This window comes from Vigna unguiculata, chromosome 2 (assembly GCF_037176805.1).
Source record: "Vigna unguiculata cultivar grain cowpea cultivar isolate G323 ecotype 2 chromosome 2, ASM3717680v1, whole genome shotgun sequence".
In the NCBI taxonomy this organism is placed as follows: domain Eukaryota; kingdom Viridiplantae; phylum Streptophyta; class Magnoliopsida; order Fabales; family Fabaceae; genus Vigna; species Vigna unguiculata.
In genome coordinates this window covers 20004552-20148730 of record NC_140793.1, presented here as the reverse complement: position 1 = coordinate 20148730, position 144179 = coordinate 20004552, and the positions used below count along the sequence as shown (strand labels likewise).

The following is a 144179-nucleotide window of genomic DNA, read 5'->3' as shown; positions in this document are numbered from 1 at the left end:
GAGAATGTTATAAGTAATGAAAAATGTAATTAGCCAAGAAGGGGGTTAATTGGCCCTTTTGAAAACTTTGGTTCTTGTTCAACTTGTAAAAACACTTTTAATTGAATCAGAATGATCAAGAACTTAGTATGAAATTACTACTGGAACATGCATTTGCAATCGATTAGAGTTAACAATTTGATTTCATTAAATAGAAGGTCAACCATACATATCAATATATTTAAACATATTAAAACACAAACATTCGATTAAATACTTGGAAATTATGCAGAAAATGAATTTGATGATAAACTCATAAACAATTTTAACAACTCATCAAGATTGATCCCAATCAGCAATACAAACAGAATTGCAGCTTCAAATTATATCAAATCACACAAGAACCATATAAAGATTATTAAAAGCATATTTCTTGAAACTTTTTTTTATCAAATATCAAGCTAAGAGAGAAAGATCAAACATGTGCACATAGAATTTTATATTGGTTCACTTAAAATTGAGCTACATATAATTGGTCAAGGCAACTCGAGCCTGAATTTGCACTATTTCAAAAGATTTACACAATCCACCAATATTACACTTTCAAAATATACAAAACAACACTAAGACTCTTGAATCCTACAAGAATCTCAACAAAGCACAACGACACTCTCACTTGCAGACCTGGAAACCACCAAGCAACACCCAGAAAATTGAGAAAGACCAAACCTAGATGATGGCTTACCTATCCAACCAAACCTCTTTCTCTAAGTCTCTAAACCAAGAAAAAATGCTCCAAGAAAATCAAAGATTCTTCACGAACAGCTGCACATCTGTGTGATCCAGAGAGAGAGAATTTTCCAAAATTTATAGTGATTCATGCTTAAAATAACAATTGTTTTGGCTTTTCTGAAAAACCATTCTATATGTTGATTTTGCTTGACTGAAGTGAAATCAATCGATTGAAAGTTAATTTAGCTTATTGAATATGTAACTTATAAAACTATAGCAGCTAGCCATTTAATATGTTAAAAAATTTGTTTAATAGGCTAAAAGACTTTAACCAGACCCTAGACACTTATACAATGTCAAAATGTCTTCATGTAGAGCTCCAAGCTTCAAACTTTGTGATCTTTATGCAAAACTCAGATTTAGCACATGCACCAAGCTTGATCAACATACATATCTTCAAGTCTTCATCTCTTCATCAATTGATCATAACTCCATAACGTCACTATGCAATGTCTTTATCAAATCTTCAAGCATAAAATCATTTGTGCTAACAAGTGTGTGTTTTCAAATAAAGAAACTCGTTTATAAAACTTTTATTTATATTAAAATAATCGACTATCACTATTTTTAACACACTATCAATTCCAAAATACTATTTTCTAGACATTTAAAAATATTCTTCATATTTTTATTATGCAATAATTAAAATAATATCATTTAATATAAAATTGGCATGAATCATATATACATTGAACTTCGTGCAAGGTTTTAAATAATTATATTTGTCACAAAATAAATTAAAAGGTTGTGCTTAATATTTCCTTAAAAATGTCTAAAGTGTATTTATAACAGAAAAAGTCACACTTTTTTCTATTATAAATTTTGTTTTATATTCATTGAATACATTTTTTATTATTTTTGAATTCAAATTATTAGAGTCGTAACTTTAATAATACAAAAAAAAATGTAAAAGCTAACAAACTAATTGTCTTAAAATATATTACTACACTACTAAAAAAACTCATATTTCCTGCCAATTTTGTTTTGAAATTTTTTCTGTAGGAAATACTTATGGATTTTGTTGTGAAAAAAAATTTTCAAGAAATTGCTACCAATTTTCTTACAAAATATTTTGTATAAAACACTTTTCGCAACAAATTTTGCAGGAAATACTTGCAAATTTTATAATTTTGTAGAAAATGATCACCCACGAAGGAATTACCTGTCAATTAAAATTCTTTAAAAAATGACAGAAAAAAGTTTTTTCCTACAAATATTTTTAACAAATTTGTAAGAAAAATCCCATGTAATATGAGAATTTCTAGTAGTGCTAGTGTATTTACATTATCATTAGATGAGTTTAGGAATATATATTATGTGCATATTGATTAGACAAGTCTAACAATAAACACTAGACAAATAAAAAAAAAAACACTAGATAAAAAAAAACTTATATTTAAAGTTTTGATTCTTTTTTCTTACTATTTTTTCATTTTTAATTCTATCCTTCTGTTATTTCTATTTACTTTGTCATTTGATAAAATAAAATTTAGAAAAATACATTTACTTTTATTTCTTGAAATTATATTATTTAAAACAGTAATATGTATTTATTGATAATACAAATTGTTTTCACTGTCATATGAAAAATAGTCATGTAATAATTTTGTCTTACAACAAATTGTGAACAAAAAATTACATATATCTTTTTATAGTAAAGTATAACACAAATATTCTTATTTTTGAATATTTTTCATATCTTTAGTATGTAAAAATTAAATTGATATTGTATAATTAAAAAAAATAGTATTAATCATATGTACATAATGTGAAGCCCGACTATTCTATAAACAATTATTATTCGATTAAAAAATATTGAATAATTTTTTTTGGTACTATAAGATTTTCCTGGATATAGCATTAATATTAACATAACTTCATATCCATATATTTTTCAATGTTTTATATCTTTGTAATTGTTCCTAAACTATTATAAAAATATATATTTTGTACAATATTAAGAGTTCTACATCAAAATAGAAGATCATTTATATATTTAATATCTCCTAAGGGTATAATTATAAATTATCCCCGAATCAGTCTTTAAAAGATTTTCCAAAAAATTTCTGAACAACTCTTACTGAGCAGATTCCTCTTCTACTTATACAATGGGTACATATGAAAGAAAAATTTGAAAGGAGTGAGGTCTTATCTTAGTAAACTCGGCAAACAATACAAATATAGGGGCTAGAATTGCACCTAAAACCACAAGACTCAATCTTATTTTATCAGAAATATGGATCCATATTCTACTTTTGATGATCAACTATGAACACCGAAAGTTACTTTTAGGAAGTTGAGTATTTCTCATAAAAAATTGGTACAATCATAATCATTTATTTCTCAAAAAAATTAGCCATTTATCAGTCCACAAAGTATATATATATATATATATATATATATATATATATATATATATATATATATATATATATATATATATATATACGCACACACTCCCTACCTAACTTTCGTGATGTTGAGTGAGTATCAGATAGTTCTAATTTTGGCCTGTTAATGTGCTAGTCAAGCCATTATTTTGAACTATCCGGATATCCACCCACTTAGTAAAACTTCCTTAGACATGGTCTCTACTTTTCATCCCCATAGTGTACCAAAAGAAGACTTCCTAAATACAAATACTCATACATGGGCTTGACCTTAACTCATTGGAACCAAACTCAAGACTTTCTTTTGAACAAACATACTCTTGGAAATTTTTAAGGATCACAAAATATGATGAATTTCAAGATATGTCATTATTGACCAATAATATATCATCCCAACAAAAAAAATGAGTATAAAATAACAATAAAACATATAGATAACTTTCTTTTATCCAACTTAACTAAATAAAATAATATTTAATTTCTTTATTTTTATATATTTTTTAATGATAAAGTAAAATAAAATAAGAATCAAGATAAGAACTATAAATAAATAACTATATATGAATTAGAACGTTATAAAAAAATATAATAACAAAAATATAAATTAATATAAAGGACTTGTTCATAATTGAAGATAAATAAGATGAAATAAACAAACAGGATCAGTGCGTAACTGAAAATAAATTAAGTGAAATAAATAAATAGGACCAGTATGTACGGAATATAAATTAGCTTAAATAAACAAACAAGATCAGTGCATATGACTGCGGGAGGGAGAGGTAAATTAAATTAAATAATTAAGAATGAACAATGTGTAACTGAAGATAAATAAAATAAAATAAATAAATAGGATCAATGTGTAATTGAAGGTAAGATTAATTTAAATTAAAATAAATAAATAGTCTAGTACGTAACTAGAGATAAAATAAATATAAATGAAGAGGATAACGATTGAAAATAATTTAAATGAAAGTAAATAAAATAATATATAAATATTAACATGACACAAGATTAACATAAAAAGAGTTTAACATCACTCTCCTGGTACCTTATTCCAACTTCTCTCCCTTCTTTCCTCTTTTGTTCTTTCTCTCTCTTTTCTCTCTTTCTTTCTGTGTTTCTCCCATGTAACTTACTCTTTCTTTATTTCTTCACATCTTCTCTTTCACTCCATCGTTTTATAAGCAAAAAATATGTCCGTTTTATTCTAAATTATTATGATTACTTTTAATTAATGCAAAGATTCCCTTAATTAATAAAGAGATAAGCCTTATCCCTTTCTTTTCTTTCTTAGGTAATTATAAGCCAAACTTTTCCGAAGTAATCCATGACATGTGCATTAAATGCAAAATTTTGTTTTCTATCTTCTTAACTTAGCATACGCGATCCATGACATGTGCATTAAATGCAAAATATTCCTTCTTATCTTCTTATATTAGCATACGCAATCCACGACATGTGCATTAAATGCAAAATATTCCTTCTTATCTCCTTATCTTAGCATACCCAATCCATGACATGTGCATTAAATGCAAAATATTCCTTCTTATCTCCTTATCTTAGCATACCTTATCTTAATTCTTTCTTTTTTCATTAAGTAACTTAATTCTCTTTTGGCTTCTTTTATATTTTATCAATTTATAGGCCAAATTATAATGCATTCTGAATTCCAATTCATGAATACTTCCATTAATGAAGAGATAATGCTTCTTTAGCTTAGCTTCTTTTTTTTTTCTTACTTTTTATCTTAACTCGTCTTTTAGAAGATTCATTCAATTTTTTTAATATATCTATATATATATATATATTATTAGTTTTGTTTTCTTCTTACACTACAAAAAAACACCTAAATAAACCAATTTTAGTGACCAAGAATTGTTACTAACTATATCAACCAATTTATATATTAATTTACGAAACTAAAAATTATTGGTTACTAAAATAGTCACTTTTATGAATAAAAACTTATATTTGTCACTAGATTGGTCTTTACAAAATTTCTAACTTATTTTTAAAGTAAGGGTAAAGTAGATAATACAGTTTATTAAAGGTAAGGATGTTACACATAGAAATTGGTATAAGGTTTTAAATAACTATATTTATAACAGAAAAAATAAAAATTATACTTAATAGTTCATTTCAAACGTTTAAATTATATATTTGGAATAAAAAAAATGACACTTCTAATGTTACAAATTTTATTTGATTGATGAAGGATTGACCCCAACCAAGGATGAAGGCACATGCTTAAGAAGACTAAGCATGTTTAGAAAGGAAGTTCACTAATCCTTCATCCCTTTCATTTGTGTTTGTTATTTTTGATTCCCTAAGTTGACTTAGTTGAATCAACTTTAGTTGACTTGTTGACCTTTGACTAGGTTTGACTTGTTGACTATAGTTGACTTGACTTAAGCCAACATGCTAATCTATGTTTATTTGCTTTGTAGGTTAATTAGGAGTAAGAAAACAATGGTAGGTGGCGCATGATGATTGGGGAGCATAAATGATATGGATGAGAGAGTAAAGCAAAGGCATAAAGCATAAAGTAAAAGGCATAAAACAAGTGTACCTATGTACCTTTAGTCTCCTTTGTTTTTAGCACACTTTGGCCACTTTTTGGAGACATATGAGACACATTCTTTGTCTCCTTTTGTGCTAGAACGAAATTAGCCTTGCACATACCATAGTTGGCTCTTTTGTCTCTCATTTTTGTAACCTTATTTGACCTAGTTTCTAGAAGCTAGGGTTAGGTTTTTGTAGAGACATCCTTAGGTATCTTTTATTTGCTTAGAGGCCCCTAAACTCTTCTATATAAGGGGTGCTCCTAGACATGTAAAAGGGTTGAACATTTTGAAGTAAAAAACACTCTTGTGTCTCAACCATTTGTGAGAGTTTCCTCCCTAGGGAGTGAATACTTTTAAGCCTTATCTTGCATAGCAAGTGGCGGCACACATCCACTCATCTTCAAGGTTGTCATGGCTTCTAGCCTAGCCTTGTAATGGCGTGCTTCTCACATTTTTACCATTTCTTTCCTTTCCATTTTATGTTTTCTTCTTCCTTTAATTGTTCTTGGTTTTCTATGGTTTATGTGCTTTCCATTTCCTTTTGGTTTTCAATCAATCCATCATCTTCTTCTCTTGAGCTTTGTGAAAGGAACCTTCACATCTAGATAGCTTGCTATCTTAATGTCCAGTGGGGATTTCACTTAGCTTTCTTAATCAACTCACACTATATTCAATAATATTAAAAAGGAACAAGATAATCCTTCATCATTTATATTCTTTGAATTCACTTTTTACTACTTTCAATTTGAAAAATGTAAAGCTTTAGATTTAAGTAAGACCGAAACAAAAGATAAAAACTAACAAAATAATTGATTTAAAATATACTACTAATATATTTATACTGTCATTAATTGAGTCTATAAATATTTACCAGACGTACATTGATTAGACGAGTCTAGCAACACACACTAAACAAATATAGCCAAAAAAATTGGATGAGTCTAACAATGTACACATTATACGGGTTTGTGCATACATTGATTAGACGAGTATAATAAACCATTAGACGAGTCTAACAATACAAAATAAACGAATTTGTTCATACATTAATTAGATTATCTAACAAAAAACATTAGACGAGTCATTTCATACATTGATTAGATGAGTCTAAGAATACACTAATTAGATAAGTATAACAAACAATATTAAATGAGTTTGTCGATGCACAGATTAGACAAATTTAACAATACACATTACATGAGTTTGACCATACAATCATTAGACAAGTATCACAAAAGACATTAGACAAATCATTCCACACATTGATTAGACGAGTCTAGGAATACCCATTAGATGAGTCTGTCCATACATTAATTAGACAAGCATAGAACCAAACATTAGAGAAGTGTGTCCATGCATTAATAAGACAAGCCTAACAAAACACATTACACAAGTTTGTCCATACGCCAATTATACGAGTATATTAATATACATTAGATGAGTCGTCCATTCACCAATTAAACGAGACTTACAATACACATTAAATGAGTTTGCACAAACAATGATTAGATGACTATGTTCATACAGTAATTAAATGAGTCTAGTAACAAACATTGGACGAGTATGTCCATACATTAATTAGACAACTCTAATAGTATACATTAGACTAGTCTGTCTATACACAAATTATGAGTTTATTAATATACTCAGATAAGTTTGTTCACTCACTGACTAGATGAGTCTTGCAATACACATTACACGAGTTTGAATATACATTGATCAGACGAGTCTAACAATACACGTTATATGAGTGTGTCCATATACCAATTAGACAAGTCTAGCAATACTTATTAGACTAGTTTGTTAATGTATTGATTAGACGAGTCTAGAAATACACATCAGACAAGTCTTTCCATATATTGATTAGAAGAATATAACATTAAAATTACACGAGTTTAACAATACACATTAGATGAGACTGGTTATCCAGTAATTAGATGAGTATAACAAAAAATATTAGACAAGTCATTTCGTACGTTGATTAGGCGAGTATAACAAAAATTATAAGACAATTATAGGAAATAATTGATTAGATGAGTAAAGCAAAAAAAAAATATTAGATGAGTATGTCGATGTATTTATTAGACGAGTATAGTAACACACATTAGACAAGTCATTATATATTGATTAGACGACTATAATAATATACATCATACAAGCCTTTCCATACACAAATTAAACTAGTTTATCAATACACATTAGACAAGTTTGTTCATTCACTGATTAGATAAATATTACAATATACATTATACAAGTTTGTTCATACATTGATTACATGAGTATAATGAAAAATATTAGACAGATTTTTCAATACACATTAGACGAGTTCGTCCATATATTGATTAGATAAGTATAACAAAAAACATTAGATGAATCATTTCATACATTGATTGTGTGTGTCCAAAAATACACATTGGATGAGTATAATGTTTTCTTTATCGGATTTAGGCAAATTGTTTTTGGAAAGATTCACTACAAGAAAATGTCTCATTAGTAACCAATTTTAGTGGTCAAAAGTTATTAGTCACTATAGTGACCAATTTAGATACCAATTTACAAAATTAAAAATTATTGGTTACTAAAATAGTCACTATTATAAATAAAAAATTATAATTGGTCACTAATTAATTAGAGACCAATTTAGTAACTAAGTCATTTTGGTAGGCAAAACCTAAGTAGCTAATTTTTAGTAACAAATTTCCTTTGGTAGCCAAAATCATGATAACTAATTTTAGAAACCAATTTAGTGACCAATTATATTTTTTTATTCATACTAGTTACTATTTTAGTAACCAATAATTTATTACATTATAAATTGGTATTTAAATTAGTCATTATAGTGACTAATAACTTTTGGTCACTAAAATTAACTACTAATAAGACATTTTCTTGTAATGATTATTTTTAAATGAAGAATAAAATTTTAAAAATCGAGTTATTATCTTGTAACGAGAGATTCTAAAGAAAGATCTACTAATTACATAATATTCTACAACACTTAAATAATAATATAATAAGTGTATTATGATAAATTATTGAGTATAATTTATCATAATTAACTGTATTTATAACTTTCTTATATAAATAAATATATATACAAATTTTATTGCTTAAAATTTTTCTAAAAGTAATCCATTATTATATAAAATCATTATATCCAAATTATTTAGTAAAAATAGTTTTTTAAAATATAATTATCTTCAAATATCTTAAAATTTGTGCCAAACATAATTAAGTTGAGTCTTTATCCGAATACCAAAATATTGCATACCGAATAAATTTATTAAAGTGAGTTATTATGGAATGAGTTGAGGAAGAGAAATTGAATAGAAATGTATAAGCATCAATTATGCAATGATAGAATGTTATTTGACTAACGCAACCTCAATCAGCGCTTTGTCATTACATGGAAATAATATCCAACAAAAACTGACATTAATAAAGTGAAACGGTCAAGAAGAAGACAACATGCTCTGACATGCATAACTGAACGCTAAAGACAAAACTCAAAATAGGAAACAAAAAATCTCTCCTTAGATTCATGCTACCCTCCACACCTCACCATCAAATTAATTATGTATCATGTCATGTCAATTATACTTTATTTTGGTTCAAAATTACACTTTACATCAATTTGGTCTATATAAATTTCAATATAATGGTTACCATTCACAAAATTATTAAATTTTCTCATTTTCATCCATCAAGTCAAAGGAAAAGTGAATATGTCACCTAAAGGTGGATAAAATCTTGATCCATTCTATTTTAAGGTGGGTTGATGAAGAGGTAGTTTTAAAATATTAAATGTATTGATAATTTAGCATAAATTGGATTTTTAATTTAAAATTGCCTATTGTTGTTAAAAAAATTGAGTTTATAAAATTATGGAACCTAAAAATATGTAAGGTGAAATCTATTGCATAGTGGCTGCTTTAATGGTGGAATGAATAAACAAATATATAATTATAAATTGGAATCTCTCTTCTAGTAGCTTGGAACTCTAACTGTAATGGATATTGTAACATTCCTGGCTCGCCCAGACCATGTCAGGTTACTACAGTCCAATGCACCCCAACCCATCACCCTTCTCCGTCCATTCATATTGGGTGGGTTGTTGCCAGTGGGGATCAAACCTCCAACCTGACCTTTAACACCTCTGCCTCACACCTCTGACTCACCAGCAGATGCTACCAGTTGTGCTTTGTAACATCTCTGGCTCGCCCAGACCATGTCAGGTTACTACAACCCGATGCACCCCAACCCCTCACCCTTCTCCGTCCATTCATACTGGGTGCGTTGTTGCCAGTGGGGATCGAACCCCCAACCTGACCTTTAACCTGACATGGTCTGGGCGAGCCAGGGATGTTACAGATATACTATATATCGTTTAGAATATTGGACCTAAATTAAAAAATATATATGGATGCAATGAAATTTGAATAGAAAGTTAAAAAAGAAAATTCAATTAGTAGGTTCTTTTTTATATTTAGAATTTTGATTTGTTTTTGTCTTTTTATTTGTTTTTTATTCAATTGAGTCCTACTTTTTGTAGAAAATATCAATATGGTTATTTCTGACAAATTAGTGTTATCATTTAAAAATATCATATATTAAAATTTAAATCTATTACATGTCAAAATTTAAGTATCTTTAAAACATATAGACTTAATTGAGTCAAAATAAATATTATATACTACTTTACCACCACAAAAAACACAAATTGATTAATCATTGTATAATAACACAACTCTCATAAAGTATATCCTTTATCTAACCCATTTAAGTCATCATAAAGTACATCCTTTATCTAACCCATTTAAGCCACTAGGATAGCAAATACTTTGTATAATCCATTGTGCTTTTTAACATAACTCATTATTGTAAATAACCACAATATTGATTATATGGTTGTTAAGCATATTCTATTATGCCACAATGCATAATTCATCATGTCAACCATTTGAAGGTGCTTCTCATTTTTTTTTCAATCATATTAATGTTATTAGTGCTATCTCAAAAAAAATATTAATAGAAATACAATAATCTAACCATCATAATGGTATACTATAAAAAATACATAAATTACAGAGATTTAAACTTAACTATATATTAATAATAATCTTCCTTCCAAATATTCAACTTCAATCATAACATGTATTCAAAATTGAGAATAAAAATGAGTTGTTGTGATTAATTATATGGTGTGACATAACCAGTTATGCATAATATTCAAATAGATCATGATTTATATAAAAATCGTAGTCTATGATGATGTAGACTATGGTTAAAATTGTAGTCTAAAAGGCTTAAACTACGGTCAAATAGATTATGAGTTTTTAACTAGTGAAAGTCATAAAATAACTGTAGTGTAAGGCTAGTGATGAACGAGTTAAAGGTTTGTTTGGTTCTCATAGGGGTTCTTTTCATTTTTCTTATTTAGGTGTTCCTATCATTTTAGGGATCTAGATCACGATATTTTTAATCATTGACTGAAAAGATTCACCTTGAAATTTCGTTTTAGAGAGGTGGAGCTCTTAGTATGATGGTGATGAGTCCATGAGCATAGAGGACCTTCCTAGGAGGACTAATAGGAGCATGATAAGAAGGGAGACCTCTAATTCGTATCTTTTTCTTTATTTAGGATTTGTTTATAGTTACTTTCTTTTGTTGACTTATGTTGAATTAACCTTGTTACTTGTTACTTGACATGAGTTTACTTGTTGACTCTTCTGTTTGTATGTTTGTTTTGTAAGATAAGTGAGAACCATCTTAGATGAGGATAACACTACTTAGAGTAGAGGTTAGACTTGGGCTTGGATCATACACATGAGGCACCTTTTAAGAGTTTGGAGAGTAGACGTGTCAATTTGGCCTAGTCCAAAAGGCTTGGCCATGGCCCATGTGGACGAGGGCCAAAAAAGCCCACATTGCAAAAAAGCCCCCATCAAAGAAGCCCACAAGGCCAAAAATCCCACAAAAGCCCTGTGGGTCAGGGCCAATCCATGGGCTTTCATCTTCATCATGACAAATATATTATTTTTTAAAATATATTATTAAACTTTTCAGCGACCTATATGTGTCCAACAAGTAGAATTGGCCAAAAGGGGCCAAACAACCTGAATGGATCGGGCAAGGTCGACAACTCGGACATGCCCGACGATCTGGACGGTCCCGAGGATAGAGACAATACCGACAACTCATATGGACCCAATGACCCGGACGGGCCCGACGTCCCAGACTGCACCTACGATCCAGACAGGCACATATTGGATCGACGACCCGACGACCACAACTACCCAGGCGGGCCTGACGACCAGGACGGAAATGAAAACATGACCGAGTTTGATGAGTCAGACGGGCCCGACTAGAGGACAGGTTAGACGATATGAACGGGTCTGATGACCACAACGATGTAGACGGTCCCAACGAATCGGACGAACACAATGAGCCAGACGTGCCTCATGAGCCGGACGAGCCCAACCAGTCGAACGGAAACGACGAGACGGACGGGCTCGACGATCCGAATGGGCCTGACTATCTTCAAGCCAAACGACCCGAACAAGCACGACGATCTGAACAGGCCCGACACTGAACGGACCAAATGATCAAAACGGGTCCGACGATTCAGACTAGCTCGACGACTCGAACAAGCATGATGACCCAAATGGACCAGACGAACCTAACGGGCCCGATGACCAAGACGAGTCCGACGACCCGAATAGGCCTGACAAACCGGACGGGCCCGATGATCCAGACGGACCCGACGATCCAAATGGTCCCGACAACGCGGACGAACCCTAAGACCTTGATGGGCCCGACAATTTGGACAAGTCCGTCCAAGCTGTCATGTTTGTCCGGGTTGTTTGGCCCATTCGAATCTTTGGGCCCTAAGACCTTAACTTCTCAAAATTTTATATTTTTATGAATCATAACTAATCATGCCAAAAAGAAATTAAATTGATCGCAAAAATAAAATCATGTTTGTATATTTAGAGTTCAAGATCTCACACTTACCATTTTCAATATTTTAGTAATTATATAGAGATTTAGGATTGACCTCCCTTACTTTGGTGAAGTTAAAAGAACTCTAAGATTGAAATGGAAAGCTCAAAGTGATTAGTGATGGAGCTTAGTTATAGTGTACAGGGCCATGGGCCCCCTAGATTTTTAAATTTTTTTTAAAATTATATGTAATATATAATATTAATATAAACTAAATTAGGTAATTTTTTTTTTATAAAATACTAGCATAAACACAGAAGTTATCGTGCCTGTGTGTAAGTATTTTTTAAATATATATGATATTATATTAGTAGGTAGTGATATTGTAATATCACTAGGTTAATATAAAAAGTATATTTATATATATTAAAAACAGGGTGAAATAAATGGAGAAAATAACCAATAATGAATACAAAAGAAGAAGAAATGATTGTTAGAATAGTTTTATTAAAAACATGTAAAAATAATTGTTAGTCTTTGAAAAAAATTAATTATATTATTAATGGTAAATTAGAAATAATTAATCGTGGACACAAAAGAGAAAATCATCTTTATATATAGTTATAGATAACATTTAATGTTAATAAACAATGAAACATAAAATAGAATATAATAAAAAGTAAACAAATCTATTAAGATATTTTTGATATTCTTTTTTATTATCTTTGAGTTTCTCACATATTCTCTCTCATATGTTTTCTTTTGTTTATGAAGAAAAATATGAACTTAGACACCAACTCATTCTTTCTATTCTTGTTTCTCATATGTTCTAATCCATTATTGAAGATAAAAGGGATAACTCTCTCTTCGGCTTACTTAATAGTGAAATATTAGTTTAATAAATAGTATTTTTCATTTCATGAGTTTTTGTAGATTTATTTTTGTTATGAACTATATGTTTTTTTATTACTTTCTTACATGTGACATGATTATCATAAATTTTTCTTTTAATAATTAAGTCTCTCAATTTCTTATTAGATTTTGATATAAAAATTTAAACTAAAAAAAAGGTATATAGATAAAAAATAAAAGAATAGATTCAATTCTTAACAATGATAAAAAGGAAGATACAATGAAGATGAAAACAAAATAGATTCTAATTTTTAGATATTTTGAATTCTTCACCTATTTTGAAGCATGATACTAAAAATCTAATTGTTGAATTAGACAGATCGTTCATTTGTTAAGATTCGAATAATATAGGTGCAGGTGAGAAGTTTCATATTACCTCTTTAAAAGATATCTAAATTTTAAGTATATTATTTTGGTCCCTCCAAAACTTATGTTCAAGATTCGCTACTGAGAGTGATGTATTCCCTTTTTTATGTCACCTCACAAGAAGTTTTAAAAAGAGAGAAAACCATAGTTTATAAAGTAGGACTTAAGAAGACTAGGAAGAAATAAATTCTAACTCTAGATCTAATTGAATGAAAATATATGACAATGAATTTAAATAACTAAGAAAAGAATAAAAGAGAAGAGAAGAGAGTAATAAAAGAAAAAAAAAAACAAAAGAAGAAAAAAAAAAAGGAGAAAAGAGAAAAGTTACATTTTAGGCCTTTCTTTTTGTAGTTGTAGGAAATTGTGGCAAAAGATGTGTTTGTACTTACAGGTAAAGCTTTGCACAAAAGGACAAAGATAGTATGTAAAAAGAAATATTTCTTTAGTTTTAGTAATTACATTCGGAAGGTTTTCATCGGAATAAAAGAAAAAATATACTCAAACGTATTTTTTCATTAAATTTGCTATGTCACATGGGTAAAGAATCCTCTTACTTGAGTTTATGGATTTGTAATGTACACCTCTTGGTAAACCCAAAATCAATACAAAAAAATCAAATTATTTTTAATACACTCTAACATCTATTTCTATGGACTATTGATGGTTTACCTTGATTTTAATTTTTTAAAGATTTTAGAAATTTTTTTATGATTCTTACTAGTGATGAATTTTTCAACTGAATTACTAACAAAATTCAAAAATGTTAAAAATTTTAGTTTAAATCCATATTAGCAATCAAATAAGAAATAAGGATCACTGTAATTTAATAATTGTATATTGAATGAATATTTTTCATTAAAATTTTGAAGTATTTGTAAAAATCAACATAATTAATTTATTAGGGGTCTAATTTCAATTATAAAAATTGGTAAGGGACTAAATAGCTATTACTAATAATATTCAAGTTGCAAATACAACAAAAAATAATTAAAGACCAGTTTGCAAGCATTAATATATATATATATATATATATATATATATATATATATATATATATATATATATATATATATATATATATATATATATATATATATATATATATATATATATATATATATGAGTCAATTTGTAGTTTTAAGAAATTTTAGGGACTTATATAAAATTATGAAAACTCTATTTTTGTTGTGAAAGGATATAAACTAACTACATATTAAGTAAAAAAAAGTCATATATATATATATATATATATATATATATATATATATATATATAAACAATATTATTTTTATATTATGTACGAGGTATTACAAATTCTCTTTATCTAACTTGCCATTAATGATCGGTAAGATATTATCGGAAAACTTTCATTGGACTGTGGTAATGGGATCATATTAACTTCTAGAATGATAAATCATTAATTTTTACAAATTAAATTTTAATTATTAATTATAATAAAATAATTTTTATATATATAATAATTTTTTAATTTATTTGATAAAAATATTAATTGATCAATTAAAAGCTTAAAAATATTTGTACGATTAAATATATTTTAAATATTTATTTATAAATATATATACAAATAAATTTTATAAATTAAAAATTATAAAAATAAAATAAAGGTGGACCAGCCTACTAGTCCACAGGTATGATTTGTAATGAGACAAGTTGCATTTCTTAATCTATTTTATAGTAGCAGACTAGTTCGATCCAACTCATTTTTGACAAGCCAAGGATAGGGCGAATTAAAATGGGTCTGACTAACCTGTTTTGCCACACTTCTCTTAAGTTGTTAGGATTAGGGATGTCAAAAAACATCTGTACTCGCAGGTATCCGCGGATAAAATCCAAAATGGGTAGAAAATGAATATTAAAAATGGATATCTTATACCCACATGTTAACAGACGGGTACAGGTATCATAATATCCATACCCATGGATACCCGTATCAGCTATACTTTAATTTAAATTAAAAATAATTATTAAAACATTAATACATTGATTTTGAATGGATTATTTTTTTATCATTTGGTTTTAAAAAATCTTTATTTATTTGTAAATTGTCATTCAACATTATTTAAATGAGTTATTTTCACTTTGTTTGAAATTTATATAGGTTATGCATTGTATTTTTTTTGAATTTATGGTTAATTTTTTTTATTATATATTAAAATTTTCTTTTGTAAATACCTGCGAGTACATGTGAATATTCATGGATAATTAAAAAATATGCAGGTACCCGCATAATGGATACTCGCACAAATATGAGTGCAGATATGGAACGAATATTTATCTGACGAGTAGGATACGGAGGAGCTACTATCCATTAATATCCCTAATTAGGATCATGCTTCCATCACAATGATCAAATAGAAACAAATGAAATCATGAAATGCAAAATGAAACACGTTTTAATTAAGGAGTAACAGTAGTTCTAATAAATGTTACTTAACAAAAAATACTTTTGAAATAGATGTGTCAATTTATTAGACAACACTGTTTACTAATTTTCTTACCAATAAATAAATATATTACAATTCTGATTCTCAACTAAAAGATTTTTTTTAATGTCATTGAAATTCTACTTTTGTTCAATTATCTATCTCCTCGTTAGAAATTATTAAATAATCTGGTGTTAGCTTTTTTTTTTTCTTTTAAACTGATATATTTAAATTATGAGTTAGAAATACGCAAGAGAAACATTATAAATACCGATTTATTTGAAACTGCGTCAAGTATGATGCATTTTTTTTTTCGTATTAGAAGAGTAGTGGCTAATCTATCTATTTGATAGTTGAATAGATAAAATGTTACGTTACGGTTTACGTTTTAATTAACAGCATTTAATACGAGCAACTTATATGAAGAAATAAATTATTTTCAAGTACAAATTCTTAAGATCCTCAATTTAATTATCATACCATTGAAGAAAAAAATTATACATAAAAATGACCCACAAAACCCACTAAAATTTAAATAAGTAAATATTCTTAACGTTGTGGATCTCCTAAAAAATATTACCTCACTTTTGTAAATTAAATACCCTTTATTTTTTTATTACTAATATAACAATTTAATAATGGTAAAAATACTATTATATTTTTTTTTTCACATAATACAACCCACGTGTGTTAGTAGACTAAATTTGACTAAGGTTACACTACATTTGAATTGCGTTTTTTGAATGTTGAAATATTAGGAACAGGCAAGTGTGAAAACTGAAAAGCAATTATTGATGTTTCTGTACCCAACGACTGTGAAATTTTATCATGTTTTGTAACACTAACATTAAATAGATGATTAGCATATGCATAAGATCATATGCCTCTATTATACGCATGCATAGAGAGATAAATGTATGTACATGTAAATTACCTTAAATAACAGTCATATAATATTTAACTTATAAAATTAGCATAAAAGTTTTATATAAAAAAGAAAATAATATAGATTTACAATATTTTCAGCTCTCTCATATGATATACATGTTATACTAACAAATAAATAACATTTAATTGATGTTTAATATTTGTAAAATTTCAATCAATCAAAAATAATTTACGGAAGGTTGGACACCTCCTATTCAACCAAGTCAAATACCAGAAATTATTATTCACTATACGATCATTCCAAAAAAGGTTTAGATAATGTATAATGTGTTTCAAAATATAATTTAAATATACACAATAAATAAATAAATAAATATATATATATATAAATAAGAAAAATACATAAACATCTTCTTTAGTGCCTTCCAAACGTTGTTCATTAACCTACACGTACAAACGGGTTTTCATAACCACTTATTATATTGATTATAATTCACCCACATAATAATTTGACTAAAATTGTTTGTCATGCGGGCTTTCTTTTTTTTAAATAATGGTTTTGATACCATGTTAGAAGTGAGTTTTAAGTCTAACTCAATCCCATAAAACTGACTTATAAGATGAGGTTTGCACCTTACTTATATGCAATGAAATTGCCTTATCTCAAGTCAATGTGGAACTTCCAACAAGATTTACACAAAAAAATTTATGTACCTTAAAAAAATCCGACATAAGTAACTTAAAAGTGTTAAGACCGAATGATCTAATCTTAAGAATATCAATAAACATATAACTCTTGTAGATTTTATTTTCATTAAATTTATAAAATACAAAAACATTAAAAAATTACCTAATGAAACTTACTGTCTTAAAAAATTCTATTATTTAGATTTGAAACGGCGATCAATTTATTTTTGTTAAAATATGCAAATTTTGTGTAATTTATAATATTTTAATTTATTTTATCATATTATTTTTTAAAATTTAGAAAGATAAAGATAAAGACAAAAAAAATCCATTCACCAAAGTTATAAATTTTTATATTTATTTTTTAATTTAGTTTAATTTCCGTTTGATCACTGTGTTTGTTTTTATTTATTTATATTTAATCCTTCTTGTTCAGAAATGTAGGTAATGGCAGTAACTTCAACGCTGATATGTTACAAATAAATTAGATCTGCAATTAAATAATATTAAACTCCCAATTGGGAATTAACGGTTAACTATGGTGGTGTAAGATCTGTTTCAAGTTTTTTTTTTTCTTTTTGATCGTTACTTTTTCTCTTTTATTATTTTCCCTCCTTTTCTTTCTTCTTCCTCTTTTTCTTATCTCTTCTTCATTCCCCCGCTAATTCTCTTCTAACATTTTATTCCATGAAGTTGTTTATAATATTTTATATAGATCCCACTTTTAAAAAGGTGATTAAGAATAAAGTGTTTCTATTAATATTAAAATTTAATATAGAGTTTTTTTCTCTAAAATATCACAATTCTCACTGCAACGAAAATGATTTTACACAACACTAAACGAGACTACGAGTATAAATATGTGGTCTAAACACATTAAAGACAACATTTGTCTAGACATGACTTAACTATCTTAAGCAACATTTATATAAATATTGCTTGTAAAAAGTGTGAGTCAATCCATAAAAATATGGTCTAAAATACACTAAAAATTAAAGCTTTTAGATTATAAATATTCTCTCACTCATTTTTTGACTGAAAATGCAAAATTTAGTTCAAAAAACGCAAAAATATGAATTTCTTCTCTCCCTTTGATTTTAGACTGAAAACGCCAAGAACTCACAGTGTTGAAAATGTGAAGATTTGAAAAACACATACATCAAAATCGTTTCCTTTTATAAGGATTTTAAACAACAAGTTTAAAATTGTTGTTGTACTGAAAACCGTGACCTATTATCTACAGCTACACTCACCTAAATTACGCCTAAAAAATTGTTGTCTAAACTTTAGCCCACGATTTTTGTTATTTAACTCACAATGTTGTGTTGTTATCTAAAGCAATTTTTGTTGTAGTGATTTTTTGTTTTTATTTGAGTATGTCAAAGAATATTTTAATTGAAAAATGTTATACTTTCAATTAGTTCATCTTTTAATAAATGTTTTTTTTGTTGTTGTTAATTTGAAAGTGTACTATTATGTTTGTAGAAGTTTGGAGTGATTTTAGTTCGTGTTTTCTTACTATATGAGAAACAAACAATTGTGAAGTAATGCTAGCTACTTAAATTAAATTTATTCATTTTTATATTAAATTCGATTTGTTGGAATATATCATTACTTTGGATTAACGTTGAGTTTTCATTAATTTGAAATTTGATGGACTCACAATGAAATTAATATATTTATGTAAAGTTGATTTGAAATGTTAGACCGGTCATTCTTAGTTTGAATTAGTTATTATACAAGTTTTCATGTAAACAAGCTCTTTCAGATTTCAAATAAGAAAAAAATAGAATTAATAAAAAAAAGTGAATTGTTGAATTTGTTTTACTTTGTTCCGATTTTCATTTTTCTTATTTTATCTTTTAAGAACAAATTTGTAACTTAAGAAAAAAATATGTTAAAATTATTCTCATTTCTATTTATCTCATTTTCTCAAGTGATAGGTTATCACTCAAGAAAGATAAGTTGCTTAAGTGACACTATCTCATGTAAGTGACATATTTGATTATTTTGGTATGATATGTTGATGATATACTACTTGAAGATTCTTTATTTTTTTTATAGGTGAACATATGAAAATATATTAATCATTATAAGTGACCATTCTACTTAGCTATAATCATTTGATGTTCATTTAGTTCATGTATAGATAGTTTCCTTTAACATGTGAAGTTGTAAGTGTGCTAATTTATTGTTGTTGAAAACCATATGAAATATATGGTTTGTAAATTTTATATTATTTTGTTTTGTAAAAGGTTTTTTTTTTTAAAAAAAAAAAAAGAAATAAGTTGAAAGGTTATTAAGAAGACTATGAGGAAAGACATGTGTAGTCACTTGAAAAAGACTTAAAAACATTGTTTTTCCAGAGTGTTTTCAAACTAGTTTCACGATTTTTTCAATAAAATTCCTCAAACAAAACTTCAAAAAAAGAAAAATCAAAATTTAAAAGAAAATACTTTAGTGATAAAATAATAAAAATCAAATAAGAACCAAAATGTTAAAAAATTTAACCATAGTTTCCTAACAACAATGCTAAATTTGATAATGTTATTGTTGACGCTATCAAATTAATATTATCTATCTATAAAACCTTCAGTATTGATAAGAAAGTAGCCAGAATTATTACTATGGGTAATTTAAACCAAGTCATCTCCCAATGATATCAAAATTGATTTGTAATAAAATAGTTCTTATAAAAGCTACACTAAAAGGGTTAGGTAAATAAATAGAAATAACAAAAGAAGAAAGGCAAGTAAAATAAATAATTATCCTAAAAAATATAAATGCAACACATAATTATTAAAATTAACCAAAATAATTTAGAAATAAGAGAACTCAAATTAATCAAAATAATTTTCAAATGAGTTCATGCTAGACATCACTACCATTAAATGAAGATTTTATTAAAGAATAAAAAAAAGAAATAAAAACAAAGAAGACCATACCAAACACATGATAAAATTACATAAAAACGCATTATATATTAAAAAAATCCATGATTTTCTTCACGGAAATCATTCCATACTTTAAAACTTCATATACTAATAAAAAAGTTAATTCCTCAATACATTAAAGCATTTATCATTAGTTAATTCTCTCGCATTTTAGAAAAGGCTTTTAATTTTTAGAAGTTTTTACTTTGGAGGATTTAGTATTATCTTTCTTTAGTCTACTCCTAGTAGGTTTCCTTGTAGTTTGAACCATCAAAGTTGGGTCAAATAAGAGGGGCTAAAATTCAAATATTGACATCTTTACATTTCTCTTCAAATTTATATTACGTGATTGTAAGGGCTAAATTGGAAAATTAGTGCAAAAATTAGTTGTTCATAATTTATCAAATATTTTTAAATAATTTATTTACTTAATTATGTCAACAATTATCAACAGACAATGTTTTTCAAATATTTTCAAAGCTGGTCAAATATTTCCAAATCCTTTAGATATTCATAACCACTAGAAAGATAAATGATATTTGCGATTATTTTAAAGATATTTGAGAGATATTACAGTATCAGAAAGGAGATTTCATCAACACAAAAGTCTAGTTCAAGTTTTATATACCTAAGAGAAAAAACAAAGGGAGTTTATAAACCTTTTGAGGGGCCTATTCACGTCTTACCCTCAATTTTTTCTTCTTCTATTTTTATGTTATTTCTACATTCCATGGAGTGTTAGGCCTCTAGGGTTGATTCTACTATAATTTCTTAATTGGATTATGAGGTTAGATAAATAAATTTGTTTGTTCTTTTCATTTTTGTTGTGATTTATCTTTATCTATTTCTTTTGTCTCTTAATCAAGTAAAAGTATTGATTTTTACATTGTAGCAAGTTAGTATGGTGTTAAATCTACCTAACATAACAATCATGAGTCCAAGAGTTTTTTATTTTAATTGAGAAGTTACTTTGAGTAAAGTTAAAAACTTTCATATAATTTTTTTTTTCAATCATTGAGAAGTTACTTTGGTTAAAGGTGAACATTTTAATCAAGAAGTTACTTTGGTATGCTTTTTACTTGATATAAGAGGTAAAAAAATATACATGATTAGGCATAGTAATATTTAATTGAGAAGTTACTTCAGTTAAATTTACTAAGATTAATCTAAAAAGTTTTTTCTTTTGATTGAGAAGTTACTTTGGTTAAAAGTGGGGATGACAACAAATTAATTGATAAGTTACATTGATTAATTTGAAATCTTAAAAAAGAAATCAATAACAATAATATTAAGAAAACCAATGATGAATTTAATTTTGAAAAAGTAGTAGAATCAACATATTTTCTTTATTATTATTTTTATCTTTTTGCAATTTTATTTATTTTTTGATTTATTATTTTGTTATTTAATCATTTATTTATATATTTATTTTAGTCTTCTTTTATTATTTTATTATTTTATTTGACTAACCCCTTTTTTATAGTTTTTATAAAAATTAATTTGTTAGGAATCAATTTCGTGTTAGTTGGGAGACAACTTAGGATTGACTTTATCCTTCCTATTTTGTTGGCTATTATTTTATCAATATTGTTTTTATAGATAAGTAGTATTAATTGATCACATCAACGACAATGTTATCACTTCTCTGGAATGGATGTCGCTGGTGATGGTTCTCCTCAGTGAGCGACACCAAAGTCAGAGAGTTTGTTGTCTTGATGTCATTAATCTAGTGGCTCTTTGTTTGGATTGTCGTTGGGCGTCACTTCTTGCCATTGGGTGCCATATCGGGGATTTAATCCTGGGAGCTCTAGTGGTGGTTTTGCTAGGTGAGCCCTAGATGCCATTTTGACTGGCGTTGGACGATAGCCTTCTAGAGGCACCTTTGGACTAGTGGTTGGGCAATATCATATATCTTATCTTTTCTTGTGTGGAATTTTATCAAATGTGATTTGGTGATTATTGTAATATATTGAACATTTGTGGACAATATGAGCTTTTAGAATACAATAAGGTATGAAATGGTGAATGATATAGGGAATTTCGGATACATGGAGGGAATCTTTTTTATATGTGTTTGCTTAGGGTACGCATTGGAGTAGGGACACAATGGAAGTTATCCTAACATTCCACTAATTATTCATACTCATATAGAGGAGGATGAATTAAGTGGTGAGAGTAGTAGAAGGTCCTTATCTAAAGAGTAGTTTGGAATTCTCATGATAGTAAAAGGATTAACCTTGTCAAGTGAAAGATTTTCCATCACGAGTGCAAAATTTCCAAGGTGTCCAACATCAATGCATTTTATCCAGATGATTGAGTCTAGAAGAGTCTTTATCTTATGGATTGTGTGCTTATAACTGTTTTGAATTAATTGGTATGACGTGGCAACATATTCAATTGATACATGATAATTATTTGCATATTAGCTTACCCTCATGTTGCATACTAAAAATTTGAAGCTTTTCATAAAAGATACTAAATCTCTGAAGGTGGGGACGAGCACATGGCCAATTGAGATGCGCCAAAGCTAGTAAAAATTGGACACAATCCTTGCAAGAAGAAGTGCAATTTATCATGATCATTTACAGGTCAGCCCATAAGACTGAGTTGATCATAGAGGGCACGAAAGGATTTGGAGTAGTCACGCATGAATGACAGGTTCTTTTTGAGATGCAGAAGTTGGTTGTGAATCACGATCTCCCATTGTTTAGAATCACCACCAACGAGAGATTCAAGAGTAGTCCAAATTGTTGAGAAGTCACATAATGGAGAACTTCAACAAGGTTTCTTCAGTGAGGGAAGCTATGAGGAGACTAGCAAGTCGTTGCTCTTGTTGTTTCCATGAGGTATATGTTGGATTGACAGTAGAGGATGGAGAACCATCGACAAAGATTAACATAACATGAGAGGCATGAGTAGAGCCATCAATATGACCGTATAAGGATAAGCTTGTCCTTGAAGGAGGGGAAGCAGTTAGCAATGGCACAATATAAAGTTTAAAGAGTGGGTCAAATATTCAACATATGAATCATGGTGTTGAAGGATAAAGCACCATTACAGGTTGATGCATCATGGGCCATGAAGAAATTCAAAAGAATGATGATGAATTTAGGATCAAAGTATGGTTGGTACCATGTAAAGATTGATATAATTGTTTTTCCGATGTATTGGTAAATAGCAAACATACAATAAATAAAGATTACATATAGTCTAGATCCTCCAATTAAGGAATGATTAAATCAATCCAAAGGCTATAATTAAGGAATGAATAAATCAATTATAGAATCAAATATTTCAATTAAATATTTTCTACCAACCTTAATGGTGTGAGTATAAGGAGATGCACATCTCGAAACATCTTAGGAGGGAGATGGTGACATGGATGTTTAGTAGGAAGAGTGGTATATTTTGTTTTGTTCATACTTTTTGAAAAGCTTTGTACCTTCTTAAATTTTTATTCTATTATCCTTTTGGGTATATATATATATATATACTACTTTTATTCCAATATATATTTTAGGATTACTATAATACATAAATCATATATTTTGCTCTCCTATTTTTTCCTTATCAATTATATTATATTTTATTTAATACTTTTATATTATTAAATAGAATGTTACATTAACAAGTTATAGTATTATATTGTTCAGACCAACATACAATTTCAATTTTTTCCTTTCTCCACATATTTTTTTAACTTAAAATACACTTAACTAATAGATGCCTATATTCCTCAAAATAGAGTCACCTAAATAATTAAACTCTCGCCTTCCTACCTCAGAAGTCAAATTCAATAAAGTTATTTGAAAAAAAAAAATTTCTAAACTATTCCCTTTTAAGGATCTACCATATTAACTATTGGTCTCTATCTTTCCGAACATTATAAATTTACTGCATACTTTTATGTACATTAATTGAATATTATCTTGTACATCTTCATTATATAAAACTCCATTAAAAATATAATAAGGACACATCTCATCATTAATTTCTAACATTTATTACATTTTAGGTAAAAATATGTAAATAAATTGAAAATAGTTTTGAATAATGAATGCCCTTCACGATTATATATTTAAAATTAAAACTTATAATTACTAATTAAATTATAATTAATGACAATGAATAACCAATTTAATGAATCAGATACATCAAGATTAAAACTACGCGTATATATTTATACTAAATATTTCAAAGGAAAAATTTATAATTTATAAAAACTCTACTCTACGTAAATAAAATTAAGATGGTCTCCATTTACAAGTGTTATATAAAAATTTAGGCTTAATTGGTCGAATGGTATTTATTTTTGTCCAAATATGTAAATTTTATATATGTTTTTAAAAAATGTGTTAATTATGTTTTAACTTTTGAAAAAAATGCTTCAATTAAATTATTTTCAAAATAAAAAAATAAATCATTAACAATGTTAACGGTGTGTCATATGTCAATATGTGGTTTTTTTTTAATTTTTTTTTTATTTTAAAAAAATTGTCATGTGTCAAGTCTCTGGTGTGATATCTGGCATTGAGAGTACCACGTGACAAGGTACTTCCACGTGTTAGTGTCACTACTAAATGTTATTGTCTTTATTTTAATTTAATCCTTAAATATATCTTTTTGTTTTAATTTAGTCCCCACATACGTCTCTTTGTTTCAATTTAGTCCATGAATATGTCTTTGTCTCTCACTACTAAAAAAACTCATATTTCCTATCAATTTTGTTTTTAAATTTTTTTCGTACAAATTTTGTTGTGAAAAAAAATTGCAAGAAATTGCTACCAATTTTTTTGCAAAATATTTTGTATAAAATACTTTCGCAACAAATTTTGTAGGAAATACTTGCAAATTTTATAATTTTGTAGGAAATGATTATCTACGAAGGAATTACCTGCCAATTATGATTCCTAAAAAAATAGCAAAAAAGTGTCTTTTCATGCAAATCTTTTTAACAAATTTGCAAGCAAAATCCCATGTAACATGAGAATTTCTAGTAGTGTCTCTCTTAAAATATTGTTTTATTTTGAAAAAAAAAATTGGAACTAGATGGAATAAAAAAGACATATGTGGTGACTAAATTTAAATAAATAGACATGTGGGGACTAAATTGAAATCAATATAATGACACTTGGTAGTGATATTGACAAGTGACAATACCTTGCATGTGGCACTAATAGTGCCACATGTTACATCAGGGACTTGACACGAGGTATTTTTTTTAAAATAAAATATTAAAATAAAAAACCACAAATTGACACGTGATACGCTGTTAACGCCGTTAATGTTTTTTTAAGAGGACCTAATTGAAGCATTTTTTCAAAAGTTGGGACATAATTGACATGTTTTTAAAAGTGGCTACCAAACTGACACATCCGGACAAAAGTGGATATCATCTGACTAACTAAACCTAACAATTTATGACTAAAGTTAACTCACCTTTTGACATGTGGTAATATCTGTGACTTGATGACTCTTATGGTGTGTTTGGATTGACATGTGAATTTGAGGGACTGGAATTGGGTTGATGTAAGTTAATTTCAAGGTGAAGATGAGTGGAAAGTTTATGATAGTGTGATTTAATTGGATGTGAATGGAAAGCTTATGTAGACTTATGTACGATCTGATTGATAATATTTATTTAATTTTTATTTTTAATAGATAAAATTGTATGATTATAATTTTGCTCTTCATGATAAATGTAATGTAAATTTAATTTTTGATAGAAGAAAGAATATTAAAATGAAATTGAAGTTGTTATTTGAAATTTGAAATTTGAAATTTATTTGTAATTATATTATTTTTATTGTTATATTATTATTATAGTATTATTATTATTATTCATTAACGAAAGTAAATAAAAGTTAACTTGTAATGAGTTAAATCACATGGACGATCACGTAAATTTAACGAGATGACCTGACTTTCCTTGCAAGTCGAGGAAATTCCAAAATTCGAAAACCATTCGCAAGTCAGCACTGTACTCACAATTCAGTGCAAATCAGCTAAATAAAACATGTTCCATACCTATCTTTCCATATGTGTTAACAATACTTTAATAGATTTAATCACAACATCAGTGAATGTTTCTGAGGACCAAAAAATAGGTTTGAATCTATAAGTATATGAGTAAGTACAAAAGGAACGTGTGTTACTTCATAAAAAAAATCGTTTATTTATGAAATTTTTGAACCTTATAAAATATGTTATAAAATTAGGAATATCAATAATTATAATAAAAACTTATTGCATATAGGATAAATTAATAAGATAATAACATTAATGTATTATAAAACAAGGTTAACCATATATTAGGTTGACATTTGGTATAAAAAGTTATTAATGATACCAATTTGTCATATAATCAAACTATATTTGACCATATAATACAATGATTGAGCTAATAAATATCTTTATTAATATTATTTAGCTATTTTTATGTTAATAATGTTAAATTAGCCTTATGACCATATCCTTAAATATTTTTGTTGGGCTGAACACGTACACATACTCAAATTGAAATTAAACAAGAAAAAAAAAAGTTATTTTTTAATTCGAACAAGGTACCGAAAAACTGTTTTCTTTTTTTCCTTAAATTCTAACCATACTAGAACACATCCATTAACATCATTTTCACTTTGGTATCACCTCCAGCTGGCACACAAAAAGACCGAGTTTTCTTCCCTTCCCTCCATTTTCCAACATGTCATTAAATTAAAATTAAACAATAAAAATAAAACCAATGGCAGAACCACAGTTCAACAAAACTCTCAGGGGCATTTTCGTAACTACGGACTTCCGCGTAACTTCCTTCGCCTTTCCTGCGTCAGAACGAACCTCGACCGTCGGATCCATCTCTCAGATCTCGAAACCCTAGACCCCTCGGACAAACAACGTTTTTATAAATCGCAATTCAAACCCTCTCTCTCTTCCCCCATCTTCTTCTTTTTCTTCTTCCCTCTTCATTTTTATTTCCTTTGTGTTATTTTTCCCGAGCCAGCCTTCGTTTTTTTTTCTCTGAGGTGTGCGTTTTGGGTGAGGGTGAAACGCAGAGGGTTGTGTCGTTTGGATGGAGAGAGTGGCGTCTTGGGCCGGAACGACGTCGTGCGAGAAGAGCGTGTACGTGAGCTGGGAGGAGGTGCTGGTATCGAGCGACAAGGGGAGGAGGGAGGTTCACTACCTGCTGAAACGACGCGGCGGTGCGGCGGATCTGGCCGTCGTCGGAAAGGAAAAAACCCTAAGACACATGTCCTATCGCTACGCTATTCGAAACCCGTCGTTGGGGCCTTACGTCAAGCTCAAATCGAGAAGAGAGGTTGTGGATTGGCTGGACGCGGTTGTTTCAGGTTCGCTCTCCTTTTCACGCTTCTGATTCTTCTTCACCTTCTCCTTTTTAATTGAAATTGAAAAAAAGTTTCGGTTTTTCGTTTTCGTTTCATTTGCGAAATAAGATGGTAAAGAAGCTCGTGTTCTTAACAAATTTTTGTAGCTTTTGGTTGGGTTTTGGGGTCTCTCACAAATTTAGGGGTTCTGATGTAGGACTCTGGTTTGAGTGAGCTACTCTTCTGTGTTCTTTCGATTTTATGAACTGAGAGAAAAAAATATTTTCTTTTTAATTTCTCTCTTGTTCTTTGGTTTTAGGTTTATTATTGGTTTTTCGGTCTGGTATGGATTGGTTTGGTTCTGGGATCTCTGAGGTTCTGGAAGGTGTTACCAGGGCGAGATTTCCTCGACCTGGATCTGAAATAGCGTGGTTAATTTATTTATTTGTTCTACCCTGTAGAATTTTCTTTTAATTCTCTTTTGTATTCTATGGTTTGAATATCCTACCGTCGGAAAGGTTTCTTTGGTTAGTTCTACTGGTTCTTTTATACTGTATTTTCTTTTGGTAATTGAAATTGATTTTGTTGTATTTGCATTAAATCCTTCAGATTCGTCTTCTGGGGATGCGGTTGTGGTGAGAAAACATGGCTGTGAATCTGAAAGTGGAGCCTTGAAGGTATTGAATATATTCTGATATAACCGACCCCTCTGTTAATTTATGTTGGTACTTGTGGTTGTTTACCTGCTTTTAATCTCGTTTTCTGTTGTTTTCTGATTATTTTTTCGTGTAATTCAGGATACTCAATTGCAGAAAATGCAGAATTGTACGAAGGAGTTTTCATGGATAGGATTTCCATGGACATGTAGGAAAAGAAGAAAGCACTATCAGGCCTATAAGAGGAATGGTTTTCAGATATCCGTGAGTGTTGTTCTCTTGTTTGCCTTTCTTATTTATCCTTTTTTGTTAGCCATGCATGTCTTTCAATCTGACTCTGGGAATTTTTTCCGGTGTTTTTGAATGTTTTCAGGTTCATGATTTTGTATTTGTTCTGGCAGAAGAGAACAAGCGTCTAGTTGCCTACTTGGAAGACCTGTATGAGGATTCCAGAGGCAACAAGATGGTTGTGGTGCGCTGGTTTCACAAAATTGATGAGGTTGGTATTGTTTTGCCTCACAGTTTTAGTGACAGAGAGGTTTTCTTTTCTCTTTATCTTCAAGATCTGAGTATTGAATGCATAGATGGATTGGCTTTCGTCCTCAGTCCACAACACTACGAAAAGTTTCGGAATGAGGCCCGACGAACCCACTTGGAACCATTCGTGTGCATCCACCAGTTTGATAATGATGATGTGAAACCCTTTGATATAACTCAAATTAAGGGTTATTGGAAACAAGAAATACTCAGGTACATGTATACCCAATTAGACTCAAAGTGTAGTGGGAGTTCTGGGCAATCTGATGATGCTCTGGAACCGGATGAAAATCATATGTCAACTATTTCGATCAGACCTAAGAAGAGGCTGCGCCTTGCCAAAGATGATGCCAAAGATGCAATTGATTTAACTGCCCTTAAATTGGAAAATCTGAAAAACATTAAGAATAATGCAAAAATCAGTTCTGGAAACAATTCCTTGAAGCGGGTCGGGCACAGAAACATGACAGCAACCATTAAAGGGACGAATGAACATTGTTCACAGCATTTACTTGTAGGTTCCCAAGTTGAGGTCCTCTCTCAAGACAGTGGGATGAGAGGATGTTGGTTTACAGCTTCTGTCGTCAAGAGACACAAATACAAAGTCAAGGTGCAATATCGAGACATTCAAGATGCGGTTGATGAAACCAAGAAGCTTGAGGTACTTTGAAACTATCTTTCTGTCTTTGTAGTGGTTACTGGTACAATATTTGTGCATATATGGGGAGTCTAATATAATCTTTTATTTTTTTTTCTTTGGTTAAGGAATGGGTTCTAGCTTCCAGAATTTCAGTGCCTGATAGTCTGGGTCTTCGAATGCATGGGAGGACCATAGTCCGGCCAGCACCATTGTCCGACAAACGTGAATTATCCTGGGTTGGTGATGTTGGTTCCGTTGTTGATGCCTGGTGGCATGATGGATGGTGGGAAGGATTAGTTGTTCAAAGGGACTCCGAAGCTAATTATCATGTTTATTTCCCAGGTATGGCTCTTTACTCGTACGATGTTTTTCCTCTTAAGTATAGGTGTCAGCTTTGTAACTATTTGATGTCGTTTTACTTCATTAATATGTTGTAATTACGATTAATCCTTGTTATAATGTCTTTGCAGGGGAAAATGTGGTGTCAGTATTTGGTTCTGGTAACTTAAGACAGGCTCAAGATTGGGTTGGGAATGAGTGGGTGAATGTGAGGGAAAGGCCTGATCTGGTGGCGTCTGTTTTATCAAGCTTGAAAACACCACAAAACTCGTCCAAATCCAATGAAAACAAATCAATCGCAGCATCGACTAGAGATGGAATACAACCTAAGCCATCAGATAATTGCTTGAATTCTGATAGGGATAGACCGAAAACCCCCGTAATGGTTTCAGACCTTTTGAAGGATGATTTGCTATTGCAGTTAAGGTGGACGACCACCAGAAAGAGGAGACGTGGTAGTACCTCTTATCAGAAGCCACGGTGCCCTGAAAGCCATCGGAAAAGGTCGCCAAAGGTTCTGAAATCAAATGCTCCTGACAGTTTTGTGATCCCAGCATCTTTGAAAGTTGATCATGATGACTGCAAGTATGCAGGAGGGGATCCTTCCATTTTCACTTCTTCAGTTGTGCCTTCTTTGACTAGCATGGTTATGTGTAGGTGACTCCATTGATTCATATCTTAGCGGCATCCTTTCGATGCCTATCAAGCCCAGATTTTCTTGGGTCTCTTCATCCATGTCCCTTGTTAACATAGAAAATTTACCTTAGGTTAGTCCCTTTCTTTCCCACCTTTCATTAGTTTGTTTATGTAGTTTGTGGCATCGAAGCTTCATTCCAGTTGGGTGTTTGAAACGAATAGAAGCAGCCCAAGGAGGCAAGGATGATGCATACAAGTTTTGGCGTAGGAAAAGTGTAACGTAGTGGAATAACCGAGGATGGCTCTGACTTATAGGATAGGTAAAATTATCTAATGTAATTTGTGTAACTTTCTCCTACAAGAATTGAAATTTGCTTGTTCTTTTATATTTATTTTGAGCTGAATGTTAAGTTAATGTTTTCGATCTATGAAATTTTAAATTTCATCAAGTATTTTACTAATTTGAATGGTTCATTGACGTGGGTTAGTTTCGGATTGATCAAGGTAGCTGAAAGCCGACATAGTTTGTTTTGATCCATGAAGTAAAAACTAGTCAACTTGGTTGAATTTAGTATCAGGTGTGTTGGGTTGGGTAACTTGAATTAAAAATAGCAGAAGACAAATACTATTATTAACTCGGAGATTAATGCAGAGTGGAATAAAGTAAGGTAATGAATATGACAGTGATAGCGAGGATATTTATGAAGATGAATAGAACTAGCGCATTTGTGAGTCAAAATAGTGTAAATTAGTAATAGCCGCCTAGTAGAGAAATACATGAAGAGAATTAGAAATTAGAAAACTGGTGCAAACTAATGAACAGTTGTTCAGCTTTTCTGTGCCGTGTTGATGCATACGACTACATTAAAAGAACCATCTCGAATAGACAAATGAAACGAAATGGGATAAGAAGGAGGGAACCCTTTTATTTATTTATTTGTATTTTATGTTTTTGGTCCACAATGAAGAGCCACTTGTTTGACTTTAGGTAGGTCGTGGATCCAATGCTTACCACTAAGCAAGTAAACCTTTGGATAAGGGCTATCCTAACAAGGGCACCTGGAATATTTATCCTAAACCCCTCCCTCTTTTCAATAATTCTTCTTTCAAATCAATTTTACTAAAATGATAAATATTTAATTCATAAACGATCTCTTGCATGATTTTAATACCTTAAGAAGTAATAATTTAAAAATAAGGATGTTGGTTGTGAATTAATTAGGAGTATGTTTGGAAACATTTCTTTATAAATATTTTTAGTAAATCAAAATACAAAGGAAAAAATTAATCCAGCTGTTCTATTAAAATTTAAATTACTCTTTTTAGTTTCTTGAAGTTTAATTTCTAATTTATGCATAAGTTAATTTTAATTAATGGAGATATTGATTTACTTTTTCTTCTATATTTTTCTCTCTTATAAGTGATTATAAAGGATCTTTTCTTTACAAACATAGCTTATATGTAACTTTTATATTTTTCTAAGTCTTGGTTATGATGTTTGAGGTTATTTGGACCAGTTTCTTTATTAAAAAGTGCTCTTAGAAGGGAAAAATAATTGAAGAATAAAATCAATTTCGCTTCTCTTTAAGTTAAAATGAGCTAATATATAAAAGTGAAACATAAAAGTTTAGAAAAACTTATATATAGATTTTTTACAATTTAGTTTGTTCATAAATAATTTAAACTTTAAAATATTGAATTTTGTGTTGCCTTTTTCTTTTTATCTGGTGAAATTGTCTAATAACAACATTTAGTACTGTTACTATATAGAGATTTTTTGGTAAATGTTGTCTACCGCCAGAAATATCTGCATATATTTATGATGTTTATTAGATAATTGTTCTTTGCATATATTTATGGAAATTATTAGATAATTGTTCTGCTAAATAGTTAGATGTTCCATTGTTTTGTTATGGAGCTGATTATAATTGTAACTATTCCTTGTTTCGTTGAAGGTATAAGGTGTTAGGACACCCTCTCTAGTAGGAGTTTATTTTGAGAATTCAAGAGAAGAAGATGCATCCCTAATTTTCTTTTTTGTCTCTTTTAGATTACATTATTTATGAAGCTAAAAATGAAGAATCTATTTCTAGTTGACATAAGTATAATTTTTTTTTTTTCATACTGAAGAGTGAGTTGAAGCAAAAGATTGGTAGAAAGGAGATTCTAATTGATATGTTCACCAAGCCCATTCCTAGGCGCAAGTGTTTGAAGTTTCTCAATGTTGATTACTTGTAAGAATCATCTTTCCATAATTATTTGGAAGAACTAAAGCCAACATGGAAAGTAATTGAACTTTTCCTTGTTTCTTCTTCATGTTGTGGATAATCTAATGACGGTGTACGATTGGTGTGCTTGATAGAGATTCCAACCGTTTCGTTGGTAAGGACTCAACATTTACTCATAACAGTTTGTTTAGTTTTCAAGTCTTCACTTCAGCTGTTTCTCCAACACAGTGTTATTCGTTCAGTCCTCTGATCGATTGAAATACCTACTAAAAAGACTCTTATGTTTAAGTCAGTAAAAGTTCATTTTATGGAAACAGTTAATGTTATAATAAATGCGAGAGTAAAGTTCTTACTAACTTACCTTTGAGTCTTATTTATAGTTTCTTATATAAATTTTTGATTAGGGTTGGCCTAATTAAGGTCCAATTGCTTTTTAAACTTGATTATTAACATGTTTATCTTAATTATAGAAATACCTACTTAACCTTGTCACTTCCCGACGCTGCCTACTAGGTGATACTACTCGAAACATTCGACTGATCGATGTTGTTGACGTATAAATCTTCATATTTCCATACTCACAACTTTAAAGTTTGGTGGATCGTTCCACTATGTTTTGTCCATCGTATTATTAACATTTTGAGCTTCACCGCTTGACGAATAGCTCACGCGGTACTGATGTGTGTCGTCACTCATCGACGTGACACCGATCTTTAGTGTGCTTACTATGTAGAATTAGGTCGTTTTAATTTCACGATTTCCGTAGTGATCATTGTATCCAGGAGAAGTGTTGTTGACTTGAATTGATCGATGTTGTGCAAAATTCTCTGAGCCCCGATTGGCTTTTGTAGGAAGATTGACCCCTGCGGTATAATGATATTTTGTATCATCTAAACATTTGTGCCTCTTCATGAATGCTATTAGACAATTATTCTATTAGTAAGCTAATAAGTTAGACATTTGTTGGTCAAGCTTACCACTAGATCAAAAGTTATAACTAATAGTCATAATGTAATTCTTTCTATTTAAGAGCATAACGACTACAATTCGATTGTGACTTGACTCACTTGATGTATGTCAAGTGATAATTGATGTTACCAGCAACAATATCTTCCTCAATAATTGTCTCATTGAGACAATTGGTTTTATTTGTAATAATCTCTCCCTTAACAATTGTTCTGCTTCTAATCAAACTCATGATTTTAATTTTGATATCAATTATTTGATCGAACATTTACCACTAAAAATAAAAGTTAAAATAAATAATTATAACACAACTCTTTCTATTTGAGATTATAACAACCAAGAACCACGAGATTGTGATTTACCCTGACTAATCTTTATGCCATAAGACAATTAGTGCGCTTTTCAACAACTTTTTGTTGTTATTTTATGTAGTTAGCGGTAATTATTTTATATATACAAATTAGTCTAACTAACTTAAAGAGAGTTGGACTAATGTATATGGGTGTAATTCCTTACATCCATATAACTTTTTTCTTGTTTGAGTGTGTGTCCTTTCGTGATCTTTAATATTCAACAAGAAATTTTTTTTCTTCTTTTTATTTTCTTTCCTTAAAGTTCCTGTGAAAAATAATATTCAAACTAATTTTTAATAGCAAAGACCACGAAAAAGAAAGGTAGTTCACTATTATAAGAATGAGTAGATACGATAAAGGGTGAGAGATGTTAGCAATTATGTCTTCAAAAGAGAAGATCGATATCTTCAACAAAAATCAAAAAGTAAAATAATTACATGTCTTAAAAATAAGAGATCAGGGAAGTCACAAATAAAAGACTAGTGTATCAATGCGATTCAAACTTGATTGATTATAATATATGATAAAATCTTTGAAACATCAACTCTATTCGGAATAGCGGTTGTATTTATTCACCGTAATAGAATAAAAAATGATGATGGACCTTTCACAAGCAAAATTTTAAATGATCTTGATTACTGTAAAGACTAAAAAAATTAACTTAATTAAACTTTATTGTTTATTTAGGTTTTTTTAACATAATAATTATCCAAAGCTTTTATGTTCTTACAAATAAAAAAAAAACTAAAGAAATAATTTAACATTTAAAAAAAAAAAGTAATTTAGCTTTTGTTTAAGACACGGGCATCATAGTACCATCGACAGTAGAGTGGCTTTTCTTGATGCTGAGCCAAGAGCCCCCTTAAACACTATTAGTTTAATTGATTCATTGAATTAGCATACAACCTGGTTTAATAAGCAAGCTTGAGGGAATAATTATCGTGAAGAAAAAAAAAATAAAAAATGAAGCACTATGTGGGGCTGTTTGTGCACGTTACTGAAAGAACAATCTCTGTCAATTTGGCATACAACCTTTTTCACTTTACCATACTGTGCCATTATGCTCTGTACAATTTTTTTTTTTAAATTTTATTCTTTTTCAACCAACTACTTAACGATTGAGATGGGGTAGCTCCATCACTGCAATAGAAGCTGTTCATAGATCGTTTTCTCCACAGGATGGGATTGATGCTGCAAACCTGTTAAATATTTATATGTTTATGAGGTCTTGTTCCTGTATGAATCTGTTGCACACCTAATCACAAGTATGGGTTTTGAAGATGGTGCTAAAAAGGAGGTTGAAAAAGTTATTGGTGTGAAAAAAGCAAAGGGTTTTCCTCTTGGTGGGAGTGGAACTAGTCTAGCTTCTATGGAGTCCTTGTCCATGCCTCAGGTTTGTGTAGTTTTTACTTTTGGCCTTGGATTTGTGGAGTTTTTAGGTGATGGTTTGATATGGTTGAAGCAGGTTCAAGAGCTTGTTCTCTCTGCAGACATGCAATGTGAAAAGTGCCAGAGAAGGGTTTCTGATATTATTGCAAAAATGAATGGTAAGCTCTTTTGTTATGTTTTTAGAACTGTTCCTTTTAAGAGGGAGTTTAGTTAGTTGTAGATGTTTGGCAAGAGAAAAATTTTGGTTGATTTTGAAGGGGAAAACATTATTATTATTTTTTTTTTAATTTTTATTGATTCCATAGAGAAAACTTCCATAGGAAGAACAGGAGAATTGATTCCCTTGAGGAAACGAGAGAAGAGAGAGAGAGAGAAAGACAGACATCATAAGAGGTGGTCCTTCTTGGTTTCCACCTAGGTATAGTCTGGCATGTTTTGGAAGTATACGTGAGAGAGTAATTTTATTTAAGGAAAATAATACTATAATTTCTATTTTGTTGATTTATTTTTTATTTATTGACGTAATTTATTAGTGTTTTCTATTAATTAATGTATTTTTTTTAAAAAATAATAATATATTAATTCATGATTTACACTGAATCAAATTAAGAAGTAAAAAATGAAAATAAAAAAAATCATAGTCATAATATTTTTTTTAATTTAATTTAATTCGTACTGTATTTATAATTCTTATTTACTTCTTATTAACTCCACCTTTGGAATCTTGTGTTCTTGATTCTTGTGGAAGCTCTTGGTTCTCTCAACTACCCGTGGTATTGTTAATTGGGTATTTGATATCTTCTATGTAGTTTTGATATTACCCTTCACTGTCTCACCTCTGAGTCATAAAGTCAGTTTTGGGTATGAAGACACAAGAAACAACAAAACCATCACATGCTTATGGTTTAGTCTACTACCATAATTCACCTAAACATTAAATAATAGAATTTCATTTTTTTTTTGTTTTTATATTTCTGTTCTTCTACATCAACAAAATGTTGGTTCTCAGTAATGCTCAACTCGATTATCTTAGGATAAGTAATGCTCAACTCAATTCTCTTAGGATGAATTTGAATGACTTAAAAAAAGAATTTAGACTTTTGTTGGATTTTTAGTGTTATCTCTCTATTTAACTTTCAAAATATACTCATCTTGATATTAATTTTTTAATATATTTTAAAATATCTAAATTAGTGTTTATAGGTGGATTTTGAAAGGTTAAGAGAGTGAAAAATAATATCAGAGAGAAGATTTGTGAAAAGAAATATGTAAACATAGTGGAAATGACTTAAGATAGGTTTAATTAGTAATTTAATTTCTATATTTAGATGTTTGATTCATTTTGGTTTTTATATTTGAGTTTTACATTTTTAAAAATAAATTCAATTGAGTCCTTACATTTTTAAAAAGAGATATGATATTTTCTGTTAAATTGACATTGACATTGTTTAAAAAGATCACTTGTTAAAATTTGGATTTGACATGTGTTAAAATGTACATCATCTTTTATCTTGAACATATGATATTGACACATGGTTCATTCTAAGATAAAAGATGATTCAAATTTTGATACACGATACCTTCCAAACATAGCCAAGTCTAATATAAGAGAAGAAATCACATTAACTTTATTTAAACAATAATATTACTCAATTGAATAAAATAAAGTACTGGAACACGGTTGAGTAAAAAAAAAAATATAAGAAGCAAATAAATCATAAATTTAAATATAAAGATTAAATTACTAATTAAATCTTATATATAATATAGCGTAAAAGTCCTTATGAACTCACACGAAACATTGTAAAGGAGATAAATGATGAGGGGTAATAATTGAGAAACAAAAAAGTGAGAAATAAAAAGGGCATATGAATAAATTTTCACTAATTTCTGTTATTTTCTTCTAAACCAAATACATAATCATTTAAATTTTACACTTTTCTTCTTTTTCTATCATTTGTCACTTATTTATCTTTTTTCTTTTTTACTCCCACAATTTTTTTCACAGCTTTGAACAATGTCTTAAAAGTTCTAGTATTGTGATTTGAAAAAGCATAGTTGAAAGACTCTATTTAAATTTGGTTTTTTTACTGGGCAATTCAGGTGGCCTAATTACGGGAATAAGCATTTTTAAAAAAAAATTATAATTATAGGCAAAACGTGTGGGGGCTGGACGTTTTCTCATGAAGAAATCGTTAGGTCTCCATGCATTTTTGGGTCAAATATGGTCAATGGATGAAATCGTGTGGGGGGTGGAAGACTTTAAATAAGAAATCGTGGGGGCAGCACGTTTTCACTTGAAATCGTGCAGGGGGAACATTTTTCTATTTGTAATCGATTACCTTCCTATGTAATCGATTACTGCATGCGTTGCAGTTTTTTTGGGTTTTATGTAATCGATTACGAATATATTGTAATCGATTACAGAATGAGTGCAATGTTTCTGGGTTAAATGTAATCGATTACATAGGTATTGTAATCAATTACCGTCGCAATTTTTTTTTTAAAAAGTTGATTAAATTCGAATTGGATACAAAGGTAATCATAATAATTTTTATTGATTTTATAGAGTTTTATCGTCCATCAGAGAATAAAGTATATTAAATTGTAGTGGATGAACACATAAGATATGGTAATGTCATAAGCCTTATTTATGTAATTGAAAAGTAAATTCATTGAAATTAAAAATGAACAAATTATTGGCGAAATGGGCATTGGCCCCTCTGATGACCCTCAGTGCGACAATAAGAACATTTTTTTGGTTTATCCGTAATCTGTTGATCCATTTCGTTATGGATCCTTGTCATTGTTGGTTGTTAGGACCTGTATATGTTGACCAATAGTCCTCATTTCACAGTGGGTGAAATTAGACTTGATAAGCCTTATTTATGTAATCAAGGTTGTAAACTAGATCGATAAAATTTGTAAGTGACATATGAGCAAAAGAACAAACAGCTATGACGTGATGACACGGTAGCCGACTAGTTTGGAAGTGACCACAATCATAGTACCAATCATTTAATCTGACAGTGAATGAGATTGGTTTTGGCCGATATTGATGAGGGGTCGATATCTCTTGCACCTCGAATTCATAATTATCTCGATCGTAGCGTTAAACATGATAATATGCGGATTTCTGGTGATTTTGTTGGAGCAAGGTAGTGGCGTCTTCTGGATATTGATCACCAACTCTTAAAATAGAGTCTACCTTCAAGCCACATTCAACAAACCAAGCATTTATGTTTTGAAATGTTATTTTCAATAGTGCATAGATAGGTAATGATCGAGCTCCCTTAAGCACATAATTCATGCACTCCGCCAAGTTTGTTGTCATGTGGGTGTACCTCCGGCCCCCATCATAAGCTTGAGACTACTTATGTTAAGGGATTTTATCAATCCAAGCTACTGCTTGCGGGAATTGGGACCTCATAGTTGAAAGTTTTGCTTGCATTGTAGGTTGTTTTATTTCGTAAGCTGTGAAAAAGAAATATAAAATAAAATGAAATAATATTTCGTTTGAAGGTTTTTATGTATGTGGAATTAAGGTTAGGAAAATGTCGTACTCAAGTTAAGGAAATCTTTCTTGAGATCCACATTTTTGAATCTGTTGTTGAAGTTGGAAGCCATATGACGTATGCAGTAGACAAAGTGAAGATTGTCTGATTCCCAGTCAGCTTCTTCCGAGCGTAGGGCTGAAAAAATGCCCTTGCCTCTATTAGTAATTAGGCATAGATTTGGTTGAGGAGTTACATGCTCTCGTAGTAGTTGAAAAAACTAAATCAATGCCTTTTTTGTCTCACCTTCTACTATTGCAAATGCCAAAGGAAATATGTTTCTATTTCCATCCTAAGCAATTGTAGTTAGCAAGGTGGCATGATATTTGCCTATTAAAAATGTTCTATCGACTTGAACAACAAGTTTACAATACTTAAAACCTTCAATGCATGGTCCAAATGCCCAAAAGAAACGTTCCATAATGTATTTGGATGTCGCATCCTCACCATCAACACTAACTAGAGGACCGGAAAGTTGGAAAATTGTCCTTGGATTAGTCTGTTGGGCAGCTTGTAACCATTTGGGAACTTCATTATAAGATTGGTCCCAATCGCCATACTCCATGGTAATTGCTTTTTCCTTCGCTATCCATGGTCTTCTATATGTCACCCTATATCCGTAACGACTTTTTATGTCTGCGACCAAGCTTTTGATGTGAATGCTTGGGTTTGTCCGGACCAAATGAAAAACAATGGAAGCAATTTGAGTGAAATCCAGATTGTAGTGATCTTGTGAAATTAATGTAAAGAAACATGTATGTCTACCGACAATGGACTTAATTATCCAATGATGTCTGATTTTACTGTAACTAGCCCTTAAACATCATTGACATCCATTGTTGTAATGGATGCATTGTGCAACGTAAAGATGAGGTTTTGATTCTAAAACATTGAAGCTATATCCATTGGTGATGTGATAATGTTTTATTGCAGACATTGTTGCCTCTTTTGAATCGAAGTGCATCCATTCTCGCAGTTCGACTTCCCCATATGGATTGTAATCCATAGTAGGGACCGAAACAATTTCTTGATCGTGTGGATTGTCTTCATAAAAATCATCAGAAGTAAACTCGTCCACGATGTCTGGAATGACAGACTCGTCTTCGATTAGATTAGACGAAGAAGATGCTCCATAATTCCATGAACTCATTATGTTAACGTTGGTATGGAAATGTATTGTAAGAGGTTTGAGATGTGAAGCGAGTAGTGTATGCAGAGAAAAATTGGTACAAAAACAAATAGTGGTGTTATTGTATATATAAGGACTTGAAGGAGGTTGACATATCATTATTTATGAAAAGCGTATGAGTATCCGGAACCGAAATAAATGGGTTGGGGGTGCGAATAGGAAAAAAAATTTAAAACCTAAAAACATGCTACCCCAAAACGTTTTCACTTTGAAAACGCCCAGCCCCCACACGTTTTCATATGGAAAACGTCACCCCATACGTTTTCTACTAGAAAACGTCTACCCCCTCACATTTTCTAATTTGAAAACGTTTGTCCCCAAGACGTTTTGTAAATGAAAAACATTGGGCCCCTTACGTTTTCTTCTTACATATTTATATTCCCATGCTTCAATGTGATTCCCTACACGTTTGCTGCACCATTTCTGCTTCAAAGCTGCCATATTACTATTTTAAATTCACTCTTCTTCACACAATGCTATTCACAATCCATGCTTGCTTTGATTCTCTTCCTCTACATTCATGTTACCTGCAACATTGAGAATTGTTATGAGAATCTTTCAGACCACTATTATTGAAGAAAAAGCTATTTGTGGTCAAGAGAAGAAGGCATGTGGTGGTATGCATGCGGGGTAGAGTAGAATAGGTAGTCATGAGTGAGAGAATTTATGCTTTACGTGAGAGAAAGAGAGAAAAGAAAAAAAGGTACCCATATGAATGAATAGTTGATATAGTTGTTTAAATAGGCATGGTTGGTGCAACACTGACTTCACATCAAAGAAGGCTTCATATCTTTGCATTTGTAGTTGGAATTGCAGCACAACATCAAAATATTCTCACCCATCAATCTCATAGGTTCGGTCAAATTTATGAATTTATTTTTGTGTATGATTTCTTATTGATTAAGTTTAAAAGATATTCTGTTAATGTTTTCATCTTCTTTTACGTAGTTCATTATGGCTAAAAACAACAATCTTCCAACAAACATGTCAGTCTTGCGTCAATAAGACGACCACATCACGAACCAGATTTGGGAAGGAAACGAGAGAGTGCTCCGGCCAAGACACCATTCAATCTGGATTTTGAAACATACAGATTTGATTGACCCTAAGGTCAGAATGTTAATTGATCAAACTAGTTTTGGCCACGTTTTGAAAGTTGATAACATGGACATTAACCACCTCATGGTAACAGTACTTTGCGAAAGGTGGAGGATTGAAACTCACACCTTCCACGTGCCACTAGGCGAAACAAATGTCACCCTGGAGGATGTTTCACTCCAATTGGGGGTTCCAATAGATAGCGAACTTGTCACCGGTTCTAGTTCTGGAAACCTGCTGGAATTGTGCCAAGAATTATTGGGGGACATTCCACCCGAAAATATGTTCATAGGGAACTGGATAAAGTTATCGTGGTTAAATAGCAGATTTTAGGAATTACCAGTGAACGCCAACCTAGGAACAATTGGACAGTATGCACGCGCTCACATCTTGATACTAATTGGCACTATGTTGATGCCAGATACATAAGCTAGTCTCGTGCATTTTATGTATTTGCCATTGTTAAGAGATTTGGCTCATGTTTCAAACTTTAGTTGGGGATCCGCAGTGTTGACATGTTTGTATCGTGTAATAGATCACGATACTAAGTTCCAACAAGATAACATTGGTGGATGTATGTTACTGCTGCAGTGTTGGGCGTGGGAGAGATCCCCATATATCTCTCCAGAAATATAAACACTCACGGATGACGAGATTGTGACTGGCCTTGCGTTCCCCCTAAACGTGAGGTGGTGTCGACAAAGACGTTCTGTCTTCCATGACCAAATAACCATGGTTGTGTTCCGGAAAAAAATTGATAAAATTCAACCAAAACAGATTCATTATCACCAGTGCACTACTAATTTGTACAAAGCGAATTTGTACAAATAAATTAGTAGTGTACTGGTGATAATGAACTTGTTTTAGTTGAATTTTATCAAATTTTTTGCGGAATTAAACCACAGTTGTTTGGTCATGGAAGATAGAACGAGTTTGTCGACACGACCTCACGTTTAGGGGGAACGCAAGGCCAGTCACAATCTCGTCATCCGTGAGTGTTTGTATTTTTGTAGAGATACATGAGAATCTCTCCCACGCTCAACACTACAACAGTAACATGCATCCACCAATATTGTCTTGTTGGAGCTTAGTACCGTAATCCAGTGCACGATACAAACATGCTAACACTGCGGATCCCCAACTAAAGTTTGAAACATGAGCCAAGTCTCTTAACAATGGCAAATACATAAAATGCACGAGACTAGCTGATGTATCTGGCATCAGCATACTGCCAATTAGTATCAGAATGTGAGCGCGTGCATACTGTCCAATTGTTCCTAGGTTGGCGTCCGTTGGTAATTCCCGAAATTTGCTATTTAGCCATGACAACTTTATCAATTTTCCTGTGAACATATTTTCGGGTGGAATGTCCCCCAATAATTCTTGGCACAATTCCAACAGGTTTCCAGAACTAGAATCGGTGACGAGTTCGCCATCTGTTGGCACCCCCAATTGGAGTGAAACATCCTCCAAGGTGACATTTGTTTCACCTAGTGGTATGTGGAATGTGTGAGTTTCAATTCTCCACCTTTTACAAAGTACTGTTACCATGAGGTGGTTAATCTCCATATTATCAACTTTCAAAATGTGGCCAAAACCAGTTTGATCAATTAACATTCTGACCCTATGGTCAATCAGATCTGTATGTTTCAAAATCCAGATTGAATGGCGTCTTGGCTGTAGCATTCTCTCGTTTCCTTCCCAAATCTAGTTTGTGATGTGGTCGTCTTGATGATGCAAGACTGACATGTTTGTTGGAAGGTTGTTATTTTCAGTCACAATGAACTACGTAAAAGAATATGAAAACATTAACAAAATATCTTTTAAACTTAATCAATAAGAATCATACACAAAAATAAATTCATAAATTTGACCAAACCTGTGAGATTGACGAGTGAGAATTTTTTGTTATTGTGCTGCACTTCCAAATACAAATGCAAAGATATGAAGCCTTCTTTGATGTGAAGTTAGTCCTGCACCAACCATGCCTATTTAAACAACTATATCAACTATTCATTCACATGGGTACATTTTTTTTTTCTTTTCTCTCTTTCTCTCACGTAAAGCATAACTTCTCTCACTCATGACTACCTACTCTACTCTACCTTGCATGCATACCCCCACACGCCTTCTTCTCTTGACCGCACATAACTTTTTCTTCAATAATAGTGGTCTGAAAGATTCCCATCATAATTCTCAATGTTGTAGGTAATGTGAATGCAGAGGAAGAGAATAAAAGCAAGCATGAATTTTGAATAACATGTGTGAAGAAACGTGAATTTGGAATAATAATATGGTAGCTTTGAAGTAGAAATGGTGCAGCAGACGTGCATGGAATCACATTGAAGCATGGGAATATAAACATGTAAGAAGAAAACGCAGGGGCCCAACGTTTTTCATTTACAAAACGTCTTGGGACTAAACGTTTTCAAATTAGAAAACGTGAGGGGGTAGACATTTTCTAGTAGAAAACGTATGAGGGTGATGTTTTCCATATGAAAACGTGTGGGGGCTGGGTGTTTTCAAAGTGAAAACGTTTTGGGGTAGCACGTTTTTAGGTTTTAATTTTTTTCCTATTCGCACCCCAACCCATTATTTCGGTTCCGAATACTCGTACGCTTTTCGTAAATAATGTTATATCAACCTCCTTCAAGTCCTTTTATATACAATAACACCACCATTTGTTTTGTACCAATTTTTCTTTGCATACACCACTCGCTTCACATCTCAAACCTCTTACAATACATTTCCATACCAACGTTAACATAATGAGTTCATGGAATTATGAAGTATCTTCTTTGTCTAATCCAATCGAAGACAAGCCTGTCCTTCTAGACATCGTGGACGAGTTTACTTCTGATGATTTTGATGAAGATAATCCACACGATCAAGAAATTGTTCCAGTCCCTACTATAGATTACAATCCATATGGGGAAGTCGAACTGCGGGAACGGATGCACTTCGATTCAAAAGAGACAACAATGTCTTCAATAAAACATTATCACATCACCAATGGATATAGCTTCAATGTTTTAGAATCGAAACCCCATCTTTACGTTGCATGATGCATCCATTACAATAATGGATGTCAATGGTGTTTGAGGGCTAGTAACAGTAAAATCAGACATCATTAGGAAATCAAGTCCATTGACGTTAGACATACATGTTTCTCTACTTTAATTTCACAAGATCACTGCAATCTGGATTCCACTCAAATTGCTTCCATTGTTTTTCATTTGGTCCTGACAAACCCAATCATTCACATCAAAAGCTTGGTCGTAGACATAAAAGCTGTTACGGATATACAGTGAGATATAGAAGACCATGGATAGCGAAGGAAAAAGCAATTACCATGGAGTATGGCTATTGGAACCAATCTTATAATGAAGTTCCTAGATGGTTACAACCTACCCAACAAACTAATCATGGGACAATTTTCCAACTTTCTGGTCCTCTAGTTAATGTTGATGTTGAGGATGCGACATCCAAATACATTATGGAACGTTGCTTCTGGGCATTTGGACCATGCATTGAAGGTTTTAAGTATTCTAAACCTGTTGTTCAAGTCGATGGAACTTTTTTAACAGGCAGATATCATATCACCTTGCTAACTACAATTGCTTAGGATAGAAATAGAAACATATTTCCTTTGGCATTTGCAATAGTAGAAGGTGAGACAAAAGAGACATTGCTTTGGTTTTTTCAACTACTACGAGAGCACGTAACTCCTCAACCAAATCTATGCCTAATTAGTAATAGAGACAAGGACATTTTGTCAGCCTTACGCTCGAAAGAAGTTGACTGGGAATCAGACAATCTTCACTCTGTCTACTGCATACGTTATCTGGCTTCCAACTTCAACAACAGGTTCAAAAATACAGATCTCAAGAAAGATTTCCTTAACTTGAGTACGACATTTTCCTAACCTTACATTCCACATGCATAAATTTTTCCCTTCAAACGAAAAATTATTTCATTTAATTTTATATTTCTTTTTCACAGCTTACAAAGTAAAATAACCTACAATGCAAGCAAAACTTTCAGCTATGAGGTCTCAATTCCAGCAAGGAGTAGCTTGAATTGATAAAATCCCCTTACATAACTAGTCTCAGGCTTATGATGGGGGGCGGAGGTACACCCGCATGAAAACAAACTTGGCGGAGTGCATGAACTCTGTGCTTAAGGGGGCTCGATCATTACCTATTTGTGCACTATTAAAAATAACATTTCAAAACATAAATGCTTGGTTTGTTGAACGTGGCTTGAAGGCATACTCTATGTTAAGAGCTGGTCATCAATATCTAGAAGACGTCATTGCTTTGCCCCAACAAAATCACCAAAACTCCGCATATTGTCATGTTCAACGCTACGATCGAGATAATTATGAATTCGAGGTGCAAGAGATATCGACCCCCCATCAATATAGCAAAAACAAATCTCATTCACTGTTAGATTAAATGATTGGTGGTGTGATTGTGGTCACTTCCAAGCTAGTCGGCTACCGTGTCATCACGTCATAACTGTTTGTTCTTTTGCTCATATGCCACTTACAAATTTTATCAATCTAGTTTACAACCTTAATTACATAAATAAGGCTTATCAAGTCCAATTTCACCCACTACGAAACGAGGATTGTTGGTCAACATATACAAGTCCTAATTTCATTCAAGACCCACAAACTAGGTGCAAGGCTTTCGAACGACCAACAACGACAAGGATCCATAACAAAATGGATCAACTGATTACAGAGAAACCAATAAAATGTTCTTATTGTCAGACTGAGGGTCATCATAGGGGCCAATGCCTATTTCACCAATAATTTGTTCATTTTTAATTTCAACGAATTTACTTTTCAATTACATAAATAAGCCTTATGACATTACCATATGTTATGCGTTCATCCACTACAATTTCATATGCTTTATTCTCTGATGGACGATAAAACTCTATAAAATCAATAAAAATTATTATGATTGCCTTTGAATCCAATTCAAAATTAATCAATTTTTTTTTTAAAATTGCGACTGTAATTGATTATAATACCTATGTAATCGATTACATTAAACCCAGAAACACTGCAACGCATGCAATAATCGATTACATAGGAAGGTAATCGATTACAAATAGAAAAACGTTTCCCCTGCACGATTTCAAGTGAAAACGTGCTACCCCCACAATTTCTTATTTAAAGTCGTCCTCCCCCACACAATTTCATCCATTGACCATATTTGACCCAAAAATGCATGGGACCTAACAATTTCTTCATGAGAAAACATCAAGCCCACACATTTTGCCTATAATTGTAATTTTTTTTAAAAATGCCTATCCCCATAATTAGGCCAACTGAATTGCCGGTAAAAAAAAAAATCCTGAAGATTGTCATCAATTCCCTAACAGATTAATCACAAAAAGATTATTCTTATCGTAATTTCTAATAAGTTTATACCTACCATTATATTTTCATTATATTATCAAACAATACAATAATTTCATACTTATAACTTTTAAAATTAACTTTTTATCCAAGTGTTGAATCAATACTACTAAGTAAAAGTTTTATAATTGAAAAATTAAATATACTTTTTAATTGTTAAATTCTTATAAATAATTATGGTTCTAACACTTGATACGTTTTTTTTGTTCTTCAGCAGAAACAGAGTCCGTAGTGATTAATGTTTTGGAAAAGAAAGTGACACTTACTTTCAAATCAGCATCTATGGGGAAAGTTAGCACTCGACAAATTACTCAGATCAACAAGAATTCACTCCCCAAAATTGCCATCATCAAACGGATCTTTCGTTATTCCCGTGCTTGAACAAATATTCATAATATTTTTGTAGATTCATTTCACAATGTACAGATAAAAATTTGTGGGTTCATGATTCAATTACTTTGCTGATTGCATAATGAGTTTGACACAGATGAAGTGTATTCATCACTCAATCTGATTGCGATTTCTTTATTAAATGTATAGAAATTATTACTAATTTTTTATTCAAATAGGACCTCATTCAACTTTTTATTCTAATACTTTTTTCTGTCTTGTGGGTTGAAATTAGGTCACATAAAGCTTAAATCGTTTTTTTTCTTTTAGAATAATCATCCTTTTTGCGTACCTTGTTCATGTGCATGTGCCTTTATACAATATTAGCATATATTACTAATTTCTTGAATCGATTTGGTTAGAATCAATGTATTGTTGGTGTTCACAGTGTGGTTAAGATTTTGGTATGAAAAGAAATTTCAGTGGATTAAAAAAACATAATGATGATGATTTAGTATTATTAGATATTGTCTCATTTGGAGTTTGAAAATCTTGTTAGAGTTTTCTTTTATTAAAAGTTACGGAAAAAGGTTGGAGGAGGAAAATGTATTTAAAAATTATGTTTGAGTTCGACTCTTAAACAATGTGAGATTATTGAGTGTATCGAAAGAAACTCTAATTCAAGGATTAAGGAAGTTTTCTTTCGCACAAATATTGCTAATGTTCCGACCTCAAATTTTTAAATTACTTTTGATCTTGACTCCTAATTAATGTAAGACTATTAAGGTATCAAAGCAAATCTCCACTTGATGACTAAAAGAGTTTTCCTTCCCAAATATGATAATTTAAATAGATTTTCCTTTTCCAATCATCTTAGACATTTTCTTCCATATGAAACACTTTTAAGAACCAAATCAGAAGATGATTGAGTTACATATAATACTTTAGATGCACTAAATAATTCTAAGAGTGTTATCCCAATAGACTTAACATCAAAACATAAACCATTTGATAATTTAAAAAAATATAAGCACTTCCAGATTTAATAGTTTGTATAGTTTCTATATTTGGATGATTTTTATAATATAATCTCTCACATTAAATTTACATATTGAAACAAGTCAACAATATTATTTGTACATTTAAATATATAACTTGTGTAAGTCATAAATAGCACCTTGCGATTGGGTAAAGGTCACAACTTTCTACAAAAAAGGCAACAAAAGTATAGTTTGTTTATATGTGAGGTGTTGCTTTAATGGTGTTTATCAAATAACTTAGGAAACAAATAAAGAGATTCTTTGGAGATTTTATTAGCATTGTTCAAAAGGGTATGCAAAGCATGTGCATGAAGAGATGCTTCCCCTTGCCATGTTGTTTTCAAATGAATTAAGTGTAAAGGCAAAGTGAAGGATAAAAGGTCTTATAACACAAACAACTACCTTATATAGCTTAGTCCAACTCCATGTGGAATCAGATTCCATCACAAAAATACACAAAAATGAATATGAATATGAATATAAGTTGATCCAAGATCACCATCATATTCATAATTTCATGTTTCATATTCTTTTGCACTCTACAAACTTCTTTTTCATTTGCCTTTTGGCTCATCCTAAGTAAAAATCAATCGTGGGTTCCATCAATTCCCACCCCATGTCGGAAAAGGCAAGTTTTTGTTTTACCCCACAAAAAAATTATTCATTTTTTAGGTCAAGTGGTCTTCTTGGTTTTTTAATGTTGTTTATACAAATGCAGTATTGTTGCATGATCATGAGAATCAACGTCGACTGCAATTCTTGTTGCAGAAAATTAAGGAGAATCATTCTACGGATGAAAGGTAAATGACTTAAATGAATGCTGTAAATTAATTATCATTTTTTTATTATTATCACTAAATAATATATATTCATTCAGCATGTGTGGTGACTTTTATACTTCAAGGCTTCAATATTTTTAATCTTTAAAGTATTTTTTTCTATCTTTTAAATTAAATTTAGAAGATTCATTTTAGAAGATAAAATAAACAAGGATTAAATATGGTTTTGGTTCTTCAACTTTTAGTAAAAATTGCAATTAGTCTCTCTTGGAAACTTTGAACCAATTTAGTCCCTCAACTATGTAAATGCGTCGATTTAGTCATTTTAACAAAAATTTATTAAATTTATTTGATATTTCAAACACATTTCAGTATAATATTTTAGTTTGTTTACACCGTATGACACATTTTCGCATTAATGTTACCTGAGAAACACGTTTGAAACGTCAAATAAACTTAAAAAACGACGAGGGACTAAATTAATTCAAGTTTTCAAGAAGGACTAATTTCAATTTTCATTAAAAGTTGAAGGACAAAAACATATTTAACCCAACAAACAGTAGCCCATCAATTATATTTACAATATCAACATTTTTCAAAATATAACGAGATTAAATATATATTAACAAACTCCAAAACCAATTATTATCCATACTTAAGAGTTACCACTTTTCATAATTTACTAACTCTTTGTTAATTTCTTATAAGGGATTGAAAATATAATTTTGAAAATTGAAAGAATCGAGGATTTTCTTTTAAAGTTATTTATACCAAACTTGAAGTATCACCACTTTTTTTTTTCTTTACAACAATTAATTTCAAATTAAAATCCATGATATTTTTAGATTGGTAATGCACATATATTAAAGTCTTGCTATTACTAAAGAAAAGATGAAATTTTTTAACATCCACTTTGTTATTTGATATTGAAGTAATAGAGAACCATTTGATAGAGAAGCAGCAGCGTAGGGTATGTGTGTTTGGCAGATTTGAACCTGCTGATGTTGCAATAAAGATAAAGAAGAAGATGAACAGAAGAGTTGAGATCCTTGAAGTTCAAGAAATGGAAGCTGAAGTTGAAAACGAAGGAGAATAGAAAGCAGATAGAAGAGAGAATAATAACAACCATGCCATGCATGAGACAGTGTATATAATAGGTTAATTACTTGCAAATGTGGTTGCTTCTCAAACTGTACTTCAAAATTGAAGTTGTTGAATTTGAAGGAGCTAAAATAGGATAATTAAAAAAAGAAAAAGCATTTGCATGTATAATTCTTGGATTTTTTTTTTTTTTTTTTACAATAAGTGGTAATAAGAAGGTGTTTATTGCACTATTTATGTGATACTATATATTGACATGGTGGAGAGACCAGATAACTAATCTGAGTAATTATTGTAAACATTAAAATTGAAAATAATTTTATTTAGTTTCATTTATTTTAAAAGAAATAATGATATTTTGACACCAATGTTTTTTACTCTCATTTCACATTAATTACAATGCCTTTCTTTCTCTTTTTCATTTCCTTTAAAATTACAAAAATTCACTTTTGTTTAGATAATTTTATCCCTATGAAGGATTGTCAAATGGTGATAACCGATGTCAAATAACCTTTTTTTTTTCAAATTCTTTGAAATTAAGGAATCAATTTTAAAGAGTTGTCTATCATGAGATAATATAAAAATAGAAAATATTTATTTATGTCACTACAAAAGAAAATAACAAATTTGCGATGAAATAATTCCTAGTTAATCCCTCGCAAAATCATTTTGCGAGGGATTAGTTATAGATTATTTCGTAAACAAATCATAGGTACCTAAATAGCGAGTAGAGATGTCAAAATGGGTTTTAACATGTGAGTCAACCCAGCTCACCACAGATTCGAGCCGGGTTGGGTTGAGAAAAATTCAATTTTTTCAAAAGTGGGTTGAACTCAACCCGGCTCACTTAACCCACGGGTTAAACGGGTTCGAGCCAGGTTGAAGGTGGGTTGGCCCACTTAATCCACCAACATTTTTTTACAATTTTTTTTTAATTTTTTTTAATTTTCTTTTAATTTTTAAATTTTTTTTTTAAAAATTATTTACTACTCCTATTATATTTGTTCACAATTTCATATTTTTAAATGCTAGAATGTTGCTTAATTATATTTGAATAGTTTGAATGTTTAATTAATTTGATTGTCAAGTTATATATATGTTGATACTTTAATCTTTAACTATAATATTTATAGTAAATTACTCAAGTAACCAACCGTCTTATAAACAATTTTTTCTAAATTAGCATGAAAAAAAATGTATAGTTTTTTATTTATATTTTGTTGAATAGCATGAAAGAAAATTTGTAATATTAGCCATGCTTTCTTAGACTAATGGATAATTTCTTGGAAATAATTCTTCATATATTGGTGGTGAGCATGATCAAAACATTGATTCTTGATTTTACTATGATTGTCATCTCATGGGTTACTTAAAAATTTATTTAAATATTTGAATACAAAAAAAAATTTAGGTGAGTTGGTAAGCCAACCTACTTAACCCACCAACCCGTGGTGGGTTGAGCCGGGTTACAAAATTTCTAGCTCACCAGAAAGTGAGCCGGGTTTGGTTCACTCATTTTCAACCCGGCTCGTGGTGAGCCAACCCGTGTGAGCCAATTGGCTCACTTTGACATGTCTAATAGCGAGGGAATTATTCCCTCACTATTGCTCACAATTTTCATAGCAAATCACTATTTAGAGCCTCGATAATGAATTAAAAGAAAACATGTTAATATCCAAAGCAAATCTCTTGCTAACCCGTAACACATTTTATCCTTAATTAATCCCTAACAAATTTTATCCTTACCTAATCATTAGCTGATTCATAGCAAATTTTATTCATAGGTAATCCCAAGTTGATTCGTAGCAAAATTTTATCCCTAAATGATCCATAACAGATTTTATCCCTAGCTAATTCGTAGCAAATTTTATCCCTAACTAATTCCTAGCTGATCCGTACCAAATTTTATCCCTAGTTGTTCCATAGCAAATTTTATCCCTAACTAATCCGTAGTAGATTTTATATCTAACTAATCCCTAGTTAATCCATAACAAATTGTAACAACTTATCCCTAGCTAATTCGTAGCAAAATCATAGCAAATTACATCATTTAAATCTACCAAATTGTTCCATGTTATTATTTGTATCTTATAAAATGAATTTAATAAATATAATGGTGATGAATTTGTATCTTAATGAATTTGCACCCATTAATAAATAGAATGGGTAACCAAACAAAGACGTTACCTATTTGGTACCTTGTCATTGAAGCCAACACATCTTACAAAATCTTATTGGGAAGACCTTCCTTAAATACATTGGGAGCCATGGTGTCTACCCTTCACCTCGTAATGAAGTTCCCATCAGCATTCGAAGACATAGTCACCATGCATAGGATCAAAAGGTGGCAAGTGAATGTTACATAGCACCTTTATGGCTCTCGAGCCTTGTCTTAAAAATCAATAATGTGGAACATACACCTGGTAGCATAACCACCATGATAGGTGAAGACTTGGGTGACGAACGAATATAACCAGTGGGAGAAATGAAAGAATTTACTCTCCCAGAAGGAAGAAGTTTGATGGTAGAATCCACGATGGTCGAAGAGGATGAAGAAAAAATGGGCTGAGCCTTGATGTAGAAGGCATACATGTTTTCCTGGACAATCATGGACCTCCCAGGGACCCAAAGATTGCTTCATCATCTTCCATGAGGCCCACCCCGTGTCACTAAAGAAGAGGAAATTAAGAGCAGAAATACGACATGCAACTAAGGTTGAAGCCGCCAAACTCTTAGATGTCGGGTTCGTCGAAGAAGCCCATTACACAACCTGGCTCGCCAATGTCATACTTGTGGAAAAATTCAACAAAAAATGGCAAATATGTGTGGATTACAATGATTTAAACAAAATGTGCCCTAAGGACGCTGATAACATTATCGTTGACACAATCAAATTAATACTACTTATTTATAACAACTTCAGTATTATTTAGAAAATAGTAAACAAAATAGAAATGGTAAAGTAACTAAAAGTCGTCTCCCAATGAACACAAAATTGCTTTTTAACAAATTAGTTCTTATAAAGACTATACAAAAGAGTTAGTCAAATTATAAGAGGATTAAGGTAAATGAAAGAAAGAAATAGAATTGAAAAGAGATAAAAACAATAGTAAGAAAATAGGTTGATTCCACTGCTGTTTCAAAATAGGATTCATCATTGGTTTCCTAAAGGTTATTGTTATTGATTTTTTGTTTAAGATTTCAAATTAATCAATGTAACTTCTCAATTAATTTATTGGTGTCCTCACTATTAATCAAAGTAACTTCTCAATCAAAAGCACGAACTTTATAGATTAATCATAGTAAATTTAACCAAAGTAACTTCTCAATTAAATATTACTAATCATAATCATGTATGTTCTTTTAGAACTTATATATAGTAAAAAGCTAATTATCCAAAGTAACTTGATTAATTTTAATCAAGGTTTTCAATTTTAATCAAAGTAATTTCTCAATTATTAGTAAAAACCCCCATTCAATCATATGAAAATCTCTAAATTTAATTAAAGTAACTTATCAATTAAAATTTAAAAATCATTGGACTCATATGATTGTTATGTTATATAGACTTAACACTGTGTCAACTTGTTACAATGTAAAAATCAGTACTTTTACTATATTAAGAACCAAAAGACATAGATGAAACAACAAGAATCAAAAGAATAAACAAATTTATTCATCTAACCTCATAATCCAGTTAAGAAATTACAGTGAAACTAACCCTTGAAGCTTAACCCTCCATGGAATGCAAAATAAAATAAAAATAGAAGAAGAGATAGTAGAGATGGAGGATGAAATTAGGCCCCCTAAAGGGTTCCTAAACTCTGAAATGTCGAGCTTCCTCTTTCTATCTCCCCTTAGTCTCTTTATATAGGACTTGGACTAGGCTTTTATGTTACTAAAATCTCTCAAATATCTTCTAAAATAAAGATAAAGATAAATATCATTTATCTTTATAGTGATTATGAATATTTAAAAATATTTGGAGAGATATAGACTATTTGACAAATATAGTTGGTTGATAATATTAGTATCTCATATAATTAAATAAATAAATTATTTAAAGATATTTGATAAATTATCACCAACTAATATTTGCATTACTTTTCCCAAATCAATCATTTGTAACCTCCTCCAATTATCTTCTAAATAATCCAATATCTTCAAGATATATTTGTTTGTTATAGAGATCTTAAAAGATTTAAGAAGATCTTGCATATTTAAAAAGATTTAGTAGTTATTATCTTTTGATATTTTATGATATAATTAAATAAGATTATTTAAAAACATCAAATAAAATATCTAAAAATATATTTTTCCCAAATTATCTTTTATCATGAATATTTATGAATTATCAAAGCCTTTTTTCTGGAAAAACATAGAGAAACCCGCAAGGTCCAATTTTTATTGCTCGTTCCCTCTTCTTGGCTTAGCCAAACTTCTTCACTTTTTCAATCTTTTCTTGCATTCTTCATGCAATGCTTGACTTGTATTTTTGTGACTTTGATAATTTTGTATTCTTTGATTTATCTTTAAGGTGTCATAAAACTTTAATCAATTTTTAACATGTTTTTGTATCTCATGCACAATAAACCCAATTATAAAAAAATCTCAATTAAATCAATTTTTAGAACAAAAATTCAATTAAATCCCCAAAATTAAACATTAAATCAGGGCAAAAATATAAACTCATCAGACGCCTACCCTCTATCCCATATAGACAAACTTTTTGACAAAGCTGCCAACTACAAAATCTTGAGTTTCTTAGATTCCTATTTCGGATACAATCAGATCCTAATGGCAGAGTCAAACATGCTTAAAATAACTTTTATCACGGAGGAAACTAACTATTATTACAAGGTCATGGCCTTTGGCCTTAAGAATGTCAGGGCTAGTAATCAACGACTAATGGATAAGGTCTTCAAACACCTTATTGGTAGGAGCGTAAAAGTGTATGTGGATGATATTGTAGTCATGTCCCCCACCTTAACACAACATTCCCAAGATTTGGCCGAGGTGTCTGCGACCTTAAGAGCTTACAATTTGCGCCTTCACCCGGATAAATGTGTCTTCGGGGTGGAAGATGGTAAATTTCTAGGATTTATGCTAACCCAAAAGGGAATCGAAGCAAATCCTGAAAAAATGTCAAGTAATCATCGGAATGAGAAGCCCCGACAACATTAAAGAGGTACAACACCTCATAGGTCGACTTAAGATAATATCATGGTTATTACCACGTTTAGCAAACAAAACACAACCAATGATCAAGCTCCTAAAGAAGTCAATTGTCTTTATCTGGGGAACGAAATGTCAAGAAAGATTCGATAAGTTGAAACAGATACTTACATCCCTTCCCGTATTGTGCAAGTCAAATACCACTTTGACCCTAGTTGTATACATCGCTGCAATCGAGGACGCAGTAAGCGTGACCCTCGTCCAACACAAGGAGGGGAAGTAACAACCAATGTATTTCGTTAGCAAAACCCTACAGGACCCAGAAACACAGTATCAAATGGTCGAGAAAGTGGCCTTTTCTCTTGTCACCACAGTCAGAAGATTGAGACCATACTTCTAGAATCATCATGTCATCGTTAAAACAGATTACCCCACCCAGAAGATATTATAGAAACCTGACTTGATAGGAAGGATGTCATCGTGGTTCGTAGAACTATTCGAGTTTAATATTCAGTATGAACCCAAAGGACCGATAAAAGCCCAGTGTCTGGCAGATGTTGCAAGCAAATTACAGGGACAACATATGCCATAAAAAGAGTGGTGGACACTATATGTTGATGGGTCATCAAACCCAAAAGAAGCAGGGGCTTAATGGTATTAGAAGGACCTAATCATGTGTGTTGATAGAAAACTCCCTACACTTTGGGTTCAAAACATCAAGTAATCAAGCAAAGTATGAAGCCATCATTACCGAGTTAACATTAGCCAAAGAAGTGGGAGTGTAAAGAGTGATGTGTCAAATGGATTCCAGACTTACTGTAGGCCATTTAAACAACGAGTACCAAGTCAAAGACCTCTTTTTGCTTCAATATTATCGTTTGGTTCGTAACATAGTGGATGATTTTGATGAAATAAAAGTAGATCATGTGCCAAGAGGGGACATTAAAGCCGATGTACTATCAAAGCTGGCTAGTACCAAAAAGAAGGGGAAATATAGATCCTTACTCTAGCAAACCTTGTCGACCCTTTCCACTGATAAAACTAACACATGCATGAACATTGATAGCGACAAAGAAACATGGATGGACCCGTACATCTGTTACCTTGAAACTAAAAATATACCAAACTCAAAAGACAACAGATGGGTAAGAAAGGCAACATGATATACCCTAGTAGGTGAAAAACTATACAAGAGGGGCTTCAACCATGCATTATGAAATGTGTCACAAAGAAACAAGCGAAATATGTTATAAGGAAATACATGAAGGGATATGTGAGAACCATTATAGATCTCGGAGCATGGCCACTCGAATCATGTGAGCTAGATACTTTTGTCCAACGATGGAAGCAGACTGCAATCATTATGTCAAGAAGTGTGTGCCTAGTCAGAACCACCAATTGTTTTACAAATTCTTTTATTTGATAACGAATCGAAGGAGAGCAATAACTATGAAAATCATATTAGAATATATAATATGATGTTTGCATTTACGTCACCCGAAGCAAAAGTTGATACAACTTTTAACAATGGAAAAGGACCCCCTAATTTACGAATCCAAAGTCAATCTTGTCATAGAATAGGGAGGCTTTTACCACTACCATGAGGGCTTCCAAAGTTTTCCCAACTTTATATTTACGACACTGAAAATAAAATTCAAAATATGATGCAATCTTTAAGGTACATCACTATTTTTCTTCTACTGTTGTAAATCCAACACAGTAAGTACTCATTGAATTGTTTACACTTTTCAGAAATCAAGAAAATATTGATTTAGAAATTGTCACAAAATAACAAAAATGCTAGATGACTTTAATGTTCATGCCAAATCATTTAGAATGGCAATGGATAGATACCAACACTAGCATTTTATGACTTGAAACTGAGATTTATTGTAGACATGACTAAAGATGCAAAGGTATATAATGGCCCCAATGTTTCAGAAGTAGCAGCTCTCATAGTCGATGAAGTAGACACTGTTTCACCTAGAGGCATCTTAATGGAAAACCGATCTGGCAAAATACAAAGAATAAATGAATTGCACACCAATTATTTAAGATTTCAATATCCTTTACTCTTTCCATATGGGGAGGATGGTTATAGACATGATGTTAATCATTATGATAATTCAGGATTCAACAACAAGAAAAGGATCCGACTAACAATTAGGGAATGAATCTGTTTCAAATTAGAAATAAGACACTCAAAAGCCTTAACTTTGCTTAGATCTAGACAATTGTTTCAACAATTCATTGTTGATGGATATACAATGATGAAGTCTAAAAGATTATCATTCATTAAATATAATCATTAAAAGTTAAAAGTTGACAAATATAATAACCTCTATGAAGCATACAACACACAAACTCAAGGCTCACATAAAGGAAAAAGGGGTTCTTCCTTCATCTTTTATCGGTAACAGAAGATTCATGGACCAACTATATTTTGATGGAATGACAATTTGTAGTTATATAGGATTCCCAGATCTTTTTATAACTTTCACATGCAATCCTAAATGGCAAGAAATAATTACTGGCCAACTAAAGTTATCACCAACAAACCAACCAGCTATAGTTTCAAGGGTCTTCAAAATAAATTTTGAATAACTTCTAACAGACTTAACTAGGGATCATTTATTGGGGAAAACTATTACATGTAAGTTGTACCTTTAAAATCATAATTCTTCAATAATTTTTTCTATGAAAATAAAGGTTTTCTGTTTCATTTGCAGTCATGTATACTATAAGCGTGATCTACCTCATGCACACTTGTTGATCTTTTCGCATCCCACTAGAAAAACTACAAAGGAAATTGATAGGGTAATGTCTATTGAAATCGTTTGTTCAATAAATAATCGAGAATAACATCAATGTGTTCAAGATAACATGATTCACGGTCCATGTGGAACAACAAACAAATCACTACCTTGCATGAAAAATGGAAAATGCTCACAGTTATATCCAAAAAAAAATTCAAGGCACCATTACCATATCAGAAGTAAATTATTGTTGTTATGTAGAAGGAGCAATTATCAACTATAACTAAGAATGGTGTTTCCTTAGATAATCGTTTTGTGATTCCTTACAACCTATAATTGTTGTTGAAGTACCAAACACATATAAATGTTGAATGGTGTAATCATAGTACTTCAATCAAGTACTTATTCAAATACATCAACAAGGGTTATGAAAGAATAACAATAGATGAAATCAAACAATATCTTGATTGCAGATACGTATCTCCATGTGAACCATGCTAGAGAATACTTTTGTTTCATATTCATAGAATAAATCCAATAGTAGAAAGACTATGTTTCCATGTTCTAGGAGAACAAACAATCTACTTTAAGGATGACAACCAAATTGATGATATCATGGCAAAGCCAACAATTTTAGAATCAATGTTTACATGTTGGATGGAATGTAATAAAAAATACCAAGAAGCAAGACAATTAACATATGTTGATTTATTTGGGTGCCTCCAAGTACTGGTGAAGTATTTTATCTAAGATGAATGCTAAGTATCATAAAAGGCCTAACGTCTTACATAGATATCAGAACACTTAACAATGTAGTATATTATACATTTAGAGAAGCTTGCTTAGCTTTAGGTATCTTAGTAGATGCAAAATATGTGGAAGTTATAAAAGAAGCCAAAGATTGGAATTCTGGACATTATCTAAGAAAACTATTTGTTACCATTATGTTATCTAATAGTGTTAATCAACCGGAAGAACTTTGGACAAAACTTAGGGGTGTCTGGCAGATGGAATTCTATACCGAGAGAGAAATACAATAGGATTTCTAGGTAATCTCCATTCAATAATAGTTATAACTTTATCCATAACATGAGCACATCATTTATGTCTTGAAGCACTAACAGACTATTATCCTAAATTGTTTTTTTTATAAGAACTAAATATTAGTACAGAAGTCCTACAAAATCTAACTTTACTAAAGATAGAAAAATTGTTGCAATCTAACAAAAGCAATTTAAAATTCTATCCAACAATGCCATACCAAAACGACTTTTTTACATAAAATTGTAGAAATAGATTCATATATGCATAATTGAATACTAACATTGCTGACCATCAAGATTTATTTCAATCAAACTTCAAATTCATGACAAGTTAAGTTATTATCCCTTCTTACTATTGGAATTTAAACAAAAATTACACTATTTAAGAAGTTTCAATAACAATTCTATTATAGGTGAACATAATCTTTTTTTTAAAAGATCAACCAGGTAGTCATTAATAAACAAGGAGGTGAGTTCTTTCTGTATGGCTATGGAGGAATAGGAAAAATGTTCATGTGGAAAACCCTGTTATCGACATTACGATCTAAAGGTAAAATTGTATTCAAGGTAGCTTCAAGTGGAATTACTTTCTCTATTATTATTATTAGGGGGAAGAACATCACATTCTAAATTCAAAATACCAACTCCAACACTAGAAAAATCGGTTTGTAACATTGAACAAGGATTTAAAGCGTCAGAGTTGTTAAAGAAAGTCGAGCTTATTATTTGGGATGAAGCTCCAATGACACACAAATTTTGTTTTAAAGCTTTAAATAGAACTCTGAAAGACATAATGAACTGTATGACAAAACCAAATTTAGGTTTTGGAGGAAAAGTCATAGTATTCGGAGGTGACTTTAGGCAAATTCTACCTATTATACTTGGAGGGACCATATATGATATTGTCCATGCCACAATTATTGTCTCTTATCTATAGGACCACTTTCAAGTGTTAACATTGACCAAAAATATGTGTTTGCTAAAAGAAGTACTACAAACCAGTATTGCATCCAAGATTCAAGAATTATTAAATTGGATACTTAAAATTGATGATGGTAAGTTACTAGAACCTAACAACAACTTAGTAGAAGTTGAAATACGGAAAAAAATTCCAATTTTAGAGTTCAATGATCCTATACAAGCCATTGTGTCAACCACCTATCCAAATTTAATACAGAACTACACATATGAGTCCTTTTTTAAGTGTATAGCAATATTGACAAGCAGAATTGAGATAGTCAATGAAATCAATTAATATATGTCATCCTTAATTCCAGGTATATAAATCCATATCTTAAACCCAAATCTTAAATCCAGCATTGTAGGTTTGAAATGGTGATTTTAGCCAAGAAAGGGGGGGGGGGTTTGAATTGACTATTTAAAACTTTTTTGAAAGGATAAAACTCTTTTCAATTGAATCAAATAGACTGAAAAGTTAGAATGGAAAAGTTGCATACCAGTACACTTTCAATTGGTCAAAAAATAAAACAACAATCTTTTACATACAAGACTTGCTCCAATCAATATTTCTAACTATTATACAACCTCAGATTACACAAGAACGTATTAAAACACAACAAAGAGTGGATTACTTGATTTTCTTGAGTTTTAAAGTGATTCAAAGTGAGTGAGATGAGGGAAAGAGAATTACACAGTTGTTTTTATACTGGTTCACTCAATCACATAGCTACATCCAATTTACCAGGACAACCTAAGCCTGGTTTCCACTATATTCAAAAGTTTTACAAATCAAATACCAAGATTAGACTTTTGAATAAAGAACCTCACAAGATTTTTGAATCACACAAAAATCTAGACAACTACCCTGCAAGAATCATACTTACAAACCTGAAATCACATCAGGCAAAAAAACCAGAGGCACAAGAACATCCAAACCTGATGATGGCTCTCCCTAGCCAACCATACATGTGTTCTTCAAGCTACTCACAAGCCAAAATGCCTCCAAGATCAACCAAGATCTTCAAACTTCACATTGCGACTGGGTATTACAAAGAGAGAGAGTTTTTCTTAGAAGAATGACAAGATTTCGTGCTCAAAAACTCAGAAACTTAGCTCTGCTCTCAAAAACACAACATATATAGTCTGGTTTAATTAATATCAGTCGATTGAAAAATTATTCAACTAATTGAATACATTCATACCAGAAACTATATACTTCAAGCCTTTTAACCTGTTAAAACACATTTTAATAGATTAAAAGAGACACACCAAGACTAACAAGACATCATAGCCTACCAACATGATATAACATCAAAACATTACATTTAACATATTATTTCCATATTTAACACACTAAAAACTTAATCTTCAAGTGGATCTTCATCAATCTTCATCAAACACATGTGATCTTCAAGTACATGGCTTTATCAATTCTTTGCTTCAAGCTTGCTTGTGCCAACAAATATAATTATAATTTATACATTTTGATGTAGGCTTAACCCGTACCAAGGATGGTGGCCCAAGTACCCATAAGTTTAGAAACAGAGTTATCTAATCCCTTCCATTCTCTTAGCTTTTATTATATTTGATTTTCCCTAAGTTGACTTGCTTGACTTAACTTTGGTTGATTTGTTGATCTTTGACTAGGGTTGACTTAACCTAAGTTGACATGCTAATCCTTGTTGATTTGTTTTGTAGGTTTGCTTATGGTAATTAGGAGAGGGTGAACACTAATTTAAGTATATTAAGGCATGTCTACATGGAAAGCATAAAGCATATAACAAGCATGATGTGGAAGAGAAAGAAAAGCATAAATAATAAAGTAAAAAGCACATGTACCATGTGGTCCTCCATGTGATTCGACGAAATTCACACATGGAGTCCACCTTGTCTACTCCATTTTTGTCATCTTATGCATTAAGTTTAACCTAGCTTCTAGAAGCTACGACTTTGTAATTGTTTAAATACCTTTTTTATCTTTTAGTTTTTGCTTAGAGGTCCCTAGAACTCTCCTAAACAAGTACAAGGGTTGATTAATTTGAGTAAAGCTTTTATATTGTTTCAACCTATTTCCATGAGCTCCCCTCTAAGGAGTGGAGACTCTTCTTAGCCTTATCTTGAGCAATCAAGTGGCGGCATCAATCACTCATCTCTAGGAAAGATTGGCCTTTGTATCCTCACCTAAGAGTGGTGTGCTTCCTCTTGCTCCATTTTCATCTTCTCTTGCTTTCACTTTCTTCTTTGTTTATCTCATTTCCATTCAGTTTATGTGTTATGTTATCCATTTTATGTTGTTTCTTTGACCAAGCCTTCACTCTCCTTCTTTAGAACCTCTAGAAGTGAACATTTACATCTAGATAGATAGGCTATCTTAATATCTAGTGGAGATTTTCTCTATGTTTTCTTTATAATATCAAACACCATATTTCATAAAACTAAAATGAAGCTACATCATTTGGTATCTAGAGCCTAAGTTGTCTAAAATATGGTGTTTTCTTGTGCTAACATTGATGTTCTTGTGCTAACATTGATGTTCTTGTGCTTTTTTGGAGATTTCAAGTTGGTGTGCCCATTTTCCCACTTCACTTGGAGGTTTAAGTATCTAAGTCTCATCCTCATGATTTTGGTTGCCTTGTGAAGTTGTGAGCATGTTGTTTGTTACCATTTTGGTCCAAAATCGAGAGCTAAATGTTACCATGCCAAAATTGTTCCTCAGATGTTGAAAGTGTCTTTAAATGTGCTTAGCTTTGATTTTGAGTCTTTTGTCATATGTTCATTTGGAGTTTTCTTGTTCTTGTCACTCAAATATTCAAATATTGTAAGATATCCATGTCTTCTTTAATGTATGTACCTTGGAATTGATTTGTAGCATAAAATCAAGGAACTAAGTAACCAAGACACCTTCTTATAATCTTTGATGAGCTAGATTTGAAAAGAGAAAAAAATTTCAAGCATTTTTGGTCTAAAACGTAGAGCATTCTTGCTCTTTGGTAAACAAAAATTTGAAAATTTGTTATGTGTTAAGCTCATAGCTTACATATTTTGAGTGTTGGGTGATATTGGCAAATTAGATCTATACTTTAAGTTGGTTCTTGTCTTCCTTGTGTATGAATGATTTGATTCGTGGAATAGCATGTTCTAGTATCTTTCCATAGAGTCTCCTTGTGTGCTTTTCTTGTGTAAGTCTTGTTTGCAAGTTTTGTCACATGATTTTCTTTCTTTAGAGTTTTACCCTTCTTGCTTTTAAGCTTTTTTTGCTTGTCTTTAGGTAATATTTTTTTTGTCCTTGAATTTTTCTTTCCTTTGGTCTCTTGAGTGTGTCGCCAAAACATTTCTTACCCATTTGCATTACCCTTGAAAGGTTTTTGAAAATTTTAAAGTGTTCTTCACTCCTTTGGGGGATTTTGAGTGCTAGCCTTACCTTACTTGCTTTGGGGTGTGAACCAAAATATTAGGGTTGCTTTTTGGATGATAGTTGATCTTTTCTAACACTAATCCATTTTCTTTTGTCTCGACTTTAAGTTTGAATTGTGGGAATCATGATAAGTTCATCAAATGCACCTACTCTAAACAAAGGAAAGACATTAATGAACTTGATTCGGGATTTTGAGTTGTCTAGGAAGTAGGCCTTTGAACAAGTGAGAGAAGACAAGAGGAAAAGTGAGTTAAGAATCCAAGAGCACATCCAAAGGCTTGAAGCTAGAGAAAAAGAAAGAGAGGCTAGGAGAATAAGGAACTCTATGCGAAACCCATCCCTAATGAAGCAAGCTCCAAAGATTCCCAAGTTCTATGATAGAATTGGCCCCAAAGCCTACATGGATTGGGAAGTTAAAGTTGAACAAGTTTTTAATGTTAATCATGTAAATGATCAAACACAAGTTGATATAATATTATTAGGATATTAGGATTATGCCAAGATTTGGTGGCATAAAGTTTGTAAGGACAATGACCAAGGGCCACCCGCGACTTCTTGGAAGGACATTAAAACTCTTATGCCCACTAGATTTGTTCCTCCCTCCTATAAGAAGGAACTTCTATTGAAACTCCAGAGGCTTCACCAAGGTTTTATGTGTGTGAGTGAGTACTTTAAAGAATTATTAGTCTTAAATGCTTAGGGGTGGGATAAAGAAACTAACAAAGTGAAAATAAATAGGTTTGTGATGAGTCTTACGAGAGACATACAAGACCAACTAGAGTCGTATGAGTACTCCACTCTTGAAAATGTCTTCACACCTAACCTTGGGATTGAAATTCAATTGAAAAGAAAAAGCAGGGTAAAGAAGAGTCACTTATTGAAGGGAAATGATAAAAAAGCATGATACATCCCCTTCTAAGTCTCACAAAGAACCACCAAGTAAAAGTAGGTCACCAAGTGTTCACATTCACCATTCCACTTCTCAAAGGACAAGTTCCATTAAATGTTTTAAATATTTAGGGTATAAGCACATTGCTTTGAATTGTCCAACCAAGAGGACCATGATCTTAAAGAAGAGTAATGATGTTGAGAGTCATCACTCATCCCTCCTTCTCCTTCAAAGAAAGCATATTCTTCCTCTAGTGAAACTAAAACATATGAGGGAAACCATATGTTAGTGAGATGCATGATGGACCAAGTTCAAAATGAACTTAAGCCAACTCAAAGAGAAACCATTTTTCAAACATGATGCATCATAAACAAGTTGGTTTGCACTTTAAATGTTGATGGAGGAAGTAATACCAATGTGGTTAGCACAAGGTTAGTGGAAAAGCTTAACTTGGAAACCATTTCTCATGCTAAGCCCTACAAGCTTACTTGGATAAGTAAGGAGGGAGAAAAAAATTTCAATAAAAAGTCCTAATTAACTTCTCCATAGGAGGCTACAAAGGTGAGGTCCTATGTGATGTTATTGTCATGGAAATCACACATATCATACTAGGTAGGCCATGACAATTTGATAAATAAACTTTACTGGCCATACCAACAAATACATTTTTTACATATATGGGAAGAAGACCACTTTACTACCTTTATCACCTCAAGAAGTTAATAAGGATTGAAATATAATAGGAAAAGAAAAAGTAGAAAAAGAAAAAGGGCAAGCTTTCACCAAGGTGTTACTTGTCTACAAAAAGAGTTTTCCAAAGCAAGAAGTGCACCAACATTCTTCCTTCTCTTCCCAAGCCAAGATAGAAGAACAAAGGCGCAAGCAAGAGAGGAAAATTGGCTTAGAAAAGAAACATGGCCTCTCCAAGGCTAGGGGTGGAATCCTTAGAAAAAGATGTAGAAACATCTCATTAGAAATAACTTCCTCAACTTAAGTCAAGCTCTATCAACAAGGGCTTCAAGAACTTGAGGTCAAATTCTCTCCAAGAAGGGTAGGATGATGTAGGCTTGACCCCTACCAAGGATGGTGGCCCAAGACCTATACTTAGGGGAACCGATATGTTTAGAAAGGGATTCCATTGTCTTAGATTTCATTATGTTTGATTTTCCCTAAGTTGACTTAACTTTGGTTGGCTTGTTGATGAATGCATATTTTTGCCCTCATTTGATCTTTAATTCTGAATTTTTAATTGAATTTTAGTGCTTAAAAGATTGATTTAATCAGGTTTTGAGATAATTGAGCTTATTGAGTTTGTGAGATAAAAATGACTTAAAAGTGATTTTAGTTGCATAAATTATCTTTGGATATTCTAACGTTTGTAGATACAACTAAAGTTAAATTTGGTTCATTAAAGATGTGAAATTAAATTATCAAAGTTACAAAACTAGACAAAAATTAGTAAATTTTGGAAAGAAATAAATAAGGAACTAAATGCACCCCTAGTTTTTACTCATACAGTCCACCATTCTTATATGGCCCATACAAAATTTGTCGTGCACCCCCTATTTCTACTAACTTTCACCCTTCTTAGCACTCACAAAAGCAATTCATTCATAAACATCCATGTGGCAATCCTCCACTTAAAAAGTTGTCTAACCAAAACATGACACGTGGCATAATCATTGCACACACATACGCAACAATCACATGTTGTCGTCGCCATAAACAAAAAATCATAATTCTTTCACGTGTTAAACCATCACCATGAGCCATTGAACCACCATCAGACTTGCCTAAAAGCAAAACTCGTTCACGACCACCATGCACCTGCATCTCCACTGCGAAACACCTCTTACCATAAGCATTTCTACATCACGCCTGCCCATATTGGAGAACGTTGTCATTCCTAGTGCCTCGAAGTAGCACCATTGCATCTCACCGCACCTGCATCGCGAGCCGCCACGAATCTAGACTGCAAGCCACCATTCACAACCGCAAAACGAATTGTGTTCCACCAATAGTGAAACCATAATCGTAGCAACATGCCCACAAAGATTATGAATCAAAACCACAACGCCATGGGAAAACACGAATGCATCGTCAGGGAATCATGGCAGCAACCTCATATGCACCGCACTCCATTTTCCTTCACATACCTGAAAATGAAGCAAATCGCAACCCGCACAACTGGAAGCAAACCTTCATCGCAAGATTGAACCCTTTGTTAGAGAAAGGAACGAAGCTATGAACCTGTAATGCAATACTCAATCGCGGAACCTCACTTGCACCGTGCCTAAAGGATTTTAAAAATCCTGGGTAGATATATATATATATATATATATATATATATATATATATATATAAAGAGAGAGGGAGAGAGAGAGATAGAGATAGAGAGAGACAGAGACAGAGAAATAGCTGCCATATGGTACCTCTCAATGGACAATCAAATGGTTAACCAGTCAAACTATGGTCAAAATAGTCTAATAAAAAAGAGGGCTGAAATGCAACTATTCATCGTTTTGGATTTCTCTACAAATTTGGACCGTAAGATCGTAAGGGCTGAATTGGAATTTTGGGAAAGATTTAGTTGTTGATAATTATTTAGATACTTTTAGATAATTAGTGAGATAATACCAAAAAAAATCTTCTAGGTATTTTTAAAATTGACAAAATATGTTAATTACTTGAAAGATATTATATCAACTGATAAAAGGTTTCAGTAACAGAAAAGATAAAGTCCAAGTTCATTCAAGCCCTATATAAAGTAACCTAGGGGAGCAGAAGAAAGATAATTAACAACTCTCTAGTTTGGCAGTTACGATCCACCATATCTCTCATTTTATTCTTTCTAGTCTTTCTACTTTTTCTCTTATTCATTATTTGTCGTGTATTCCATCCAACTCATGGAGGGCTAAGCTTCTAAGGTTGGTTCCACTGTAATTTCATTATGGATTTTGAGGTTAAATTAAAATAATGTCTTCGTTCTTTTGATTATTGTTTTGATTTTCATTCATCTATATCTTATATCTCTGAATCATGTGAAAAGTAATGGTTTTTACATCATAGCTAATTAGTGAGATGTTTTAATCTTTATGCATGTTGATCATATGAGTCTAAGAGTTTTTAATTTTAATTAAGAATGTACTTTGATTAAATTTAGAAACTTTCATTTGATTGAATGAGTTTTTGACAATAATTGAAAATGTACTTTGATTAAAGGCGAAAACTTTAACAAGAATTAATCAAGAATATATTTTCGTTTATTAGCGTTTTACTTGATATTTGAGGTAAAAAAAAATAGACATGATTAGGCATAGTAATATTTAATTGAGAATGTACTTTGGTTAACTTTATTATGATTAATCTATAAAGTTAATAGTAAGGATGCCAACAAATTAATGAAGAATGTACTTTAATTAATTAGAAGTCAAAAACAATAATTTGTAGATAATCGGTGAAGAATCTATATTGAAAGCACTAGAATTGACTTGTTTTACTATAATTGATTCAAAGTATTTTTGTTGTTTTATTTATTCTCAAATTCTTCTCTATATTTTTGCATATCATCATATAATTTTAATTGCATTAGGTTAGATTTTTATACAAGTCAAATATTGAAAAATAGTTTTGTATTCATTGGGATATAACTCAGGGTTAGCTTAACCTTATCTAGTTGGTTCATTACTAACTTGACAATATTGAAGTTATTATAGTTAATTAATGTTAATTTGATCATTTCAACGATAGGGTTATCACTCTTTCACCTTTGACTAGGGTTGACATATTGACTAGAGTTGACTTAACCTAAGTTGACATGTCAAACGTCATTGTTTGACACTTATCTACGTATATCCAACATTGCAACTTGAACACCTAGCAAACCGTTCACTTAGTGTTATTGAGGCGGTTGGATGCTCGTTGATGCATATTTTCATATGATCAATAATTGGGCCCTGCTGACCGACATATATTTCGCTAGGACTACTAAGGTGGTTGGCCCCTTGTTGACACATATTTTCATGATCTCCGTAGGAATCGTTACATCTGGAGAAAGTTGATTACTCCACATGGAATACGATCTATTCTACATGTTCGTATCTCTACTGTTCATGTGCTTGGCAAGATGGTTTCCGATTGGCATCACATATTTGTGTATTACGACGTGGATGCAAGTTAATTATGCAAATTACTTTAAGCATTGATCGATGCTTAGCTGGTCGGCTGACCCATACGGTATACTATCAATTCAATTAATTCTTTATGATACAAAATGATAAATAAAAAAAGTGAAAATGGAATAGTAAGGTGAACTGAAACGACAAATCATTATTTCATCTATTTATACACATATTTACTTTTGAAACAAAATATTGAATGTTGGGAAATGTTTTGGAAATAAAAGACATAATCTTTGGTTAGGTGTCCAATGGTGATATTCTTCCTTATGGATACTCTACGACATTAGTCACTAAACTATGTTCATATTACATAATAATTATTATATTAAATTTCTTAATACGCATTGAAAAAACACACACACACACAAACAGACTTGTGCGTCATACTAGTTATTTTTCAAACTTTAATCCTAGTTAATATGTTTTGAGGCCGACAAATTTTATTTAGGGTTGTCAAAACGGGCTAAGCCCGATGGGCCGAGTTAGAAAGTAGAACCCGTCAGCTCGAATCAACCCGACCCGTGTTGCTTACCAGCTCGACGGGCCACAACGGGCCAACCCATGGGCGTAATAAGTTAAAAAAAAGAAGCATGTGTTTCACTCAAGTTTCACACACAACACAAGTAGAAAAAAAATCCACGCGAACCTCAGTCTATGTAGCAAAGCCATTTTTTTCTCAAAGAGCTTTAGGTTCATCATTGTCGCAATCGCAGAACCAGCCAATGCAGCGCCATTTTACTTCTCTTCTGCGTTTCTCCTTCATCCACCGCCTTATCTAGACGACATCGGAAGGAAACCCAGCCATTGTAGCGACAATTATGACGACATTGAAACACGACAAGACGACGACAAGGGCACCACACCATGGCAGACAACAACGATTCCGACGAAGACTGACCACCACAACACAGGTTCATTCCATATTTGAAATTCCGAGCCCTAATTTTCGATTTACAGCCTTAATTCCCAAATTTGCTAACCCTAATTATGATTTCCCAAATTGGAGCTGAATGTGCTGTGTGTGTGTGTGTGTGAATCATTGTTGTATTTTCGAGTTCCACCAATTGGACAAATTGTGGATGCTGTAATTCCAATCGTAACACTGCTCATAGTTGTTGGCGTGCGTAATTGGCTTCCTTCGAGGTAATTGCTGGATTGTTTGCAGTTGTTTCTATAGTCAATCATCCAATTCATTAAATTAATTGTTGTCTGTTGTCTGTACTTTTGTAATTGAGTCAATTGTTGTAATTAAAATGATGTTTTTTTTGTTGTTTTTGCCATGTTGTTTGTGCCATATAAAACATATATGGTATTCTTCAGCCTTCTTAAAAAACTGCCACACTAGATGAGAAAAAGTGCATAGCATGATCACTTTTTTTTACCCTCACTTAGAAATTCTAAACTTGCAATTAACGATACCTAATAATTTCCTTGAACTCATGTAAGCTAAGATCTCCTAAAAACCTAAATTAATATCACACGGATTGGCATGTGATTGTGAGGAAAGAGCAAAATTCGTAACACGATAGTGACCAATTACCTTGAAGCCACAAAACAAAACCTTCACTTTTGTTTGAGATAATGAGATGAAAAAAAATGGAATAAAAACCCTATTTTTTTATATTATTGGTATAAGTTTATACACAGTGAACCAATTAAAATTTTCAAAATAATTGTTATAAAAAATTAACAGTATTAGTTTACATGATAGTTTAGGATTAGGTACTTAAAATATGAGCGACCTCTTTAACTTTATTTTTCTTAATTTTATGGTTCCAATTGGAACTCTTCAAGTTGTTTATGACTAATCATATTTAATTTAACATGTTAGACGATGACATGACAAGTATTTATCAATGAATGGATATTACGTTACCATATCTTAATTTTGTTATTTGGAGTGGTTTTTAGGTTGCTATTTGTGTTATATTTTCCTGAGTTATGTCATTATGTTTTTTTGTGTTAGGATTCAGTGAAGCTGGGTGGTTAGTAAGATATAATGGATGAATCAAATAATAATCCTACTCCAAATGTTGTTAATGAAACTGGTGACTCGGTTGAAGAGGATATGGATGAGAGTGTTAAACTTAAAGATTCCTCTTCTAAGAAAAATGAAAAGTCAACAACTTTCGAATGTTGGAAATATTTTACTAGGATAAGGGTTGGTGATGATGCTAAAGAGAGGGCAAGGTGTAATAGCTGCAACAAAAAGTACATTATTGGTGGACAAAAAAGTAATGCACTTCTCATTTGAAGCGTCACATTGGCAAATGTACTAAACTTAAATATGAAGATGTGAGACAAATGATAGTGGATAGGCAAGGAAAGTTAAAAGCAAGAAAAATAGATCAAATGGTTTCCCGTGAGTTGTGTGCCAATTTAATTATTCAGCACGGTTTACCATTTAACTTTGTTGAATATGAAGCACTTAGAACTTGGATAACTTATCTGAATCTTGATGCATGTTTGGTTTCTAGAAATGCGTTAAATAGTGATCTTTTGAAAATACATATGAAAGAAAACATGTTAAATCAAGGGTTTAGGGAAATAAGAAATAAGATTTGTTTGACATCTGACTTGTGGACTTCTTTAACTAGTGATGGTTATATTGCTTTGACAACGCATTATGTTGACACAAATTGCAAATTATGCAGTAAAATTTTGAATTTTTTCCACTTCCATCCACCTCATACTAGATTTGAGTTGTCAAACAAAATAAATGGATTCTTACATGAATGGGAAATTCAGAAAATAATATTTTCTTTGACTTTGGATAATGCATATACTAATGATGTTCTGATTAAACTTTAAAGAGTGAGCTTCTTTTGCAAAATTCTTTGGTTTGTGATGGTAAATTTTTTCATGTGCGTTGTTGTGCACACATTTTAAACTTGATTGTGCAAGAAGGATTGAAAGCCCTTTGGTAGACAGCTTTTGTCGCCTAAATTATCCCAAACAAACTGAACTAATGACCCTTTACTGATGCAGTATAAGGATAAACTCAAGTCAGTCCAAGGACGGGACCAATGCAATGAGTGGATTGAATGCTAAATACATGTTTTTGGGGGAGTTTTTTTTTTCTTCTCTCTTTTTTTAAAGCTTACAAGATAAACAATGAAATTAAAATGAACACATTTGTAAAGTGATGAATTAATGAAACTAACTCATAAGAAATATGCTAGACACTTAAAAGAAGAATAAATGAGAATATATGTAGCCATGAAATTGACCAATGCAAGGATGAACAAGGAAAAGGAATGATAACATTTGAAACAGATAACAAAATTGGCCTAGCTAGTGTCTAAAATTCAATAACAAAGTGATCACTAAGAAAAAGGAAAACAAAACTAAAATGATGTCTACGTACTCCACTAGCTAATGCCCTTTTAATTTAGAACTAGATTTAGCATAACACAAGAGCATGAAACCAATAAAACAGTGACTGACCCAGGCCATATGGAGCTAAAAACAGAACTGCAATGTATATCATGGAAAGCTTAAACAATAACTGTAAATTAAACCTAATAAAAATGCAAAGTAACTTTGAACTAGGATAGATTCAACCAAGATGGATGCTCTATGGACAACAACAAATGAAGTGCAAGACAAAATGAAAATATAAAATCAGAAGCTAAGTGTAAATTGCAAGCTGGAAACATTCATTGAAGACATAAACTCTCACAACAGATTGAATTGGCAAGAACATTCATCATGGGTTTCAACTTACATAGTATTAGAATCAAAATAACAACTGAATGTGGCAAACTAAAATAAAACTCACAATCCATATCACACAGCAAAGTTACTCAACACTTCATCTTCAAGGAACTTGAAAAGAAAAGCTTTTTAGCTCTTAGACAACACCATCCATTCTCCATTCTCTCACCACAATTCTCTCTATTCTCTAAAAAACTACTCAAACCAGAAACACCCCCTCGTTCTCTCTATCTCTTCCCAAAAAATTCCAGCCCACTGCCTCCCAAAATTCCCTACAAAATCTTGCCAAAAGCTACAAAAGCTGATTCTCCTTTTCTGAGTGTGTGTGTGTGTGTGCTGCCAATCCTCACATAAATTTTTTCTGTTTTGTTTGCTGATGTGGCAATGATGGCCAACCTAGATCAACTCCCTTTTTGGGCCATTCCATGTGCAGAAAAGAAGCCCATTAGGTGAAGAAAGGGTCTACTTCAAGGCTTTGCTAAATGCACCAAATTTTCAACGAAAACATGAGGTGGTTTTTTGCCTTTGTAACTACAACCATCTTCCAGAGTACACTGCATCTCGCACAGAGTTCCAAAAGTTATGTTCTACCACTTCAATTAAAGCTATTTGAGTTTACAATCCAACGCAATAAGAACCAACTCATTTGGATACCTATAGAGAAAGTTATGGTCAAAACAATCAATAAAGGTCAGTGTTGAAAAATCAGCGTTTTTCCGATAGCTCCTGGCGGCAGCAAGGTAGCGCCAGGCGATAACGTGACAATGGAAAATTCTCCTTTAAGATGTGTCGGGCAGCAATAAATACTACCAGACGATACTGTAGCTTCTGCAAACAACCTAAAATATCGCATATTTAAGCTAAGATTGAAAGATAAAAGAAACTAAAATGCCAAGTGAGTGCAATAAGCTTCAATATGAAGGTATAGAAATTGAGTTATCACCCTTGGTGATTCTTTAGATCATATTAGGAAGAGCATAAAGTATGTTAGGGGTTATAAAAGTAGGATGATAAAGTTTAAATAATGTGTTGAAAAAATAAGGGACATTGATGTCAGGACTGCTTTGTGTATAGATGTTCCTACAAGGTGGAACTCTACTTTTTTTTATGCTTGAAAGTGCCCTAAAATATCAACGTGTTTTTGCAAGCTTGCACTTAGTTGACAAGAATTATAAATACTATTTGTCTGAGGAGAAATGGAGAAGAATTAAAAAAATTATGTTTTCTTGTTACCTTTTTATGAGATCACAAATCTAATTTCTGCCTCAAGTTATCATACATCAAACTTGTACTTTTTACAAGTATGGAACATCCAAACCCTTTTAGTGGAAAATTAAAATATGAAGATCAAGTTATCAGAGATATGGCTGAAAGGATGATGGTAAAGATGAATATAGCACTATCCTTGCATTTGGGGCAATTTTAGACCTAAAGATGAAGTTGGAAACATTGAGATATTGCTATCAGAAGATAGACCCTCTTACTTGGGAAGTAAAGTTAGAGAGGATGAAAGAAAAATTATACAAGCTTTTCTCTGAATATTTTTCCAAGAATGACACTTCCCCTCTCCTAAAGCGTAAGCACGTTGATTTGTCATCGTCATCCTCAATTGATTCTATCAAGTCAAATGCTCTTCATGTAAGTCATGTAATCATATCAATTTTTACTAATTTAATTACTATTATTATACATATAAATTAAATTATGATTTTGGTTTTTATGTTAGAAATTAAAATAGCGTAAGCTTCAGGCTTCTGTTAATATGGGAAGGAGCCAACTTGATATATACTTGGATGAGCCAACATTGGATGTTGATATTACTAATGTATGGATGCTCTTGACTGGTGGAAGAGTAATAGTCAACGTTTCTCAGATTTGTCAATCATGGCTCGAGACTTGCTAAGCATCCCAATTACCACAGTTGCATCTGAATTTGCTTTCAGCATCGGTTCAAGGATTTTGAATAAGTATAAAAGTCGTCTATTGTCAAAATATGTTGAATTAATAATTTGTACTTGCAGTTGGAAGCATGAGTTTCGTGAATATGGTAACTTTTCTAATTTAAATTGTAACATAATATTTTCATAAACAATCTTTTATATTCTAACTTGTTTTTTCCAATTCCATTTCATATGTTATTTTAAGATGATGATGTTGATCAAGATGGAATAGTGGAGGAGAGTTCTTCTAAGGGTGCATCTAATAACCCTGAAAAGGAAATTATGAAGATTGAAGGTATTTTAATCATGCTTTGTGTAACCATTGTGTTTTTCTTTACATCTAGCCATATATTATAAATTTATAATGAATTATATTGGCTGCAGCAGGTTGCACAACAAATTGATGTGTTGTTTGAGCTTCAAGTTTTGCAATTTAAAGGACTATGTTTTGGACTTTGATCATTTCAAATGCTGATTTCCTTTTATTGTATTTTGATCATTTCCATATTCTGCTGCACATTTGGAGTATTTGAATATTTTGCTGCATATTTTCTGTATTTGAATATTCCTGTTGGACTTTGTGTTTTTTGGCTTTGTATCTAGTGCACATTTGGCTTTGGCTTTGTAATTTCCAGGTTTGAAATATCTTGGTGTGTATGACACCATTTGAAGTTTATAAGAAAACTCTAAAATCAGGACATGTTACGGTTTCCCCATAGAGATTTATGTATGAGAAATGGAGTGTTGTTTGATTTTATGGTCTAATATGTTTGAAGTTTATAAGAAAACTCTAAAATCAGGACATGTTACGGTTTTCCCACTGAGATTTATGTATGAGAAATGGAGTGTTGTTTGATTTTATGGTCTGATATGCGTACCAAACAATTATGTTTGGGTGTCATAATATTTTTATTTGGTATTCATTTTACTTATCATGTTCTGGTGCTTGTGGAAAAGTCATGGTCTACACTTCCTTTCTGCTTTCATACTGCTTAGGTACAGTCACAGGTGTGGATTATTAGGCATTCTTAATGCTGACAGATGGTGTAACCACATCATGTCTACATCAAAAATTAAAAAAATTAAAACTGACGAACCAGTCCACTAGCCCATAAGACCCCCAACCCGCAAACCAAGTTAAAGAATTCAATATGTTTTCGTTTAGTGGGCCAGTCTGACCCGACCAATTTAATACGGGCCAAAAACGGGCCGAGCTGAAACGACTGGGTCGGCCAGAATTGTCATCCCTAGTTTTATTCCAGTATAATTAGTCGTATAGTACCCAGTTTGGGGCTAGGGTGTCAAATAAGTACCCGGTTTAAAAAAAGTGTCAATTGCATCCCAACTTTTGAAAAAGTGCTTCAATTAGATCCCTTTTAGATAGAGTTGACTAACGCTGTCAGTCTGTGGTTTTTTTTAATTTTTTTTAATTTTTTTAAATTTTTTTTAATTTTTTAAATTTTTTTTTAATTTTTTGGAAAAAAAAATGTCACATGTCAAGTCTCTGTGTGTGACACGTGGCATTGCCAGTGCCATGTGGCATTGTCAGTGTCACATGTCAGTATCACTATCAGATGCCATTGTGTTGATTTTGATTTAGTCCCCATATATGTTTTTTTTGTTTCAATTTAGTACCTAAGTATGTGTATTTGAGTCAATTTTGTCCCAATTGTTTTTAATAATTAAAATCCATTTTTTTATAAAATTAAAAGTAATTAAGTATAAAAGTTTAACAAAAATTAAGTATTTGATATTTATATTAAAATTTAATGGTAAAAGTCATTTTATTAAGTCATTTTTAATAATAAAAAAAATTAGTATAACATTCAAACCAATAGAAATTTTGGTTTAAAATTAGTAAGAGACAAAATTGTTCTATTAAAAAAAAAATAACAAAACATGAGTACTTAATAAAAAAGTAATTAATAAAGTAATATGTTAAAAAGTCGTTTTTAATAAAAAATATTAGTATAACATTCATATAAATAATAAATTTGGTTTGAAATTGAGGGGAATAATATAAATATTAGTACTTAATTTTGTAAAAATATTTATACTTAATTATTTTTAATCTTATAAAAAATGGATTACAAAAATATTTTAATTATTAAAAAAAATTGGGATAAAATTGAATCAGATACACATACTTAGGTACTAAATTGAAACAAAAAGACATATATGGGGAGTAAATCGAAATCAACACAATGATATCTGATAGTGACATTGACACGTGGCATTGCAATGCTATGTGACATTGACAATGTCACGTCTCACACATAGGGACTTGACACGTGGCATTTTTATTTTTTTTTTTCAAAAAAATTTTAAAAAAATTTAAAAAAATTTAAAAAAAATCATAGACTTACACGTGGCACGTTGACTAACGGCGTTAGTCAACTCTGTCTGAAAGGGACCTAATTGAAGCACTTATTCAAAAGTTGGGATGCAATTGACACTTTTTTAAAACCGGGTACCTATCTGACACCCTAGCCCCAAATTGGGTACTATACGACTAATTATACCTTTTATTCCTCTAGGTCGCGCACGCTCACGAGTCAAGACTAGAGATGGCAAATAAAACCGTCCCTGTGGGTATTGCCCGAACCCGTCCCCATTTTGACGGGGAATCCCCGCATTTACTGGGTATGGGTATGGGTATGGGAAATATCCGACTTTTTCAGTTGGGTATGGGGATGGGTATGGGAATATACATATACCCGCCATAATATCCGTCCCCACCATATCTCCATTCTCGTTTAAATTATAAAAATATTCACAATTAATCAAGTAACCCCTTATATATATATATATATATATATATATATATATATATATATATATATATATATATATTATTTTTTTTTCTTTTCTATATTTTTTTCTTTTAATTATTTGGTTTGTCATGAAACTCATTCTCATCTCCAATATATTTTTTATCTTGTCATAACCTTTATGTAATTATGTTAAAATGATGTATGTTAATTAAAAAAAAGTTATGCCTCACATTTGAATATTTCTATTATTTTTTAATATTTTTATTTATCATAAATTTTCCTTTCACATGAGAATGTTTATACTCTCAATTTAAGGTAATATAAAAAAAATTATTTACTTATTATTATTATTATTAATTTTTGTTTAATTTGAAGAACTCTTTTGTTTCATTAAAATAATTTTCGTTATTTTTCAACCATTGAGTATATATGTTGATATTTGAAAAGTTTTCTTAGTTCTCTAAGATATTTTTCGTCTTATCATACCTTAATTATACATTTGATTTCCTTTGTGTGATTTTTTTCGATAGTCTCTCAAATTATTTCTAAAACACACATTTGTTAGTTTTTTAATATTTTTATTTATTGTTTTTATTTTCATCATGTAGAATAATATTTTGATATATTCTATCTAATTATTTTTTATTTTATAACTCATTATTAATCATACTGTAATTTTTTCACTTCAAATTATGTTTGAAGTGGTTAAGATTTTATATATATATATATATATATATATATATATATATATATATATATATATATATATATAATGATATTTAGGAATAGTATATGATAATTCACTACAAGCAAAACATGAAATGGTGACTGATTTAGTCAGTAACCCATATCAGTCACTATTTTTCGTCATTGGTGGTAGTAGTTGATTTATTGTCTGAATCAATGACTAAATTAGTGACCGATTCAATGATCGAATCGGTACTCGATTGAGTGACCAATTTAATTACTAATTTATTTGTAATTTAATGACAAATTTTTTGGTCACTAATGACATTTCTATTTAATTTTAACCACTTCAAACATAATGTAATAATTAGTTCTCTAATGTATTTTTCATCTTATCATACCTTAATTATACATTTGATTTTCATTGTGCGATTTCTTTCAATAGTCTCTCAAATTATTTCTAAAACACACATTTGTTAGTTTTTTAATATTTTTATTTATTGTTTATTTTCATCATGTAGAATAATATTTGAATATATTCTATCTAATTATTTGTTATTTTATAACTCATTATTAATCATACTGTAATTTTTTCACTTTAACTGTATAAATAACTTTTATTTACTACAATATAAAAATTTAATGTAATTGCTATGAATATTGTTTTGTCACTATCCAACATATATTGAAGTTCAAAAAATACAAAATCTATGTCAAAATTTTATTATTATGTTTATTATTTATTCTTTGTGTCATTTTTATCAAGTGATGTATTATAACTTTTATTAGTGTAGAAAAAAGAGATTCATTAGAATTTAAAAAATTGAAATAAACAAACATTTAAAATATATTTTAATTTGAATATTTGTTTTCCTTTTATACTTTTTTGAAATATTTTTTAATTTTATAAACTAAATTCATCAATGTTGTAGTTTGCAAATTTAATAAATAATTTGGTTCTCATGAAATTTTATTTGGTATTCTAATATAAAATGTGAACAATTATAATTTATTTCAAAGTATTTGATATGGAAGAAACAATCATTCTCCTAATATTGAATATTCGATAATATTATGTTTTCTTTACCGTAATTTTTTTTCTTTTATAAAAATTAATATTGAAGTAGTTAGAACACGGTACGGGTATGGCGATAATGATAAATTTGTTATGCGAGAATATGTATGGGATAGCGAAACCCGTCCCGCCCCATACTACCCCGCCCCGCTCCGTTGCCATCCCTGGTCAAGACACGTGGGAGGTTTTTCCTTCCGGTTAGTGTTCTCCCTAGAATTTCTGACCGATCCAACACAGAACCCCCGTGTTCTTCCGATCAACGAAGCCAAACCATAACCCTGAACTTTACCCAACAACCGTATCCGATCATGGCCTCCGGCGATGGCCATGATTCACGGCGCAAGCACCGCCGATCCTCTGCTCCGGAGGTCGCCGACAGATCCTCGAAGCGCCACCGCCACCGCCGCCGCCGCCGCCATGGAAGCAGAAAACACGGCGAAGAAAGTGAACGCGATTGCGAAACCGCCGATTGTGAAACTGCTCCGTTGGCTACTTCTCAGATTCTGCATTGTAGCTCTGGCACGAATCGTCGCGCCCCCGATGATGACGATGTCGAGGAGGGAGAAATTCTCGAAGAAGACGATGCCGACATCGCGAAGCTAGACGCTCGATCTGATGCTAAGCCTGCTGAAACTGGCGTGCCCGGAGATCGAGATGATCAATCCAATACCTCAAATCTGGTATATCGGATTCAAATTTTGTGAAATTTATTTATTTTAAGGCCATTGGATTCGTCATTGTGTTCTTTTCGCAAAACAATACCCTTATATATTAGGTATTTCAATTTATCTCTCTTTTCTCGTTGACCACAGAAAAGGAGAATTTGTCTTTACTTCTTTCTCATCATTTCTATCTCCTTCACCTTTATATTTTCTCTCTCCTTGGATCCATTACAGAGTTTCTGTAGGCGTTTTAGTGCAGAATGGTGGCTTTACAGATAATTAGTAAGAGACGTTACGTGTCTTCTATATTTAGTTTTGTTGATATAATGTGAACTTGCTATTTGTTCTTTGTTGATCAGTAGTCATTTCTTTCTTAGTTACTTATTTGAATTGTGCAGGGACATTTTGTCAGGGAGACTTTGTTGCATGCCGAAGATTTAAAAACTAGAACACGGTGTATTGTTGATGATAAATTTATTAGTCCTGAATGTGAAGATGAGGCGTGCCGAAGGAGTCACTTTGGCAGTGAAATACACGAAGATGGTACGGGCAATGGCCTTTTGGATGGGAAGGATGATGGAACTAGTACATATTCTATGGGCAATGGACTTTTGAAGAATAAATCTTCGGGAAGGGACATGCGGCATGGTGGGGAATATGAATGTTTTAAGGGAAATGAAACACATAACGGTTATTGTGATGACGAGGACGTAGAGTTGGAGGGACAGAATGTTGGTTACTATATAATCTCTTCCTCAGAAAGTGGAGGAGAGAAATATAGAAGATCAAGAAGGTCATGTTCTCGTGATAGATATAGAAGTCCATCAAGATCAAATGGTCGTGCCAAGGACGGGTCTCGTTCTGGAAGTATAGCAGAAAAACATGCTCATTCAAAGAGAAGGCACCCTGATGAACAGGGGGGGCTTTCATATTGTGGTAGACTGGAGACCTACTACGGCCTTGATGATGAAGGAATGATGGCAAGCAGATGGGAGAATAGGGATTTGGTGGACAAAAGAAGCGAACACAGAGCAAGTTATCATGTTGTGGAGGCTCGGGATAGGGGTAGGGATAGGAATAGGAGTAGGGACAAAGATGTTAAGAGAGACTTAAAGATGGAAAAAGAACAAGAGAGTTGGGTGTTTAGAAGGGAGAAAGAACATGAAAGGAGCCATGAGAGGCACAAAAGGAATGGAGAAGAAGAGAGGAGGCAGAGAGAGGATTATAGGGACAGGAGAAGAGAAAAGGAAGTAGATAGGAGCTGTGAGACAGTGTTTGAGAGGGATAGGAGAAGGGAAAAGGAAAGATATCGAAGTAGAGAGAGAACAAGGGGTGATGAGAGAGATAGGGAGCGGGAGACTGCTGAACATGATGATAAGGGTTGGGAAAGAGATAAAATTAAGGAGAGGGAGAAGCGAGAGGATAGAGGGAGGCGCACAGGCAGAGACACTTTGAATTGCATGGGTAAGTATCTGCCTCATGAAGATGATTATGATAGTCGTGATAGGCATAAAATGCAGACAAAACAAGAAGAAATAGAAGACCACCAAAAAAGTAAAAAGAACTCCTTGCCTGTAATGGTTTATGATGAAAACAAACTACAAAGGTATTTAAATATCTTTAAATAGAATATTGCATGCACTGTTTTTTTTTCTTTATTGATGGTATATTTTAATTTGTATTATTTTTATATCTGAATTAACTCAATTGTTTTCAGAAGGGAGGATGAACAAGATGAGTTAGATGAGAAGGTTACATTGCAATCACCTGATCAAGAAGAAGAACATTTCAATAGGGTTAAAGAAGAGAGTAGAAGGAGAAGGGAGGCAATCTTAGAGAAATACAAGAAGCAGCAGCAACAAGTGCAACAAAATACAGAAAACAAAATAAAAGGTTTTTGTTTTCTTTTCACCATATTTCGATTTTATTAACCGTCTTAATTATGATGACCTCTGAAAAAGTTGAAAATGTCTTTCTGTATTATGGATTGCAGCTTAGTAGTTAGTAGTTGCCTGTCTATTGCACTCCCGAAAAATATGATTTTCAACTCACTACTCCGTTTGTGTCATTATCAAGAAGGTTGCATCATATTTATCAAGAACGCCACTATTTTTAAATTAAAATTGTATAAATATATGTGGTATAACCTGTTCTCCTTTTAGATGCACATGTCAATTACAACATATGATTCTATAGTTGGGTCCTGAACCATGATATTCTCCCCTTGTTGGTTGAATTGAAAGGATCCTTGTCTTTTTTTGATACACAAACCCATTGCAAATGGTGTGGAATTTCATGGTTTTCCTTGTAATAATGTATATTTTTCTCTTACCTAGCTTTGAACCAAGGACTTAGTCCTTAACATTTAAGGAGAGCAATAGCCATTGATAGCATGGTAGTAATTATCGTACGATACACGATACGATTCTCCACCTCCACGATACAAATCGCTTGAAGACTTGTTTTTGCTCTCGTATCGTGTTCATATAGTATGATTTGATCTCTGAGTCACATGAACTGTTCCTAATCACCCCTATTCGTAGCTTGAATCGTAGCATCCATGGGCAGAAATGTTACTCGTGGTGGCACCTCTCACGGCGACAACTCTTGTTGTGGTGCCTCTCGCAATGGTGCCTCCCGCTGCCTCCCGCTGCCTCATGGTGCTATCCCTCCCAACGATGAGGGAGAAGAAGCTGATAGGCCTCTCGCTTCAATCTCTCCCAACAATGAGGGAGAAAAAGTTGATAGACCTCAGGACTGCAACACCCCTCAAGGTGGCTACTGGCGCCAATGACTGTCACGACATCAACATACCTTGCTGGCTCGTGTTCGGTTGTGGTAAGGGACAGACAACCCTAGGGCTTTTAGTGGGGTTGGATTTGGGACCCGTTTTTGATCTAAAATTTTAGCCCACCTTTTTTAGAAACATTTTAAAGCTCAATTAGTAAATGATGACTCCCTGTAAAACTACTAATGCACCCAAAAAAAAAAAAGGTGACTTTGGAAACTGTCACTGCACCCAAAAAATTTAAAAAGGTGACTCTGAAATTGTCACTGCACTGAAAACTGACATCTTTCTTCCTTATTCTCTTTGGGTCAAATGTTTATCATCCCATTTATTTTTTCTCCATTTAACAAAGGAGTTGGGTCATACAACCTAACCCAATCCAACTATTATAATATTTATTAACTTAATTTATCCACTATACAACCACTCTTTTTTAATGTGGTTGTTATTATTAATTACATCTTTACATCTTTGTATGTTAGCTTTTTTAAATGTTTATGAATCTTACAATTTAGATACGAAACGATTTGTGATACGAAAAATAATATCTCTGATACATTACATGTCTCTTTTGTGGCTGTTTCACTGTGTTTCGCATCCTAAATACACTATTTAGCAATCATCAGAGGCACGTTTCTTTGAAACCTGAGGGGCTAGTGAAAGACCTGTGATGATTTGGGTCTTAGGTCTTGTCACATTAAGGGTTAAAGGATAAAGTGCCTACAGACCTCTCAGCCAACAAGTCATTCAAGAAACCAACATAATGAGCCATTTTATAGAGGCAACACTATGTACTGGCCATTCATGAGGAAAATTAGTCATTGGAAAAATTTTAGCTTCTATTGTGGCTTGCGTTTGCTTATAATGATACCTGTGTACTTATTAGTTGCTCTTGAAAAATTTAATGGATTTATTTTTGGAAAAAATGAGGGCTTGTACGCCATAGAAAGGTTCCCGTTCATGCTGGTAAGCTTCTGTGTGGGAAATTAGTAGAAAGGTTTTGATAGGTTGTTATATTCACATTTGAAATCCCTTACTCCCACTTTTATTGGATGAAACAATGAAAGAAGTATTACAATTCGAAAGAATTTGTAACATTAAATGGAAGAGTCTAGTAGAACAGTTCTCAAGTGACTGCAACATCCCTACCTCCCAAATCACTCAATTCATGCTTACCTGCTCTTTTAGCTGTTCCTACTAAATTTGTCAACAATACAACAGTCCTCCCTTATCATTGGTTTAAACAATGGTTTCTTAGTAACATATATGAATATTGGCCATGCGAGTGATGAAAATGAGTGATGCTAGTGTCAGACCTGTTGTTTAATAAACTATTTATGATGTACCAATCAATTTTTGGTTTAATAGACAAGAACATAATTATAACGACTCTGATTGACTGAATATCGACAGAGACATAAGAACTCGTATGTTAGGCTAAATGACTTGTTTGTTTATTGTTATTCCATACACCCCATTCTTCCACTTTTAATAAGCTTTCTAATGCATACTTTTTTTAACTATTGTTGGACAAACAAACTTTAGAGATTCCTCCTACCGTTCCTGATGTTCTCAATGATGTGGAAGTGGAAACATTATTCTCAGTCAGGAAATCTCCTCTGGTAAATGGGGTCGTTGCTTCTAATATGATCTCTTGCTCTGGGGCCCTTGGAGAGGGTACACCAAAGGTTTGTGTTGAAATTATGTTTTATTTTAAAGAAAGGTCAGGGTACCTATTTGGATCTCACATTCATTTATAACATTTACAGAGTAAAGAAGCTGATGACGAATTTTGTGATGATATATTTGGTGAGACACCAACTGGAGCTCAGAAATCAGTAAGTGTTCTGTTAAATCTTTTTTCTAATTACTCAATTCAATAAGCTACTGAGCTGTCAGTAAATTGATTTTGTTTCTAATTGAGGACAACTTGTACACTTTGGGAAGTTGCTTATAGCAAACTCTCTCCTGTTTCATATGTCCTGTATCCTTTTTAACTGTTCTTTCTGTTAATTTCCCCTCACTCTATGTATATTATTTACTTTGAAATAATTCGTAGCTTATATCTCTATCTCCAAATTCAACCTAAGGCTGTAATAATTGTCATTCCATTAGGTGGCACTTGGTATAGTGGATCGTTCATTTCCAATTAAACTACTTTTCTGAGGATGATATTATCAGGAAGGAATAAGATTCCTGAAATTTTTTTAACATGTTTGGTTCTTATTTAATTTTTGTAGGAATAAGTTTTTTATGGTCACTGGAAAGGTTAATAACATTACATTTAATTATTATGTGAAGTTTTGCTCTCCTCAACGAAGGTGGGGAAATTTATTCACAACTGAACATTCCTCACAATTTTTATGTCCTGGAAATCAGTTATGTTAAGCCTTACAGTTATTGATCTACTGTTTATTTTTTTGTTTTTGTTTTTATTCTGGATTTTTCTTTTATGTGTATATTAAGATTTCCTTCCTTTCTTTGAAGGGTAAAGGAGAAGGTTTAAGAATTGAGAATGGTGGCCTACATGATAATTGGGATGATGCAGAGGGTTATTACAGTAAGTTACTTATTTGATTGTAACTTGCTGTTTTGATCATTCGTTTTTTATTGTTTCCTTTAGACTTGATTAGTTATTTTGTGCGCCTCTTCACTGTGTTCATTATTAATTGATTTTGACTACTTCTCCATCCACTGTATTTCTGCAAGTTCTTGAAATATGTGCTGTTTGGTTTAGGACATTTTCTTTTACTTTTTTGTTTATTATTTTCACTAGTAATTACAAAACGTTGTTTCCTTTTCACCTGGAGCAATTTTAGTTTAGTCATGGAGTGAAATATGTGGTTTGGAACTCAGCCTTATGTTTAATATTTGGCTTGAGTGTTTTTGTGTGCATCTTCAAATGACTTCTTTATCAAAGTATGTTATATATGGAATGATTCTTATGCTCTATACCCAATAATTTAATATTTTGGGATAGTTTTTTCGTGGCAATGTATTTACCTTTTTACCTTCATCTATTGGGGTATATCCTGTCAGTGTGACTGGAAAATCTCTTTGGGTCAAAACGTATCTGTTTTCCTGTTCAATATTACATTTTCATGCAATTGTGCAGGTTATCGATTTGGTGAAATACTTGATGGCCGGTATGAAGTCATTGCTGCTCATGGGAGAGGTGTCTTTTCAACAGTAGTCCGGGCAAAGAATCTTAAAAGTATTAGTGGTGAACCTGGAGAAGTTGCCATAAAAATAATTCGTAGTAATGACACAATGTGAGTGGCCTTGGTTTGTGTCTTCCCATTAAAATTTCTGCTTGTTGAATGTGTACCTTATACTCGCTGTTGTGTTTTGTGTTTCAAAAGGTACAAGGCTGGTATGGATGAATTGGTTATATTAAAGAAATTAGTAGGTACTGATCCAGATGATAAGCGTCATTGTGTTCGTTTCCTTTCTAGTTTCAAGTACAGGAATCACCTCTGTTTAGTTTTTGAATCTCTCCATATGAATCTGCGTGAGGTTTTAAAGAAGTTTGGTCGCAATATTGGCCTTAGGCTAACTGCAGTTAGAGTGTATGCTAAACAACTTTTTATTGCACTGAAGCATCTCCGGAACTGTGGTGTTCTCCATTGTGATATAAAACCAGATAATATGTTGGTATGGCAACAGATAATATTTCTTTTGTTAGATTGATTATTTTGAAAGTAATATTAAATTCTTTGGTTGTTCTGCTTCTTCTCAAGAAGAAATTTGCATCGTTTCTTATTTTATTTCTTCAACCTCCTATTTGGACCAGGTGAATGAGGCTAAAAATGTTTTGAAGCTTTGTGACTTTGGTAATGCCATGTTTGCTGGTAAAAATGAAGTTACGCCATATCTAGTGAGTCGCTTTTATCGTGCCCCTGAAATCAGTAAGTTTCTTTGCCGTACAAAATTGAATATTCCCAGTCTTAACCATTTTTGTCATTTTGAATATTTTATGGGTTTTAACTGTTGGTTCAAATATTTTCTATGCAGTATTTGGTTTAACCTATGATCATCCATTGGATATGTGGTCTGTAGGATGTTGTTTGTATGAGCTCTATACAGGGAAAGTTCTTTTTCCAGGTTCTACAAACAATGACATGCTACGGCTCCATATGGAACTGAAGGGCCTTTTTCCTAAAAAGATGCTTCGGAAGGTAACTTTTTTATTTTATTTTCTTTGTTTCTCATGTTTTGAGACCGAAGTGTGGAAATTAATTATTTTACTGTTTGGATACATCAGGTTTTTTTTTTCTTCCCCTTTTTCCTCTGTTGCCGCATTAATTGCTAATTTATCCTCTTATATGGTCTGTATATTTTGTGTTGTTAATGATATGTTGTTGCTCTTATAATCATGTATGCAGGGAGCATTTATTGAACAGCATTTTGATCAGGACCTGAATTTTCTTGCTACAGAGGAGGACCCTGTGACAAAAAAGGTGAGCTTCATTCTGCTAGTGGAATTTAATTTAATTTTTTGGTCTTTGTTTGAATGAATGAACAGAATTTTAAGAGTGTTATTAATGGATGTTTGTTTTATTGATTAGGCAATAAAGCGGATGATTCTCAACATAAAACCAAAAGATATTGGAACAATCATTACTGCCTCTCTAGGGGAGGATGCAAAGATGTTAGCCAATTTCAAGGATCTTCTCGAAAAGGTTTTTGTATTGGATCCAGACAAGAGGTTGACAGTCTCACAGGCATTGAATCACCCGTTCATCACTGGCAAGTGAACAATGTGCTGATTTTGACTACCAAAATGATGTTCACTGATTTCTGTACATAGTGTTTCAATTTATATTGAGATTCTAATTATTTGGCATTATTTATGTTCTCTGTACGGCCCAAGAGGTACCCAGCACAGTTGTTGGCCTTTGAGGTGAAAAAGCGTGATGTCTGGTCAGAGTGAACACTTCACTGGCAGTTCTTTCAGTGGAAAGTGCTCTTTCTATTGTAAGATAACACGCCAAAGGCGGTTTCTTCCTTCTTGTGTGGCCATTGTGAAATCTATCTCTAATAGTTTTACATAGTATAGTTGTTTGTACTTTGAACATTGCTTTTGCAATTAAGTCCATTGAAAGTTTATTATGAGAAATTCAATTTCACATTAATTGTAACTTTGTGGTTCTATGATGATCCTTTGCAGATGATATACACTGGTTTTCTTTCCTCCCCTTTTTCTTTTAGATCTGGTTCCATCATATTTTTGGTTACCAAATCTGCTTGAATTTTAGTGTTTCTAATTAAGTTTTTCGTTCAGGAGACCTTCCAATGGTTTGAGGCATTCCTCCCGTGGTTAGATGCTTAAAAGGCACCCAGTAGAAGGTACCTTGACTTGTTTATTGGGAGATTAATTTGAAGCAATAGTAATTTATGATATCCATTTGAATTTTTTCTCTCTTTCATTTCCAATAGCTGTGTATTATTTAGGGGAATAATTTGAGTTTAAATGATCTTTTTTCTGAGTCTCGAGGAAATTCAATGGTCTACTGAGCGTACTATTTTCTGTTTAAATCAAGGTAGCTTAGTTTGGGGAATGGGGGTTGTACCTTTTCCGTGTTTTACTTTTTTTTTGCCTTTTAAGTGTGTTGCTGTCATGGCTTGAATCAGGCTGTATATCGACATTTTATATGTTAAAATTATAGTTTATCTTTTCTTTCCATCATAAAATTTGATAATTTTCTTACACGCGATGTTAAATTTCCTTTATTACATGTGCTAATGAGCTATCATTGCATTTTATCCATGGCTGTCATCCGGGAGGCATTCCATTGGAGGTGTTTGGCTGTATTCTTGAAGCAAGCTCTAATCTGTGAGTAATTCGATTCAGAAACATTTTTGGGTTAAGCTTGTGGAATAGGATAAAGTTGACTCTACTATTTAACTAAAGCATCAAGATTGGTTTTTGCTTTTTTAGGTACTGTACTTTGGTCCTGCAATTTTTGTAAGTATGTTTGTAAGTTTAATTCCTTTCTCATCTTTCCCTGCATTGGTGGTCTCTTCATCCTGATACTTTTGATCACTTAGTTCTCATACACACAACCTACCAAATTTCTCTTAATAATTTCTAGATAATAGTTATTTCATTAAAGTTTTCAGCAGAGTTTCTTATTGTGAATGTTGGTATAAACAACAGTTAGAGTAGAGTTTCCATGGCTACTTTGATGCTTCTGACTTCTAATCGTGTTGTTTTTAGCTTTGCTTTTTCTGTGTTGTCATGAACCCCTAATGGTATTAACTTGCTGTCTGGTAAGGAACTTACTTTTATCTTGAAGCACGGGGAGGCGCATGTGAATTTGTTATTCACTTTATCGACAATGGATTACTTTTGGAAACTACTCTTTAATCATATTTCCCATAATTTACAATAAAATGTTTCTTAAAGAGAAATTATGCTCATATAGAGACACATTTCATTAATTTTCCCTGAATGCACATACTACTGTCTTTTCTTATTTTTTATATTTGGACAATACAGAAAATTTTAGCTTTTAGTATTTAAATAAATACCTGTTCAATTATATTTTAGGACTTCTAAAATTACAAACTACTACATACTACAATCACAACATTCTATTTTATTTAGTTAAAATAGCTACTCACCAATAACCATAACCATCAATATACAAAAATCAGTATCTAAGCGACTGTTCTCTTCCCCCTTTTCTTTTATGTGGAAATTCAACAAGTAGAATAAATACAAGTGCCTTGTCTAGCAGGTTATAATTAAAGAATATAACCCTAATTCAGAGCTTGGCCAATCGTGTTGTTCTTTTCAATACTGCATATAATGGTGATACGAATATAAGACAGTTATTTCTCTTGAGTAATTGTTTTGCTATGCATTGTTTTAATTTTATTAGTTGTTATATTCTTTGATTAGTGATGAAGTCCCAACAAGGTGCTAAAAGCAGAGCCTACAAAACAAACAAGCAAAGGAAAGTCAACACAACTAAATACAAAGAGAAATACTAAATAAAGTCAAAGAAGTTGGCGAGATAGAGGTCTCTCTTCTTGTTATGCTCCTAGTAATCCTCCTAGGAAGTGCCTCTATGTTCTCGTGAGTCATAGACTCATCAATTAGTATATTGAGTGTTCAGGATAATTGATCCTCTGCTTGGCATACTAAGGATCCTACTATTAATGATTGTTGGTTGGAATGGTTACATGATGGGGGTTAGCTCAGATGAAGGATGGGAAGTCCCTATAAGTGATAGGAATGTTAATTAAATACATGTAGCAAAATGAATGCTACTACAATCAAACTTAATACGTGATTAATGAATCTTATTTTTTTTTAATATTTGTGATTTCCTAAGAAAAATTATGCATAAATTAATGCTTTCAAAATATTAGACATACTAATTACAAAACTAGTATATCCCATTTTTTGAGGTACAAATGACAGATATTAAATTAAATTCTCAAATATATTATTTACGATAAGACCCCTATTAATATTTTCCTCCGAATCTGTATCCTTTTGATGTTTTGACATACTAACACTGAAAATAACATATTTCAAACCTTTGTGGAGACCCAGAAGAAACAAAAGGTGAGATACGAACCAAGTTAATGCTCATTCTAATCAACCCCGTGTCTTCCTCCTGAATAAAGGAATGAAGCAAGGGAAGTGGATTATCATGACACGGGGTAATTGTAAAATGTTTAGTTATTTTCGAGTATATTATTTCGGGGTTTAAAATTTTATTCACTGGAATGTCAACCTTAGAATGTTATATTCTCGTGTTAACTCTGAACTGTAAGGTTATAATATATATTATATTCCTTGGAATATAAGGTTATTTTCTATAACTTCCATTTAATTCCAATAATTTTGAATTTTATAAAATCTTTCTAGAACTATTGACATCTAAATTAGATTTTTTAATTACTAAGGAATAACGTTCTGGTTATTTAGTATTTTAGGAAATGTCATTCATATAATGCTATATTATATCTTGAAACAAACGCACCTTGGATTTTAGGAGATTGAGGACATAAAATTTTTTACTTTATTTTTGAAGACAATTAAAATCGTAGGTATCAATCTTCGATATCAATTCAAAAACTGCTATAGCGGGATGACTAATGTTTTAATTTTTTTTTTGTAGATATATAATTCATATGTATATAAGTTATACATATCATAACTCAAAAAATAGGAGTTTAAGAGAAGAAAGTGACAAGAATAGAGTAGCGGTGCTGAATTCAAAAATACATTAAACATAGAAGAGATAGATGCTTCATAAAGACCACTTGTGATGTGTTGCAGGGTTGTTCATTGTCGAACAGAGAAAGGGAGAAAAATTATAGCATAAAATAGGGTTAGGGTTTTTAAGCATTCTAAAAAGGGGAATTTAGCCCATATTCCTCTTAAAAAAACTCTCAAAACGGTTCACAGTTCTGAGCAGAAAGGTAAACACTGGATCATTTCTACAGCAAAAGCCCACCACACAAAATTGGCCTTGATGGCTATGGCATCACCACCAGGCTTCATGGTTACTTGGGCTGGCCAAAGAACCCCTGTGATCACCACTGTTGAGTATGGGATTAAAATTGTAAGTACAGGGTAAGCCATCCAATTTTGGCGGGCTGAACATTTATTCAACTTTTCATTATATAATTGGCATATTTTTATACTCATGGTCCTATACAATTATTTGATCTTAACAGTTCTATTGTCGTCCTATAGTGAGTCCACTGTACTCTTAATATTGTAAAATGCTACAATCTTGAGCAAGGTTTTAATGACCTTAGCAGTACAAGTTAAGATTGTAATGTCCTACAATACAATATGGTCAAGATTTAAATTAACTTAGTAGTATGTTATCTTTATTTTTATCATTAGGTCTTTGTTTTAAGAGAACAAAAGTGTATGTTGAGACTGAATGGTGTTGATAATTAGGTCTTTGTATTCAATCACCTCATTTTGTTCAGTTCGTCACACATTGTCAGGTGTATAATTTCAAATGTCTCATCTCTAGACAGGATCAATAGGTAACTCAGTAGATGCTAAAATTATTATTTTTTATCTGTTGGGCGTCGGGGGACACTTAAGATGATAGGTTGATTTCTTATGAGCCCATATTTTGGTAGTTTTGTATGCTGCAAGAAGGTATGTAGAGCTAAATTTTATGTGGAGATTTCCCCCCTCCCTTGTCGTAGCAATGGTGCCAACTGCCATAGTTCCTACGCCAATTTAAGCTAAAAGCCTGAAACGTAGTAGGCCAAAATATCATATCACCATCCAACATTACTAAAACAGAAATTTCTTCATGAAGGTCCAGATTGTGATTAGCCAAATCTAAGCATTATGATATTGATTTTTGCACTGAACGACAACTATTGTGGTTCTCACGCTCCAAGTACCTCTAGCTCTAGACTTTTATGTAGTTACAACCGGAAATAAGCAACAGTTTGAAGTCATTCTTTAAGAAATAAATAGTAGGAAGCTGAAGTCCTTGAAACTTTAAACTATACGATTTCTTCCAGATGACATTTGTCCTATTCGATGACACTATTATTCTTCTCTCCTAGATCAGCTATGACGAAAACTGAGACTTCTTCCTGAGGTCAATATTGTGTCTGCTCATACAGATTCGATAAAGACTGGGTTTACTTGTTGGGAGTAAGATATGTAATTAACTCTTTTTAATTTGTTTTTCTCTCTACCTGTACCATTTCCTGTAATACAAAGTTGAATCTTACCGTCAGCTGAGGCCTGACGAGAAGGATTAAGGTCTTTTCCATGAGGAACAACTTGAGTTGCTGAAGGCTTTAGTTTTTATTGACATCCTCGGAGAAGCCTATGTCGTGTCAAAGATTTCTCCTCAGTGAAATTGTCTAGAAGTTGTGATATTAATTTTTAATACTAGCTACACCCAAATACAGGAATGGGTTTCTGTATCTAGTTATCGAAATAGCAAAGGTGCATTTAAGTTGAATTATTTCATTGATCTTAGGGTTTATAGTTTATACACACACACACACTCACACACTCACAAAATGAAGGGTCTGCCATTAATGGGGAACTGCCCGCGTATCACCTACAATGGAATCGGTTATTAAAGTAGAGGAGAATAGAGGAACAAACAAGATCAATGAAAGTAAGGGGAGACAACCAGCACAGCATGTGATGCAGAGGAGAAAATTTACTTATGGTCTTCCGATGTTTCTCATGCTATGTACTTCTGGTTGTAGAAGGTTTTCACGTCCCTTTTCGTGTATCATGTTTACTGAGTTCAGTACTTCTTGATAACCACTATCTAAGTGGTTAACAACTTACAAATGGCTGCAGTAATCGTGAAAATTGATTGAGTATTCTAAAATACTAATTACTTTTTGGGTATTGATATGTAGAAGCAAGGAATAGAATATGAAGGCAACCTCTTTTCATATGCAAAGTTAAGGCTGTGTTGGAGGCTGTGGCAATGACTTTCCTGTGCCTAGCATGAATCTTTCGTTAGTTACATGTCACATTTTCTGATGTTATATTTCTGTCATTCCCTCTCTTAGCCATTAGCTTTTGGGGTTTATGGCTTCCAAATATGGTGATACTAAAGCACATGAACTTGTGCCATGCTGTTCCTGTGTTGGGTACCATTTATATATGCTTTACTTTTGGGATTTTATTTTAGTGGTTTCTTGATGAGTGTGTATGAATGAGAAAGATGTTTATTAGTAAATACAATATTTGTTTAAATTTCTTTAATAAAATTTACTTTGAATCTAATGTTTTTGGATTAGAATTTTTCTTTGTAATTTGGTTTTGTAATTTTTTTAAACTTGTGGGTTTTATTTTGTTGTAATTATAGGTGTCAATAGTAATTGTAAGTAGGTTGTAAGTGGGGCCTTTTAATACTCAATTACCATTACTATTTGTCATCATCTCTTTCAAGTGGTTTTTCCTGAGCTGCATGGGATGATTCTGTAGTCTCCATTACGAACTTCAGGGCATTCTGGTTTCTAGGGTAACCCATATTGCTATTGATTTAAATAATTAGATTCTCAAGGACCTCTAGTGAACTAATGTTGTAAACAGCTAGTTAAGATAAATAAAGGAGATTGTATTTAAGAGTAATTGAGAGAGCTTTGAAGTTTTTCTCATATTTTATATTGATAGAATCCTCATACTTGTATAGAGAAGATCAAAGATCAATCATAGATACAAAGATAGGTATGGTTAATAGGTAAAACATTTTCCTAATATAATTATTTCCTAATTATATTTAATGCCTATTCTAGCGCTTCTCAAGTTGGAAAATACAAATAGTTTGGAATGAATAAAATTAATTCGAAGTCCCGTTAAGAAGGGAATTGAAGGTATGATTATCAAGGTAAAAAAAATCACTTTAAACTTTTCCCTAATTACAATTTTAGTATAAAAGTTTTAATTTTGTTTGAACTTCGTTAATGATTAAATTAATTGAACACGTGTTTAGTTTTTAGTAATTGTTACATCTTTTTACTAATTGCATTAGTATTAATTTTTACTTTAAAAGTCACATGATAATTATTAAAGGTTAAACAATTACTTTAACTATTAATTGAGTTTAAATAAAATTAAAATTTTTATACTAAGAATAATTTTTTAAGGGTTAAATAAAATGTTTTAGTGTGAATTATTGACTAAAATTGTATTTTGTCCTTGAATAAATTTATGTACTAGTTTCATTCTTAGAATGAAAGAATGTACAACATTTCTGGTAAAAAATAACGTTAAGAGTCTTTTAATGTGACATCTAGAAAGGTTATATAGATTTATGAGTTCTCCTTTGCTTCTTAGACTTTGAATAAATCAACTGCAGTGATAGATCCCTAATTCAAAGCTTATTCACAATAAGGCAGAAAAAAAAAACACTATTTTAAGAAGTTTAAAGAAGAAAACACCATTCCTAAATAACAACATAAAGGAATGGATTTGAGAAGATCTCCCCAATAAAATGCAATAGAAAATATAGCCTCCCACATGAGTGTGCTAGTAAAGGAAACAACTAAAAACATTACCATACTCACAACAACAAAAATTAGGTTCAAATACTTGTCCCGTACCTCAGCTAAATTTCAACCAATATACATACAATAAAACTATTTTAAAAGATGTTAACAACATACAAAAAATGTTTTATGTCAGTTGCCAAATTAAACTAGCTAATAATCAGTATATCCATGATCTTCATGTTGTCGTCCATCCTGTTGTTGCTTATATCCATCTTCTTCTTGTTGCTCATCTCCACCATGTTCTTGCTGGTGGTTATTTTATTAATTTGTTGTTGCTCCTCACTATTATCAATTTGCGGTTGAAAAAATGTTTGATTTATCTCGACTACCTTTTCAGGAAGATATAGAATAAAGATATTAATAAATGTGTCAAATTTAGATAGCAATAGATGAATAGATGGCATATTTTTAATCTTTTAATCAAAGAGTTGATTTGTATGGTTCATAATAAATTTAAGAAACATACGAATGATATTATCTCATTTTTTTTATCCTGAAATTTTATATATTCAGATTAGGGAGGGTAAGGTGGTTTCATCTACATTGTTAATATTTTTAGAGAAAGTCAATTACATTTGCGTGAACATGTGGGTAATCTTTTGGCTTTTTTAGGGATGCAGACTTCTATTTATGTGAGTTTATGTGGATCATTCATGCTTTACAGCATGCTTGGAGAGAGGGATTTTAGAAGGTTTGGTTGAAGAGTGATTCTTCTTTTGTTTGTTGTGGTTCATTAGATTAACGAGTGATTTCGTGAAAGTCTTATAGGGAGATGACGTCGATGTTTGCATTTTTGTAAGCATTTATAGTCAAAGTTCCTCATGTTTTTCGTAAGAAAAATTCTTATGTTGATAAGTTAGTTAATGTGGCTTTCATTTATAAAGAACAATATAAGTCGGTGGTTTAACGTTTTACCTACATGTATCTATTTATATTTCTTTCTCATAATAGGTATTGTGAAGTTTTATTTTTATCATGGGTATGGTGTGGTCCCTTGAACCGTCCCAATCGCCTAGGCCTGACCCAAAGCCTAAAGTTGAATATGAAGATGGATAAATTGTCCATTGACCAACTCTAGCACATATGATTCCTTCTTTCAGCTTATTAGAAATTGGAAAGTTTTGTAGATACAAAAAAGTTATTGGGTCCAAGGCTCTTAGTAGGTTTTTATTTTATTAACAAATTATTATGATTTAGAACATATCGTATCTTATAATTATTTTATTTTCGGATAGTTATTATATTTTTTGTCTTAGGGATATATTGTTAAAGATTATACTTCAGTTGCTGCCTGTTTCATTTACATTAAAATAATTTATTTGTTTTAATTTTTTAATTAAAAGTTGTTTGACAGTTTTCAAACAAACTTAGTAGTGGAGATATTTTAGGAAGTTGTTAAACATGGGATTGTGACCCGTGCAGTTCTGTGCAGCTCTTATTATTTAGCTTAACAGTTTCATTTCATTCTGTATTTAAAAGTCTCATTCAATTCAATAAGTAGAGATATTCACTTCAATCAGAAATATTGCTTTTGTTCAGAAACGTACTCCTCTATTTTATTTCTCTTAAAACACCAACAAATTGGTATCAGAGCTTTCTTCTTAGAAGGACCTGTGAGTGAATATTTAAACCCACCTTGCTTCAATCCATTAAATGGATTCTGAAACTCCTTTCACAGCACTAGCACCATCTGTGTTTGATGGTGATAATTATCACATCTGGGCAGCACGAATGGAGGCACACCTGGAGGCAAATGATCTTTGGGAGGCTATTGAGGAAGACTACGAAATTCTTCCATTACCAATAAATCCAACTATTGCTCAGATTAAAACTCAAAAGGAGAAGAAAGTAAGGAAGTCAAAGGCAAGAGCTACGTTGTTAGCTGCTGTCTCACAAGATGTTTTCACCAGAATCATGACAATTAAATCTGCATTTGAAATCTGGAAGTTTCTCAAGGATGAATATGAAGGAGATGAAAGGATTAAGGAAATGCAAGTAATGAATCTGGTTAGAGAATTTGAGATGCAAAAAATGAAGGAGTCAGAAACAATCAAGGAGTATGCAAACAAGCTTCTTGGCATTGCAAACAAGATAAGATTGCTAGGTACTAAATTTTCTGATTCAAGAATAGTTCAGAAAATATTAGTCACAGTTCCTGAAAAGTTTGAGGCTTCCATTACTACATTGGAAAATACTAAGGATCTATCAAATATTACCTTGGTATAACTCCTAAGTGCTATGCAGGCCCAAGAACAAAGGAGCAAAATGAGAGATGAAGTTTTGGTAGAAGGAGCACTGCAAGCCAAACTGCAGGTTAGCCAAGCAGAAAAGAAAAAAGTGAAGAATTACAAGAAAAATTTCGAGGGTTCAGAAGCTGCCAACACCAGTAAAGGTAACGAAAAAAAGAAAGAGTTTCCTCCTTGTAAGCATTGTGGCAAAATGGGTCATCCTCCTTTCAAATGTTGGAGAAGACCTGATGTTAGATGTGAAAAATGCAACAAACTTGGACATCATGTGAGAATTTGCAAGAGCAATTTTCATCAGAAAAATGATGCTCAAGTTGCTGATGAAGAAGAGGAGCAACTTTTTGTGGCCACTTGCTTTGCTATTTCAAATTCAAGCGATAAGTGGCTTATTGATAGTGGTTGCACTAATCATATGTCATTTGATCGTGAGCTCTTTAAGGAACTGGATACATGTGTAGCATCCAAAGTGAAGATTGGCAATGGAGAACACATTGCAGTGAAAGGAAAAGGCACAGTAGCCATTGAAAGTATGTCAGGTACAAAACTTATCAAAGATGTGTTATTTGTACCTAATATCAGTCAAAATTTGTTGAGTGTTGGCCAGTTGATTCAAAAAGGTTTCAAAGTTATCTTTGAAAGTGATCAATGTTTAATCAAAGATGCAAATGACAACGATGTGTTCAAAGTAAAAATGAAAGGAAAAAGCTTTGCACTTGATCCAATGAAGGAGGAACAAATAGCACTCCCTGCAGCAAATGTCTAAACTGAAGTTTGGCACAAAAGGCTTGGACATTTCAACCATACAGCAGTTGTGAATTTGCAAAGAATGGAAGTGGTTCAAGATCTCCCTTGTCTTGAATTAAAAATTCCAGAATTTGTAGAGCTTGTCAACAAGGAAAGCAATCAAGACTTCCTTTCAAGCAATCAACTTGGAGGGCAACTGAGAAGCTGCAATTAATACATACGGATGTGGCTGGACCTCATAGCACTCTGTCACTTAATGGTAGCAGGTATTTTTTTATTTTTATTGATGACTACTCCAGAATGTGTTGGATATATTTTCTTAAATTCAAATCAGAAGCTGCTGGTGTTTTTTTGAAATTCAAGAAATGGATTGAAACACAAAGTAGTCACAAAATACAAGCTTTGAGATCTGACAACGGCAAGGAGTACACCTCCAAACAATTTAATCATTTTTGTGAAGAAGCAGAGTTTTGAACATCAGTTCACCGCTCCATACACTCCGCAACAAAATGGAGTGAGTGAGAGAAAGAACCGTACCATTATGGAGATGGCTAGATGTTTAATGTTTGAGAAAAATTTGCCAAGAGAATATTGGGCAGAAGCCGCACATACTGCAGTTTTCCTTCTTAATCGGCTTCCTACAAAAGCTGTCATAAGAAAAACTCCATATGAAGTCTGTTATGGTTTTAAACCTTCTTTGAAAAATCTTAAAGTATTTGGTTCTTTGTGTTTTGTTTATGTTCCTCAGGCAAAACGTGATAAGTTGGACAAAAAGGCAGAAGCTGGGATTTTTGTCGGGTATAGCTTAATTTCTAAAGCTTACAGAATTTTTCAGCCAAACACAAGGAAAATGTTGATAAGCAGAGATGTGCATTTCATGGAGAATGATGAGTGGGATTGGGATGAAAAACAAGCTGTAAAATTTCCTGATCAAGTTTCAAAATCTCAACTGGATGAAAATGAGCTTATAGATGACTTTCCAGTTAGAGGTATGAGATCACTTTCCGATATTTATCAAAGGTGTAATGTGGCTATTCTTGAACCAACAGATTTCTGGGAAGCAGAAAAGGATCCAAAATGGATTACAGCAATGAAAGAAGAACTTCGAATGATTGAAAAAAATGAAACATGGAAGTTGGTGAAAAGACCCACAAATAGAAAAGTGATTGGTGTGAAATGGGTATTTAGAACCAAGTTGAATCCTGATGGCTCAATCAACAAGCATAAAGCCAGACTTGTTGTAAAAGGGTACGCTCAAATTTTTGGTGTTGATTTTTTTGACACTTTTGCTCCTGTTGCCAGATTAGATACAATTAGATTGTTGCTAGCTATAGTTGCACAAAAGAGTTGGAAAGTTTACCAACTTGACGTGAAGTCAGCATTTTTAAATGGTTTTTTGGAGGAGGAGATTTATGTTGAGCAACCTGAAGGCTTTGCTATGAAAGGACAAGAAGATGATGTGTACTTGCTCAAGAAGGCCTTGTATGGCCTAAAACAAGCTCCAAGAGCATGGTACAGCAGAATCGATGAGCACTTGATGCAGTTGGGTTTCAAAAAAAGTCTTAATGAAGCAACCCTCTACATTAAAGGTGATGAAATCAATTTCATTGTTGTCTCATTATATGTGGATGATTTGCTGGTTACAGGAAGCAATGAAGAGCTTGTGAGAAAATTCAAAAAAGATATGAAGAAAATTTTTGAGATGACAGATTTGGGAGAAATGGCTTATTTTCTAGGAATGGAAATAAAGCAGAAAAATGGAGAAGTGTTCATCTGTCAAAAGAAATATGCTAAGGAAATTCTGAAAAAAATTCAGAATGGATGAATGCAAGAGTGTAGATACTCCAATGTGCCAAAAGGGGAAGCTGAGTAAAAGAGATGAAGTTGAACCTGTTGATGAAACTTTCTACAGAAGTATAATTGGCTGTTTAATGTACTTAACAGCTACTAGACTTGATATTTTATACTCTGTAAGTCTATTATCTAGATTTACCAATTGTGCTACTGAAACACATCTTATTGCAGCTAAAAGAGTCCTAAGGTACGTGAAAGGGACTTTAAATTTTGGTATCAAATTCTGCCCAAGTCAGGATTATTCATTGCAAGGATATTCTGACAGTGACTGGGGAGGTTCTCTTGATGATTTAAAAAGCACTTCAGGGTACTGCTTCTTGTTTGGAACATGTGCATTCTCATGGTGCTGCAAAAAACAGAATACTGTGGCACAGTCTACAGCAGAAGCTGAATTCACTGCAGCTAGTACTGCTCTAAACCAAGCTTTATGGTTGAGAAAAGTGTTAGTAGATTTGAACATGAAGCAAGAGAGATGCACTGAATTATTTGTTGATAATCAAGCTGCGATCTCTATTTCAAACAATCCTGTTTTTCACGGAAAAACCAAACACTTCAACATCAAATTATTTTTTATCAGAGAAATGCAAAAGGAAGGAACTGTCAGCTTGATTTATTGCAAATCTGAATTGCAACTTGCTGATATATTTACCAAGCCTTTACCAAGAAGCAAGTTTGAGTTTCTTAGAGAAAAACTGGGAGTCTGTAGCAACCAAAGTAAGGAGGAGTGTTAAAGATTATACTTCAGTTGCTGCCTGTTTCATTTACATTAAAATAATTTATTTGTTTTAATTTTTTAATTAAAAGTTGTTTGACAGTTTTCAAACAAACTTAGTAGTGGAGATATTTTAGGAAGTTGTTAAACATGGGATTGTGACCCGTGCAGTTCTGTGCAGCTCCTATTATTTAGCTTAACAGTTTCATTTCATTCTGTATTTAAAAGTCTCCTTCAATTCAATAAGTAGAGATATTCACTTCAATCAGAAATATTGCTTTTGTTCAGAAACGTACTCCTCTGTTTTATTTCTCTTAAAACACCAACATATATGATGTAAAACCTTTGATGCTATAAATAAGAAGACAACTCCAAGACTTAAGGACTTGGATTTTCAAGCTTAAAGTGTTGTTAACTTTGATTTAGATTATTCATTCTTTGTTTGTTCTTCAGTTTATAGCCCTAACTATTGACCAAAACAAATTGACGTCCACAATGGGTAGTTAAAATTTATTGTGCCTCCACAATAGTCAAAAGAAACATTTCGCACGTGTAAGTCATAAGAAGAAGGTGGGTTTCTCCTTAGTCTCCAATTACTACTTAGTAATTGTACTATACCTAGGCGGACCAAGGTAACTACACGACCAAGACCGCCTAGGTATAGCCCCACAAATAAAATCAGTATACAAGTAATCAGTCAAGCAGGATCATATAGCGGCCCAAGCCTCCTATTATAAAGGACAATACATAATAACAATTCGATGACTCCAAACTTAGAATGTCGCAAACAGGGCCCCCAGTATCAATAACGCTAACATAAGGCTTGGGCTAGGCCCCGACCCATCTAGGATTCGAATGTTGGCCCAGCCATAAAGATAGTAGACGTAATTAATAACTCTATAAATACGCGTGGACCCCAGCAATTGAGGGGTACGCTTTCATTAATCCCCTAATCTAAGATTTGACTTTTGAAGAGACCTTTCTGACTTGATCGTCGGAGCTTTCTCCGCAGGTAACCCCTTAAGTAATTAGATTCCATACTCTCACCATGGTCGTTCGCCAAGTGCGGAATGGACACTTTGGGACCCTTCACTCCGGGGAAAGGACAAGTGAAGTTTTTCATTGTAGGCATTGACTACTTTACAAAGTGGATAAAAGCCAAGCCATTGGCCACGATTACAGCACAATAGGTCCAACAGTTTGTGTGGAAGGACATCATATGCCGCTATAGAATTCCACATACTATCATAACCGACAATGGCCGAATTTTCATTGATAAGGAGCTCACTAGATTCTACACCGACCTAGGCATCAAGCACATCACCAGCTCCATAGAACATCCGCAAACCAATGGACAAGCTGAAGTCGCCAACAAGGTCATACTGATCAAATTACGAAAACGTTTAGATGGCGCGAAGGGCCGTTAACCAGAGGACCTGCTGAAAGTATTATGGGCCTACAGGTGCATCTCCCAATACGCCACCAACGAATCCCCTTTTAGCCTGGTTTACAGCGCAGAAGCAATGATCCCGGTTGAAATTGACAAATCTTCCTTATGCCGTCAAGTATATGATCCCAACCAGAACCAACATAATCTATGTATCCACCTAGATCTGTTAACCGAATTACGAGAAAAACCACAAATCCGGAACATAGCGGTAAAGTAGAGAGCGGCCAGGAAATACAACTCAAACCTATGCCCACGAACGTTTATTAAAGGAGACCTAGTTTGGAGAACGGTCAGTAATGCAAGGAAGAAGGACGACAAGTTCTTAGCCAACTAGGAGGACCTATATCGAATACGAGAAGATGCAAGAGGAGGCACCTACAGACTTGAACTGCTATCAGGAGAAGAGATACCGAATACGTGAAATGTATCTCACCTAAAGTTTTACTTTAGCTAGTTTGATCAATGTAATGAATACTTGTAACCCTGGGTGTACTCTTTTTCCTCACCTGACATTTTTTTCCCTAAGGAGGGTTTTGGCCAGTGAGTTTTTAACGAGGCACCCCAAACTTCATGAATAAAACAAAGGGTTCTTTATCCTATGCTCAACAGATATACTTGTTCATTTTCTTAAGTTCTCTACCACTTACAACAAGTAAGCGCCTGGGTCGAACACTAATTATTCAGTTCATTTTCTTAAGTTCCTCATCACTTACCACAAGTAAATGGCCTAGGTAGAACACTAATTATTCAGTTCATTTTCTTAAGTTCCCCACCACTTACCACAAGTAAGCGGCCTGGGTCGAACATAGGGATGGCAACGGGTCGGGTAGGGCATGGATAGTGCCTACCCGCAACCCGACCCGCAAAAAAAAATCTGCCCATTACCCGCCCGTTTACTCGCCGGGTATCTGCTTAAAAAATACCCGCGGATATTTTTAAAATCCGTGGGTACCCGTGGATACCCAATACCCACAAATATTTAAAAAAAATATGTATTTTATAAATTTTTTAATATAAAATTATAAAAATAAAATATAAATTAAATTAAATTATAATTATAATTATAATTAATAATTAAATTTGACATAATAAAATATACTATTACTTCTAATTTTAATTAAATTTAACTTAATAAAATATAAATTAAATTTTAATTTTAATTTTTTGCGGGTAACGGGTATCCGCGGGTACGGATAGTATGATACCCGTACCCGACCCGTTTATAAGCGGGTATTAAAATATCTGCTACCCATTACCCGCGGGTAATAAATACCCGCGGATAGTAACTATCCGTCATGGATTTTATCCGCGGATATCCGCGGGCACGAGTATTTTTGCCATCCCTAGTCCAATACTAATTATTCAGTTCATTTTCTTAAGTTTCCCACCACTTACCACAAGTAAGTGGCTTGGGTCGAAGAATAATTATTCAGTTAGCATCTATACGTTTTCGCTAATCATCGCTAAGACATTCTCTGCAAAAACCTCCCCACCAATAGACGGTCAGGGCTGCATACTAAAACTATTATGTCTTTCTCCCAAATCCTTGGTTATTTTTAGAAGATACAAACCTCTTTAATAAAGTATACAGTCTGTCATACTAACATCGTGCAACTACAACAATAATAAAACCGACATGTTTAACCGATAACGTGTGCCTATGATAGTAACCTAGCGGCATCATACAAAATAGGCATTCGTCTAAAACAAATATACACAGAAGCATCCATCACATTAACAGAAAATAAAAACATTGTACAAGTTATTACAAACTTAGGCTGAAGAAATGTAAATCAAATGTTAAAACTATAAAGCCTAAGTCTATATGTTCTCCAAATTTCCTCTCGCAGCCGCCACTGCTCCAGTATCCACCATAGCTTCATCCGCCACAGTCTCCTCCGCCAACTTTTCCACCTTTTCCTCTGGGCTGGAATCCGCTTCGTTCCCAAGCTGCCCTCCAACCACATCCTTATTTACATCGAACTTGGCGTCTGACACATCTATATCACTGTGGAAGAAGGCAACTTGCCTTAACCCCTTTTGGAAGCCATTGACATGCTCCTGGATTATCTAACCCTTCAAGTCTTCGAGTTCGCTCTCCAGACTGTCATGTTTTTCCTTCAATTCATCGAAATCGGTCTCTAGATCCGTGATCTTTGCATTCAGCTTCTTCTTGGAGTCTAAACATCTCACCCTCTAAGATCCCAACCTCTTCTTCTCTTGCAACCACTCTTCCCTTTCTTTCTTCCAGGCAGTTTTCTCTTCAGCATGTTTATCAGCCTGACCTTTCAGCTCCTGTTTTAACTCTTCCACCTTGGACCGACTACCCTCCTTTAGCTCCCTTACATACAAGCTTCCAACCCTGCGTCCTAGTATCAAGGCCTTGCTGCTAAACTCCAACATCGCCTTCATCATGGCATTCGGTTCCATATTGTCAATAGAGTTAACCAAAGACTCCAACAAGTTAATATCAATGTCGCGCGGACAGTAGTCTCTGGCAACTCTATCAACCCAGTCTCGGGCTTGATTACACCAGACGAGGATCTCGACCCCCACAAGGCAACCCTCACCCTCTTCACATCTTTACCCCCACCCTGCTTAGCGGGCACCTCCACCTTCCTCTTTGAGCCGCCATGTACATGAACCTCCACCAATGGATCTTGCAGGTTGAAAACTTCAGTATTCCCAGCACTTTTGGCCTTCGTTGCCTTCTCCTTGCGAAGAGCTTGAAACAGATTCAAATTTTTCTTGCCAACCTGTGCCATATGACCTATAATAATAGCAACAATGTTGATTAGTTAACTCAAACACAACATACCACTTAAAACACAAAAATATACCTTCTATATTAACAATTGGATGTATCGAATTATAAACCCTAACTAAAAGCCCTTAGTGGGCATCTTATCGTTAAACTTCATCAGGATCTCCACCACCTCCCTATCCGTCAGTGACAATTTCTCCCTCTTCATATCCTTATACCGCCAAGGGTTGTCGGTCCAGCTGAAGGGAACTTAGTGTTCCCATCATCATTATAGAAGTATGAACGCCCAGACTCCTTCACCACCACCTTGGAGAAACCATCTTTAAAATGCTTAAATGACTAGGTAAACGCCTCCAGCCTGCTTATTCCTAGCTGGCTTATTAGTGACAGCCATGTTGTTGGACTCTTGGGCCGAGTATCGTAGAAGTATAAAAATGATTGCGGAGACGACTGCAAATACAAAGACCGGCACAACACCCGAAAAGCTTAAAGAGATGCTAGTTGTTCGAATGCAGTTGAGTAGGGGCAACGTTCAACAAACGTAGCACCCCCATAGTGAAGTCATCAAACGGTAACCTCACGTATAACTATAAGAAGTGGCACATGTACATATAGAAAATTTCTCAGAAGCCCCTTCTTGACCATGGCAAACGTAGTCAATAGCGCTTACTCTCTCCAAAGCCACAATGTCCCTCCAAACACCCCTCTCGAATATAGGAATACAATTCAGCCAAGACTTCAACAGCTGCGACCATATGAATAAGGAATGTTGCGTCCGCACATCCTCGGCTACCCACCCGTATCCCGCCCTCGCAAATAGGGCCCCCAGTATCAACAATGCTAACATAGGGCTTGGTCTAGGCCTAGGCCCATCTAGAATCCAAATGTTGGCCCAGCCCATAAAGATAATAGACATAATTAATAACTCTATAAATACGCATAGACCCTAACAATTAAGGGGTACGCTTTCATTAATTCCCTAATATGATATTTGACTTCTGAAGAGCCCTTTGCTGACTTGATCGTCAGAGCTTTCTCCGTAGGTAACCCCTTAAGGGTCTGGACTGTCTATGTTAGAGATGACATGTGCAAGTCAAGAAGGAGCCAGCTTGAAAGGTCAAGGACTGAGGTAAGGAATTATTTGTGTTCCCTAATATCTCTTATTTGTTCTCCGTAGGAACAGTAATTAATCCTCATGATGAAAGCTTGGCATGCTTGGAGACTCTGTCTCTCCATCTCGGGAGATTTGCAATTTTTTCCAATGTAAGTGAAGAATCAAAGTTTCATGTGAAGAATAGACATTGGAGATGAAATGAAGAAGGGAGAAGAAGAAAGGAAGAAGAAAGGGAAAAAAAGAAAAGAAAGAAAAAATAAAATAAAAATATTCTTTTTAAAATATATGTGTTAGTTAAGTATGATAATTTGAAATGTCACCTAAAAATTAACGTTGTTGGTTCTAAGAAATGTATTTCATACATTATTAAAGTATAAAGATGAGTTTTATATAAATTTTGTAATAATGACAAATTCTAATAAGTTGAAGAGTAAAAAACATATTTAATCTTTTAATTTATTATTTTCAATACTTCGTCACATGTTTTTGAGGTTTTTATTAAATGCTTATGGTTTCCTTTCTTTGTCAGGAAAATTATTTTCGGGTGATGGGTTGTGTCAAAGATGGTCCATTACAGAAAAAAGGATGCTTGATTGAGAACACTTTAATTAATTGATAGGTAATTTTGTAAAGATGTAATATTAGGACGACTTTAATTTCATATTACCTTTCCAACAAATAAATTTATTTTTCAATATAATTTTAAGCCATTATTGGTGATGGTGCGAAGAACTTTTACATGGTGAGGATATTTCAATTAAATTCTATTAAAAATAGTATTATTTTAATTATTAGGATTTGTGTGGACCAAGGAAAGATTTTATGTTTGAAACTAGTATTTTTACTAGTAATGAATGACGAAATTTATCGTTCTTTAGAAAATCTATTTAAGTTTTTAAAGAATTAAAACATAACGTGATATTTTGTTTATAAATTATTTATTTATTTATCAAATTAAATAATCTAATAAAAATAATATTTTCATACATCATGATAACATCCATAAGCTTCTATTTTTATTTTTTTTGTTGTTTTTTATATATTTTAAAAACTGAAGAAATTTATATTATAAAAGTTGTATTAAATACAATCTTTAGAAGATTTAATGTTGGCAAATATTAGAGGGAAAGGTTAAAAGTGAAAGATGAAAAATAATTTAATCTCATCTCCTAGCTATAAGGTTGATAATGAAGGGAGATTGAGAGCTAAGAATCATTATAATGATATTTTACTATAAGATAAACTAGCTTAAGATTGAGATTTAAGAGACAAAGTTCGAGATTATGGATAAATATGAACATGATATATCAAGAAGAGGATGTTTCAAAGAGTTTATTAATTAAAAAAAAAAAAAAGTCATATTTGTTGAAACTTGACAAATAGAAGAAAGACTTGTTGTGAGCATTTACAAAAATTGATGGAATGAAATCCAAATAGTTGATGAAGAAACTATGACTTGAGCAACCATTATAATTATACAACTCCTCTTTAAGCTACAACACACTTTATTGCAATTTTTTAGGTATACATTGACGACATGAACTTCTTCGATGTGTTTTATTCTTTCCTTAGTTTTGGTTTTTCCTTCTAAAACTCTAAACTAGTCAAATATTAAATGTTTCGCATGATCATTTTGATAGTATTAAATTGTAATAAGTAACTTGTGTTATTGTTAGTGTAGTAATAATTTCTTTAAATATTTAATTTTGTTATTTAAATAATTGTTAATATAACCATGCATTGAAAGTTAATAATTGTTAATCATCTTTAAAGAATCCATATCTATATTACTTGTTCTTTTAAGTGAAAATTAATTTTGTTAAAAGATACATTATTATTCCTTTTTCACTTAAAATACTCACTAAATGAAACAAGAATATATAATTATATATAGCATTTTGAATAGATGCCAATGTTGCCAAAAATGAAAAAGAATCCACATATCTCTATTTTAGAAGAACTTTAATTAAAAAAAAAAAAAAAAACATCTAGAAACCTATTGTGTTGTGTCAACAAGTGGGGAAAGTTAAAAAAGAAAAGAAAAGAAGAATCTATGGTGGTTTCTTGACAGAGTACAAAATATTGACAATGAAGGCTCCTCCGTATGACTACTTAGTCTAACTTCGTACTTTCCAACCAATTCATGCTTTCTCCTTTTGGCGTGTTTACTTCAGCTTGCCATTAGGGTTTATGTAGGAAGGAAAACTATGCATATCATCAAATTGACTTCCATATATTTTCATTTAGCACTAAATTTTATCACAAAATATTGGTACTCCTTTAAGCATATTTTCAAAAGTTTTTTTCTGAAATTTATTAAAATTAAAACTAATTTTATTTAGTATTATAATTGTTAGGAAAATAATTTTTTAACAACTAAATTTTCACAATTATTTTTTACAACCTAAACTAACATTTTCTAAGTGACTTTCCATATTTTTATTTTATCATTTTTTTTTTATATTTCAGAACCATGTAGAACATATCACCTCAGATTATGAGAAAAAGTTGTCAAAATATCAATTTTTTTTATTTATTATTATTGATAGAATGAATCTTCACATTAAAAGAACCAAATATCTGTTTGCACAATATATACCATGGTTATGCTCTTTGGGAGTAAAATGTGTAATCGCTACATCAATATATCTAATTAAATGTTGACTTTTTTTTATCAAAATAAATATATAGTATTTTATTTATTAAGGGAGAGAAAAAAACTATTTTATAATGTCAACATCTCTAAAGAAACTATGGATTCAATCATTCATCAAGCAATGCATTTCATTCAAATTTTAAAAAAAAAGTGCCAACTTTTCTCTATATTAATTTAGAGACTGTAATTGTCCTGGAATGAAGTGTTATGCTATACTACTTTGTTATAATTTCAGTGATTATTGGTCTGATCAGTTTCTTAGTTTTGAATGTCTACTACCATTAAATTTATGATTCTTAAAAAGTTAATTAATAGATATTTTGGATGAAGGTAAAAAAAATGGATGAATGTGATGTTCGAAAGCTAAAAAGTTTTGAATTTCGGTTTATTTCTTAAATGAGAGTATTCAAGATATATTAGGAGTCAAAGCTGTAGAAAATGGAAAAATGACATTAAGAGATTCATTCATAATTACTCATTTTCGGTACACGTCAAGATTTTACACTAAAAATAAGTAAAAGTTAACACCCCTCATTTTTTAAGTTAGATGAAGGATTTTTAAAATTAAAACAAATGATGGTATACTATTTAAGTAACTCTTGAAAACCAAGTATATAATTTATATGCTTTTAAGCTGAAAATTAAGAACTGCTTGTTGATAAGGTAAAGTGTTACATTAATAAAAATCGACTAAAAATTCATGCAAAAATTTAAAGTCACTTTATGTCAATTTGTCATAAAAACATGAATAATAAAATAATACGACCTTTTCAACTTTTCCATAATCTTTCTCACTCATATAACCTTTCCATAAATATATATATAAAAACTGAAGCATAATTTTATAAACAAACAAAAATTATTATTGAACTTACGCGGTTTCACACAAAAACTGATAATTATCAACAAATAAATATATATATATATATATATATATATATATATATAATTTTATTAATGTCATACCTTTACCGACTATATTTTAAGTTGGCTTAGTCATTTTTTAATCATGTATTCATTATTTATTCAATTTACTCTCCGTTATTCATAAAATGTTCAGTCAAGTTCTTTAACTTTTAAAAAATTGAGAAGTTTAATTAAACGTTTTTTTAATAAGAAGAATAAACGGAATAAAGTAAATAAACATTAATTTTCTTAATTTAATATTAAAAATAAACGTATGCAAAAAAAAAAAAAAAAAGTAAACAAGAATGATTATGACTTTTGGATTTCCGTCTCATGCGTCTAACCAAATAGTCACACCAAAACGATGATTTGTGTTTGGGGCTTCCGTTCTGTGATTTCTTCACATATTTTCTGAGAAGGTGGCAACTGAAAAAGTGATTCCTTCAACACTTCACACGCCAACCGCGTTGAAGACTCTTCTCTCCTAAGAAAACTGTTGCAATCAACAACACCCAATAAAGAAAAATATCAAAAGGTAAAATCTTTATGCAAGGGAAATATCAGAGAAATGCCAACTGGCACTTGTTCTCAAAATCACCATATAAAACCTCCATTTTCTCTCTCTTTCTTTGACATCACAGAATTTTGAGCCAGCTTCTTTGTTCCATAGGTTGGAAGCTGCCATTGTTGGTATCATCAACAACACTTAATTGGTTGTGTTCGTTTTGTTGTTATCTATGGGTAAGAAGCTTGATGCTCTCCTCGGTAGAACCTTCAAGGCTACAAAGTTCAAGGCTATTGCTAACCTTGCAATCTCACGTCTCGCTGTTCTCAAGAACCAGCGCCAGGCTCGCCTTAGACATGCACGTTCTGATGTACTTGAACTCCTCCAACTGGGTCACCTTGAACGTGCTTCACTTAGAGTAAGATATTACACATCTTATCTTCTCTCTCACACAGACAACTTTTTCAATTTAATCACTTTGCATTATCGAGCTAACTTAAAACTGGGTTGTTTGTTTTTTTGTAGGTTGAGCATGTGATCAAGGATCAGAACATGCTGGATGTGTATGACAGGATTGAAGGATACTGCAACCTCTTGATCGAAAGGATCCACCTCATTGAACAAGAAAGGTTGGTTTAAGGGTAACTTTTTAGGTGAAGGAATTGGTTTTAACTTTTAATTTTCTCTTGAAATAATGGGTTTGGTGTTGTTGTTGTAGGGAATGTCCCGAGGAACTGAAAGAGGCAGCGTCGGGGTTGCTCTATGCAGCATCAAGGTGTGGAGATTTTCCGGAGATACAAGAGATTCGTGCCGTTTTGACCTCGCGCTTTGGCAAGGAGTTTGCTGCTCGTTCTATTGAGTTGAGGAACAACTGTGGCGTCCATCCTCAGGTATGTATATATATGACATCAAAATCACCAATCTTTGTTCCCGCTATTTTGTTTTGCCTCTTAGGAACTAGGATTTATGTAAAAGATATATAGTTTTTCTCTGGACACTATTTTACAACCCTTTTTATCTCGATTACTCATAGATGATACAAAAGCTGTCAACAAGGATGCCAAGCCTGGAAAGCAGAATGAAGGTACTCAAAGACATTGCTTCTGAGAATGGTATTGTTCTGCAGCTTGAAGAAACTTCAGTTTCAGTTGAGGTATAAAAACTGAGCCAACAACATTTACAATTTCTAGTTGTATAATACATTTGAAAAACAAGTACTTATGGCATCTGATGATAACTGTTCAGGCACAATCCGCTGTAGAATTACAAAACCAGCTTGGACCTGAGAAGGAGGAAGAGAATGAGAGCATTTTGCCTAGTAGAGGGAAAAATGAGGAGTTAACTGATTCCTTTAAGGGCAGGAAAAAGTACAAGGACGTAGCTGATGCAGCACAGGCAGCATTCGAGTCAGCAGCATATGCTGCTGCTGCTGCAAGAGCAGCAGTGGAACTCTCCCGATCTCAGTCACATGATCCTGATGATCATGATAGTCCAGGCCCTCAAACAAGAAAAGTGGAGGATGGACAGGATAATGCGAAACATCAGATGGAAAAGGAAATCTTCAGTGAAACTCAAGGAGAAGATTTTAACAAGGATATAGATGAGTTAAAAGGGTCAAAAGACTTTATAAGTAGAAATTCAACAGATAAGGTTTTGATGGGGACTAATGCCTCGGTGGATGCTGAAATTGAGGGTGATCCTTTCAAAGAGGAAGTAGTTTTTGATGATAGTGATGATGAAACTGATAACAATCAGAATAAAAATGAATCTTCCGAGAAGACATCTTCAGGTTATGGTGCTGGTATAGATGTCAATTCAGGTTCCAGGAAACTAGTATTAAATACAGTGTCAGAATCCAAGATGCAGGGTGTGCCTCAGTTGGATTTGCACAAGAGGCCAATTTCAGTGAGGTCTAGATGAATGCAAAATTATAGTGTATAATTTGCAAGTAGGACCTCAGGTTGAAGATTTTCAAGTACCTAAGTGTGCTATGGCTTGGTTCTTTAAATTTTGTCTCATGGATTTGTCATCAGAATGTCAATATGTTTTTCATTGTTTAAATTGTTAATTTAATTAGTTCGACGAAAAATTAATGTTGGGGATTCTCTCTTTATTGCAATTACAACATAAAAGTAGGCACTCTCTGGACATGGAGTCATGGACACAGGAAGCAGGTTGATATTTTGATCACACACAGAAATATGACTGCAGAAAAAACCTGGGATGTCATTAACATTTAAACCAATTATTAACCATCTTAACAATTTGAAACATAATACTAAAAACTATCGAAGGGATATTCAAATCATGAACAGTCAAACTTTTGAAACTTGAATCAAAAGCTGTATTGGATCATAAGATTAGAGACAATAAAAAATTAACTTCAATATATTGTAAAAATAATACCTTGTGTTCGTTTAATAATTTAACACAAGAAAAATAAAATCAACTTGAACATAAATCTCATAAAACAAAATTGTTAGGTCATTGAGTTTGTGAAGTCTCTTAAAAATAAATAATATAAACAAAGCAATGGAACCAAACAAAGTTCATGTATTGAATGAGAGAAATAAAATAGTAATATGATCGAATAATAGGTTTAAAAATTGACTTTCAATTCCTTTTAACAATTTATGCTTGTATGACTAATAAGTTTCTTTCAAGGGAATTGGTGAAAGAAAAGTAAATAAAGTAAAAATAACATTAAATTGTGCAAGTCATCGATGATACAATATTGCACCAATTTTCATTTATGTATTAAATAGCTAATCAAGTAGTATATTTAAAATCATACATATTAGGATTTTCTAATAACTATGATACTCGAGTATACCAGGAAATCCCTGGGTAAGATTTTTAAGGAGGGAGCACGTAGTTTCTTCTCGAAAATGGAATATGAGTGCTTTCTGCTTAGAGTTAGTTTTGTTTCCCAGGATCTGTTGATGCCAATTTCATTATTCAGTAGATATGAAGTTCAACTATAAAGGTAATGTTTCCTTGAATCATGAGCACCAGAATACTATGCAAAATAAAGAGGACCAATGCCTGAGCCAAAAGATATAGTAATAAAAATATATTGCATTGAGACAATAATACTCTAGTGATGAGCTAGGGTTGTAAAGTGAATAAAACCAAACTAGATCAGAATTGTAAAAACTCAATGCATAAGCTGTCTGTAATTTGCAGTAATTTATATTTTGGTCAGAACACCAAATAATCTGTATTTCTTAATTGTTAATTTCAATAAATACATCACTGCCCCCTAGGACGCTTCTTACCATTTTGAATAAGGTCATTATACGACTGCAAACTCACCCCAACATCTTCATCATATTCTATTCCAAGCTCCTCCTGCAAAGTACAGACTAGTATCAACGTGATAACAGAAACATTAACAATAACGAATAAGATCTAAGGATGTGACTGGCCAAGAAAGAAACCTTAAATTCTTTGGGATCCTTAGGTGAGTTCTCAGTGAGGGTATCCCATAAATCCTTGAACATTCTTTTACGCTTTCTCCAGTGACCTATCATCTCTGACAACATACCCTCAACTGCCTTGCGTTCTTCTGGCTTCACCAGAGTAACACCTCCACGTAACTTGGTCAATTTCTCCTCCATTTCTTGAACCTGATGCAGAACATAAAATGCAAAACATCTTAGTTGAAACAGCAGGAACAATCACCAATAATTCCTTTTCAAGAAATTAAAAAAAAAACACACACACACAAGCATCCACATCAGCTACCTCCAATCTAAGGTTCACTTCTCTTTCAAAGATCTGTTCCAGTGTCAAATTTGATTGCAACGACTTAATTTCTGCACCACCAAGTTACATTCTTAAATTGCAAGATCAAGAGTTATGTCCACAATTTCAAATTCTCAATTGTTCCAAATCTACGATAACTAGTATCCAGAATGAAATGTTTTTATAGCAAAATTATTAAACAATGCGGCACTCATTAAAATCATTGCACAGCAGTACTCTAAGAAGGACTTGTTTGTTTAGTCACAGAAAAAAGAGTTCTCTATTCATTTTCTATTTCACATATAATTACAAAATGTCACATTACTTTTATTTCATTTTTGTAATTTAAACTTAAAACACTAACACGATTGTCAATGTTTTCACTGTTTAATATTGAATTTCTATTTTAAGTCTAATTTACCAAAGACAAAATGAGTTGTCTAATCTTCGTTTAACAACTCTGATGCATGATTGCATTTAATTGACAAAACCAAATCACCCAAACTTAGAATACACAATAATTCACATAATTGTCACAGTCGCCCAATCGAAGCCTTTAGATGGAAATCAGGCAACTCGACACCAATCAAAACCAAATCTCAGATACATGTTTCAAGTCCAATTTAGTAAAGTATTCGAGTCATCTGATCTTCTTTCAATGTTTTCGATCTGCTAATTAAGAGAATGCAGGAAATCGCTATCTGCAGAAAATGATATGGATTTGGTTCACTCAATGATTCATATCATTGGTTCAGTTAGCAAATCAAACCATTGGATGAAGGTAAGATGGCTATACTTAGATTAAAATTTAAAATTTATTTTTATATTCAAAGGCATAATTGTGAACTTCACACATAAAGAAGAAGAAAATCGCTGTTTAGAAAGTAAAGATGCATTTGAAGTCTCTCCACTTTAATCCAAACATGCACATAAGTTAAATTTGGATAAAAGTTGAAAAGGTACCGTTTCAAATTCCAATCCACAAAATGAGGAAAATCACAAAATGAACTTGGAAGAATTGCTTATCAAAATCAAACATGAACTCACAATGATCTATGTCTCATTCACTGGAATACACTAAAAACCTGTTTAGATAAATTCCTGGTAAACACTTACAAATAAGAAAAGAAATGAAATATCGGTTCCTCAATATACCTTAAACTAGAATAAGTTTAAGCTAATTTGCAAAAGCTCTCACATGTTAAGTTGCCCAAAAAAGTTTTTTTTTTTCTTTTTAAGCTTATAGATAAACTAATTTTAGTATGTGAAGGTGCTTACTTCATTTTTTTTTTTATAAATTTTAAAGTTTATCTAAACATGTCCAAACTACAAAAAATGTTGCGTTAGGGTCCATGGCTATAGTAGAGTACATATACCTGCTTCAACCTCACTGATAGCCTTTTTCTGATCTTCTAGCTGTTTTTGCGTGTCAGCATTCTGCTCCTTCATCTGGTTAAGTTCTTCATTGTTGGGAATTTGGAACTGATCTTGCCGCGCGAGATATATCTTCTGCTTACCGTACTCCTTGAACGAAATGCGTCCCCCATCAGCGAGGTTGTCCAACGCTTTCTGAATCGCCGCTTTCTTCAGGTTGAACTTCTGCAACGCATCCGCCACGTTCTGCGTATTCACCGGCCTGTTTTGCTGATCAAATTTCAAAAAAATCAAAATCAAAATTGAAACCGCCATTACAAAATGAGGCGATTTTAGTTTAAATTTTAATTTTCTTGCTACTATGAAGGCGTATCGCGTGAGATGACACAAGATTGGGAACGGTGTTGATGCTTACCTCATTGACGAAGTTCAACACGATAGCTGTGAAATGAAAGAGTGAGAGATGTTAGGATTTGAGGTAAGAACTGTGAAATGAAAGGTGTGCGGCGGAGATGTTACCTTCGGCGCTATCGGATTTTGGTGCCATTGTTCGGATCGAAGAAAAAATTGGCGGGAAAATTCAGGATTTTCCTTTTCTCTTTTCCGCCAAAAGCAAAAGAAGGGTGTCTGACCGAAGGAAGAAATGAAATGGTCCACTAACTACGACGTCGTTTGGAAATTAATGAGAAAATTACCACTCTCCCACGGGATTGAAAAAATAAAATGTACTTATATTAGATTGGTCATTTTGATTTTAGTTTTTTATTTTCTAATTTTAGTAAAATGGTTTTGTTTCATTTTAATGACTGTGTCTAATAAAAACTGAAAAACAAACTTAATCATATTTAAAGTTATTGTTTCATCTTAATTTAATCATTACGTAAGTTAGAAAAACTATACATTTAATTTAATTCGTGATTTTTAGTCACATTTTAATATATTAAAACGTGTTTTAACGGGTTAAAATATTTTTAGATTTGTTAAAAAAATATTTAATTGATTAGAATTATTTAAAACTTAAAATTGAGTATTTAGTTATATTTTAAGCGATTAAATGAGTTTTTAATTTATTAAAATAACTTATTTTTTTTTTAATTTAACCATAAAAAATCACATAAAATTAATTTTAGTAGAGTAAAATATTATTTTTAGCATATTAAAATCTTGAGAGTTAAATTTAAATTGTGTTGATCTATTAAAGCCATTTTATTCAATTAAAACCATAAAGTATAAATACTTATATTTCTTAATGAAATGCAAAATCATTAATTAAAAAAATTACTAGAAGAAAGATGTTGATTTAAGATAATAAACGCTTCATGAAGTTATTTAACCTAGTTCTTATGATTATGGAAGAAAACATAAAAGGAGAAGGGATAATTTTGATAGTAAATTTTGGGTAAGATATCAAAGCAACACTAAAAGAAATGAAAAGTTTGATCGATAAGCCATAAAATTGATCACCAAATATTATTCTGACCAAATTTGACTTTTTATAACTCAAAATTTCTTATAGTTCCCACAAAAAAGAAAGAACTTGATTTTGTTTTAGAATTCATATATGTTAGAGCAAAACTTGTGTAAGCCCCTTTTCAGTAATATAAAGTTTGGGCCTGGCCTTTTCGGAGGCCCAAGGCCCTGCCCTACAGAAGGACCCTATACCCTACACTGTCCCCTCATTTTGGCTCTTGTCACTTTTCAGAAGGCTCCCCCTCCCTTAAACTCTCTGGACTCTAAGAAACGCAGGAGCTCTGCTAGGGCACGTAATCACCTCCCATTTCCAAGCTAGCTTAACCCGTCCGGTACTCTAGGTAAGTTAAAACTCAAGATCTTTTGTCCGTTTTTCTTCTTCCCACTGTCTTGTACGCTGGTTTTGGAAGGGTTTAACTCTGATCTCGTGTTTCTGTCTTGGTCTCCATGTTTCTAACTCACTTCCTTGGTTCTGGAGCTGCCATTTTCGGGGATTTGCGGATCTGTTGTTTTTGGTGCTCAAACGAAGGTAAGGGAAGCTAGGTTCTTTTCGCGTTTTTGAAATATGTGGTTTGTTTTCGTTTATGTTTTATGCTTAAATGATTGGAAAACGTTAGTTTTGGTATATTTCTGAGTTAGGGGTTCAAATATTCAAGAAACTGGGATGATTAACGTCTTTTTCGTATTCTGATGCGTCGCACAGTGGCTGGGCGAGTTCCTTGGCTCGCTGGGCTAGTTCCTTGGCTCGCTGGGCTAGTTCCTTGGCTCGCTGGGCTAGTTCCTTGGCTCGCTGGGCGACTGTGTACTTTTCTGATATGTGCAGTTTTAGAAAAATTGACTTTCCCGACTCATTAACCGTTTGATTGAGCTCAAATTTTGACATGTGGTTCATAACATGCTATTTTATGTTTTGACCGGTTGGATCGTCGATTAGATATCTGTAGCTTGAGAAATGTGTCACGCATTACTGTAGTGATTTTGGTTATGTGATAATAAATTTTCTTAGAAATTTTGGTGCAAGAATTATGGTTGTGTGTTGTGCTTGATTGTATGAGATTAAATGAAGCCTTGTTATGTTGAGTATGAAATGGAAAACATGACTTGTTTGGTTGGTTGAGAACTTGCATGAGAATTGGATGTTCAAGATAAAGGTGGTGGATATGGTATGAAACATGATTATGATGGTGAGATAGGCGTAATTCCATGAGTCTTGTGGGGAGACTCTATGGTGGCGTGTGATAGGCGTAATTCCATGAGTCTCGTGGGGAGACTTTATGGTGGCGTGTAGTGTATATATTAAGATAAGGATTCAAGTAAGGATTGCATCCCGAAACTCTAAAGGGTCAGTGAGTCTCAAGTAGAGCAAACTGACCCAAGTGGTGAGAGTAGCGGGAGGCCCTAGTCTTTGGCAGGATAATGGCCTTAGACGTTTGAAGGCTAACCTCGTGAGTGGTAGGGTGAAACCCATTGGCAATGGCTCTGCAGAGCAGTAGAGGCCACCACGAGTGCAGGCATCCAGTGAATCCGATCTTAATATATGTATCCGGATAATTGAGTCATAGTGTCTTGCTTGTTTGTCATACCATGAATATTGTGTCTCCGTGTTGTATGTCTGGGAATGTTTACGCATTTATTCCTTTATACCATGATAAGTATTATATTACACTAGCTTACCCTTGCATGTTTGTGTTTGTTTTCTGTTATGTTTTCTCTCTTGCGATGATCACCTTCTGGTGGGAGCAGATGAGAGGGAGGTTCGTGATGGATCTGGGAGACGCAGCGGTGCGGCCTAGACTTCCCTGTTTGGAGGTCTTAGGAATAGTTTCAGGGCCAGGAGGCCCCTTGTATCAGTTGCCAATGGCAACTCCTTTTGCAAAACTGTTGGATTCTGTTAGTTTTCTTTTAGTCATGGCATGGTTGTATGTCCAGGTTTTCCTCTAAGTACTCTTGGGATGACTGTAATAGTTACCTCTCATACGCTTCAAGTTTATCTGATGGGTTCTTGTTATCAAAAAAAATTGTGACGTTCTGTTTAGTAGATAAATCTATTTAAATGGGACGTTACAACTTGAGCAATATATGATTTTGATTAAGTGCTTAATACAAAAAGCTTAAAACGTGAAAAAAATGTGTTTGATAAATGATGTACAAATCATGTAAAAAAAGAGAGTGTTCCGTTTTACAAATGATAAAGCACTAATAAGATATTCCACCTTGTTCGATAAGTGTTTATTGATAAATGCATACAAACATTAAGTTAATGTAACATAAAAAATATTCTTGGGACTTAATTTTTGTGTTGGAGGAGATGTGTTCACCATTTGTTGTCAACTATAAGTAACTACAATATAAAAATAATACTTATATGTACTTCAGAACAACAATATGTTTAGTGAAACTTGATTAATTTGTAAAAAATTAGACTTAATTTGCGTTGTAAAAGAAACCAATGTAAAAATATTGAATTATTTCTCCCTTAATCTATCATATTGCACATTACATCGGATAAACTAACTATAAGATGATGAAGTTTTTAAAATTCAGTTTGTAAAAAGCTGTCATATTTTGTGACCTATATAAATCTATTTCATCTTATTACATATAACTAAATAATACTTCCGTAAAGTTGCTTAAAACATAATTCAACCTCCCTTTTCGTATTTTTCTTTTTTTTCACAATATATGTTAGATAAAAAATAAATAGTCCTATATGATTTGTATCAAGTGCTTAATCCAACAAAGTCTAATTTTATATAAAATAAAAAATTAAAAATTAAAAAGTCTAATTTTATTATTAAAATTATATATATAATTTATTTATTATATGTGTGAATATTATTTTTTAAAAATATAACATGTTATATTTTCAGATATTTTTTAATAATATGATTAATAAATTAAAATAATTTTTTTAATAATAATTAACAAAAAAATTAAATAAAAAAATATTTGTCTGATATGAAAAAAATAAAATAAAAAACTAAAAAGTGAAACTCTGGTCCTTCTAACAACTTTGTATAAGCAAAAGAAATTAAAAAAAAAAAAAAAAAAAAAAAAAAAAAAAAACCAAAATTCGTGTGTTCAAAGCATGACTGCCTACTTCAATCGTATTTAGAAAGTACGATTTAAGCATTTTTGTAATTTTAAAAGTGTTACACCTCAAAACAGATGAAATAGAGAGATATAATTTTTGTAATTTTTTAAAGTTCTGTATCTCAAAACAGTTGAAATTGAGAGATACAAAGTTTTTGTAATTTATATTCTTTAAATTATTTTCATTTCAGTTAAAAGACACATTTAAAATGTCAAATTCATATATTTTAAAGATAAAAAAATAAATTAATCTAAACTTTTAAAGATAAAGTAATTTTAATTTTAACTTAAAGTTAAAATTAAAACTAAAAATATATTTAATCTTCTAAGAAATTACAAAACGAAGTAAAAGAATAAATAAGTTTAATTCCAAAAACAGCTTAAAAGAATCCAAGGTGAAGTCCTTAGCTGTGCTTTGAACACATTATTTTAATCTTTTTATTTCTTTTACTTATAAGAAAGTCATAAAACGACACAAAACTTCACTTTTTTAGTTTTGTTTTTTTTTTTCGCGTTTCAGATAAATATATACTTTTATTTTAAAAATTTGTTGATTACTTAACTAATAAATTAAAATTTAAATATTAAAATATTATCATATTTATTTTTAGATATTATTAGAAATTTTTAATTTTAATTTATTATTCTAATTGCTATGTTGTCATATTTTTTAAAACTAATATTCACACATATGTGTGCATAATTTTAATAATAAATTATATATGTGATATATATAATTTTAATAATAAAATTATCCAAAAATTTCAAAATTAAAAGAAAATACTTTATATGAAATTAAGTAAAATATAATAAATTTTAAAGAGTAAACAACTTTAAAAATGTAACAACTCAAATTAACAAACTAAATCACCATTACATAATTAAAAACAACATATGGTAAAATAATATAAATAAATATATATATATATATATATATATATATATATATATATATATATATATATATATATATATATATATATATAATGCATTTAAAATCCTCCACGAACTTGTCTATATTTTATAAAAAAATGTTTAAATATATAATTGTCTCTATTTTCGTCAATTTTATTTAATTTAGTCTCTATTTTCGTTTTGTGATTAATTTGGTTTTCATTTTTGTAAAATTTTGATTAATTAGGTCCTTTTAGCAAATGACGTTAAAATTCTTAACAACATAGTGACTAGGAATGTCAACGGGGCAGGTAGGATATGGATAGTAGCTCCCCGTACCCTACCCGCTGAATAAATATCTGCTTCGTACTCGTACCCATATCTGTTGGGTATCCGTTATGTGGGTACCCGTCTATTTTTTTTATACCTGTGGATATCACGGGTACCCGCGGATATTTACAAAATTATTTAAAAAACAAATATTTAATCATAAATTCAAATAAAATAAAATAAAATACATCACTGTCATAAATTTTAAATAAAGTTCAAATAAACTCAAGTTCATCAAAGTCCAAATAATTATAAAAGTAAATACAAAATGACGTTCAACACAATGGAAATTCTTTAATTAGTGCTTTGATCAACAAGCTCACTTTCTCCAATTGATTCCTGAAAAATAAACAAAATAAACAAATAATAAACCTCAATTGCCACGTGTCTATTCTTATTTTGATTCCATCATTTGACAACAAGCATACCATAAACGTCATTGTCTATATAGGATTTGATGTATATGCCCAAAGGAAAGAGAAGAATGTCAAGGGGTGTACATGGAAGAAGACACCGTACCAATACTTGAAGCTAGAAGAATAAATACAAGACAAGATATGCAGCTTATAAAAAATTAGGTAAGAATGTTTTTTACTAATATATATATATATATATATATATATATATATATATATATATACATATATATATACATATATATATATAAGAGTATTTTTATGAATTAAAGTTTGGCGGGTACGAGTATCAACGGGTACGGATACTATGATCCTCGTGCCCGTCCCGTTAACATGCAAGTATCAAAAATACACGTACCCGCGGGTAGCGGGTATCCATTTTTAATATCCGTTTCCTACCCGTTGCGGGTTTTATCCGTGGATACCCGTGAGTACGAACGTTTTTGACATCCCTAACAGTGACAACCTCGCACTATTTGTGTGAGTTGGATTTTTTTTTATGTGGCCTATTATTTATTTGTATCTACTCTTAGGTTTAATACTTTGGAAAAGAAAAAAAAATCCATAAAGCTTGAAAAGTGAAAAACACAAAAAGGTTAACTTCTATGGTTTTGTTCAACGCTTCTTGAAAGGGGTAACTTCAGTTGTTTTTGAAAGTGTAAAAATAGGTTTCTACAAAAGTCCATGTTAAAATTTGCTTAGCAAAAATTCTTCTCCCTCAGTATTAGAGATGACAATGCGGGCCGACCTACCCTGTTTTGGCCCACTCCACATTTAGGCCATAGAGAGTGGATTAGTAGGTAGAATAATATCGAAGGTTGGTAGGACGATTAATTTACATGTCTATTGCTAGGCTTGAACTTTCTTATTGTGTGCATACACTTGCACACTTCATGCAACATCCTCGACAAGAACATTGGGAGGTTGCCCTACTTGGAGTGCGTTTTTTGAAAGCTAATTTTGGACAAGAAATTTTGTTAAGTGTTGATTGTGATTTACAACTCTATGCTTGGTGTGACTCAGATTGGGCTGATTGTCCTTTGACTAGAAAATCTCTTACTAGTTAGTTTATTCTTCTTGGTAATTCACCCATCTCATGGAAAACTAAAAAGCAACACACCTTGTCTCGTTCTTCCATTAAAGTAGAACTACTGCTACCAGTCATGTGCTTTATCATGCTTAACTAGTAGATATCTTCACCAAGGCTTTAGGGAATACTCAATTTGAATGTGCTCTTTCCAAGTTGGGCATTTGTAACCATATACCCAACTTGAGGGGGAGGGGGTAATGAAATATCCCTTAATAATTGTTGATACTCCATAATATTCTCCATAAATATTCTAATATTCTTTGTTATTATAATTGATTTTGTTACCACAATTATAATTGTGACAATTTGTACAAATTATATTTAGGAATGATTTAAATGTAATTAGCATAGATTGAGATAACTAGTTATTTAATCTTTATGTATATATATTGTGGTTGGAACAACAATAAAAGGAACAAGAATTACGTTGCCAGTTCTTCTTTAAATTGAGACGATCATTTCTCTAAACTATCCTTAGTAATGACTAAAATAATACAAACTAAAGAAGAATGATGCTATGAAGTAAATAAAAACTTACTCTTTTGAAATATGGTCGATTTAAAAAGTCCCTTAGTTCTTCTATTACTCTATGTAAAAGTTGATATAAGGTGAAGGTAAGTTAGAGAGAAGAGAGAAGAAACTTTCACTTCTTGTAAAGAAAAAATGGAAAGCATGACCATTGTGTGCAAGTAGGGGTTACAAAAAACATTATTTTTAATTAATTAATTAAATTATTAAAAATATCTCAAAATGAAAAATGTATATATACGGAGAAGTCGACAGTAGAGAATACGACTTTTATATATATATATATATATATATATACATATATATATATATATATATATATATATATACATATATATATATATATATATATATATATATATAATCTTGATAAGAAAGTTTGAAGAGATCACTCAAAATTTATATATTTAATCAATATAAAAAAATATAATTTAGTATTGACATCTCTTTGTATGTTTCTCCTTACAAAAATGGTAATTTTGAAATTGTATTAGATATGAAACTCATTTTAAATAAACTCTCTAATTTCATCTCTTTCATTCATGGGATATTTTCATATTTAAGAACGTAAGTTCCAAAGGATCAAAGGATTCTCTAATTCAACAATTGGATCCTTATTATCATGCGTTTGTGTTTGAAAATATGTGAATAAGTAAATTTGTATTGTTTTCATCTTCGTCGTGAATAAGTACATTGGTATTTTTCCTTTTATCACTCTAAAATAAATGAACAAATATATTGTTTTATTCTTCACCAATGTACTTATTTAAAAAAAAATAAGACTACAACATAATTTATAAAATTCTAATCGAAAATTGAGAAACATACTTATAATCAAGTCATGTTTAAAAAATAGTTATGAAAAAACCTATAATACATAACTTTTCCTTCTATGTTCATAAAAAAATATATAGAAAAACTCATGAGATAAAAAAAATATTAAATATCAAACTAATATTTCATTATCAAGATACAATAGAGTTACCTTTTTTATCTTTAAGAATGAAAGAGAATTGATGAAAAAAATGAAAGCAGAAAAAATGAATTTGTGTCTAACTTTCTATTTTTTTTTTTCAAAAACAAAAGATCTTATGCAATAGTAAAAGATGAATACAATACAACGATGAGAGAGAACAAATAAAATATTTCAATAAATTTTATTTACTTCTATTATTTTAATTTTATATTTTATTATTTATTAATACTAAATATTATATTTTATAAAAGAAATAAAATTTTATCTAAAAAATTTAACATATATTTAGAAAAAAAGTTAAAAATTTGGGAGCCATGGCCTCCTACAATCCTATGAAGATCCACTCTCTCTCCCTCTCTCTCTATATATAACAGGATTTATGTAAAGAAAAGAAAAATTAATTTCATTAAAATACATCTAACTATAAGAATCTTATTTTAATTTCGACAAATAATTTGTTATTAAATTGCAATGTCGTGCTGTTGATTTGGGAATAAGGTTTGAGTCTCATTCATGAAAAGTCAATGAGAAGGGACGTATTTGTGAATTGAACTCTCCTTTGTCCATCAAAGTATAAACTTTCCCTTTTCAGAAATGAATCAAATGTAAAAACTTAAATATTTAATTAAGTTTTTAATTTTTTTATTCTTTTTAATGTAATTTCTATTTACTAATTATTTACAATTCCTGTTATTTATTTATTTTTAAAACTCAATAATCTAATTATCATTTTTTTGATCATCATGTCTAGGGGTGTCAAAACGGGCCAGCCCGGCCCGTTTTGGCCCGGCCCGTTTTTGGCCCGTATTAAACGGGCCGGGCCGGGCTGGCCCGACATGGTAAAACGGGTTGCGTTTCTGAGCCCGGCCCGCGGGCTGACGGGCTGACGGGCTGGCGGGCCGGCCCGCCAGTTTTTTCTCATCTGTATAATTTGTGGTCCAATCAGATTTTAATTTTTTTCATTTCAAATTTAGTTGACTGAATAATGTCCCAATTTTATATTACCAAAAGAAATTCTCCTGCAATTAAGAATACAACAACAATGATATATTAAACAAGAAAATTATCACAACACAAACAGCCCTGCAATGGAACCAGAACGCTACGAAGTTGAAATGGAACCAGCACGCCGTGGGTGGAGGAGAAGTGAGCGCAGAGAGAGTCGAGAAGAAGAGACGCAATCACAGAGTGTGTGAGGTGTCTCGGTGCAGAGAGTGTGTGAGGGAGGGATACTGAAAAAATGTGCACGTGCTGTTTTTATTTTTATTAAGTGATACGGCCCGCGGGCCGGCCCGTTTTGGCCCGCGAGTTGGCCCGACGGGCCAGCGGGCTTGACGGGCCGGGCTGTCATGGGTTGACGGGCTGAATTTCTGGACCCGGCCCATGTATTTACTGACGGGCTAGCGGGCCGGCCCGTCGGGCCCGACCCATTTTGCCATCCCTAATCATGTCATTGAAAATTGAATAAAATAAAAAATATTAATACAAATTTATTTTAACTTCGGATAATAGGAATTGATATCTTTACACAATAATAAAAATAGTAAAATACAACGTGGCGTCCACTCTATAAAGGGTGAACAGTGGAGCGAAACACTGAATGCCCAAGCCTCTGAAGCTATGTCGACGACCACAGCGACGTCGTCTTCACCGTTCCTGCGCCCATTCCTTTCACTCAAACCCTTGCCTTCAAAATCTTCACTCCATCTTCCCAAATTGCTCAACCGAAGACCGCTTCACCTTGCTGTCAACTCCACCCGTTGCTTTTCCCCTGCCGTTATCAAAGCCAAACGCGGCGTTTCGGGAACTCAATTGTGCTTTTCTAGTCGCCGGAAACCTATACTCTCTTCGGAAGAGGGTGAAGACAATCTCAGAAGAGTGCTTCAAATTACGCTTTGGGTTGCTGAAGGTGTCTACATTCTATGGCTCTTCCTGCTTCCTTATGCCCCTGTACGTACCCTTTTTACCTTTTTCAAATTTTCAATTTGCCATGAGGGGGATGTTTATAAACTTAAATTGATTTTGGTCTTCATTGATTCCTAAGTGCGTCTTAAGATAACCACTCAAATTGATTCTCACCTCTAAAATGGACCCAAAAATTGAAAAACTGGAAGTAACTTGTTACTTTAACTTTCAACATGAAATTGGAATCTAATATGAAATAATTGAATATTGGAACAGGGATTAAATAATTTGAAAATTTTCTAGTACTACCTCTATTTCCGTTCTCATTTATAAGGAAAAAAGAGTTAACTTTGTATTGATCAAAGAAAGCAAACTAGTCTCTTAATTTTGTTCTTAAAATACCCTTTTTGCTACATATTATGATGGTAAAACCAAAAGTTAAATATTTATTATTATGATCTTTTAAGAAAAGCATCATTAAAGGTAAAAGTAGTTAACATTTGCTTATAGTTTCTAATAAGAAAAGTGTGATTTTTTTTATTTTTTTATTTTTTTATTTTTTTTGTATTAAAATGTGAACGAAGCTAGTATATTAGAACATCTGCCATGAATTGCTATTTGGATTTAAACAATTTTTTTTACACTGTAGTAAAGATTGCCATGGATGTTTGTTTGTTAATGATTTATGATTGACCGACCATTCGATGGTAAGTTTGTTACAGTGAGAATCCATGAAAAATTAACTTCTTACGTGTTGTTTCTAGATATAAGATAATAATAAGAAACTGTTAAAGTAAATGTGATTACTCTGAAGGGAGCCGGTACTACAAAACATTTGTTCCTTTTGTGGTGTCGCTTGTAATTTAAAATGATTGTAGAAAGTTGTTTCCATAGCTTTGGGAACAAAACTTTCTCCTTTGCTTCTTCCTTTGCCTTGGCAATTTGGAACATTTTGAATAGTTATGTTGTATATAATTTTTTTTTCCTATTTGTTAATATTGTATAGAATTGATTAAAGTTTGAAATCTCAAAGACTCCTCGTATTGTGACAGGGAGATCCTGTATGGGCCATAAGTTCTGACACATGGAACTCTCTTGTGGGTCTTTCTCTAAATTTCTTTTTCATATTGCCTTTCATGAACTTTGGTACGTACCCTATTGCTCATTGTACCTAGGTAACAAATAATGTCTGAGTTGATTCCTTTTATTTTCAACTTTTCATAATGGAGATTCTTTAATTTGGATGAATTTACAAGCATTACAATGACAAATGAGAATAACTGACGACGTTCTCATATTTACATTTTCCATTATATTGGTGAATAAACTGTATTTTGGTCAATTTTTATACATAAACGAGAAGAAACTTGTTTCAAAAGATTCATTTTGAGTCCTTTCATCTTTTTATATATGAAAATTTACGTTTGAAACCTATATTGCCATGTAGTATGGATAATTCCCGTTATGTGCCTCCAGATACCCAGCAGAAAACTATTGTATATATACAGTCTTATCCTGTATTTAGGTTCTTGGGGAAGTGATTGCTAATTGTTTCTATCGTGTTTCTAGTTTTTCGACAAGAAAAGAAAAGAAAGCAAAAGATTTTGAATCCATTACTGCACTGAAACAAGCTATTTTATTCACAAACAGATCTGAAGCTTGATCTGCTCCTTTTAAGAATAACATGGACTATATACTGCTTTTTGTGTATTTTTTGAAGAAAACTATAATGGTTATCTTTGCACTTCAATGATTTCCACATTGACCATTTTGGCAGAGTAGTTGGAATTCGTCTGATTGATGCGCCAGTTCTTCATCCTGTAAGTGTCATTGCTCAAAGTAATCGGCACCAAATACAACCATTTGATGTAACAATCTCCCTAATTTTGGATCATTTTCTTACTTCAGATGGCCGAAGGACTCTTCAATTTTGTGATTGGCTGGACGTTTATGTTTGCCCCATTGCTGTTCACAGATAAAAAGAAAGATAGATATAAAGGGTCTCTAGATGTCCTCTGGGGCCTGCAAATGTTCCTGACAAACAGTATGTCTGACAAACCTCTCTTGCTTGACAAGTCTTTTTGATTAGCTCCAATAGAACAGCAATGTTCCTTTATCCGAAACAGATGAATGATTTAATTTCAACTTATTCTTACTTTAGATGTTATGTAATTACATTACCTTTCTTATGATGCCAGCATTTCTGATCCCATACATGGCTATCCGCTTGAATGATCCTGTTGATGAGACTGCTCCAAGAAAACTTTCACAATTTGGGTCGGTGATGGCAAATGGTGCTCCACTTGTTGGAGTGGTTGGTGGGTGTGCATGTCTTGTATCTCTATTGTGGACTCTTTATGGGCGAATGGATGCAAATTTTGGGGGCATAGCAGATAGATGGGACTACTTGGTGGGTTATCTTGGATCAGAAAGGCTGGCTTATGCCTTCATATGGGACATATGTCTTTACATGATTTTCCAGCCTTGGTTGATTGGTGACAACCTCCAGAATGTCCAAGAAAACAAGGTTGCTGTAGTAAAGTATCTTAGGTATGTTCCCGTGATTGGCTTAATAGCTTATCTTTTATGCTTGGAGCCCAAAGAGGCATGATAACTGTGCTAGGTTGATTAGTTTATTTTGTACTTAAAAAAACTCAGTTAAAATAATCTCTTGCACATTTTGAAAAAAAATGATTTTTTGAATTTAAATTAACTGATCCATACAATTATCAATTCCTAAGTATGGTTACTTTGTCAGTTGTCTTTCAGATCCATTACAAATTGTTGCAGAAGTAGTTTGCTTCAGGCTATCAGAGTTGTTTGTGGGCTCTCATATTATTACTTCCATGTCTTTAACATTGGTCTTGGCTTTTACTTAAAAAAAAAGGCTTAATTAAGACAGGGTCTTTAAAATTTGAATATTTTCATAAATTTGAATAATTTTAATTGAGTTCCTGTTAAAATTTTCATTCTATTGAGTACTTAAATATTTTTTATTTTCATTTTCGTCCAAGTGTTCTGTGCTTCATTTTTTCTTTAAAGGGGATAGTGTGACTGTTATTTCTGTCTTCTCGTCTCGATCTCATTGAACAACTCCTTTCGTGTTTTTTCAATCTCCTACAATTCTCGGTCAACTCGTTTCTTGTCTACCCAATACCGAGAATTGGAGGAGATTAAAGGAAGAAGACACAAGTTGATTAGCAAGTTGGAGTTTAGAAGATAGAAATAAGGGTCATATCATCAAATGGTAGGATATTTAAATGAAAATAAAAAAAGTATTTTGAGTATTCAATAGAACAAAATTTTTTAATAACGACTGTATTGAATACCCAGAAACTTAACTATACCGAAAAAGGTATCCAAATGCTTCGAATGTTTACAGAAAAAATCTAGTGTTCTCATCCAACTATTGTTTCTCCTCAAATGTATTCTCATACCAAAACTAAAATACCTATTGTAGAAACAATGTGATTTGGGATGAAATTGTTTTAGTATGCTAAAAGAAATCTCAAAACGTACAACTCTTCAGTCATATAAAATGATTCCATAAATCTAGCTAAGAAAAATCAATTAGAGTGTAAAGTATTTGCAACAAACACAACACTAACACTTGAAAATTCAACGGATAACACGAGGCTAATCAAAGCTTAACTCATTACATCCATGGTGGTCGAAAACATCAATTTTTCTCTCTTGTATCAATATAAGTCAGGTCTAAGATAGGCAACTTGTTTGGAAGATATAACAACCATATGTTAATATTCCCTTTATAAATGCTCTGTGATTGAGTATGCTTGTATGCTATTTGCATATAATTAACATGTAGTTAAGCTTAATATTGAGATATTAAGTGAGTTTAGAATCAATAAATCTTAATGGACTTAATTGTTATAATTCTTTAATGGATTTTTACTTATTTTAATGTGTCAATTTATGGGTTGGTCTATTTAAAAATGTGTAAACTCAAATTTTGTAATCCAGTCCGAATGGTTAAGTGAATAAACTTATGTAAGGAGTCTTAATATACAACTATTATTAAGATTGTATCTAATATATTTTCATGATTTAAATAAAATGTATATAGTTTAAAAGCAACATAATTTTATTTTAATATTTGAAAATAATTTTAATTTTGACTAATATTAAGAACATTATAGAAAATACAAATAATAATAATAATAATAATAATAATTTATATTTATATTTGGTTAAATCATTCCAGATGTCCTCCTTTTTGTAGCTAGAGATGGCAAATAAACCCGTCCTCGTGGGTATTGCTCGAACCCGTCCCCGTTTTGACGGGGAATCCCCGCATTGACTGGGTATGGGTATGGGTATGGGTATGGGTGTAACATCCCTAGGGATTATTACTTAAAAATAAATAATAAAACAAATAATTGCTTTAAAAGCCATCTCGATAAAAATCCCAAAGCGGGAAAATTCCAATTTATTAAGATAGCGCGCCAAAACTCGTAAATGAATTCATAACTGATTACAAGTTCCCAAAATTTGCATTTAAAATATAAATTACAATTTATCAAAACCCTAGCACTATTCCCATGCTAGCCCTCACTCCGCCATCTGAGCATCCTCAGCACCACCTGTATCAACATCTGCTCCCGTGTAACGAATTACACGATCATCGCCACACACAAACAAAAAGGGTGAGCTGAGAAAATAAAATAACAAGTATATAAAACACAAGATAGATCATTTACCCATCTTAATCATTATCTATAAATCTTGGCCAAGACCCTAACCCCAAGACTTAACAGTCTTCAAATCATACAATTGGTTAGCCTTGGACTCGGGAATCTGATGCTCACACGAACCTGCCCGCTCGTGGTCCTGCCTCTACGAACCTCCCCGCTCGTAGTCCTGCTCTACGAACCTCCCCGCTCGTAGTCCTGCTCTACGGACCTACCCGTCCGTAGTCCAACACATGTGATCCACCAGCCCCCGTACCTCCCCGCACGTGGCATCTCTCAACGTGAGCACGGAACATACGAACCTCCCCGCTCATATCCCCACGTGAGAGTAACTTGATATGAACCTCCCCGCTCATATCATCACATGTCACACCATCCATGAACCTACCCGCTCATGGCACAGCATCTCCCGATCCAAGCAAAGCATCATCGTCAGTCAAATAACACACCAGGAAGCAAAGAGCAACAACATCTCCGCCTGGCCCGGCCCACTTGCCGCCAGGCGAAACTGCTCCAGACCGCCTGGCGGTATTCACTCACCGCCAGGCGCCAGCGTCCTCCCAGACCCACTGTTTCCTCGTCACCGCCTGGCGGAGCTCACCATGCCGCCAGGCGCCTCTCAGTGCAGATCCTCTCTCGCTAAGGCTATCGCCTGGCGGCTATCAGTAGACCGCCAGGCGCCACACCAGAACAACACTATTCTGGTTTATGACACTCCAGTTAATCCAGTTTACCATTTAAATCCCTTCCATAGATCGCATAAGAACCCCAATCTCAACCCTCACATAGGTGAACCTACAATTATCGTATGTAAACAAATACATGTACCTCAACTAGACTTTTGGTTACATACTCACTCTTATGGACCAATAAGGACTCCTCCATGTGGTTAGTCTACCCCAATTGTGGTTAATCAAGTGTTTATACACTAATCTGACAGATCCATTTGTCCAACTCCTCCAAATAATAAGAACATTGTCCCAACAGTGACTCTCCATACATCCCTCAAAACCCGTCACGATCATGCAACACTTGGTCATAGTGATATCATCAATAGTGGCTTTTTTTTTCACACACTTATAACATCATACATTCGAGCTAACATATGTAAGTTCATATAGTCAACATGTCTTAGCAAGCACTACCAAAAACATACTCATCAATCACACATCTATATATTTATATATACATTCACCAATCAAGGCCATACCAGCACTTGAGAACACTTAATCGTCCATTAGTAATCATATTATTAAGTTATTAAAACAACAAATCATGACTGATGTATATCTCTAGCTGAAGACATCCAATTCAAATCTCCACCGTTCAAAGTGAAGAACAACATGTTGTGAAACACCTTACAAAATTTCACCTAAATCGGACGGTTAACGAAGCGGGAAATGCAGTTTTTCGAAAACTGCGCAGACCAGAAAAATCGACGGCGCCTGGCGGCATGAACTAGCGCCGGGCGGTTCCTGTTCCACGAAAAGTACGAAAAACAGCGTTTTTCATGAATCAGACACCACACTTCACTGATATGGCGCCTGGCGGTAACCAACGTGCCGCCAGGCGGTTCCTGCTGTTCCAGGAACCCCAAATCCTTTCACCCATGATCATCCCTCGACCCTTACCATCACGCAATTTGATAATCCAATTTGATCCAAAAAGATGTCCAATAGAACCCATTCACACCAATCACAGAAAACACATACGCACTTACACTAATAGCAACAAACATCAACAAGAACCACGAACAGAGTCGCGCCGCCTGGCAGGAATTCATCGCCGCCAGGCGATTCAAACCAAAACAAGAACAAACATTCATCTCTGATGTGCCGCCTGGCGGTGGGGATTGAACCGCCAGGCGGTTTCTGGGAAAAACCCAGAAACTTCAACAAAGCAGCGCGCAACAGATAAGTTTCATGCAATTTTGATCATGAGGTACGACGTAATTGAATAAAACTAAGATAAACACGCAAAGCAACTCCCCTTACCTGGGTTCCTTGCTCCAAACACGAATTGATGAGTGTGCTTTGAAGTAAAAACCTTCTCCTCTCTTGATTTGTACCCTTTACACCGTTCTTCCTCCCAATTCCTCTCTGTAATGCGTCCAGACCAGATGTTCTCCACCCAACGCCCACGCTCCTGTCTCAATACCCCTTCTTTTGCTAATTCTCTTCCTTTCCTTTACTAACTACCTCTCTAATTACCCCTTTTTACCACTAAACGAAAATTTAAGTAAAATAAAGCCTAATGATTAATTAAGCCGCTTCTCAAGCTACGTCCAGCCCTCTGAATTGCCCATTCATTGGCTGCTAGGGTTCTCAAACCCCTTCATATTCATATTAATGAAATTTAGCAAAAAGAAAAGTAAGTTAGTTCTCAACAAGGTTTGAACCCACACCCATGCACATACCAAACCAAGGCCAAACCATTCAACCAATCCAGATTTCATGATAAATCCTACAATTTTAAGAAATTATCATGACAACACACATCCAATATAAAAACACACAAAAACACACAATTTTAAATAACATCCAAGTGGCACACATAGGACTCGAACCCAAGTCCTCACACACAATAAAGTACTCTCAACCACTTGAGCTAGTACTTTTCCACGTCATAGTTCCCCGCATTTATTGCTTTAAATATTCTCATTATCCGTCCTAATTAAATAATTAATTAAATAACTATTTAATTTTCCCGGATCTTACAATGGGTATGGGGAATCCCCGACTTTTTCAATTGGGTATGGGGATGGGGATGGGGATGTACATATACCCGCCATAATACCCGTCTGCGCCATATCTTCATTCTCGTTTAAATTATTAAAATATTCACAATTAATCAAGTAACCCATATATATATATATATATATATATATATATATATATATATATATATATATATATATATATTCTATTTTTTATTTCTTTTAATTATTTCATTTGTCATTAAACTCATTCTCATCTCCAATATATTTTTTATCTTATCATAACCTTTATGTAATTATGTTAAAATAATGTATGTTAATAAAAAAAAATTATGCCTTACATTTGAATATTTATATTATTTTTTTATATTTTTATTTATTATAAATTTTCCTTTCACATGAGAATGTTTATACTCTCAATTTAAGGTAATATAAAAAAAATTCTTTACTTATTATTATTATTATTAATTTTTGTTTAATTTGAAGAACTCTTTTGTTTCATTAAAATAATTTTCGTTATTTTTCAACCATTAAGTATATATGTTGATATTTGAAAAGTTTTCTTAGTTCTCTGAGATATTTTTCGTCTTATCATACCTTAGTTATACATTTGATTTCCTTTGTGTGATTTTTTTCGATAGTCTCTGAAATTATTTCTAAAACACACATTTGTTAGTTTTTTAATATTTTTATTTATTGTTTTTATTTTCATCATGTAGAATAATATATCATAATGTAATTGTTTCACTTTAAATTCTGTTTGAAGTGGTTAAAATTATATATATATATATATATATATATATATATATATATATATATATATATATATATATAAATATATAATGATATTTAGGAATAGTATATGATAATTCACTACAAGAAAAAATGAAATGGTGACTGATTTAGTCAGTAACCCATATCAGTCACTATTTTTCGTCATTGGTGGTAGTAGTTGATTTATTGTCTAAATTAGTGACTGATTCAATGATCGAATCGGTACATGATTTAGTGACCAATTTAATTACTAATTTATTTGTAATTTAATGACAATTTTTTTGGTCACTAATGATATTTCTATTTATTTTTAACCACTTCAAACATAATTTAATAATTAGTTCTCTAAGGTTTTTTTCATTTTATCATACCTTAATTATACATTTGATTTCCTTTGTGCGATTTCTTTCGATAGTCTCTCAAATTATTTCTAAAACACACATTTGTTAGTTTTTTAATATTTTTATTTATTGTTTATTTTTATCATGTAGAATAAAATATTTCGATATATTCTATCTAATTATTTGTTATTTTATAACTCACTATTAATCATACTGTAATTTTTTTTACTTTAATTGTATAAATAACTTTTATTTACTACAATATAAAAATTTAATGTAATTTCTATGAATATTTTTTTGTCACTATGCAACATATATTGAAGTTCAAAAGATACAAAATCTATGTCAAAATTTTATTATTATGTTTATTATTTGTTTTTTGTGTTATTTTGATCAAGTGATGTATTATAACTTTTTATTAGTGTATAAAAAAGAGATTCATTATAATTTAAAAAATTGAAGTAAACAAATATTTAAAATATATTTTAATTTGAATATTTGTTCTTTGTATCATTTTGGTCAAGTGATATATTATAACTTTTATTAGTGTATAAAAAAGAGATTCATTAGAATTTAAAAAATTGAAGTAAACAAACATTTAAAATATATTTTAATTTGAATATTTGTTTTCCTTTTATATTTTTTTGAAATATTTTTTAATTTTATCAACTAAGTTCATCAATGTTGTAGTTTGCAAATTTAATAAATGTTTTGGTTCACATGAAATTTTATTTGGTATTCTAATATAAAATATAAACAATTATAATTTATTTTATTGTATTTGGCATCGAAGAAAATCCTCCTAATATTGAATATTTCATAATATTATGTTTTCTTTACCGTAATTTTTTTTCTTTTATAAAAATTAATATTGAAGTAGTTAGAACATGGGTACGGGTATGGGTACGAGATTATACCCGTTACCCGGTGGGGATGGGGATGGGGAAAAAGTTTGATACCCGTTGGGTTTGGGTATGGGGATGTGGATGAATTTTTTATGCGGGGATGGGTATGAGATAGTGAAACCCGTCCCCGCCCCGCCCCGTTGCCATCCCTATTTGTAGCGAAATCTCAAGTAGGTCTCCTATTTTTATTTGACTCAATTGAGTTCCTATTTTGGAAAATTTGTTGCAATCAGGTCTTTCTGTACATCAATAGTGTTAACTATGTGCCACATGTCAGCACGTGGTTTTTTTGATTTCTTTTTAAATTTTTTTGTATTTTAAAATTTTTCTTTTATAATTTTTTTTAAAAAAAATTGAAATTGCTAGACGTGTGATGTGGCAGTGTCATGTGTCACTATTGGATGTAAAAAGTCTCAATTGGTTCCTATTTTTTTAGAATTGAATCAATTTCATCCCCATTTCAAATTTAATTTTTATATAAATTTTACAATGGTATTTTTATTATAATTGATATTTTTAACAAAATTAAGTTTATTTAAATGCATATTTTGCACTGATATTTATTTAAATTTTGTTTTAAATATTTATATATCTATAATTTATAGATAAATGTTAGAACTGCTTTAAAAATAAAAACTTTATAAATTAAAATATAAAATTTTAAATCAATTTTATAATAGTTTAAAATAAATATATTTATTTAAAATTTTACAATTCAATTTATATATATTATTTTTAAATCAATTCTAACATTTGTTTATAAATTATTGATATATAAATATTTGAAACGATATTTAAGTAAAGTTCAATGCAAAATATACATTTAAATAAACTTAATTTTGTTAAAAATATCAATTATAATAAAAATACCATTGTAAAATTTATATAAAAATTAAATTTGATATAGGGTTGAAATTGATTCAGTTTTAAAAAATTGGAAGCAAATTGAGACAAAATAACAAATACATGGACTACATTGAGACTTTTCACAATCAATAGTGACACATGGTACAATTTCAAATAGACACGTGACAATTTTTTTTAAAATTATAAAAAAAAAAATTTTAAAAATAAAAAAAAACACGTGCTGACACATGTCACATAATTAACACAGTTACTGTACTACTAACGGAAAAAACTTGATTGCAACGAATCTTTTAAAATATGGACTCAATTGAGTCAAATAAAAATGGGGGACCTACTTGAGATTTCGCTACAAAAATGAAAACCTCTAGAATGATTTAACCTTTATATTTATATTTATTTCATTACCATTTGTTAGAGCTGTCAAAATGGGTTGGAACCTGCGAGCCAACTCGGCTCATCACGGGTTTGGGCCGGGTTGGGTTGAAATTTTTTAACAAATTTCAATACGGGTTGATTTTTGACCCGACTCATCGCGGATGAGCCAGGTTGGCTCACCAGCTCGTAGATAAAAGAGTCACACAAGTGTTTTTTATTAAGTTGGGGTTTACATTTGGGTTATGTCAGGTTGTTTTTTTTAGCCAACACATAAATAATTTGTATTCTTTTATTTTGGTTTATATTTGGATTGTATTAAAATTTATTTAGATTGTAATTAGAATTATAATTTAGTTTTGACTGAAAAATAAATAAAAAAATTATATATTTTTTTAATTAGGTGAATCCGTGAGCCAACCCGTTTAACCTGTGTAACGTCCCATTTTAACTAATAAACCAAATTAAAAGGAAACGTCACATAGAAGTTATCTTAGCGTAGTCTCGGAGTTTAAACACCACTCCTTACAATCCAAGGCACACCACGATGCCAAAACGAACCAGATACACATATTCAACAGTAATAAAATTGGGAAATGTAAAGATAACAAATAATATATGGGCCGTGGTCCTAAAGGAAAGCCCAAAGTGGACAAATCTAGCCCAGATGGCTAAGCAGCGAAGTCACCATTTCCCTATTGACCGCAAGTACCTCTCGCATCTGCTCACATCAATAAATTGATGATCATCGCAAAAGGAGAAGAACCACATACAAGATAATCAAACAAGCAAAAGGGTAAGCTAGAGTGAAAAAGATTTCATCAATGCAGTTAGAAATACTTTCACAGTTCCAAATACATATATCAACCAAGCATGTTATGACCTTTCAATCAATACACTAAGACTCGACTTGACTTGACTCATCCGGATTACATATAAGTTGGTCGGATTCAGCGAACGCTTGCACTTGTGGTGGATACCTCTGTTCACCCCCGAGCTGCTCACCCCCGAGCTATGTGTTACAATGAATCAATCTCCCACACACAAGGTTAGCCCTTAATGAGTTTCAGGCCTCCTACTACTCTCACCACAAGAGTCAGTCCACTCTAAGTGAGACTAACTGACTCTTTAGAGTGTCAGAATGCGATCCTTACCTTGAATCCTTACCAAGTCATATAGATGGGGCACCACCATGGACACCCACTAATAGGGGCCATGGAATTACGTCCTGACCACTAAAGCACGACCTTGAAATCTTACCTAGAGATTCTAAGGAATTACGCACTGACACAAACCAAGCATACTCAATCAATAAATTAATAATTATCATGCACAGAACTCTCATGCCAATCTTCATAACCAAATTCCTCATTCACATTCAATGTTGAATACCATTCCAACTCATCCATCCCTAACCATAAATATAGCATTTCACCTCATGCCATTACCGTGCCATTTTGCTACCAACCATCTCATGTTCATTACATGCCAAGTATTATTCAAGTCCATCATTCATAACTCATACACCCTCCCACTCATGCATACTCATTTCCCCCATGCCATCATATAATAGTCCAATCAAATATAGGCCAAACATCCAAGAACAGGAAGAACACCAATCTAAAACGCACTCTCGCCCAGCTCCTCGCTCAGACTGAAGGGTCTCGCCCAGGCGAGAGAGACTCTCGCTTAAGCGAGCTCCCTTCATCCCAACCGCTTAGATGATCCAATACGCATGTCCGTAACAAGTCCTCAAGCGACTGGATCATCCTCTCAGACTGGCCATCGGTCTGAGGATGATAAGATGAGCTCATGGTGAGCTTGCTACCCATAGCACTCTGTAGCGTTTGCCAGAATCGGGAAGTGAAACGCGAATCTCTATCGGATACTATGCTTGAAGGTACTCCATACAATCTTACAATCTCCTTGATGTACAACTGAGCCAACTTGGCCATAGGCATCTTCAAGTTCATCGCCAAGAAATGATCACTCTTGGTCAATCGATCCACTATCACCCAGATGGTGTCATGCCCTCTAAAAGTTCGTGGCAAATGGGTCACAAAGTCCATCGAGATGTTGTCCCATTTCCACACTGGTATCTCCAAGGGCTGTAAGATCCCACCGGGTCTCTAGTGCTCTACTTTCGCCTTCTGACACGTCAGACAGGCGGATACAAACTGTGCCACATCTTTCTTCATCCCTTGCCACCAAAAGTTTTCCTTGAGATCCTGGTACATCTTAGTCATGCCGGATGTAAACTAAGACGACTCTTATGCCCTTCCTCAAGGATTAACTTCTTCACCTCCACGTTGTCGGGTACACATACTCTGCCTTGAAATCTCAGTATGCCATCACTATCCAAAGCAAAATCTCTAGTCTCCTCCGACCCAAGCTGTTCTCTGATCTTGTTCAAACTTGCATCCAATAACTGCCTCTCCCTAACCGAGCTCAAGAAGTCACTAGATATAGTCAGGGTACTACATCTAATGAACTTAGACCCTAACTCCACCTGTAGCTTCATATCTCGGAATTTCTCGAGTAGTTCCACTTTCTTAATCATAAAATGGGCAATATATATAGTCTTCCTACTCAATGCATCAACCACTACATTCGCCTTTTCCGGATGATATAGCAGCTCAAAATCATAGTCCTTCAGGAACTTCATCCACCTTCTCTGCCTCATGTTTAGCTCCTTCAGATCAAACATATACTTAAGGCTTTTGTGGTCGCTGAACACTCGAAACTGTGCACCATAAAGATAGTGCCTCCAGATCTTCAAGGCAAAAGCTATGGCCGCTAACTCCAAGTCATGAGTGGGGTAGTTACGCTCATGCACCTTAAGTTGTCGCGAAGCATACGTCACCGCCTTCTTCTCTTGCATCAACACACAGCCGAGCCCCAAGTGAGAAGCATCGCAATAAACTTCAAAAGGTTTCCTAACATCTGGGATCACTAATATAGGAGCACTCGTCAACCTTCTCTTTAGCTCTTAAAAGCTTTCCTCACACTTATCTGTCCATGTGAAAGGTTGGTCCTTCCGTGTGAGTCGTGTCAGAGACGCCACTATCTTGGAAAATCCCTCTATGAACTCCTATAGTAGGCCGCTAAACCCACAAAGCTCCTGATCTCTGTGGCTGACTTGGGACTCTCCCACTGTACCACTGCTTCGACCTTGACTGGGTCCACTACAATCCCCTGAGCGGATATCACATGGTCCAAAAATTGTACCTCATCCATCCAAAATTCACACTTGGACAACTTAGCATACAACTGTTTCTCCCTTAGAACACCAAGCACCAACCTCATGTGTTCTGCATGCTATTCCTGAGTCTTGAAATAGATGAGGATATTGTCTATGAAGACTACGACGAACTTATCTAAGAATGGTCGGAAGATTCTGTTTATGTAGTCCATAAACACCGTCGGAGCGTTGGTCACACCAAAAGGCATAATCACATACTCGTAGTGGCTATATTTGGACCTGAAGGTCGTCTTCTGTACATCATCAGCCTTCACCAAGATCTGATGGTATCCCGACTGCAAATCTATCTTTGATAATACTGATGACCCATGCAGCTGGTCCATCAAGTCATCAATCCTCGGAAGGGGGTACTTATTCTTAATCGTCATCTTATTCAACTGTCTATAATCCACACATAAGCGTGAGCTCCCATCCTTCTTCTTCACCAACAGCACTGGTGCTCCCCAAGGTGAAGTACTAGGTCGGATGAACTATTTTTCCAGTAGATCCTCAATCTTACTCTTGAGTTCTACCAATTTCGTCGGAGCCATGCGATACGGGGCCATCGACACTGGACCAGTTCCGGGTACTAAGTCAATAGAGAACTCCACCTCTCTATTAGGAGGCAACCCTGACACTTCATCTGGAAACACATCTTTAAATTCATGTACTACTGGTATGACAGACTTCATCTCTTCTCTCTCCACCTCTAGATGGGTGAAGATCATAAAGCACTGGGCACCCTCATGTAGCTCCTTCATGACCCCATGAGACGACAACAACTCAGGTTCCTATGAGCTGGGAAACAACAACCTCTTCTCCCTATAGTCTATAAGGATGCGATTGGCAGAGAGCCAATCCATTCCTAGGATCACTTCCAATTCTTGTAGAGGTAGACATATCAGATTCACCTTATATTTGCGCCCTTCTACCTCTACTGGACACCTAGCGCACAAGGACGACGTCGTGACCAAACCCGATGCCGGAGTAGATACCACAAGTTCACACTACAGCTCACACATCGACAGACCCAACTTTTTCACGCAAGCGTTTGACACAAAAGAGTGTGTCGCTCCAGAATCATATAACACACAACATTTCATTCCAGCTATCAAACAATAACCCATCACGAGGTTACCTGAACCTGCAGCTTTTGCTCCTTTCATGGCATAAACTCGGCCTGTCGCTTGAGGCCTGTTGCCTCTGTCTCTCTGCTGATGCTAGTGGGGAGTCTAGACAAGAGTGGGACAGCCCTTCCCAAAGTGACCCTCCTTGCCACAGTTGTTGCATCTGCGGTAACCCTCCATGCGTGGGCAAGCACTCCTCAGGTGAGGACCTCCACATATATAGCACTGTACCCGACCCTGCTGAGGTGAAAAACTCCTAGACCCTTGAGGCTGATGGTGAGGTCTGTCATATGGTCTCCTCCGCTCCTCATGTTTGGGCTTGGACCCAGATGGTCCACCTACTCTCTGTGGTTGCTGTGGTTGCTGACCTTCCACCTCATGCTTCATCTTCTCCATAACTCTAGCCTTCTCCACTAGAGTAGCGAAATCCTTGATGGATAAGGGAGCCACCATCAAGCGCATATCACCGCGGAGACCATTCTTGAACTTTCTGCATCGCCACTCCTTATCAAGTGGTAGGGTGTAGAAACGACTGAGGTGCTTGAATCTCTCAGCATACTTCGCCACGGTTTTTCCCCCCTGAGTCAACTTGAGGAATTTCACCTCCTTGGCATACCGAATGCTGTCTGGAAAGTACTCGGAGAGGAATATCTCCCTGAAAGCCTCCCATGTCACTGGCTCATCTCTCTCCTCTAAGATGGATTTGGTGCTGATCCACCAATGCTCCGCCTCCCCTGTGAGCATATACACTGAGAACGCAGTCTATTCTCCGCGGGGCACATCTTCGCATCAAAGATGCGCTCTAGGTCCTTCAGCCATTGATCTGTGGCATCAAGACTAGTCTTCCCGTAAAACTTCACTGGGTGGTGCTTCAGGAAATCTTCTAAACTCACTCCGTGGCTACAGGTCGTGGCTCTAGACCATAGGCAGGTGCAGCCATCCTGGTCTCCTCTAGCTGGCGAAGGGCCTCCATGTGCTGCCGGTGGGCATCCTCAACAGCTACCCTCGCAACCTCCATCTGCTGCATCATTAGTTGTTGCTGCTCAAGCGACGCTGCCTGTCGCTGCATGGATGTTTTGTGTTGTTGCATCATCGCCGTGCTTTGTTGCATCATAGCAGCTACCATCGCCTCTATTGCCCTGGCGATATCAGGTACGTTATCCTGAGATGATTACAGAGTCTTACGAGGAGGTGCCATAGTTCACTAGCACACAAAAAATCACTTGGTTAGGCTTGATAAAGGCAAGAATTTAACTAAGAACACTCAGAAGACACAGAGAAAGCTAAGCGGACACCTAAGTCCACATACCTAAGGAATGACCGCTCTGGTACCATAAATGTAACGTCCCATTTTAACTAATAAACCAAATTTAAAGGAAACGTCACGTAAAAGTTATCTTAGCACAGTCTCGAAGTTTAAACACCACTCCTTACAATCCAAGGCACACCACGATGTCAAAACGAACCAGATACACATATTCAACAGTAATAAAATTGGGAAATGTAAAGATAATAAATAATATATGGGCCGTGGCCCTAAAGGAAAGCCCAGAGTGGACAAATCCAGCCCAGATGGCTAAGCAGCAGAGTCACCATTTCTTTGTTGACCGCGAGTACCTCTCGCATCTGCTCACATCAATAAATTGATGATCATCGCAAAAGGAGAAGAACCACATACAAGATAATCAAACAAGCAAAAGGGTAAGCTAGAGCCAAAAAGATTGCATCAATGTAATCAGAAATACTTTCACATTTCCAAATACATATATCAACCAAGCATGTTATGACCTTTCAATCAATACACTAAGACTCGACTCGACTCATCCGGATTACATATAATCTGGTCGGATTCAGCGGACGCTTGCACTTGTGGTGGATACATCTACTCACCCCCGAGCTGCTCACCCGCGAGCTATGTGTTACAATGAATTAATCCCCCACACACAAGGTTAGCCCTTAATGAGTTTCAGGCCTCCTGCTATTCTCATCACAAGAGTCAGTCTGCTCTAAGTGAGACTAACTGACTCCTTAGAGTGTCAGAATGCAATCCTTACCTTGAATCCTTACCAAGTTATATAGATGGGGTACCACCATGGACACGCACTAACATGGGCCATGGAATTACGTCCCAACCACTGAAGCACGACCTTGAAATCTCACCTAGAGATTCTAAGGAATTACGCACTGACACAAACCAAGCATACTCAATCAATAAATTAATAATTATCATGCACAGAACTCTCATGCCAATCTTCATAACCAAATTCCTCATTCACATTCCATGTTGAATACCATTCTAGCTCATCCTTCCCTAACCATAAATATAGCATTTCACCTAATGCCAGTACCGTGCCATTTTGATACCAACCATCTCATGTTCATTACATGCCAAGTATTATTCAAGTCCATCATTCATAACTCATACACCCTCCCACTCATGCATACTCATTTCCCCCATGCCATCATATAATAGTCCAATCAAATACAGGCCAAACATTCAAGAACAAGAAGAACACCAATCTAAAACGCACTCTCGCCCAGCTCCTCGCTCAGACTGAAGGGTCTCGCCCAGGCGAGAGAGACTCTCGCTCAGGCGAGCTCCCTTCGCCTAGGCGAGAGCTCGAGAATCTGAAACAGTGGCCTCTGCACGTTCTCGCTTAGGCGAGACTCCCCTCGCCTGAGCGAGACGCTCACTCGCTCAAAACTGAGCTGGTCGCCTGAGTGACCATTCGTGCGAGAAGGCCTAGGCAAGCCTTTGCTCACCTCGCCTAGGCGAGACAAGCTCGCTTGGGCGAGATTATTTGTCCTCGCCACTGTTCGTACCTGCATCAGTTGTATTTTCACACACCAACGACGACACCAACCATTCCATGCATCCACAACAACATACCAGTTCAAGAATCATGAAAATACAAGCAAAATAAGCCGCGATCGCATTAAACAAAAAGGTTCTAGCTTCCCTTACCTGGAAGTAGCTAGAAAGTGCCTTGACTCTAACTAGCGGAGCACGACAGCTCAATTAGTGGACTTGCGAACTGAACAAGACAGTGGAACAAAGTTAGGAACTAAGCTCACGGTGAAACCCTACTGTAAAAACGAAAATATGTCCATGGAGGAGAAGTGTGAGCTGAGGGATGACTTACGTGGAGCAAGAAAGGGGTTGAACAAGCTTGGAGATAACAGAGGTCTAAACCCTAGCAGAGAGTCGTGGCTGCTCTAAGAGACAAGGAGGTTGTTTCTGTAAAGTGAAGGGAGTGATGTGTTAGGGCAAACTTAGGGGTCTGGTCTCCCCTTTTGGGCCAGCCCTTAGGCCCAACTCACAAGAGCAACCCTTATAATTTAGGGCAGAAAAGAATAAAAATTTTAATGGGCCTTACATCCGTCAATCCGTGGTGGGTCGGGTTGGGTTCAAATTTTTTTGGCTCACTAAAAAGTGAGTCGGGTTGGGTTGACTCACTAAATCATCAACCTGTGATGGGTTGAGCCGGGTTATCCGTTTTGACAGCTCTACCATTTATCATTTGATAACTTCGTTTTGGTGTCATCTTTTAATTGAACCATTTTATCTTTTTAATATATATATATATATATATATATATATATATATATATATATATATAAGTAATTGAAGAATTTCTTTTATGTTAAAGCAATCAAATAGTTTCTTCTTTTTTAATAGTAAATGTCGCACAATTTTTTTAATACTGTTTATACAAAATTCATAACTGCTTAGTATTATTTATAGAAAATTATATATTTTTGAAGTTCTGATA

At 32.8% G+C, this 144179-nt stretch overlaps 9 protein-coding genes, 3 long non-coding RNA genes and 1 pseudogene across 30 annotated transcripts; 11 read left to right on the top strand and 2 right to left on the bottom strand.

The window, feature by feature from the left end:
• The first annotated feature begins 27827 nt into the window (after nt 1–27827).
• LOC114168490 (Agenet and bromo-adjacent homology (BAH) domain-containing protein) lies at nt 27828–31416 on the top strand. The gene is made up of 6 exons (XM_028053331.2): nt 27828–28246; nt 28832–28899; nt 29020–29142; nt 29252–30076; nt 30181–30397; nt 30526–31416. The coding sequence occupies exons 1-6, from the start codon at nt 27970–27972 to the stop codon at nt 31053–31055; spliced, it is 2040 nt and encodes a 679-aa protein (XP_027909132.2). The 5' UTR covers nt 27828–27969; the 3' UTR covers nt 31056–31416.
• A 4179-nt stretch (nt 31417–35595) lies between these two features.
• LOC114166477 (uncharacterized) lies at nt 35596–47807 on the top strand. Of its 3 annotated transcripts, none has more exons than XM_085669851.1 (3): nt 35596–35970; nt 36043–36124; nt 36776–37057. In XM_085669851.1, exons 1-3 carry the CDS (start codon nt 35845–35847, stop codon nt 36886–36888), a joined length of 321 nt encoding a protein of 106 aa, XP_085525977.1. In that variant the 5' UTR covers nt 35596–35844; the 3' UTR covers nt 36889–37057. The 3 variants fall into 3 exon arrangements, with proteins under 3 accessions (XP_085525977.1, XP_027907032.2, XP_027907026.2); XM_028051231.2 differs by lacking the exon at nt 36776–37057 and adding an exon at nt 47459–47807 and having other exon boundaries at nt 35605–35970; XM_028051225.2 differs by lacking the exon at nt 36776–37057 and adding an exon at nt 47456–47807 and having other exon boundaries at nt 35618–35970.
• LOC146888405 (uncharacterized) lies at nt 42740–46711 on the top strand. The gene is made up of 2 exons (XR_014992987.1): nt 42740–43832; nt 44016–46711. It is a non-coding gene; the product is annotated as an uncharacterized LOC146888405 (long non-coding RNA).
• Nucleotides 47808–49032: 1225 nt separating the features above from the next.
• On the top strand, nt 49033–50746 carry LOC114166505 (Copper transport protein family). Its single transcript, XM_028051250.2, has 3 exons — nt 49033–49239; nt 49330–49411; nt 50323–50746. The coding sequence occupies exons 1-3, from the start codon at nt 49228–49230 to the stop codon at nt 50484–50486; spliced, it is 258 nt and encodes an 85-aa protein (XP_027907051.1). The 5' UTR covers nt 49033–49227; the 3' UTR covers nt 50487–50746.
• An 18786-nt stretch (nt 50747–69532) lies between these two features.
• On the top strand, nt 69533–71276 carry LOC146888404 (uncharacterized). The gene is made up of 2 exons (XR_014986385.1): nt 69533–69821; nt 70877–71276. It is a non-coding gene; the product is annotated as an uncharacterized LOC146888404 (long non-coding RNA).
• Nucleotides 71277–79275: 7999 nt separating this feature from the next.
• On the top strand, nt 79276–94954 carry LOC114173334 (uncharacterized). 17 transcript variants are annotated; one of them, XM_028057653.2, is made up of 18 exons: nt 79279–79783; nt 80164–81371; nt 81483–81658; nt 84099–84241; nt 84323–84391; nt 85041–85113; nt 85669–85825; nt 85916–86207; nt 86347–86461; nt 86568–86731; nt 86939–87013; nt 87122–87139; nt 87208–87302; nt 87429–87530; nt 87838–87902; nt 88341–88389; nt 88495–88521; nt 89461–89878. In XM_028057653.2, the coding sequence occupies exons 1-14, from the start codon at nt 79412–79414 to the stop codon at nt 87484–87486; spliced, it is 3015 nt and encodes a 1004-aa protein (XP_027913454.2). In that variant the 5' UTR covers nt 79279–79411; the 3' UTR covers nt 87487–87530; nt 87838–87902; nt 88341–88389; nt 88495–88521; nt 89461–89878. The 17 variants fall into 17 exon arrangements, with proteins under 17 accessions (XP_085525973.1, XP_027913454.2, XP_085525976.1 ...); XM_085669850.1 differs by having other exon boundaries at nt 88495–89878; XM_028057649.2 differs by lacking the exon at nt 89461–89878 and adding an exon at nt 93395–94954 and having other exon boundaries at nt 87122–87530.
• A 1279-nt stretch (nt 94955–96233) lies between these two features.
• LOC114186017 (uncharacterized) lies at nt 96234–96806 on the top strand. Its single transcript, XM_028074009.2, has one exon. The coding sequence runs from the start codon at nt 96234–96236 to the stop codon at nt 96804–96806; it is 573 nt and encodes a 190-aa protein (XP_027929810.2).
• A 2611-nt stretch (nt 96807–99417) lies between these two features.
• LOC146888403 (secreted RxLR effector protein 161 pseudogene) lies at nt 99418–100155 on the top strand (annotated as a pseudogene).
• Nucleotides 100156–109683: 9528 nt separating this feature from the next.
• LOC114174333 (Regulator of Vps4 activity in the MVB pathway protein) lies at nt 109684–111592 on the top strand. Its single transcript, XM_028059168.2, has 5 exons — nt 109684–109949; nt 110057–110160; nt 110250–110421; nt 110565–110684; nt 110777–111592. The coding sequence occupies exons 1-5, from the start codon at nt 109764–109766 to the stop codon at nt 111449–111451; spliced, it is 1257 nt and encodes a 418-aa protein (XP_027914969.1). The 5' UTR covers nt 109684–109763; the 3' UTR covers nt 111452–111592.
• A 997-nt stretch (nt 111593–112589) lies between these two features.
• On the bottom strand, nt 112590–115305 carry AHP2 (Tat-binding protein 1(Tbp-1)-interacting protein (TBPIP)). Its single transcript, XM_028057377.2, has 6 exons — nt 115172–115305; nt 115068–115093; nt 114655–114922; nt 113279–113349; nt 112972–113160; nt 112590–112882 (listed from the first exon to the last, which is right to left on the bottom strand). The coding sequence occupies exons 1-6, from the start codon at nt 115197–115199 to the stop codon at nt 112784–112786; spliced, it is 681 nt and encodes a 226-aa protein (XP_027913178.2). The 5' UTR covers nt 115200–115305; the 3' UTR covers nt 112590–112783.
• A 948-nt stretch (nt 115306–116253) lies between these two features.
• Nucleotides 116254–118509, top strand: LOC146888402 (uncharacterized). The gene is made up of 3 exons (XR_014986315.1): nt 116254–116463; nt 116601–116651; nt 117866–118509. It is a non-coding gene; the product is annotated as an uncharacterized LOC146888402 (long non-coding RNA).
• Nucleotides 118510–125034: 6525 nt separating this feature from the next.
• On the top strand, nt 125035–128087 carry LOC114172968 (uncharacterized). The gene is made up of 5 exons (XM_028057137.2): nt 125035–125399; nt 126407–126500; nt 127137–127174; nt 127263–127398; nt 127553–128087. Exons 1-5 carry the CDS (start codon nt 125070–125072, stop codon nt 127963–127965), a joined length of 1011 nt encoding a protein of 336 aa, XP_027912938.2. The 5' UTR covers nt 125035–125069; the 3' UTR covers nt 127966–128087.
• Nucleotides 128088–140511: 12424 nt separating this feature from the next.
• LOC146888401 (uncharacterized) lies at nt 140512–141150 on the bottom strand. Its single transcript, XM_085670089.1, has one exon. The coding sequence runs from the start codon at nt 141148–141150 to the stop codon at nt 140512–140514; it is 639 nt and encodes a 212-aa protein (XP_085526215.1).
• Nucleotides 141151–144179: the final 3029 nt, after the last annotated feature.

Bases quoted from the DNA above. Each gene is read 5' to 3' on its own strand.
- LOC114173334 (XM_028057649.2), top strand. From the start codon at position 79,412: ATGGCCTCCGGCGATGGCCATGATTCACGGCGCAAGCACCGCCGATCC. The intron at 81,372-81,482 runs GTATTTAAATAT...AATTGTTTTCAG, and splicing joins GATGAAAACAAACTACAAAG to AAGGGAGGATGAACAAGATG. The intron at 85,114-85,668 runs GTAAGTTACTTA...GCAATTGTGCAG, and splicing joins TGATGCAGAGGGTTATTACA to GTTATCGATTTGGTGAAATA.
- LOC146888401 (XM_085670089.1), bottom strand. From the start codon at position 141,150: ATGCTCACAGGGGAGGCGGAGCATTGGTGGATCAGCACCAAATCCATC.
- LOC114166477 (XM_028051225.2), top strand. From the start codon at position 35,845: ATGGGTTTTGAAGATGGTGCTAAAAAGGAGGTTGAAAAAGTTATTGGT. The intron at 35,971-36,042 runs GTTTGTGTAGTT...TGGTTGAAGCAG, and splicing joins AGTCCTTGTCCATGCCTCAG to GTTCAAGAGCTTGTTCTCTC. The intron at 36,125-47,455 runs GTAAGCTCTTTT...TTTGTTCTTCAG, and splicing joins TATTATTGCAAAAATGAATG to CAGAAACAGAGTCCGTAGTG.
- LOC114172968 (XM_028057137.2), top strand. From the start codon at position 125,070: ATGTCGACGACCACAGCGACGTCGTCTTCACCGTTCCTGCGCCCATTC. The intron at 126,501-127,136 runs GTACGTACCCTA...TTGGCAGAGTAG, and splicing joins ATTGCCTTTCATGAACTTTG to TTGGAATTCGTCTGATTGAT. The intron at 127,399-127,552 runs GTATGTCTGACA...TTATGATGCCAG, and splicing joins GCAAATGTTCCTGACAAACA to CATTTCTGATCCCATACATG.
- LOC114186017 (XM_028074009.2), top strand. From the start codon at position 96,234: ATGGATTCTGAAACTCCTTTCACAGCACTAGCACCATCTGTGTTTGAT.
- AHP2 (XM_028057377.2), bottom strand. From the start codon at position 115,199: ATGGCACCAAAATCCGATAGCGCCGAAG. The intron at 114,923-115,067 runs GTAAGCATCAAC...AAATTTGATCAG, and splicing joins TGTTGAACTTCGTCAATGAG to CAAAACAGGCCGGTGAATAC. The intron at 113,350-114,654 runs GTATATGTACTC...TTGGTGGTGCAG, and splicing joins TATCAGTGAGGTTGAAGCAG to AAATTAAGTCGTTGCAATCA.
- LOC114168490 (XM_028053331.2), top strand. From the start codon at position 27,970: ATGGAGAGAGTGGCGTCTTGGGCCGGAACGACGTCGTGCGAGAAGAGC. The intron at 30,077-30,180 runs GTACTTTGAAAC...TCTTTGGTTAAG, and splicing joins ATGAAACCAAGAAGCTTGAG to GAATGGGTTCTAGCTTCCAG. The intron at 30,398-30,525 runs GTATGGCTCTTT...ATGTCTTTGCAG, and splicing joins TTATCATGTTTATTTCCCAG to GGGAAAATGTGGTGTCAGTA.
- LOC114174333 (XM_028059168.2), top strand. From the start codon at position 109,764: ATGGGTAAGAAGCTTGATGCTCTCCTCGGTAGAACCTTCAAGGCTACA. The intron at 109,950-110,056 runs GTAAGATATTAC...GTTTTTTTGTAG, and splicing joins TTGAACGTGCTTCACTTAGA to GTTGAGCATGTGATCAAGGA. The intron at 110,422-110,564 runs GTATGTATATAT...GATTACTCATAG, and splicing joins ACTGTGGCGTCCATCCTCAG to ATGATACAAAAGCTGTCAAC.
- LOC114166505 (XM_028051250.2), top strand. The intron at 49,412-50,322 runs GTAAATGACTTA...TTGATATTGAAG, and splicing joins AATCATTCTACGGATGAAAG to TAATAGAGAACCATTTGATA.